This window comes from Scardinius erythrophthalmus, assembly GCF_964197995.2.
Source record: "Scardinius erythrophthalmus genome assembly, chromosome: 12".
NCBI classification, from domain to species: Eukaryota; Metazoa; Chordata; class Actinopteri; order Cypriniformes; family Leuciscidae; genus Scardinius; species Scardinius erythrophthalmus.
This window is the reverse complement of record NC_138232.1, coordinates 23,947,574-24,091,752: the sequence shown is the minus strand read 5'-3', so window position 1 is coordinate 24,091,752 and position 144,179 is coordinate 23,947,574. Positions and strand designations below refer to the sequence as shown.

At 38.8% G+C, this 144,179-nt stretch overlaps 6 protein-coding genes across 7 annotated transcripts; 5 read left to right on the top strand and 1 right to left on the bottom strand.

Annotated features, from left to right (window-relative positions):
* The first annotated feature begins 8,000 nt into the window (after nucleotides 1–8,000).
* On the top strand, nucleotides 8,001–36,058 carry p4hb (prolyl 4-hydroxylase, beta polypeptide). Of its 2 annotated transcripts, XM_081380486.1 has the most exons (12): nucleotides 8,001–8,422; nucleotides 9,641–9,847; nucleotides 16,596–16,729; nucleotides 16,814–16,951; nucleotides 20,828–20,932; nucleotides 23,642–23,767; nucleotides 23,860–24,060; nucleotides 24,324–24,444; nucleotides 25,449–25,630; nucleotides 31,065–31,172; nucleotides 34,780–34,861; nucleotides 35,924–36,058. In XM_081380486.1, exons 1-11 carry the CDS (start codon nucleotides 8,284–8,286, stop codon nucleotides 34,843–34,845), a joined length of 1,527 nt encoding a protein of 508 aa, XP_081236612.1. In that variant the 5' UTR covers nucleotides 8,001–8,283; the 3' UTR covers nucleotides 34,846–34,861; nucleotides 35,924–36,058. The 2 variants fall into 2 exon arrangements, with proteins under 2 accessions (XP_081236612.1, XP_081236611.1); XM_081380485.1 differs by having other exon boundaries at nucleotides 34,780–36,058.
* A 1,185-nt stretch (nucleotides 36,059–37,243) lies between these two features.
* Nucleotides 37,244–39,167, top strand: ppp1r27b (protein phosphatase 1, regulatory subunit 27b). The gene is made up of 3 exons (XM_081380431.1): nucleotides 37,244–37,703; nucleotides 38,162–38,312; nucleotides 38,593–39,167. Exons 1-3 carry the CDS (start codon nucleotides 37,472–37,474, stop codon nucleotides 38,711–38,713), a joined length of 504 nt encoding a protein of 167 aa, XP_081236557.1. The 5' UTR covers nucleotides 37,244–37,471; the 3' UTR covers nucleotides 38,714–39,167.
* A 1,157-nt stretch (nucleotides 39,168–40,324) lies between these two features.
* On the top strand, nucleotides 40,325–42,886 carry LOC308699986 (mapk-regulated corepressor-interacting protein 1-like). The gene is made up of 5 exons (XM_081381215.1): nucleotides 40,325–40,384; nucleotides 40,822–40,876; nucleotides 41,398–41,528; nucleotides 41,657–41,761; nucleotides 41,987–42,886. Exons 1-5 carry the CDS (start codon nucleotides 40,366–40,368, stop codon nucleotides 42,052–42,054), a joined length of 378 nt encoding a protein of 125 aa, XP_081237341.1. The 5' UTR covers nucleotides 40,325–40,365; the 3' UTR covers nucleotides 42,055–42,886.
* Nucleotides 42,887–44,976: 2,090 nt separating this feature from the next.
* anapc11 (APC11 anaphase promoting complex subunit 11 homolog (yeast)) lies at nucleotides 44,977–46,389 on the bottom strand (the record flags this gene model as incomplete). Its single annotated transcript, XM_081381218.1, has 3 exons — nucleotides 46,254–46,389; nucleotides 45,323–45,436; nucleotides 44,977–45,122 (listed from the first exon to the last, which is right to left on the bottom strand). The coding sequence occupies exons 2-3, from the start codon at nucleotides 45,429–45,431 to the stop codon at nucleotides 44,977–44,979; spliced, it is 255 nt and encodes an 84-aa protein (XP_081237344.1). The 5' UTR covers nucleotides 45,432–45,436; nucleotides 46,254–46,389.
* A 619-nt stretch (nucleotides 46,390–47,008) lies between these two features.
* Nucleotides 47,009–90,620, top strand: ccdc40 (coiled-coil domain 40 molecular ruler complex subunit; the record flags this gene model as incomplete). The annotated part of the gene is made up of 19 exons (XM_081380510.1): nucleotides 47,009–47,098; nucleotides 47,319–47,403; nucleotides 47,512–47,633; nucleotides 47,731–47,814; nucleotides 47,990–48,209; nucleotides 48,741–48,898; nucleotides 49,114–49,236; nucleotides 75,667–75,788; nucleotides 75,866–76,109; nucleotides 76,215–76,397; nucleotides 76,670–76,915; nucleotides 79,094–79,307; nucleotides 81,317–81,486; nucleotides 82,103–82,194; nucleotides 83,170–83,290; nucleotides 88,313–88,501; nucleotides 89,194–89,352; nucleotides 89,755–89,892; nucleotides 90,231–90,620. The coding sequence occupies 19 exons, from the start codon at nucleotides 47,009–47,011 to the stop codon at nucleotides 90,345–90,347; spliced, it is 2,877 nt and encodes a 958-aa protein (XP_081236636.1). The 3' UTR covers nucleotides 90,348–90,620.
* A 10,280-nt stretch (nucleotides 90,621–100,900) lies between these two features.
* Nucleotides 100,901–132,913, top strand: card14 (caspase recruitment domain family, member 14; the record flags this gene model as incomplete). Its single annotated transcript, XM_081380509.1, has 19 exons — nucleotides 100,901–101,111; nucleotides 101,952–102,089; nucleotides 102,351–102,557; nucleotides 102,848–102,966; nucleotides 104,087–104,239; nucleotides 104,350–104,469; nucleotides 104,737–104,862; nucleotides 107,830–107,979; nucleotides 108,149–108,259; nucleotides 114,691–114,818; nucleotides 116,961–117,177; nucleotides 118,447–118,573; nucleotides 124,150–124,387; nucleotides 125,027–125,090; nucleotides 125,744–125,858; nucleotides 126,505–126,669; nucleotides 130,904–131,022; nucleotides 132,439–132,554; nucleotides 132,706–132,913. The coding sequence occupies 19 exons, from the start codon at nucleotides 100,901–100,903 to the stop codon at nucleotides 132,911–132,913; spliced, it is 2,832 nt and encodes a 943-aa protein (XP_081236635.1).
* Between the last annotated feature and the right edge of the window lie 11,266 nt (nucleotides 132,914–144,179).

Here is a 144,179-nt window from a genome sequence, read left to right as displayed (position 1 = left end):
TGATCACTTACAAAGCACTAAATGGTTTAGCTCCGCAGTACTTGAGTGAGCTCTTAACGCATTATAGTCCTTCACGTCTATTGCGATCTCAAAATTCCGGCCAGTTGATAATACCTAGAATATCACAGTCGACTGCTGGCGGTAGATCCTTTTCCTATTTAGCACCAAAACTTTGGAACAGTCTTCCTACCATTGTCCAGGAAGCAGACACACTCTGTCAGTTCAAAGCTAGACTAAAGACACATCTCTTTGACCTAGCATTCACATAACACATTCTAGACTTCTATAATTCAATGTTAGGCTGCATAGATTAGGTCAGCTGGAACCGGGAACACTTCCCATAAATCCTGATGTACTCGTTACATCATAAGAAGAATGGCATCTACGCTAATTTTAGTGTTTTTGTTTATCCCGAGGTTTTCCCGCAGCCTGCCGGATCCAGGCCGTATCCAGATGCTGTGAACGCAGAACGCAGTGCTGAAGTGCCAACTAGTCTCTCCCTATGGAGGATCCCTTTACCACTCTACAAATAAAGCGTTGTCGGGAAACTCAATTCGCATACCTACCCCGAATTGATAAAATAAAATAAAATTCTGTATCAAAAATTATAAGGAAACACCAGTACTTTGTTTAAGCTTGGTTTGTTGGGAATTCCAAACCTACACACATAACTACAGAACCAATTCTTAATGCGCATTTGAACGCCATCAGCGTTTCTCACAGGTTCGCGTTTAAAGTCTGTGTAGAGAGAATGGTGTCGTCTTAGCGGCCCCAAATTTAATAACAAATGATTGTTGCGACGGAAGCGAATCAATCAAAACTAACTTTAGCTGGAATATAACTTTATTAAAGAACCGCTATAAAGCCAAAACAATCTCTGTTACCTTAAATTATACGTTTATCTCTGTTAAGCTGCTTTGAAACAATCTACATTGTTAAAAGCGCTATATAAATGAAGATGACTTGACTTGACATTGCTATTGGTAAGTTTCATTTACCAAACAAAAACTGTGTGTGTGCTTGGCCTGCTTGCCTTGAATATATGGTTTATGAGGGCACAAATGTGTATAATGACATGGGTATTACACCATAAACATGGTTTATGAGGGACATTGCCTGTGTCCTCGTAAATCAAATGGCTTAAAAATCATACTATAGCTGTCCGTTCACATATCGCGTCTTTCTAAAGCGCTTGCTCTCTCGTAGCGTCTGTCGTTGCTATGCAACCATGAACTGCGCTCTCCTTAACGACGAGGAAGTTTCAGTAATGCAATTTCCACTGCTGAAAAATGCTTGCTGTAGCTCTGCTACAATATTTATTTACGGAGAAAAAAAAAAAAAATCTCGCTACGCCTGGCAAAAACGAGCGTGTCACTTCTATTATGAGCGCGCTTGCTGCGTGCCTACTTTTGAAATAATGAACTTGAGCGTGCAAAATACGCAGTATGTTTACGGTCTATGGAGAGTTCCCGTAAACCACATATTCAAGTAAGCCTGTGTGTGTGTGTGTGTGTGTGTGTGTGTGAGAGAGAGAGAGAGAGAGAGAGAGAGAGAGAGAGAGAGAGAGAGAGAGAGAGAGAGAGAGACTAACTGTCTTTCTTTATCTTCAGAGAGGACTATGAAAGATTCCAGAATTGACAGAGCAGTGGGAGATGGAAAAAAGATTGTGGCTGCATTTGCTCACAGCTGGAAGCAGCAGCGGGCACTCCGTGATGCTCAAGTGGAAATGGGCTTACCTCAGCACAAACTGGTCACAGAATCTCCCACATGATGGGGATCAAGACAAAAGATGATCCAGCGGCTGTTGGAACAAGAAAAGGCCATCACACAGGGTTTAGCTGCTGACAGGTCCACCAGACACCTGGTGCTAACGTGGCAAGATGTAGAGGTCCTTGATTCTGTGAGCAAGGCTCTAGGTCAGGGTTCACCAATCTCGGTCCTGGAGGGCCGCTGTCCTGCAGAGTTTAGCTCCAACCCCAATTAAACACACCTGAACCAGCTAATCAAGGTCTCACTAGGCATACTAGAACTTTCAAACAGGTGTGTTGGAGCTGGTTGGAGCTAAACTCTGCAGGGACAGCGGCCCTCCAGGACCGAGATTGGTGAACCCTGCTCTAGGTCCTCTCCTTGAATTTACTGATGCATTCTCTGCTGAAGACTACGTCACCATCTTATGCATAAAGCCTGTTCTTAAGCTATTCAGTAATAACATCCTACAGGCAAAGGAGAATGACACAGACCTCACGAAGACAATCAAGAAGTCTGTACTGGACTACATGAACAGCAAGTATGGAGACACTGTGACTGAGGAACTGATCAATTTAGCAACTCTGCTTGACCCACGTTTCCGCACTGAACACATGAGTGAAAGTGAGAGCAAAGCTATCCAAGCCAGAGCAGCTCGTGAGGTGGAATCCCTTCTATCAGAGCATACAGCTGAACCCCCTCTTGAAACAGCAGAAGACACCCAACTGACTCAAGGTGCCTCCAAGAGACCAAAGAAGACCCTTGGAAGCTTTTTCAAGGGCGCAGCAAAAGAGAAGATAGCCGTGTCTGAGAGAGAGACAATCACAGCTGAATTACACAGCTACTTGAACTGTCCACCAGCAGACAGCGAGTGTGATCCCCTTATGTGGTGGAAAACGCATGAGGTGAACTTTCCTCGGATCAGCCGTTTAGCCAAGAAATACCTATGCATCCCTGCCACCAGTGCTGCCTCCAAAAGGCTGTTCAGTACTGGCGGGAATGTAGTAACTTGTCAAAGATCAGCTCTTAAGCCAACGTCAGTGAATATGCTGGTGTTCTTGACAAAGAATCTCTGAATGTGATGTGTCTGCCACATGGATGGATGGCTAAAGTGTTTACTTGACTCATTTCATGGTATATCCATTTTTTTGTTTGCACACAGAATTAGAGGCAATGCAATAATTTTAGCACTGATATACCTTATTTGATGCTAATCCAAAAAAGATGCAAGGCAACTGTTAAGTTTTGATAGCATTTTTTTTATTTATAATATATAAGCAGTGAGTGTTTTACATTTTGAAGGTTTGTTTGGATTGCCGCTGTTTGTTTACATTTGTACTTAAAAGTTTAGGTCAATTTTATTAGGTGACAATATTGTGCAGGCTCCTGAAGTTATTGTTAATATTGTTAAGTTATTACTTTAGTTATTGTTAAACTAAAATGTTAAGGAGTTATGTTATACTTTTTTTGCACTAATGCTGCTGCCAGCCAGCTGCAATCACCAATAAAACATTGTTTCATATATTTTTTTCTATATCGCCATAAATATCATTATTGCAAATATTCTTGAAATATCGTGATATAATTTTGAGGCTATATCGCCCACCCCACCGCGTCCATGCACTTAGTAAATGTACGAGGTGTTAAAGACAGGCTGAAGGGAAGGACGGTGTACTGATAAGCCTGGCCCTCGAAGGCGAATCTCAAGAATGGCCTGTGACGAGCTGCTATTTGGATCTGAAAATAAGCTTCTTTCAGATCCACTGATATAAACCAGTCCCCCGGTCGAATTCGAAACGGTTTGTTCATCATGTTCATTTTGAATGGGGCAGACAGTACTTTGTGTGTTGGCTCTGTAGCTAGCACCCCGGTCATACGAATGGAGAGATGCTGTATTACAGACACAGCTGTGTGGGCTCGCGGCGCGAGGCTCAGAGAGTTTTTCACAAAGTGTGTGCACTGAGAGGCAGACACGTGATCTGCACTTGAAACACTGCCAGCTCGTGCTGGGTTCATACGGCGAGGCGATATGTGTGTGCGTAGCGCAGATACAGTCGTTTTCACGGGCAGGGGTGAGCGCTGTACAGCGGGCACATTTCCTACACTTAAAACATGAACGGCGTGAGCCGGTTTGACTGATATTGACCCTGTGGTGGTGTGAGACACTGCATGGGTAGTGCTTGTGTGCAGGGGTGAACACTGGGTAGTGGGCACTTTTCCTACACTTAGTGGTCGAGACAGACATAATGACCAGACATAATGCTCTTTTTGAGATTTATGTGGGTCGCCGTAAAAACGGCGTTTTTGTGCAGGCGAACGAGTTTTGGAACTGGCTCGTTGGCTGCTAAGTACACTCAATGAGTCGCCTCTGTTGAGGGAACTGCGAGAGCGGTTCGTGCTGATTTTGATGGTGGTCCGGCCGCAGCGGGACTTAACCATCAGCGCTTTCCTAGGGGGGCTAGGAAGATTTGGGAGGCTCGAAGCTGGGCGCGAGCCTGTGTCTGGGTCCCCGGGCAGGCGGCGGTCTGCGGCGGCTCGACGAGCGCGAGCGCTGGCTTGCATCCCGGGCCAGGTGCTGTTGCGGGGCGGGAGGCGGAGGCGGTGGGGGGGCCGTTCTTTGAGCGGGCTGCTGCTTCTTAGCACGGCCTGCTGCAGAACTGGAACGCAGCGGCAGAAAATGTCTCATGTTTTCTGCACCTCCGAAAATCGCTCCGCGAAGCCTTTAACTGAGGGACCGAAGAGACCAGTCGGAGAAATAGGAGCGTCCAGAAAGGTGGCACGGTCGGACTCGGACATGTCGGACAGGGTAAGCCACAAGTGACGCTCTGTGACGGTGAGAGAAGCCATGTTGCGGCCGATGGCCTGGGCGGCGGCTTTAGTAGCTCTGAGTACCTCCGTCGTACTCCTCAAATCCGTCACACACTCCTTAGTTGGTCTAGCCTCGTCCAGAGAGCGGAGGAGGTTGGCCTGGTGAATCTGCAAAACCGCCATGGAGTGCAATGCAGATGCGGCCTGACCGGTGGCAGCGACCGATCAAGGATGAAGTGGTCCGGCAGGCTTTGGTAGGCAGAGTTGACTTGGCACGCCATCCAGCAGAGGGCGGACACAAGTGTGCTGCTACTGCTTCCTCTACCGGAGGAACAGAGAGATATCCCCTGTCTTTCGCGCTGTCGACCGTAGAGAGCGTAGAAGAGACAGAGGACCTCAGCCTGGCCGAGTACGGGGCTCCCCATGATTTGGAGAGCTCGTCGTGAAGCTCGGGGAGGAAGGGAGCGGGCCTTGAAGCAGGTGCAGAGCGGCGTCCTATCAGGAAGCAGCCATCCAACCTGTTGGGCGCAGGCTCCTGGGGCGTGGTCCAATCAAGGCCGAGGTCTTCGACGGCCTTCGAGAGAAGGCGGAGAAGCTCAGCGTCGACCAAGGCCCTCACGCTGGATTCCGGTGTCGACAGGGTGGGATCAGGGATAGAGCCCGACCATTCCTCGCTCCCGGACGCCAGGAGAGAGCAGCCGTCATCCTCCATGACATCCCGCTCTTTCGTCTCGACTGCAGCGGGGCGCCGGCCGTCGAGGAAAGAGACGGGGACTCCGAGAAGGAGGCTCGCAGGGACGCCGCTGGCAAGTTCTCCTTCACCGAAGGTTCGGGTGGCCTTTGAGAGCGCCGCTTCTTACGGCGTGGCCCAGCAAAAGGCATGGGAGAAGTGAACTTGACACGAAACAAGGCCTGTCGAGCCCGCAGGGTCGAGAGAGGCAAAGACTCGCATTTCTGGCAGCCGCCGTCAGCGAGCGCGTGGTCTGCGTGATCCTTTCCCAGGCAGGAAGCGCACAGCACATGGCGGTCCCCGTCGCTGAGAACGGCTCTGCACGAGCCGCAGGACATGGTTGGTATTTAAAAATGCCTTTGCTCTTTTAGGAAAACATGGAGCAGTGAAAAAGGATATGGGCGCCGGATAGCGCAGCAGGTACGGCGAGCGAAGGCGGCGAATCCGGCCGGCGTCCTCGAATCTCAAGCTTGTCCCGCTGAAGGCTTTTCGACGGCGCAGCTTCTTCTCAGAGATCCAGCGAAGTGAAGTCACTCGCTGAAGGAGACGAAATCATTGTGCAACCCGCGTGTGGGGTATTTATAGGCTCAAGGCCACACCCATTTTGGCAGGTCATGATGTAGCGCGGGAAGGCTTCCCATTGGCGCTGGAGTCATGCCAAGACGCACTGATAGGTTGCAGCAGTTGCTGCAGAGCAGCCAATAGGCGCGCAAGCTGTGTCGCCTATGTCTGCCTGCTGCAGCAAATGCGTTTTACATTCTGGAAAATTAAGGATAATTTTCTTGCTTCAGTATTCTCGAGAAAAGGAGTTTTCCCATAGTGTAAGCTAAACTTACGCAACACAAGAGTATTCTCGTAAGAGAACTATGCATCCAACAGTGTCTAGTGCCTTCACTATCTTTTTGTATCCTGTTCTTTGTTTGTGAAGGGCGAGGATATCTTTTTGGACCATTCTTTTGACTTAGCCATAATTCAAACATGCAGTCAAACATGACACTCAACAAACCTAGCCAGTCCAGATATTTCATGTGTTCTAGCTCAAGCACACCTGGTGCAACTAAAAAAGCCCTTGATTAGTTGCATTAGCTGTGCTTGAGACAACCCCTGTTTTGCAGATTTGTGCTGTTGTGACGGATTCTATTCAGTGGGGTTGAATAATTTTGAGACTGCAGAAGTCATTAAAAGTTGTTCATTGCAAACAGCTGAAAGTCTGTAAATTGTTCTAATAAATCAAAAAATATTTGCAATGGATGTTGAATAATTTCAATTACAACTGTATAATAAATTGTAGCCTATATTTTTGGAGTATATAAAACAAGTAGCCCTCTAGATTATTTTATCCCTTGAGGGAGCCCTTACTCACAAAAAGGTTGGAGACCCCTGGTCTAGAGTGTGCGGACCATGCGCACATATTTACATAAGTTTATTTTTTAATAACTCCCTATATGTGTATGGAAAATTGTGTGTGCACATTTCAATGCCTTTTTGTGCTTATACATCAGGCCCCTCGTGTTCTTCTTTCAGCTTCTTTGTGGGTTTTGTCTGACACTGCATTTCTGTTAAAATGCTTCTTTCTTTCTTTCTTTTTTTTCTTTCTTTATGTGTTTATTTCAGCAGTTTGTGGTGTACGGCTCAACCTAAAAGTCAAACTCGAAATACTGTAAGCAGTCATGTGTGATTATGTATTGATGATCATCTACAAGATTATAAGCAGGGCTTGACATTAACTTTTTTTGCTCACAAGCCACTGTGGCTAGTGCTTTTCCAAAGTCACCAGCCACTTAGCAGTTTCACTGGCCTCAATTCTGACATCGATACCATGGGGAAAACTGCCATTTGGAGGGTTGGTGTGTTAAGCCCTGATTATAAGATTTACAGCATGAAAACGTTTTCTAGCTAAAACGTAAGTGCTGCCATCATTTACAGCTAAATTCATGAAAAGTGTATTCATGCTTTATCTCAAATTGGACTGGGGAAAAGACTCATTCTGTCAAGATTTGATAACGTAATAATGAGGTAAATGCTTCTGGACTTTTATTAGCCTACTACTTATGCAAACTATTTAAAACATCTTATTTTTAGTTTAGGGGACACATAATTATGTTGTACACTAACTGAACATCCTGAAAGTATAGTTGACAAATGATTCTTAGTGTATAACCACAGAAAGATTGTGGTGAAAGTGATAGTGCACCATTTCCTGTGTCAGCTCATTGTTTTATCGTGTTTGGCAGTCCGCAGCATGCACATCTTTAGGCTGTGTTGGTCTTATTGACTGTAGGCCTATCTTATTATTTTCTGTTTTACATTTTTCATATTATTTTGCTTATAGGTGCATTGACTTTATTTTGTCCTACAATAAACCTATGAACCGAAAACTTTTACTGATCAGGGACTGTATTACAAAAACATATTAATTATTTTAAGATCTGAAACAGTTAAATTTCCTAAGTGAAATGGCCGTGGTTGGTTACTAATCAGATATGATTCTGAGTTAGGATGTTTATGTAATACAGACACAAACATGCAAAGAAAATATCCATATAAATGAATGCTTGGCTTATGAATATATTAATTAGGATGCTCGCGTTCCTTCCTGGAGGAAAGTCAAATTAATAATTGTGATCCGAGTTAATTCGCCAGTTGACTGGCCATCACGTCTGTTTACGCAACGTGACCAACCGCTATAATAATATTCATGTGCTAAGCATTCGCCGTAGTAGGATTTGGAAATTAGTATTCAAGACGGGCAGATTCACTTCCAGGTGCTAGGAGACGCGCGGTCCACTCACAATTCAACACGAACAGCGTTCGGCCTCATAAATGCGCATGCGCAGTAGCGCCTTCCTCTCCGTTTCCTGCGCACATTGCCACGTTATTAGCGGCAGACACAAAAATCAAGCGACACTTCAGACTGTTAAAGGTGAAAGAATAGCAGACGCGCTAACCGTCTCCATCACGGTTTCATTATTAGCTGGCACGTTTGGAGGTAATCCGAGATGCTGAAGTTGTTGGTTGTGTGCGCACTGGCCGCTATGATAACGGCTGATATCACCGAGGAGGAGGACGTGCTTGTACTGAAGAAAAGTAACTTCGAGGAGGCGCTCAAAACTTACCCAAATATCCTTGTTGAGTTTTGTAAGTAGTCGCCAGCTTTGTTTGACTGATTCATTTGTTTTACGACGATAGTTTGTGCATGAGTAAAATGCTAAACGAAACCCGCTATCAGTGAAATTAGTTATGTTTTATTCTTAGTTTTAACTTGCAACCACAATAATTGATCTCTGTTCATGAGTCGATCTCCTTGTAGTAACATAGACGTGTGCTACGTAAATCTAACGTTAAAGTGCAATTTTGAACGCTTTCACAAAAGCGGACGCATTGTAACTGTTATTTAGACGTCATTGCCAGTCACTCAAACTCTGTTTTGACAAAAGAGCAAATTAAACCTTTTTGCGAATAGTGCATTCAATCCAAGTTAGCAGGCGTGGAGTTTCAAATAGATATTCAGGGCGATAACAACCTTGGATCGGAATCTCTGAATTTCGTTTTTGTTGAAATGGTTAAATTTTGATTTGCACTTTCACTTGTTTTCGACTTTCGATTTCCTGGCCCTTATTTATGTTCCACCACTTCATGCAAATGAGACGAGGTTTGACTTGTTATGGGCAAGCATCAATGCGTTTCTAATCATAAAAGACTTCTCAAACTTGTGTGTATCCGGGCTGTTAGTTTATGTGTCTTTACCGGGCTAAATTCATTGGCCGTTCTTTAAGTATATCCTGATGCATGGTCGTGATCGACCCTCAAATTAACCAATCACCGCTGTCCACGAGTGTTTCGTCATAATGGGAGGCGTGGTAGCGTGTAATATGGGCGGGACTTCCCAGGGTCACAGAGCTAGGTTGACGTGTACATCAGAAAAATAACTTTTCTTGCTAAATAAATGAGAAAAAAAAAAAAAAACCTCGTGTGAACAGTGGAAAGCGTACCAGTGCAGTCTTACATTAGTTCTTTATTTGATAATATTGTGAAGGAGTTTTTGACATACACTGATTTTCATCATGAGCATTATGAACTTTGGTCTTCTTTCACTACATGGCATGTTGTTAAAGCCATGACGTGTTGAGGGAGTGAGGATTACGTTTGTTTTATTCAGTTATCATTTTATCTAATTTCACTGCATTTGGACACCCAACTGAAACTTGATGCTGTTTAGTCATGAACCCGACTAACCTGTTCATTCAGACAAATTACTGCTAATGTAGTTTGTGAGTAAATGAATGCTTGATGTAAAATTACTAACATTCAGTAAATGTAAGATGTATTGAATTAACCACTTTTTGCTTATTGCAGATGCGCCATGGTGTGGGCACTGCAAGGCCCTGGTTCCCGAATATGCCAAAGCGGCTGGTATGCTGAAAGCTGAAGGCTCTGACATCAGACTAGCTAAGGTAGATGCCACGGAGGAAGCTGAGCTCGCTCAAGAGTTTGGTGTTCGTGGATATCCCACCATCAAGTTCTTTAAGGGAGGAGAGAAGGAGAACCCCAAGGAGTATTCTGGTTAGTGTAATGAGCCACACATTTTCTGTACAATATCTATGGTCCTTTTGGTATATGACCTACCAGAATGTTTTCAGTTTTTTTTTTAAACCTTTTTAAAAAATGTACACTACTTTTATTTGGATTTCAGATCTGTGAATAAAACAATAGGCTTTCAAAATCCGTAACGATATTTCTCTAAAACCAGATAAAATGATGTCAGTGAGTGTATATGCAGGGTTTCCACGGAGTCATAAAAAGTCATAAAACGTCTTAAATTTTATAATTAGAATTTTAGGCCATAAAAAGTCATAAAAATGTCCGGATTTTCCATACAAGGTCATAAATTTCATTTAGCCACGTCTTAAATTGATATGCTCCTTCATTCGTTGGTTCTACCATTGCCTTTTCCCCCTGAAAATGCGCTGGCGGCATGTTAAATGCGCCAAAAGCGGAACGCTCATTTGAACCGCGCGCCACACGGACCATTTACCCGCTCGGCTCCAAGTCCAAACGGCAGCGCAGCGCGAGCTCAATAGAACTGATGCGTTTACTCTGATCGGTCTCGGTCACAAGATCCAGTGAGAAGTGCTTGAATTCAGCGAAGAACACACTGTCTCAGTGATTTAAACCAGTTTAAAGGCAGATGAAACAGCGCTGACCAACAGGAGAAACTGCACAACGATACAGTAAGAAGGCTCTTCCGTCTACAATCTCCCATCATTTACCATGGATTTACTGTAACATTAGCCTAGTAATATTAACTGCACCATGTGGGATATACATATTGAATTTTATTATATTATTAGTGCTGTTAATGTATTAAAGGACTAATGGAATATTTACAGTATTTAATAATGTATTTAGGCTACTGTTTTTCATACATTTCCTGAAGATACATGCCATCAAAGTTAGGCAACACAAACCTGTTTCAAGACTTGACCCCTATTAGCACATGCAGAAACTAAGTAATTATTTTCCCAATAAAGATATTTATTTTGTTAAGTAACAAAATAATAATAATAATTCAAACAAATATTTGAATGTTCTACCTCCAGATTTGTGAAATGTTCACCTGTTTTAGCAAGTGTTTGTCATTATATTTTCTGACAGTAAAGAGTAAAGTTAACACTCTGGTTTCTACAACTTTCACTTAGAAGCAACAGTCTGCCTTTAAAGTCTGGTGTGTTTAGTAGTTGGCTCAAGCCCTTTGCAAATAATCAGTATCAAGAATATTGTTGTCTATTAATATATTCAAATCTGTCTTTAGGCATTTAAATAATACATCTTGTTACTTTCAATGATAGTCAATTAAAAAAAAAAACGTTTGAAAGGAATTTTAATGAATTTTTCAATTCGTGTAGGTCATAAATTTCAATCATAATGGTCATAAAAAGGTCTTAAAGTCTTAAATTTGACTGGCCAAACCCTGCAGAAACCCTGATATAATTTCTTTGTTTTGGTTAGAATTGCTAAAGAGTAATTTGACTATGCTATTGTATATTGTAAACCATAAGTCAACTTAGACAGGTCAGATGCTTGTGTGCCATGAATGTGAGTGCTAACTGCTGAGGACGTGCATGTCATTCTGTACGTGGAAGCCCTGCGTTCTAGCCTGTGTATAAGGTGCCTCCCCCTTTCTGTCAACGTGCAGTTCCTCACGTTGCCTGTGATCTGGTTGATGTGGGCTGCTCTCAAAAGTCTGTTTATTACAGTCTTATTCCTACAGACCAGCCTCAGAAAAAGTTCTAGGACTTTCAATTGTCAGTCTAAAAGTTTGCATACTTTTCAGATTTCTTAGGGCTAACCTTTTTTTTTTTTTTCTGTCAGCTGAGCCTGAACCCCTTAGATTTATAATATTTACTTGAAGTATCCCCTGAGATTAAGTTATTTAAATTTAATAACACATTTGCATGATCACAGTTGGTTAATGGTCATATATGCTTGTAAACGGGTCAAATATTCAAAAAATTGTAATTGATCTATTTTGATTTGTTTTTGTTTTAAAATTCACTTTTACAGTTTGCTTTTTACAAGAATTAAGCAGCACAACAGAATACATACTTTAAATAGCAGTTTTTGATTTATCACAATTGAAAATATACCACTATTTTAGCTTTACTTTTGAATAATTTTGCACTCCTATTTATGGAATGATTTTCCGGACATTTTTCAAAAGGAATTGCAAATTGTATTTGCAATTGCGTTTTCAAATTGTGCACGCATAAAATGTGACATAATCCAAACGCAAATGCAAATCGCGCATTACCGTTTGCATTTTCGTTTAAGCGAACGCACAGTGACTGCCAAATTTAAAATGGAAATGCAAAGTCCGTTTGCAACTGTGTTTCCCATATCTTACGAGTCTTGACCCTGTCATATTTAAATAGCAATTTCAATTACCAAGTCTGCTTTTTCACTTTCTCAGCGTCGCGTATGTAGCCAGCCAAAACTCAAATGAAATCGCAATTCCCTTAGTATTTCCATTTCCGATGCCTTACACGGAAACCTGTCAATCAGCGTCAAGGGTGGGATTATGCTATGGGGCGTGTTCGTGTTGGGACGTGACGTCACTCACAGTCGACGGTTAAGAGGTGATGCCCTGAACAGACAGACGCCGATTTATTTTAAACAATGGAGGTAGTTGGTGAAATTGTGGAGGACCTTATGATGCTCGCAGCAAGTTGATGACAGTACATCCTCTACAGATGTCCTCTTACTCAGAAGCCATAGAAGCTTATTTCATTTTGGATAAGTTAAATGTTTTCGTGGCCTTGACCAACAGCAACATAAGTAATGTTGTCTTCGCCAACCTCAGTGAAGTAGCTAATAATAGGCTTTTTGTGAAGGACAGGACAACTAAAGAACCTGGACGTCCTTTACTGGACATACCACAAGAGATGAGTGTCGGTGCTAGGTCTCACCCCTTCAAATAAGTGTTCTCAATTTGCGAAATTCAATAAAAATGCTGTCTGTTGCAGTTAAACCTGTGTGTGTGTGTGTGTGTCACTAGCGGCGCAGGATTTTGATTGTAGGTGGGCCTCCAGAAAACTGGATGGGCCAGTTAAAATAAGCCAAAAACAAAAAACGGGTTCCCCTTCATCTCCGTTTCAGTGCTTTTCTGCGGCACTGAGGACAGCGACTAACTATACCTGAATTTAATGCGTAGTTAGCATAGGTTTAAAAAAAAAAAAACGGATTTTTTTTGCTGCTTTAAGACAATTACATTTAATTTAATTTATTGTTTAATAAAATTATAGGCCTATAATTTTTTTAGTTTATTAACAGCAACAACAGCTGTAAAGATGAAGTTGACGATCGTCATCTCCATATAGTGAACGCGCCTATAGAGAGAAATGCACATCATGGATTACATAATCAGAGAGTAGCCTTTTTCTTTTCGTTTTAAATTGTTAAAAATACATTTTGGGCTTAAGATATATTTCATGTCTGTGAGGCATACGTTGAGTTTCGTTAAGTTAGGATGAGATGCGCTCCTGTTCACGAGCAATGCAATGACCGCGCGGGCGCCTCAATGATTTTATTGTCTGCTATATTTCCTTTTTAATTTATTAAATCCAGGCAAAAAAAAAATTATTGGTTGATAAAAAAAATATTAAAATTAAGATACAATTTATACAAAACGAAATTCACTTAAAAAGGCTTTCTACAAAACAAAAAGTGGTCAAAATCATGTCTGACCCACATCTCTCGATATATTGCGCATCCTATCTTACTCGTGCGGTTCACTTTTCATAATCAACATAGATGAAAAAATAACATTACAATATTTTAACAAATATGAAACTAAATGAGCTTATTTAATGGCTACAACATGTATAGTATACAGACTCTCTATTTGTACAAATTGCTGCACATTCATTTTATTCTGAATTTTGCACGCATAAGTTGAAAGGCATTTGTTTGCATGCATAGTAAAACATATCTGCAACATTTATCAAGTTCACTGATAATTATGTCACTAATTATTATTATCACTAATTATTATTATCACTAAATGAATAATGTAACAAGGACAAAGCATGTAAACTGCGTTGTTTAGAATTGAATGGATCGCAAATAGATCCGAATGAAGAAACGTACAAAACCATAGTAGAAATGGATGGGCCCGGACCTAAAATGTAGCGCCGCGGCTGGTGTGTGTGTGAGAGAGAGAGAATGTTTGTTCCACTTTACATTTATGGTGTATTTGTTTAGATTTATGTGGGATTTAATCATTTTAAATTAATCTCAACTGTGAAATGGACAAAAACAAAATTATACATAGGCTACTTTCAGACCAATTAAATCAAACCCAGGTTTTTTTGTGTGTTTAGACAAATAATGTAACAAGTCACAAAATTCCATGACACTGAGATAAGGGAGATATGTTTTTTTGAATGGGGGGAAAATATCAAATGAGATCCAAACAGAACCCAAAGACAACATGAGGGTTTAAGAAATATTAATTTTAAACTAAACCAAAACCAAATCTTTATCTCAGTGTCATGGAATTTTGTGACTTTTGTTACATTACCTACATCTGTAGAGGATGTACTGTCATCAACTTGCTGCGCGAGCATCATAAGGTCCTCCACAATTTCACCAACTACCTTCATTGTTTAAAATAAATCGGCGTCTGTCTGTTCAGGGCATCACCTCTTAACCGTCGACTGTGAGTGACGTCACGTCCCAACACGAACATGCCCCATAGCATAATCCCACCCTTGACGCTGATTGACAGGTTTCGGTGTAAGGCATCGGAAATGGAAATACTATGGGAATTGCGATTTCATTTGAGTTTTGGCTGCCTACATACGCGACGCTGAGAAAGTGAAAAAGCAGACTTGGTAATTGAAATTGCTATTTAAATATGACAGGGTCAAGACTCGTAAGATATGGGAAACACAGTTGCAAACGGACTTTGCATTTCCATTTTAAATTTGGCAGTCACTGTGCGTTCGCTTAAACGAAAATGCAAACGGTAATGCGCGATTTGCATTTGCGTTTGGATTATGTCACATTTTATGCGTCCACAATTTGAAAACGCAATTGCAAATGCAATTTGCAATTCCTTTTGAATAATGTCCGGAATATCATTCCATACCTATTCACTTATTTTAGTGTTGCTTTTGATTTAGTTAATTATCTTTTTATCAACTCAAGTCCCCTGCAGTTCCCTCACAAATCCCTAGGTGTTTGCGTACACTTTGGGAAATCCTGCTTTTTGGGATTGCAGAATTATCTGAAACTGTCTGGAACAAAAGGATTTCTGAAGTTTTGTCTGTCGCTATATGTGTAGCCTTGATGGAAGGACTCCGTCTGGGTTTCTGTAACGCATGATCTCAATAAGATCTCGACTCAGACATAATCAAATTCTGAACCACAGTGTAATTGCTGACGTGTTGCATCAGTCATTCCCGCTGTAACCTGTGGCACTCATTACTGGTATAACAAGAGCAATATTAAGACTACCTTTGAAACTGTGTGTGACGTGTCATTTGGATTGACATGTCAGTCCTGCCCTGTGGCAATAAATGGATGAGGATATGTGGAAGGAGTACTTGAGTTAGATTTAATCTGTTTCCCAGAGAATGCAGGAACTGATCAAATGTATGCCTTAAAGTCCCCCTGTGTTGAAAATTAAGTTTTTAATGTTTGTCTGTGGTATTTTTAATATGCTTAAAGACAAACCATGTGCAAATTCATAAGTCAACACCATTGCAGAGTATTTTTCTCTTTAAAACTGTACATGAAACTTAATGAAATGTTTAATGAAATTAGAAAATATGTAAGAGATCGTTAATTTAGTTGTATAGCCTACATGCATGTTTTTACATTCACATATTTTGTTCTAATGTCACAAGTAATAATCTCAGGGTTTACTGGATTTTACACGATTCTTTTTGTAGTGTGGTATTGGTGGTGATGTCCTCTTAACCATCAGGAATCAACAGTGAGAAGAACGGTTTATTTTAGTACAATTACTAGAGTCGCCCCCTGCCGTTTCACAGAATCTGTGGCAGTGAAGAAAGTAAACAGGGTTAACTGATGTTTTATGAAGACAAGTTACTGAAGTAGCCAGGAAAGCTAAGCTACTGTTTATTAAATTCATTCACAATATGTTAACATTTGTTAGTAATCTTATGCCCTTATATGATGAAACTGCTACGTTAACATTTCTTGTCCCCTCACATTGACTTACTAATTACAACTTGAGCCATGTAAATTACAGGTCTATTTTCAATTCAAAATGGCAAAATTAGACTAGTTTATTTGCCTGATTTTTGTTGGTCATTTAACACTTCGATTCTAAAACAGCTGTTAAATATGAAATGTTTAGTTTAGCTACTTGCATCTTATCTCGCACTTTGACCACTAACTGAAGCGTTGTGCTGTGCTGGAAATCACACTCAGCAGCTTCTGTGAACATTAAACCTGCCTACTTTGTCACCACTTGTCAGTGTCAAAATATTTGAGATGACCAATCAAATCAGACCACCAAGGCAGCTCAGATGATAAGATCTTGGTGCTGTGCAATATCCTTGTGGAAATAAAGTGGAGTTAATACTATATTAGGCAAATATTTCACAACCTTTATTATATGCACCTCGGAAAAATACAGAGGTCTGGACCTCAGTGACCTAATAGATGGCTATGGCCATGTGCAAAGTCGTTTTACTATAAATGTATTTCTGCTTTAAGTGTTTGCTTGTTGCCACCAGGATCTTTTGTCTCACACTATGACATGCTCATGCTCTGTCTGCAGCTGGTCGACAGGCTGATGACATTGTCAACTGGCTGAAAAAACGAACTGGCCCTGCAGCCACTACTTTGAGTGATGTGACGCAGACAGAGTCTCTTATTGCTGATAATGAGGTTGCAGTAATTGGGTTCTTTAAGGTAAAATTTATTCTTCTCTTTAGCTAATTTGGAGATTTTTTTAAACTTATTAAAATTATTACTGTTAATTGTTTTTCTCTGCAGGATGTTGAATCAGAAGATGCCAAGGCCTTCGTTAAAACCGCAGAGTCTGTGGATGACATACCCTTTGGCATCACCTCTGATGATGCAGTCTTTTCAAAGTTTGAAGTTGCCAAGGATGGTGTTGTGCTCTTTAAGAAGGTACACTGTCCACTTTATAATGATCTTCTGACTAAACTCTTTGACTCCTTGATATTTGCTTATTGCTTGCTTTTAAAGAGGCCATATTATACCCTTTTATAACATCTTGATTTTGTTTTTGGGTCTACTAGAGAAGGATTCATGCTTGAATGTTTAAATACATTTTTTACACATTTTTTATCTGGTTGCAGCACATCTTTTCCCAGTTTGTCAGTAACTCACTGGGCTGCATTTCCCAAAAGCATTGTAAGCCTAAGTTGATCGTAGAGTAATTGCTACCAATGGTCTCTACGATCAACATAGGCTAACAATGCTTTTGGGAAACACAGCCCTGTTCTGTGGCCTGTTGCACAAAGCTGGTTTCAGTTACTACCCAGGTAAGTTCGAGATTAGTTTGAGCAAGCTCTGGTTTTCAGGCTCAAGAAGGTGGATTGGTTTTTAGCAGTGTTCATTGCCATGGTAACTTGCGTTACACTGCTAACCTGCTCCAGAGCAAGTTTTATTCTGGGTTAGAGATCGCAAACCAAAACTGGACCAATCAGCTGTGAGCAAAGTGGCATGTATCAGATGCAATAAAGCCACGCCCCCTGTATCTCGCTCTAAATGTTATCATAATTGAAAAACTTTCTAGACAAAATTGCTCTTCTGCTGTTAATTTAAATTTGTATTATGTGAATTATAACTAATATGCATTAAGTTTTTTTTATAAATGTATTTTAATTGACGAGTAATATTAAACTTTGCTTTTAAATTAATATGAATATAATACATGCATTTATATATAATGCTTTTAAACCGTATTCATTTGAGCTCTTTGTTAACCTATAATTAGGCCCATTTCTTTGATTCACATCATGCATTGATATAGTCAGATGTTTTCTTTCAGCTACCTTCTCAAACTTTCGCTGCAGCATCTCTTAATCTTTAGAAGAGAAATGAATTGTGCCGTCTCTCTCGCGAGAAGTGAATCATACTGATGTTCTCCATGTTCTCTGCACTTTCAGGTGCACATGCTTCAGAGTTAATCACAAACTTTGGATCAAACCTGAGTTGACAGAACGTTTATACCGAGCTTTGTGAGACTGCTGAACCTGATTAAAACCAGGTTGGATTTATCTGGATTTGTCAACTCTAAACCTACTCTGAAACTCAGTTTAAGCTAGCCCCTCCTTCTGAAAATCTCAATGTGCTCTGACTGATCCATTAGATCAGTGTTGTGATTGGTGAACCGAAAGTGTCACTCACCTTACCATAACACAACTCAACCAGGCCTTGTCCCCTTGTTTGTGGAAGCCTTCGTTGGGAATTATTTAAACGAGTAATATTGTGATGAGTTTTTCTGGGAACGGACATGTGAAGCCTTTAAAAGAAGTTCAGATACTGCTTACTGATACAGAGAATAACTCTTTGGAGTGGACTGTGCTTTACTTTTTCAGACTCTTGAATGGGTAGTAGCAGGGCCTCCAATAACTGGACGTTTAGGCCTGGATCATGAAAGGAGGCCCGTAAAATGATCATGATTTCAACTCGGGCCCGTGATGAAGTTTCTTTAACTGACACAAGGACTGTTTATTGTGGCCCTGGGTCATAGTGTTTTAAATGGTACATTAAATAGTTTAATACAATACAAGGGATCAGAACAATCAAATGCTTTCAAACCTTTCGAAAAAAACTCACAAGGGGGTGATATAATATTATCAGCTAAACATCAAGCTCTTAAGAGAAGCTATTTTTATGAAATAAGAGTCTATAATTTTTCAAGTACTTGGTGCAGCCATGGAAAGTTGATCCTGCTGCAACTAGTCATATCTGGCAATGCTCACATTGCTATTATTGGTCTTTGCTCAGTCGCACTATAAATTTGGTTTTCCGGTTCAAGCTGACAGCAGATCTCCCCCCTTGACCTTTAAATTCATTATGTAATGATGCTCTAGTTTATCAGGGTCAGTGAGTCATTATGTCAGGCAGCCCATTAATACATTTTATTGCGCAGCTTCCTAGAAAAGAAAAACTGAAAGTTTGGTAAAAATGTAGGCGTTTAGACACTTCACCCATTGCTTACAACACTTGAGCACCACATGAGTGAATTCTTTTTCAAATGTGCCCATTTTGCCACCTGTTATTTCTGCTTGGGTCAAACAAAAACTCTGGGTTTGTCCATCCATTGCTACGCTACAGTAGTTTGTCTGATTTAAAAAAAAATATATATATATTTTTTTTAAAACTTATTTTATTGTGGCATGAAGACCTATTGACGTCACCTGAAAAACAGGATCAACTGGACATATCAGATTTTTCTTGATGCTGTTTGGTGTGGAGGTCCAAGATGATCAAATGGGAAATGTGCAGTTATGTACATGATTTAAAGTATTCAGTGTTTTTTCATTCAGAAAATGATGTGCTTTAACTCTGAATGGGACACCCTGCTTCTGAGGTAGATCAGCTGAGGTTTCATCAGAGATGAAATCTTGTGGCAATTCAAGCATATTTCTCTCCGATCAGATCACGACCAATACTACTTGTTGCGTGTTGAACCTCAGAGTACTGCTGATTAAATATCCCCTGATTAAGGATTGGCCTTACGTCACCCTACCTCACTCAACTCTTATCGTCCATCAGAAATCCATAGGGTTTCCATGGTCATAGTTTTTGAATTGTGACATGGAAATTTCTGTAATTTTCCCTATAGTTAAGGCCCGTTCACACCAAGGACGATAACTATAAAGATAACGATAAAGATAGAATTCTAAAAATCGCTCTCCATATTAAAGAATAACAGAGTTCACACCACAACTATAACGATAAAGATATGAGGAATGATATCGTTGGGATCACTTTCAGAACGATTTTTTTTCAGCTGTCAAACAATAAAACACTGACAGTCAATCAGAATCTATTCTAATTTAAAGGTCTCGCGCATTTAAAATGGGGCGTGCGCGCGTGCTTAGAATAAAAAGACCGTTATCGTTCGTTGGTGTGGACGCATATATAGTTATCTTTGTCGTTATCTTTAGAGTTATCGTGCTTGGTGTGAACGGGCCTTTATGCTTTTGCTCTAAACCAGAACTCTATACCTAGAGGGCCACAGTCTTGCATGGGTTAGTTGCAACCCTGCTCCAACACGCATACCTGAAGGACTATATTAGTTGGATCATGTGCATTTTAATTAGGGTTGAAGCTAAATTCTGCAGGGCTATCGCCCTCCAGGAACTGAGTTTTGCACCCCTGCTCTAAATAGTTTTGTCAAGGCAAGCCTTAATGATCTGTGAGTGGTTAGCAAATTGAGTCTTCAATTAATTGTTAAAAGCAGTTAAATTGGTCTGCATGATCCATTAGTGAATTTGAAAGATTTTAAAAGTCCTTATCCGGTCATGGAAATCCATTGTTTTAAAATTTGTGGCAATCCTGAATACAAATAAAACCGAATTTTCACAAAGACTAAATCACTGTACTTTACAGAAACTAGCTACAAGGATTCATTCTCAGTAGGATGAATGGATGTGCTCTAAATCTATAATCAGGAATGGGCTAAACTTCTCCTTGACCCCTGTCCCTAAAACGGCTTTGAGATTCTGTCTCTTAGCACCCAAACACACTCTGAAATTCATTGTCCTTACGGCCTCATTCCAAAATGCAGCTGCTCGCTTTATGCATGCTATTAATGCCCTCTGCATGTGTCTCAACTAGAATATCCGCTGCCCTGCGACCAACAACTGTTACAGTCACGTTTCTATGCTGATTGATTCATAGTTCCCTACTCAACACTGTTAAAGTGAATAATGCTCACCAGGTTTGTGTTGCTGTGTACACTGTTAAATCAAGTCTTATTTACACTGCATTTCTCTATCTCTCTCTTTCTCCCCCCCCCCCCCCAAGTTTGATGAGGGTCGGAATACTTTTGATGGAGAGATCAGCAAAGAAAATCTGCTGCCCTTCATCAAGGCCAACCAGCTTCCTCTGGTCATTGAGTTCACGGAGCAGGTACACTTTTGACTTTTTTTTTTTTTTTTATCCACATTTCTGTCTGTTGCTCCATATTGACATTTAGAGTTTGAACTGTTGTATACAGGACCCAGGTTGCCATATTTGTATTTTAACTGAGATATGAAATTGAATGGGCCTCATTTATGAAACGAACGTACAACAGAAAACTGGGCTTACGGCCATTTCTACGCAAAACTTGACATTTATCAATATGGACATGAGTGTCATACAATCAAATCACACGTCTCATCTCGTGTACGCAAGTTTTTGAATTGGCGTGAATTTGTGTGCAGCATAATAAATCTGGTGGAACTGTAATGAGTTTTCTTCATTTTAAATTATTTTCTTGAAGCTCATCAATTGATCATTAACCTTTAAATGACTAGATTGTCAAATTAAAATTATAGATTGGTGTCTGTGTGAGACCCATTAAAAAAATGCCACAAATGATATTTCCCCTCAGGGGTTTAGCTTTACATGCACAAATAGCAGCGTAAACAACAGAACATGAGGATTCACACATGGTCACACTATGTACCTGCAGAATAAAAACATAATAAATCGAACTATATAAAAGGGATAAAATAAATAGGACTGCACAAAATATATTTCACTTAATTTATTAACAGATTAACAAAAGGAAAAAAACTGCGACTAGTATAAGCAGGCTAGTTTGTGACACTCTAATGCATTGTATTTGTTTTCTTTATCTATATTTTATTAAAACCAACTGATCATGCAGGCGCCTCAAGCGCGCACAGTTCCGCACACACAAAATATCAGTTCTACTGTTGCTAACTTTGCATTTTAGTTTGATGAATGGCTGAAATGTCATCAACCAAACATAAGTTACACTGCTCAATTTAAATGGTCTGCTGTAAAATCAGCATGCCCAGCACCCAGCCAATCATATTTTTGCACATATGAAGGATGCTGTTCTACATGGATACTGGAACACGAGTGAAGTAAAAAGCCTTATTAACAATAGTTTAGCAACCAAAAGTTAGATGGCAAATTTGGAAACGTATTTGGGTTCTTTCCGAATGAGAGGTGAGCCCATTAGCCTAAATTGTTTATGTAATGTATAGGGGTGTGCATTGGCACTGCCCTCAAAATTCGATTCAATTGCGATTTCACCAGGTAACGAATCTATTCTATTCGATTCTACGATGCATTGTGATGCATCAAAATTCTACTGCACACAAGGCAAATTTTTCATCAGTCATGAGGCAATACAAGCAGTCAGATATTGAAGAACAGATTTTATTGGTTGCCATGTGTGTATCACTCTCCTGTGTCTTTGACATAAATGTAATTTAAATAAAATAAAATTGAATGGTACAGGGTATTGGATATGGCATTTTCAAACCTGAAAAAGAAAACATAAATCACTGCTTTCAGTCCAGGCGTCACTTGTAATGGCTACACGACTGGCTTTACACATTGATTCCATTACCTTTGCTTTGGTTTCTTTGTACAATGCGGGAAGCACAGAATCAGTGAAGGTAGCTCTTGTCGGTAGCTTATACCGGGGCTCAATTGTTTTAAGCATGTGGCGAAACCCCACATTTTCTACCACAGAATAGGGTCGTAGATCCTTCGCTATGAAACATGCCACCGATCGTGTGATCCTCTTTGCTCTCTCGGAGTTGTGTGGCAACGTTGACACTAGCGACTCGTCAATTCTTGGCTGGGATGTGTCGACTTTGTGTTGTTGTTGAAGCCAATTCAGGATGCCAACGATCAACATGGTTCGTGAAGTTAGACTAGTTGTATTGCCAACGTGCTTGATTTTAGTGTGGCAGGTTTTACACACCGCGTAAGTCGTCTAGTTTACCATTAACTTCGTAGAATCAGAAATGTGCCCAGATATCCGCTTTCCAAGCTTTGGATGTGTTTTTAATCACCCGTCTATCGCGGTCATCTCCCTCCGCCTCAGCCATCTTGATTGTTGTTGTTATGCCCCCAGAAGTAATTGAAACTTCACAACTTTATTGTTCAACTCAAGGCCAGAAAAAAAAGTGACATAATCGATTATGGCACTTTGCCGCATCGATGCTGAATCGTGCATGCCCCGCATTGCCATGCATCGCCGACTCGATTATTGTTGACACCACTAGTAATGTACAATGTTAAAATTATGTGAATGCTACTATAGCCTAATGTGTTTTATTTTATAGTTTAATATATAATTTATAGCTTTTTCATTCTTCTGTTGAATACTGTTAAATTAAGGATTTGTTGTGGAGTGAAGGGAAAATAGCCTAGTTTAGGGTTTATAATGTTTGTAAATGTTTCGTTTTATTTACCGGTATTTAATATCCATATAAATTAATATAATTGTTTGCAATTACAAGGTTAACGGGTTTTTTTTGGAGCAAGATCAATTTATCTTTCATGAGATGCTTCCTCTTCTTGGCCGGGTTACATTTCACCATGTCAAACTCTAGGGGCGAGGCTTCTAAATCGTGAATTTTTAGGGGTGTGATATTCAAATGACACTTGTTTTCATTGATTTATCAACGTACGATTATTCGTATGATGGGATTTTCATAAATCACATGTGGACCCTGTCGCAAGATGATTTCTGCGCTCGGATGTGCGTTTTTTTTCCTGTTATTTTGCTAAATGAGGCCCAATGTGTTTAAAGATTGGAGGTTGTGGGTGGGGGAAATTAATTCTGAGATTCTTATTCTTCCATTGCAGACTGCCCCAAAAATCTTTGGAGGTGAAATCAAATCCCACATCCTAATGTTTGTACCTAAAACAGCCAAAGACTTCCAGGACAAAATGGACCAATTTAAGAAAGCAGCAGAGGGCTTCAAAGGCAAAGTGGGTGCCCCTTTATTTTAAGATTTTTTTTTTTTTTTTTTTTTTTTTTTTTTTTTCACATTTGCATTTAACCTAATTTGCTTTCCCTGCAGATTCTCTTCATCTTTATTGACAGTGATGTGGATGATAACCAGCGAATTCTGGAGTTCTTTGGTCTTAAGAAGGAAGAGTGCCCAGCAATCCGCCTCATCACCCTTGAGGAAGAGATGACCAAATACAGACCAGAATCCTCAGAAATCACAGCAGAGAACATAATCACCTTCTGCACAGCCTTCACAGAGGGGAAACTAAAGGTGGTGGAGAACATTGCTTGGGTTTAAGGCTTTTAATGGTTACATTTAGTAGTAACTTTTAATAAATGGGCTTCTGTATCAAATTTTGAAATATACAATGATGATATTATGAACTGATATGAAAATTGTGATATCAAACCTGCAGATTTTGATCATTGGATGGGAATTTTGGCACTAATATTGACTTAATGTTGGCGTTTAATGATGTTAAGAAAATGTGTTCTGTCTCTCTGGAATGATTTTAATGTTGTTTTTTTCTGTAGCCTCATCTGATGAGTCAGGACATTCCTGAAGACTGGGATAAGAACCCTGTCAAGGTCTTGGTTGGCAAAAACTTTGAAGAGGTTGCCTTCAACCCTGCCAAGAATGTCTTTATAGAGTTTTGTAAGTATTATTTTTATTTTTTTCAATATAAAAACATTTGCTTGGATGCAAGTTCTCTAGCCTTGAATGTTGCTGGTCCTTGAGTTTCATGTCTGACCAGTTGTTTTGAGGGATCACTTTTCATGGCAAATTGCCTGTTTTATTTTAAGGCGGCATCTCTTGATTGCCGCTCTCAAAGCCTGGCATCATAAACTAAAGATTCCTGTCCAGCATACTGCTAATCCTGGCATCGGTACTCACAGGATGCTTACATAATCTCTTAAACATGCAATAATGGGAAATGCTGAGATCATTTTGGCTCCAGAGTTATTAAAAGCAACTTGCTTCCCAAACTTGGCACTTTTTTTTTTCTGTGACTGACTTTCTAACAAATTTGTCTCTGGGTTATGCATAGAGGGTGTTCTTTGTGATATTTGAGGGCGGGCATTAGGAGTGCCGGTCAATTGAGCATGTGAAAAGTTCGGATTTCCATCTATGTCCAATGTTTAAACAGTGGGTAGGATTTCAGCATGCGGCCCAGCTGTCAGTAACCAGTGCCTGATGCACAACTGCTTTTTTCCAACACTTTACTCCTATTCTGTTTTGTATTCCTCTGCACCCTGAAACGGTTGTAGGTCCTGTACATTCCTGTTTCTATACCCTGTACTCTCTGCAAGTCTGCCAATTTTTAGCCATTATCCAACATTATTTCATGATGGGTCATATCATTATCACAAATATCAAGTACTTTTATCTGCATAGTTATAGTGGGGTATTGTATAGTCGAGCTATGTATGTCCAAGCATGCACGACACAATGTGTAATCACATTTTTGGAGAATTATATCCGTGTAACAAATCGCTTCTGTCTTTCTCTCGGATTTGTTGCACTTGCTCTGCATTTGTATTCCAATTAAAATGATAGTTTACCCAAAATTAAGGTCTGTCATTTACTCACCTTTATGCCTTATCAAACCGGTTTGAATTTTCTTTTCTTTATTCCCTTTGCTTTTTTTTTCTATCCAGATGCCCCATGGTGTGGTCACTGTAAGCAGCTGGCCCCCATCTGGGATCAGTTAGGTGAGAAATTCAAAGACAACGCAAACATCGTTGTGGCCAAGATGGACTCCACAGCCAATGAGATTGAATCTGTCAAAGTGCATAGCTTCCCGACGCTAAAGTTCTTCCCTGCTGGCGATGACCGTACGGTAAGGCCATGCAAGAAATTGTCTTAGGAGTATTTTTTTTTTAAAATATATATTTTAAAAGCAGACTTATTTTATAGAAGACTTATTTTAAAAACATAAAAAATCTTACCAATCCCAAACCTTTAAACGGCATTGTATATACAAATTTTTTGGTATATGTTTGCATGTGTATGTACAGTATCTCACGAAAGTGAGTACACCCCTCATATTTCAGCGAACATTTTAGAATATCTTCTCAAGGGACCATACTATAGAAATGAAACTTGGATATTTTTTAGAGTAGTCAATGTGCTGCTTGTATAGCAGTATATATTTACTGTGCTCTGAAAATAACTCAACATACAGCCATTACTGTCAAAATAGCTGGCAACAAAAATGAGTACACCCTGAGTGATAATAGCTGTACATTAGAGGGCTGCATTGGGATTGAGTCCCGCCGGGTCCCGCGGGACCCAACGCAAATCTCGCGGGAGCGGGCGGTTTGAACTTTGCTGCGGGCGGGAATGGGCGGCTAAAAAAAACCCTGCGGGATCGGGAGGTAGCCTTGCAACATGATGATGTCAATAATGGCGCTTTTCCACTACACAGTATGCTACCAGCTCGGCTCGGCTCGGCTCGACTCGACTCGCCTTTGTTTGGTTTTCCACTGTGTGAAAGTTGTAACTGTATCTGCTTCCAGGTACTTTTTTTCGTACCACCTCCGGCGGGGTTCTGGGCAAGCTGAGGCGATACTAAAATGTGACGTGAAAACACGGCAGACTGCTGATTGTTCAGAGAGAAGCATCACCATTGCACGCGCAAGACAGAGTATCCTGGATAAAAAACAGCAAAAACGAAAACAAAACTATCCAAAAACAGCACACTCGATTTCCTCCATTATCCTGTGTGTATGTGTCCAGTAGGCTATGCCGGCCAGGGAAACGAAACAAACAACCCCATGAATCTCTTTAATAATAGCAATACAAATATGTGTTTTTTTTCCTGCGGGACGGGAGAAGACACAAAATCAATGCATCTCTATTATTGTGCGGGAATAAATTCTCAGAGTTTTGCGGGTGCGGGCGGGAGTGGACATACATATTGCGGGAGCGGGCGGGAGTGAAACACATACGTTGCGGGAGCGGGCGGTAATGGTCAGAAATTCGGCGGGCGCGGGCGGGAGCGGGATGAAGAAAACAGTCCCGCGCAGGGCTCTACTGTACATCATTTAACCCCCTGAGGTCGACGGTATCGCCGGCGATACCAGCTCGCTTTTTTTTTTTTATCAGTGTAAAAAACTCATAAATACTCTGTTGACTTTGATTTTCTATAGGAGTTTCATACATCAATCGATTCTGTTAAATGTGTATTATTTTTGTGTATACTCACAATAAAAACAAAGTGTTGTGCTTTTTGCCAAATAAAGAAAAATAAACACGAAGCGAGTTCTGCCTTCTCTCTGTCCGTGTAGTCCATTCTGAAACGCGTCCGAAAATGAACTAACTCAGCGAATACTCAGTCAAACAGGCATACAGACACACAGGCATGAAGCTTGAATTCTCTTCTTTTAAATTAAGTAATTTATATAAAAAAACAAATTTTCTCAGTTCATGTAATCTGTAAGAAAAGAGCGAGATGTCAGTCGTTCTCATCTCATCTAATTACTTGTAATGTGACTCCGCCCTCGGAGAGCGCGCGCTATTCAAACGCAAATGACTGAGGCAATCCGTGCAAACTGAATGCCCCCCATATCAGCTCGAGAAAACAAGTTGAATCAGATCATTGTAGCCTACTTGTTTACACCGTCTCACAGCGCTGTGAGGAATAATAATAATGGAAAATGTCCCTCAGAAGTGCGGGTATATCGAGGAGCGAGCTGAGGAATGGTGTAAGTTTTTTTTTTTTTTTTTTTTTTTTTTTTCTTCTCACGTGAATCGGGTTTCTGTTTATGAATGAATGAACGGCATAGATGCGCGCTGTTTACCACAGCTCGCAAAAAGACAGTTTAAATTTAAATCGCATGTGTGAATGATGTTTTAGCAAACTGTATTGCTATACTGAGATGAGTAAAATCGACTGAAATATGTTGAAATAAAGTGTCTAGGTTTTGACATAATATTTTGTAAAATTACATTTATATTTGCATTTATCGATTTTCAAATACTGCTGTATTGAATGAACAGCTTTTAGCAAACTATTGCAATACTGAGATGAGGAAAAATATCAAAAATTATCAAAAATATCAAAAATTATCAAAAATAAAGTCATCAAATAATACGTTTTGTATACTTTAGTTTTTAAAAAAAGATTACACTTGAATTGTTGTAATTGTAACCTTTTTAATAAAAAATATATATTTATAAGGTAGATGTAAACAAGTAAATTTTTTTTCTTTAAATAATTTGTATTGTTTTATTAGTGACAAATTTGTGGAGAGGATAAATATTCCAAAACTGAAAATACAGTATGAGAATTAACTGCACAATTACTAGACATGTTTACCTTGGATATTATACAATTTGTGAAAAAAAAAAAAAAAGCGATGCCTCCAACTGTGAACCAATTTGGTAGTGTATATATCAGGGTTTCCGCGGAGTCATAAAAAGTCATAAAACGTCTTAAATTTAATAATTAGAATTTTAGGCCATAAAAAGTCATAATGTCCGGATTTTTCATACAAGGTCATAAATTTCATTTAGCCACGTCTTAATTTGATATGCTCGTTCATTCGTTGGTTCTACCATTGCCTTTTCCCCCTGAAAATGTGCTGGCGGCATAATGTTAAATGCACAGGTTAAATGCGCCAAAAGCGGAACGCTCATTTGAACCGCGCGCCACACGGACCATTTACCCGCTCGGCTCCAAGTCCAAACGGCAGCGCGAGCTCAATAGAACTGATGCGTTTACTCTGACCGGTCTCGGTCACAAGATCCAGTGAGAAGTGCTTGAATTCAGCGAAGAACACACTGTCTCAGTGATTTAAACCAGTTTAAAGGCAGATGAAACAGCGCTGACCAACAGGAGAAACTCTGCACAACGATACAGTCAGAAGGCTCTTCCGTCTACAATCTCCCATCATTTACCATGGATTTACTGTAACATTAGCCTAGTAATATTAACTGCACCATGTGGGATATACATATTGAATTTTATTATATTATTAGTGCTGATAATTTATTAAAGGACTAATGGAATATTTACAGTATTTAATAATGTATTTAGGCTACTGTTTTTCATACATTTCCCGAAGATACATGCCATCAAAGTTAGGCAACACAAACCTGTTTCAAGACTTGACCCCTATTAGCACATGCAGAAACTAAGTAATTATTTTCCCAATAAAGATATTTATTTTGTTAAGGACAAATGACAAATATTTGAATGTTCTACCTCAGATTTGTGAAATGTTCACCTGTTTTAGCAAGTGTTTGTCATTATATTTTCTGACAATAAAGAGTAAAGTTAACGCTCTGGTTTCTACAACTTTCACTTAGAAGCAACAGTCTGCCTTTAAAGTCTGGTGTGTTTAGTAGTTGGCTCAAGCCCGTTGCAAATCAGTATCAAGAGTATTGCTGTCTATTAATATATTCAAAGCTGTCTTTAGGCATTTAAATAATACATCTTGTTACTTTCAATGAAAGTCAATTAAAAAAAAAACTTTTGAAAGGAATTTGAATGCATTTTTCGTAATTCGTGTAGGTCATAAATTTCAATCATAATGGTCATAAAAAGGTCTTAAATTTGACTGACAAAACCCTGCAGAAACCCTGATATATATATATATATATATATATATATATATATATATATATATATATATATATATATATATATATATATATATATATATATATATATATATATATATATATATATATATATATATATATATATATATATATATATATATATATATATATGAAGAGTTCAGATGCAAAAGCCTCTAAATGCCATCTGAAATTTTCTTCTAGAATGATCATTTTTATGAAGCTTGTATATTTAAGTTAGCTATAGGTGACACACCTGAATGAATGGCTCATTAAGTATGCAGGGGCATTGTCTAATCAGGTGTGAACTACTAAATATGCATGATCATTTACGCCCCATCCGCACATTGGCTTTCCAAACAAAGTGTTTTGCAAAACTTAAATCAATGTATCGTTTTATGTGAATGATTAGGCAGGATGATTTTCACATCATTTTGAAGAAAAAACTCTAGTCTTATTGACATATATTTAGTATGTGTTTTGTGGCCTTATTTCAGAAACTTTCATTTTTAGTTTTTTCAATAACCATGCGTAAACATTATTCTCTCAAATGAAAACATGTACATGCATGTGGCTCACATATTATGGTAGTCCTGTTTGTGCTAAATAGTGTAAAAAATTTTTTTGCCATTGATATGTTTATAAGCAACTGAAAAAAGCACAAATGTCAGGGCATGTCAGAACATCTCAAGGACCCCAAAAACACCCCAGACTCCAGAGGGTTAACCATGCAAAGCCATGTCCTATTCATAATTTTCATGTTTTTGTCTGCTTGACAGGACCATACAAATTTGCGTGTCTTGTATTAGAGCAGTTAAAATTTGTGCTTTGAGTACAATTCTTTCATACTGACCACTGGATGTTCAACATGGCACCTCATGGCAAAGAACTGTAATGATTTGAGTTACAGTACAGGCCAGGATCATACAGAGGTTTTCCAAGATAGGTTCCACTTGGAACAGACCTCGCAAGGGTCATTATGGGTCAGCTAATGTCCAGCACTCTTTAAATATGTGGTTTTATCCCCCCCCCCCTTTTTTTTTTAAACTAGTTTGTATTCCTAATTTTGAACTTTTTTTTTTTTTTTTTCCACAAACAGTTTGCTGGTAATGATTAGCTTCCAGATTTAGAAATGCTGAGATAAAGCCTGCCTCACAACACATGCGGTGGAAACGAGACACTCCTGGCCCAGTGAATTCATCCCTTGTCTAGGTTCATAGAGAGATCTAGGTACCCCATGGATTTAATTCTGGAATTTAAAAACCTCCTCATTCTAAAATGTGTTTTGAGGAAACGGACCGTCTGGAACCCATGTATGTCCATGGATATTGACAATAAAAGACCACTATGGTAAATGAGTGTGTTGGGTTTACTCTTAAGTTACTGCTAAAATGAATCTTTGCTAGAGCCCCGTTTTGCAAGTTTACCCAACTATGACCAACACCATAAACAAGTTACTGAGATGTCTTGGGACAGTTTTCTGACTCCCTTGCAAACAAATCCACCCTTTGTTTTACTTTTAAAGAGTGGGTGATGATAAAAATAATAGGCTGTTAATGTTAATAATAATAATAATAATAATAAATAATAATACATTTATTATTATTATTATTATTATTATTATTATTATTATTGAATGCTTTTTTTTTATTTTGAAACGTTTGTCACTTGTCTTTTTCTTTCTGTAGGTAATTGACTACAATGGTGAGAGAACACTAGATGGATTCACAAAGTTTTTGGAGAGTGGAGGAAAAGAAGGTGGAGCACCAGCTGGAGATGAGGATGAAGAATCAGATGTATGTATAACTTCACTGCAATTAAATTTGTTTTTCAGTCATTTGGTTTAACTTTGTTGAATTTAATTAGCTAAATTTGTCATTAGCATTTCCAATATAAATAGTCAATGTTATCAATAGTTGGCATAATATTGGTTGTAAGCTTGAAGAGTTTGCTTGTGGAGCTGCAGTTGTTTGCTGTCTGTCTCATGGGCATTCCTGGCTCTGGTCCTCCTCTGCAGGGGGTAAAAGACCCTGCTGCAAATCTGTCAGACAGGCAATTAAGAGCCTGAGGCCCCGTTTACACCTGGTATTAAGAAGCATTTTCGTCAATCCGATCACAAGTGTATGACGCTAAATACAGCTGTTAACCTGGTCTAAAATCTTTTGAGCTGGTCCACATTCTACCACTTCCAGAGGTAGTAAAAAAAAAAACTAATTTGACCTGATGCATTCGTGTGTAGGCTCATGTGGGCGAATGCATTTGAAATGGGCTCGCTGCGGTAGTCTGTTCGCTCGTACACTATTACTTTACTTGCCCACCATGGCACAGCCCCCTCTGTCTTTTTTTTTTTGTGGAAATAAAAACCATTTAGTTCAGTTGGACAACGGATGCTAGAATTATTAACTGAAAGGGTCTGCTCTGCTCTATGCAGCATCAGTGTCATTGACAAATGTCATCTTGTAAAATGTGCGGTCAGTACCACTGCTCCCTATACATGGAGTACCCGTGGTCGCAAATTTGACTGATTCGAGTGAGTGCACGTTCAAAAGCAATTTCAATACCCTGCATATAGATGGCAGCTTCCTGGTTTCCTCAAGTTATAGGCCTATAGACATAAGCGCATAACCGTGCGTGCGCTCGTTTCGTCCATTAGATTGAAAGATCTGAAAAAGCCCATACATTACCCACATATAGACCCCTCCCCTTGAAGAAATCAGGACAGAACTGGACTGAAGTGGATAAGAAGCAGATTAAAATACCAGGTATAAACGGGTGTTTCTCCCTGGTCTACTTATGATCCGATCGACCAAAACTCATCTTGATACCAGGTGTAAACAGGCCCTGGGTTATGCAGAGTTCATTTAAAGTGGCCCTTCATCAACCTTTAAAGTTTGGGTGTCATTCAATTATAAATTTCCACCTTATTCAGGGAACTACACTGCGACCAAAATGGTCGCATATGCGACCTTTTAAAATGCCATTGCGACCCTAATTTTTAATGGGTCGCAAATGTATCACTGATTATTTTTGTACCTATGTTTTACGTAATATGCTATGATTTACTATGAGCATTTATTAAAACAGAAATGTGTATTTTAAGAATATTTTATAACGTGCCAAAACATCAAGTTGGCTTCAGCCCCACGACCGTTACTTAGATTAAAACATAGCCTACCATTGTATCAGTGCTGCGCTCTCTCTCTCTCACACACAAACAGGACGAGCAAATTGACGGGCTATAGTTTAAATTTTAACGTGTTCTAACCATAGACTGTAAAAAATAGGTTCTAACGTGTGCGTTCCTCAGCGCGTACATGCGAAGCTCACATGCACTAAAAGCCTGTCTGCCAGCCTGGATACTGGACTAAGTTATCTTTCGAGTCTTATTGTGCTTATACTGTTAAATACACACAAGGTTTAGATAAACAAAGTCGGTTATGTCTAAAGTGAAAGCAAACTTTAGAAAATTGAGAGAAAATCTGCTTGTCAAATGCGTGTTATAGACGCGCCGCGTCTATTCTAATATTTTTCTAATATTAATATTTTGAAGAATGTGGCTATCCAAACAGTAGCTGGTCCCATTTGACTTCCATAAGAGAAAAATATACTATAGTCACTGGGGTACATCAACTGTTTGGTTACCCACATTCTTCCAAATAACTTTTATTTTCAACAGAAGAAATAAACTTATTCGAGTTTAAAACAACTTGAGAGAGTAAAATATGACCATTTGAATTTTTAGGAGAACTATTCCTTTAATTTTAATAAAACAACACAATGCAAAGAGAAAATCACTCACTGCTATTGACTAAAGTAGCTTTAATAAGTATCAACGTATATAATTTATACAGTGAAGTCTGTTTTGTTTTATTTTCATATTTGTTCATTTAATTACTTTCTTCAATGCTACTGTTAAATACACCTACTGAAGCTGAAAACATAAAACACTGTTTATTTAATTTGTATATTAAGTTGTGTATGTGTAATATGTATCTTTGATCTTAATATTTAATAACAAAGACAATAATGACAATATTTTTATCTTCGCCCCTGTCTGCCATTTTTTTTATTTTGTTACCTAAGGCTTTGTTTTTAAAATATGGACATTAGTTTGGCTGTAATGCTCAGTCACAAAATAGTAAAACCAACATAAAAAAGAATCGTGATAAAATCTTGAATCGTGATTTTCCTGAAAAAAATCGTGATAGATATTTTTGCCATATCGCCCACATCTAATTGGAATAATACATTAAGTAGCCTATCTTAATTGTACACAATGTTCTTTCTTTTTTTTTTTCTTTTTTTTTTACTGTTTTATGCCATAACAGCAATATTGATATCGGTTATTATCGGTATCGACCACAATTTTCATATCGGTGCATCACTACTTAAGAGTTCAGGAGTCTGCCCATCTGTGCCAACCATAGCATGTTGAAATCCATTTTTATTTTTATTTTATTTAACCTTTATTTATCCAGGTAAACTGTTTGAGAACCACTTCTCATTTACAAACATGACCTGGCACTTTATTGTGCACTATGCACTTTATTACAAACATTTTGCACTTTGTGTACTGTATTTTCTATTGCAGAAAATCTGTCCCAACCAATGTTAAAGAAAACAAAAACAAGAAGGCATGTGGTTTAAAAGATGGCAAGTAAAATGAAAAAGCACATCTGTATGCAGTACAGTTTCATAATTGTACATTATTAACCAGAGCGGCTTACTATAAATAATTTGTGCGACCAAATCATGTTTTGCGCCAGTAACTGAAAAAGTTAGTAGCGCAAGTGCCACCAGTGGAAAAGGTTAGTGTAGTTCCCTGTTATTTCCTTTCATGCTGGCTTCACTGATGTCCAGATCAGTCCTCAGTCCCAGAGTCTTTGAGACGAATGTTTTCAGAGTTTAGGCACCATCTGGGACCAAAAAAATCCATTCCAGAATCCCTGCTTCCTCTTTGGGGAAGTCTAATTGTAGAACACTATCATTGCCACTAATTCCCAACACAACTCCCACCCCATGATTCCCCTACCCCCCACTTATAGTATACCACTTATTACCACAACTGACAGGACTAAGTCAATCAACGATAGCTAGTCCACACGTTCCAGATATGAGGAAAGGGCTTTGCAACCAAACACTGGTGACAACAGATCTCAGCCCGTATCGTGAACGTATCGTGCACTTGTTTTTTTTGCAGGGATTACTGGCATGTTTGTGGCAGGGCATATTAGTTTTGATAAATTGAATTCATGCTAGTACAAATGGCCTTCTGGTAGAGATGGTCATAATTGGCTGTGAAAACATTTGTTTTGGTGGCCAATAATAAAAGTAGTTTCCCTTGCACTAAAACAGCCTTGTTTTTACATTGATTCTAAAAAGAATATATTGTGCTTTCCACAGGATCTTGATCTGGATGATGCAGAGGAGGATGATTCTGATGTGGAAGAGGGACACGATGAGTTATAAGAGTCAGGAGGAAAAGGCGAGACAAAACCCTTCACCACCACCACCTCCACTTTAAACCTCCCTGTCTGTGAACACTAAAGCTTTTCCTAACTAATCGTACAGTCACTGGGCGTTACAGGGTCCTTTGTCAGCCTGTACTGTCATTACCACCCCGGCCAACCGTCTGCAGCCCAAAGAAGTGCCTCTCTGCCCACAACAACTATCTCTTTGAAGTGTTTTATTTTACAGGGATTTCTGGCATTAAACTATCTAGTTTTTAGGTTCAATTGTAATGGTAATCTGTTAAACTTTATCTGTCCCCTAACTCAATTTATGATCCTGGGACTATGATTTTGTTAAGATTTTGCAGCTTAATACTGGTAATACTCTACCCATGAAGGAGGGGGGGGAGGCTAGTTATTCTGCCTTGATTGTTATCTGAAAGAAAAGACATTTCAGGGCAGAGGGGCTATATGTTGATGTTCATAGGGTGGAAATAAAATTATTATAATGGGCTGCTATTACAGTTCATGCAGAACTTAGCTGAGAACAAACTAAGGTACCTTCCCTGTTCCTTTGCTGTCAAACCACATTGTCATTTTTCTATATTTTTCAAAATCTTTAACACCTGCTACTGAATTATTTTTAAAGATGTAAAAGTGGAGAACTAGTTTTATTTAATTTTATATTTCAATGATTTTCTTTTTTATAACCTTGCATACTGAAGGGCCCAGAAACAGCACTTTTGTTGTTTTTATAGCTGGGGCAGAGTTGGCCCTCTCAGCTTTCTGGTCATCTGGGAGGATGATTTGAAACCTTTTTTTGCACTTCATTGAGTGCCATCAGAGATTCCATATCAGTTACTGAAATGGCAAATATTTGTCATCTTGTAAGGACAACTCATCTCCCATACCCTTCCTGCTTTCCATCCTTAGTGGAAGATTCCTTCCAATCATTGCCGGTTGACAACATCTGAGTGGTCAGTGTGACGGGGAGGAGAAAGTGCTTGTAACCAGCTTAATCAGTCTTTTCCCCTATGTCAGGGTTCAGGGTTATGAGTTTGTGATTTAACCCTCATGTTCTGTCTTTATTTTTCTAGGAGGGGTGACATTTGAAGAAAGGGATGGTTTGGGAATTATATTGGGAGGAATTTGGTTTGAGAACAAGCATTCCATTGAATTTAAATTGACTGAAAGTAAACTGGTGGCCAAATAAACAACAAAATGGTGATAAACCTGTTGGGTTGTGTTTTATTTCTTGTATTTTGTTTTAACATGACTGATTCAGTCAGTTGGCATAATCTTAAATGAAGATTAAAGGCTGTGAAGATTAAAGTTTATCTAAAAATAAAAGCTATTTATTCAGTCCCTGCTGTTCCAAACCTGTATGGTGTTTTTTCCATGGGACATGAAAATAATTCTCTTGAAAAAGTCTTCGTACTTTTTTTTTTAATTTTTATATATATATATATATATATATATATATATATTACAGTACACATGTATAACACAGTTCATAGTGGCCATGGCTGTCAAGCTTAAAGAGTGGCAACAAAAGTTGTATCCGTATACAATATAGTTTGTGAGGAATGATTTTATTAACTGAATTCCTTTCCCTTTACTGCAGCTTTAGTTTTTTTTTTTTTCATTCAGTTGCAAAAATTTTAATAATATTATCTTAAATATAAGAGCTTTGGCAGAATGAAATATAAATTCACAAAATGATTTAAATTACTGCCTGGTCTTCCAATAAAGGTATTATGTGCGAGTTTCAAGTCTGACAAATCCTTTGGACTACTTTGTTCATGGTTTTTTGAAGCTTGACAATCATGGGCATAGTGAACTGTCATTGAGAAGAAAAAAAGCTGCATTAACAATCTTCAAAACTCCATTTAAAACAATACAGTATGGGTTTGGAATGACATGAGGTTGAGTAAATGATTGCATTTTCTATCTTGATTGAGATATCCAGGGATTTTAACCATTTTGTGTTGCTTTCTGCATTTCATGCAAAACATGCAGAAACTTCTGGAACTTATTAGGTGCCGAGTAGTAACTCATCTTCCAAAAAAGAAAGTCATATAAACCGCTGTCAGAAATCATGACACATTAAATATGATTAAACAGTCATCTGAAAATAGTCTCCCTGGCAAGAGCATCTTTTTTGCTGGCTGTTTATTTTTAAGTGTTATTTTTAAAAATCTATTTGTGACCATCAAAATGTCCATCAAAAGGAGGGGGCAAGACTTTGTTCAAATGTGGTGCATGAAAACAAGCTAAGGTTACGGATCTCATTGCTAAGTTGGCTGAGTATCGTTGGGGTGTGACTTCAGATCACACCCACTCGTCTTCCAATTCAGTCATCTGAGCTATGAGACAACAGCCTCTTAATATAGTCTAGAGCAGGGTATATATAGGGTACACAGAGCCCTGACTTCAGACCAACTTCTGAATGACTGTCTAGGAAGGATCACTACATTAAGTGACGAACCGAGAGACTGACCAGCTGCTATCATCTAGACCAGCACCTTGGAAAAAAAACTTCTAAAGAAGAAACTTCTTAAGACCCTATTCTGCTGAACCTTTTAGCCACATTGAGAATTGGTACAGAATTTCTTATCCTATCTTGGAAACAAGAACATTAAAGAATGAAGTTCTACCAGTGTCCAGTCACCCACACCATGCGCTTTGAGGGCTGCAATCCAAATGCCACTGGTCCAGTGTCATGCTCTCATTCTCAGACTTCCATCAAACCTGTTCGCAATGTTCACTTTCCCAATGACATAGTGTTTCAGGATTATGTCCGTCAAGGAGAGCTGGAGAGAATCGGACGCTTCATCAGAACCAGAAGAGTACGCCTGGACACCATTTACCATTCAGGTAGGAAAACCAACTACTTGTATACTGAGTTAAGTCTGCAAGGGAAAGTAAATCTTTGTTCAGAATCAACTACAGGGTGGGCCATTTATATGGATACACCGTAATAACATGGGAATGGTTGGTGATATTAAAGTCCTGTTTGTGGCACATTAGTATATGTCATGGTCACCACCCATCTTGAGGAGTTTGCCCCCTCACATATACTAATGTGCCACAAACAGGACTTTAATATCCCTGTAGATATATTCTGCATGAAAGTAATTAAAATGCAATACTGATCACAAAAGCATTCCCTGATCTCCAATAAAGGCTTATCCAATTGCATTAGCAATGCCATTTTTGTCTAGGCAGCTCATATATGCTTGATAACATAATCGTCAGTGTCTCAAGCTTTAATCCACTGATAATTGTGCTGTCTGAGCCTGTCCTTTAAAATTAACTTATTGCTGATTGTCCAGGCATGGCAGCCATTCATGAGGCAGTCCTATCTGGAAACCTGGATTGTGTGAAGCTTCTGGTCAAATTTGGGGCTGACATCACCCAGAGAGACGAGGACGGATGGACTCCCCTCCACATGGCCTGCAGTGATGGCTTTCCAGAGATAGCTAAGTAAGTGAACTGCTCAATTTATGTATTTATTTTTGGACTTCTGTAAACATATTAGACCTGGACATTTCATAGATAATTACTTTTTATAGTGTATAGAAAATAAAGACCATTTTGTTAAAGTTAAGAACTTGAAAGCCTGCAAAAAATCCAGACAGAACATTTTACCTGCTATATTCTTTGACCTCTAAAATGTGTGAGATTAGTAAAAACCAGATCAGTCAAGAAAGTGAAACTGGCGGAAGATTTAAAGAAATTGTTTTTTTTTTGTTTTTGTTTTCAGGTTCTTGCTTTCCTTGGGTGCAGACACTGAGGCTGAAAATGACATTGGGGAGAAGCCTGCTGATCTTATTGACCCAGACTGCAAAGAGCTGCTTGAACTCTTTGGTGTCGGTGGTGACTGAACTTGCATCGCCTACCTGAAACTGAAGTTCTTCTGATTGCTCTCCTCTTTTGTGGCAGTTGCCACATTAAGAGTATGAAGCCAGCAAGGGAGTGGAACAGCCACTGTGTATACAGTGGTGCTGTAGTTGAGACACCCTGACAGTGTGTCTCGTTATAATTGTCTGGTCCTGTACATTTGGACTAATGACAGAGATTAGGATGTGAGTTGCACTTGCCTCCGCAGGAAGGAACTCTTCCAGTGAGACGATGCAGTGTGTTCTTGCTCTAAACTAAGTTTGTTATAGTTAATGCCTTCCATTGTGAAACATGATTTTTAAGTAGCAGATCAATGCACTGTTGTGAGAGTTTGATAAATCACCTTGTTATTGTTTTTTTTAACCATTACATGTAATACCTGCCACTGTACAGAAAGTCTTAATTTTATACATACCTGGATTAAAAGTTTTATACATATATATATAAATACATGCGTCTGTTATTTAGTCACCATGAAATCAAATGTGACAATTCATACTTTTTTTATAGAACATTGCAGTATTAGCCTATCAGAGGTTTAAAGTCCAGGTTCAGAAAGACCTCGCAGTCACAGACCGTATCAACGTCAGTGAGCTATACTTATTGTATTTCGCCACAGGGTGTCACTGTGGCCTCAACCCTTCGCCTTCACTTACTCTGAGCTCGATTGCTATGTCTGAGGTAAACCACGCCCTCCTCATTACCCTACGTAGGAAGAAATAAATGAATAAATAAATAAATGTATAAATACATAAATGTATAAATAAATAAATGTATAAATAAATAAATGAATAAATGTATAAATAAATAAATAAATATGGAAAAAAATAAATATATACATAAATAAGGAAATAAATGTATAAATAATTATTTATTTTCGTTTTTTTGCTTTTCTATGTATATTTATTTATTTATTTATTTTTTATTTTTTACATTTATTTGTATATTTATTTATGTATTTATTTATTTTTAATATTGGCAGCTTTGGAATTTCATAGGACTTTACACCTCTGTAGCCTATTATAAATGATTTAGGCTATATGTGCACATCATTATTATTATTCCAATTCATGTGCCCTCGTAATATTTAATCAAAAGATCTTCTCTTCTCTGATGGCAAGTTTAATGGCGCGAGGGCGGGACAACCTGTCACTTACTAAATTCTTGATGGACAAAATCAAGTCCCGCGCTACTTTTTTTTCTCTAGAAGAAACCGTTTCACTAAGATAAACATCACAACAGGGACAGTTCAGCTCCTCACACAAAACAAAATAATAATTCATGGGCTTTTGACTGGGAAATGTAAGCAATCTCCCCCCGCCCCCAAAAAAGCTGTTTTTACCATCTTTTCAATGTGATATCAGACACTTGTATTTATGCCACTGTTCTTGAATGACATTTTCTATACCTATATAACGTCTAATGTTTCTAAACTCCATCTCCCCTTCTCTAGATGTAATTTGGGCGTAAGGGGTGGAGCTAGAAGGTCCGACCACACCCTAACCCTGCCACTCTATCCCTCAACCGATTAGATCTACAGAGGTGGAGCTGGACTACGTCAGGCTCAACCAATGACGTCCAGAGCATAAAGGGGAAGCTGGCTGAACGCGGATATGCTCTGCTGAACGAATCGCGAATGTGCTGCTGTACTGATGGCAAGTAATTTCCGCGAACTGATTATTTGAAACACTTGAGAATCGGACCATTAAATTTAGTGATTCTTTTACGGGTTCATGAGGCGACTTAATTTATTATTATAACGTTTACAGGTCTGTGTCCAATTTGAATTAGCAGAATTCAGCTTAGAAAAAGAAAGTAAACAATTGAAGTAAGTTACTAAATTTACTTTTTGACACATCGGTAAAATTTCGATTCTTTTCAGTTCAATATTGGTTCTCGGCTAATTACACATGTCAGACATGGCTGAAAGAGACGGTTCCTGGTTAAATGTGACTGAATTCAAATAAGTGCTACCGTAGTACGCTAATCTCAGACAGATTTCTTTGATTCATTGAAAGGTCCGATTCCACAGATTTGTTCTCCAATCTAACGTGACATCACTGATTGTTGTGCTGGACGCCCCTCAACGCAGCCGTATACACGTTAAGGATCGTTTTGGCTGGAACAAAGGATTTAAACGCCACTTTGTAAGTTCCAAATGCTCGTAAGTTTTAATCGCATTAATTGTAACATTTTAGTTACGTCGAATCGATCTCTTGTTTAAACGTTTTTTTTTATTTTTATTTTTTATGGGAGGTGGGGGGGGGGGGGGGGGTTCTGTTATTGATGTTAGCTGCTAAGCTAGTAAGATTAGATATTTAAGAAAATATTACGTCCCTTTATCGGACAAGAAACATATTTGCTCTTTCAATTGTATGCGGCGGCAAACTAGTGTTTGTGAGACTGACCTCAAAATGACAGCACGTTAAAATAAAAAAAATAAGAACAGACCACGGCTCTAAAAGCTATTGCTACATTTCCAGGTTTAAACTGCCTGCTTTTGTGCTTTTACACTTCCTGGAGAGCAGTTCCCTAAAAAACACAAATAATCAGGTAATTAACTCTGTGTGGTCCATTTAACAATGACGCCTTTCACAATGGGTCTGTAACTTTAGTGTCATAGGTTTGATTTAATAAGTGTTAAACTGATTCATGAGGATTTTGACAGTGTTGTGGGCAGCTCTCCATCCTCAAGCATGGTTCAAAATTACAAGCAGATGTCCGGAGACTGTTCCCCAACCAACACAGAGGAACTACTCACACCAGCACACGAGGAAAATGTGCGATTCATTCATTACAGTAAGTTGCTTTAGAAGTCTTTTCAAAAGGCATAAAAAAATAAAAAGTCAGTGGCCCATCAAAAATATTCTGTTTATATGTTGTTTGGGAATTAGAGTTTTATATAACATCAACACTTCTTCCAACAGCTTGGCAGCGTGTAATGAGAGAAATGCAGACTTGCCAGGGAAGTGAAAACAATAACCAGGGACCTCAGAAGTATGTGGAGAGGATGCCAAACCCTGCACTGAGCTGTATGTTCAACTGGGTGATTTTTGTCCTGGGAATTGTATTTTATTGATAAAGGAACATTTTAGAGAATAATTAATAATGGTTGAAATATTAGCAGAGCTATCAGCTGTTACCTGGTTTTCCTTGCTAGGGGGAATGTGTCTCTTAACAAATGTGTGCATTTTCTTAAAGACTCAACTGAAATATTATGCATGCATGGTCTCTAACTGTTTGTTTCTACTCTTCAGCTTTTACACCAGTCGACTTGAATGATGTGAAAAGGAGAAACACACAAGACTCCAAGAAGTCTTTATGAATTTTTAAATCTATCCAGCGTACAGACTGATACAGCATAAACTTCTTGCCTGATGCACTGATTTTATTCAGACCATTTATCTGCTGATCCCTGATCCATTCAAGTGATAAGCCTTGTTCATTGATGCCTACTTCGTCCAATGTAAAAGAACAAATGATTCTCCCTGAAATGTTTCTATAATCCTAATTGCTTTTTATAGTGCTGCAGATATTATTTTCATGTAGCACTTTTTTCTTCCAAGAATCTATATTTTTGTAGGCCAAACCAGAAGTTAGCATCACCCTAGTTCCCTAGACAAAAACCCATTAGGATTTTTTCCATTAGCTTTTGGATTGTTGCAGAAAATAAGCTGTGACCAACAAAAAGTTATGATTCTTACATTGTTTTGTTCAACGTGATGATCTTCACAAATTAACCCAACCTTTATGAATTTTGAAGCCTTAATAGTACCATTGGCAGAAGTAAAAAGCTAGATGTTGGCTATAAACGCACTACACTACAATCTCATGACTTGTCACCACCATTAAGTTTACGACAATTTTTATATATATATTTTTTTTTCCTTGAAAGCTTGAGTTATAATAGTTTTCAAGAGTGAGATTATAAACCCATTTAGGATGTAGTAGATTACCTTACCTGTGTGATGACGTTTAATGGCCCCAGCAAACTCTGTAATCCCATTTAACCACAAGTTAGCAACTGCCTTTTTCAAGACAAGTATTCGATTTTTAAAAACACAAAGGAGTATAACTGATGTATTTTATGTTGTGAAATAAAACATGGAAATATCTTGACCTTGTCAAATAACATGTATTTCTGATCTATAATTATCACCCATACAAACCAACAAAACTTATATAAAAAAAAAAGCTATTGCTATTTTTCATTACAATTCTTCTTCTTCAGATGTTGCAAAGAAACAGAAAAGATTGGATAATGCTCATAGGAAAACTGAATCCGTTATCTAAAGAACTGCAATTTTTTGTTTTATTTTTTTACTAAATTCAGGAAGTGCCCAGTGTGCTTTATATTTGAATGAATTTGTTTTAAAACACAATTGAAATGTTTTCATTTATCCAAGCTTACAATTTGCATTAGCCATGTTTGTGAAATGAAAACATAGACCCCTGGTTTCACAGACAACTAAGCCTAGTCCCAGACTAAAATGCATGTTTGAGCTGTTTTAACCGAAAGCAACTTGCACTGGCATCCCTTAAAATCTGTCAGTGCCACTGCTTTGTCAAGATGCACACCAGTAATGTTTTTTTATTTTTTAAAGGCATGTTTATAAAAGCTAATTTATAGTCCTAATTGAACTAAGGCCTAATCCTGGCTTAATCTAAGCCCCTGTCTGTGAATCCAGGCCAGAAAAGACCTAAATTACTAATTACTAAATTAATAGTTTTTATAAGAAATGGTGGTTGTAGGGCAATTTGAGTCAGTGGTTCAAATTACTTCCAACCTTATTTTTTCTCCTCTGGCATAAATATTATTTTCATGTAGCACTTTTTCTCCCAAGAATGTACATATTGTTTCTGAAAACGCACAGTAATTTTTCTCTATTTGAATTCCATTTTTTAAATCCTTTTTGTTTGGTTCCTCCTATTCATATTTACTCTCATTTTCACTTTCCACAAATTTGCATGATTACTTTCAGTTTTACTAATGTAAACAAAGTTTCACAAATATTAAAACACTCTGAATACCTTCTTGGTTTACAGATGTCTGCAAGAAGAATACAGCACAAAGATTTGGACTAGACGAATGCATGTTTACTCTGAATAATTACATTGTTTTCACTTGGAAGTTGTAATTTGTTCAAATTAGCCAGGATGGCTCAACAACAGAGATGTGCCAGTGCCACTCTTTTGAAAATCATATTTCTATGGCTTAATGTTATATGCTTTTTTATTACATTTCCTCACATCCTTCAATATTTCTGCATTAGTTTATTTCAATACCTTTGTCTCAGCTGTATACGTTGTATGTTGGCAGCTTGCATATTATTTGTTATTAGTCAATTATTTGGTCAGCCTACGAATATGCCTGTGATATGTAAAAATACACTTTTTTTTTAAATAATTTAGTATACATTCAGTAATGAGGTTCAGAGTGGTGCCTGTTAAGAATTATTTTATAAGAATGATTACTGTAGAAGAGACTGTAGATGGTTCGCACTCTGAAAAACTAGACAAAGTCTTTAACAAAAAGAATAAATTATTTTAATATTAAAATAATTGATTCTTTTTGTTAAAGACTTTGTCTAGTTTTTCAGAGTGCGAACCATCTACAGTCTCTTCTACATTTTATTGGTTTTCACGCACCTGGACTTACAACTAGCCTTCATCTGAGCGCAACAATATTTCCTTGTCTTATAAGAATGATTACTTACAGACAATCAAGGCAGATAAAATCTCAATACGTCTGGACATATATGCAAGCTACATTTTACAAATTACAAAAATGTTAGATAAGAATGAGTGACAACTTACTTTCTCAAAATAACTAATGAAGGTAAGAGAATGGTATACATTTTAAATGGTGGGAGTTTCAAGTCAGTTATTTAAGATATGCGCAAATACATAACATTGTCAGTGTCCTGTGACATTCTGTACTGTTCATAATTTAAAATGACTGTCTCTTTGACAGCCAATTGCAGTCAGCTGTTTTGTACAAAACCATACCAACCATTTTTAAATATGAAAGTAATTTTGAGGGATATTTAATCACAAAAAAACATAATAAATAAACAAAAGAAACAATCTGTGTTGCATTTATTTGATCTCCTCAGGAAGTGTCTCCCCTGAATAAAAAAAAGAACATGTATTACTGTGATAGAAGTCATCCAAAGATCACTTTTAAGAATGTATACAGAATTCACACTGAAAATCCAAGTGTTGTGCTGTTGCCTGACAGGCGAGCTCACTCTTTAAACTTCCATTCCTGACGGCACATTGGGCACTGCTGCTGTACTTGTTGTGAATTTAGCCACTTCAGGATGCAATGCATGTGGAAACAGTGAGAGCACTGACCCCAAACCAACGGGCAGTCATCTCCTGGGACCTTACCTGATTAAAAAATAATAATTTTCTTACACTGAATATTTATGGTTCAATTACACAAAACAAGTTGCACAAATAAGTATGTATTGGACCTAAAACAGTAGGATTTCATTATGATTAAAACCAAACATTTCATGAGAAAACTGTCAAAGGCACAGGTGGTAGTGTAGTCTTTGTCCATGATACAGTGAAATCAGGTTACCCACAGTCTGGGCAGCATCCATTGAAAGGCGCTCGACAGATGCCACAGTTCTCATCATTGGCCACCCACAACCAGGACGCCACACCATTCCACTGCTTTATTTTAACCTTCATCACTTCTGGAATTCACAAAAACACAGAACAGAGTTGTTGTTTTTTTTTCAATTATTTCAAAAACAAGAATCACTCCCATGCAAAAGGCACTGTGGCAGTATTATGGTACAATGATGGAATAAGATGGTGATACCATGACACTGATTTAAGCCTGCAGGATTCCCACACCTTTTTACCAATGACTTTCCTGGGGAGCGGTTGCCTAAATATAGCCATTGTGTTACGAAAGTGTCTTAAGTTCTAGTATGATGACCCACTAGCAGTTAGTCAGGGGCAGTCAGTCTTTCTTTTCGGTACCAAATTAGGCTAATCTACGTTTTTATGTAACTGATTTTAAAAAAGCCTTAAAGAAAAAATACTGATGTCTTTCAACTTGTAAGACTAGTCTTAGTGGTTTAGCTGCTATGCAACTGGCCCCTAGACTTTTCCAGTCCTTTGTGAGTACTGGAAAATGATTTGTAAAAACATATAGTGGAGACTGCACTCGAGAATAATAATTTCACGTCCTTGATATACACCATGGTACTGGATGAATAACATGTTTATGTAACTGTTACCCAGATATTTACATGGTAAATAATTCAAAAATACCATGGAATATGTCATGAAAATGCTTCTCATCACAATACTATGTCAAAACATTGTGCTGTATGATATTATTCTTTTTAGTAGTTTTTCTTTTTGCTGACATATCCACCCATGTCAGCTCAGCTATGAGTGAAAACACTAGCCTAATAACACGAACGTAATACGAATCTAAACATGTGGCGTTTCCGTGCAAGAAACGGAGAAAAAATGATTACATGTTTTAATAATACTGACCCAAAAATGTATAAACACTGATCAATCTTTCTACGTCGATTTGTTCACATCAACATCATCTCATCTCCTTCTATGATGCGCGGCGCGCAATGCAGCTTGAGCTCAGCTTTCTTCGCGCTCTCTCAAGCCAGCTGAAAGCAAGACACCGCCACCTACTGTGTGGGAGATTTATAGTCTTAAAGCTTTTTTTATCTTTAAAGTAAAAGAACCAAATAATAATGAAGATAAACAAATCCTTTTAAGAACTCTACTAATTTTTATATCTTGTTGTTTGAGTATTTTTTTTTATTTTATTTTTTTTACACAGATATATATGTTTTTACCATTTTTTACAGTCTAGTTTTTACAGCTCGATTTGTCTTTTTTTTTTTTTTTTAGCTCGATTTGTCTTAGGAGGAGGAGCGAATCCGGAAGTGTGGAGTCTCCTAGCAACGGAGATGCAAAGTAAACACTGCAGGTCTCGCGCTGTTAAATTGTCACAACACAAAAATAACATAAAACAAATATTTAACCAGAATAAAATGAATCATTACTTCAGCTGAAGAATTTTGGATGTAGTATTGCTAATTGAACGATTACTATTAATACATTTGGGGAAATACTGCTTCATTCCAGCTCTCTGCCACTCAGGAACAAGATACAACGGAAACAGGTGACAAATTAAAATAAAATTACTCGGTCATATCCTGCTCATTTATATATACTTGTATATGTGTATGTCTATGTTGTATTACTTTATTTATGTCTATGAAGCGATGGAAAGCGGTGGGTGTGATGGAGGTCTGCCAGATGATCAGACGAACAGGCAGGACGAGGCTCCGGGTGAATTCACTGAGCCTAAAGAGGTATATAAGTCTTACACGAACCTTTCATTTTTATTAGTTTAACAATTCATACCAAAGATATTCATCATACAGATGGTATCAGAGTTGATAACTGCGTTTTTTACTTTAGTTCTTCAATTTTCCCAAAAATCAGGGCAAATAATGTGAACTCAATTTTTATTTTATTTTTAATATGCATATTTTAATGTAGAGTGGTGTTTGTTAATGATTTTATTTATAGGGGGAATCGATGCAGCTTTCAGACAATTATGACCGAGACATTGATCATGTTGGAACCAGTGGATACTTTCAATTGGACAATTCTGGTAACTTATTTCATGTAACAACCTTAACATTATTTAGCCTATATTTCTCATTCTATCTTATTCTACAAGTGATACTCCTATTACACTTTTTGTTTTGTTTATGTGCAGATATAAACCACAGCATACCACAGCACACTCTCCAGCTGGAGATCAGTGGCATTGATGCAGAAAGTAGAGTCGGAGAGGAAGATGAGGATGAGGAAGAAATTGTGGTGCTGGATCCTGAGCATGTGTGTAAACCTAACATGTTTTTTTCTTCCAAAGCAGTACATTTTCATATTTGTAATACATTTGCTGATGCCCCGTGTTCTTTTTTGTACTCTTTAGCCTTTAATGAAAAGATTCCAGTCTGCATTGAAAAAAACCCTCAGTAATCAGGTGGAGAGGTTGCACCTTGAGCTCCGCGAGAAGGTAAGAAATCTGTCAAAAAAAATATTTGTAGTTATTTCAATTTGTAGGGTATTTCTTGATATAACTACACATGCATACTGGCCAGAAATGACTGATTTTGTTCTTCGGAAAATATATGCACACACTTGCATACAAACAGAGGCCAAGGAAACTGATCATTATTGCTCTGCTACAGATAGTAGTGGAGAAGGCAGAGACCCAGAGGCGCCATGAACTTGCTGAAGAGGTATACATGGTCCACAAGATGTTGGCCAGACTCCAGGCCTCTCTGGAGGCAAGTCATGAGGCCAATGCCCAGACTGTTGCTCATCGTAGACAGGCCCAAGACCAGCTGGATGGGGTAAAAAATCAGTACCAAGATATTGCCAGTCAGGCCAAAAAACAACAAATGCAAGGTGAGAAGATCTATCAGTCTGTGTTATTTTTTAGTTAAGTTATTTAAGTTTTTATCAATTTATTTTTATTTCAATTTTATTTTTAAATCAGTTTTATTTTTATTTTCATTTTGTAATTTAAGTGCTTAAACTTGCGCTTATTTCAGTTAGTTGCCAAGGCAACATTTCTAATTTTACTTTAGTCAATGCTTTTTAATCTAATGTTTATATTTTATTTCAGCTTAATTTCAATTGACAGAAATGTTTAGTTTTAGTTAATGATAAAACCCTGCTATTAACAAAAATAGTGAACATTTTTACAGTAGAGAACATTTTCCGCTAAAAGAACATCACATTTCAAGATAATTATTTAAATAATTGCGATAATTGAATCTCCTGTTGTTCATTAGTTCTGATCTCTCAAATAAATGCATCTGTGATTGGCAGATTGAAAATGATTTGAAAATAATTTTACAATTCTGTTTGGTGACGCCAGTGGTGCAGACAGAAAATCTCTGTAAGTCTTGCCTTGATAATATGCTCTCTTCTTAGTCTCGGAATTACAATCTAAAGTGGACAACCTGGCCCTAAAGTTGCTCTACATGCAGGGGGCCAATAGTGACCTGCGTTCGGACATCAAAGCAATAATGAATGCTTCACACAAAGTCCAGAAAGAGAGAACTCAGGCAGAGGAGCAAAAATATCAGCAGGTGGAGTTCTAGAGCACATGATTTTGGTCAAATATGACCATTTCATGTGTTTTAGCACATATGTATCTCTTGTATAACTAATGTAACCAGAAAAGTATAGTTCTTCTGCGTTAATTTTATAAAAGTAAAAACAAATAATAAAATACATTCTCCCCATTTCATTCAAGCTCTAGTAGATATTTGCTTATACACCTCTCTCTCTTTCTGTCTGTCAGGATCTTTATGTTGAGCGTTTGACCAAGCATGTGGAAAAGCTCTCAGAGCAGATCTCTCTGTATGAGGTTCAGATCATCGCTCAGACTGATCAGACAAAGGCTGCAAAGGAAGCTCTTTCTGAGGTTAGAAACCTCTGCAACAGAACATGTGAAGCATACACACTCAAATTTGATGAATTTGGTTATGAATTTTAAGCGCTATGAATGCATTTCACTGGATTCACGTAACGTTTTTGGTTACGTAAATTTTTTAAATATTATTGGGATTAACAACACCGACTTTTAAAGTAAATTTCCATACTGTTCCATTAGTACATTTAGTTCCATTAGTTCCATTAATTCTGCCTTTAAAAGGAGTCAGATAAGAGTTCATCATTAATACAATAACATTCATCAATAATGACATTCAGTGTTCCTCCACCCTAGTCCATAACTTCTTTTAAATAGATAAAGTATAATTCAATAAAGAAGTGTACACTACCATTCAGAAAGTCTCTTATTCCTCTTACGTGTTTATTTGATACAGTAAAAACAGCAATATTGTGAAATATTAAAATAACTGTTTTTCATTTGAACATTTTAAAATGCAATTTATTCCTGTGATGGCTGAATTTTCAGCATCCTTCTGTCTCATATTCTAATATGCTGATTCGGTGCTCAAGAAACATTTCTTATTATTGTCAATGTTGAAAAAAGTTGTGCTGCTTAATATTTTAGCGGAAACCTTTCTATAATTATTTTTGGATTCTTTGAATAGAAATTAATAAAAAGCTCAAAAGAACAGCATTTATCCGAAATAGAAATCTATTGTATCTCTTTACATTTCTTTACTGTCAATTTGAATCAATTAAATAAATACTTGCTTAATAAAAGTATAAATTTCTTTCAAAAAAAATAAAAATCTTACTGATCCAAACTTTGGAATGGTAGTGTACAATTTTTTATAGGTACCATTTCAATTAAATATATCTGTTTGTTTTTCTATAAGGCCTATTGTCACACTGTCACTTAGTTTGGTGTTTCTCAAATGGAAGGCTGCATCCGACTTTGTCGCTGCATGTCACTAGTCTCTGTACTGTGAGTCGCTTGTGGGCGTACCCAGTTTTGTCGCTCCAATGCTACTGGTAGACTGCACGTTTGGCCATATCTTTAGAAAATGCAATCTCAAGTGATATGTAAAACTAAGATATCATTCTAATTTCACTAGGAATTAGACTTAAAATAATTAAAAGTAACATCTGCAGTTGGAGAGTGTTTTGTGATATAAACTACAGCAGTGCTCACTGCATTACCCTTACGAATAAGAAGTATACTTAAGTAATGTTCAAGTATATTTTTTAAGTATACTTTATATAGTAAGTATACTAATATCATTGTGTACTTGTAGTAAACTTGTAAGTGTACTATTACTATTGTACTAAATTGGCCCACTTTTTGTATATAAACGTATACGTTTAAGGGTACTATAAGTGTTACAGTAGTAAACTTTAAGTACACAACTAGGTTTCTCAATTGTAATGCATCTGTACTACAAGTAAACTTATAAGTATACTAGTAGCCCAGATAGCTTGTAACCATTGAAACAATGTTGAGTCAGTGTTGATGTGTCAACACTGATTACATTGAAATGACGTTAGAAAGTGATGTTGCTTTAGCATCACTCTTGCACCCTCGGTTAATATTGAAATAATGTTCAGATTTCAATCACAAATCAATGGTGTTAATATTGCTTCAACATTTCAAAAGTGATGTTGTTTTAATGTCACTTTTGCACCCTCGGTTAATATTGAAATAATGTTCAGATTTCAATCACAAATCAATGGTGTTAATATTGCTTCAACATTACAAAGTGATGTTGTTTTTGCATCACTCTTGCACCCTCAGTTAATGGTGAAGCAATGTTGAGATTTCAACCAAAAATCAACGGTAATAGTATTGATTCAACATTACAAAGTGATATTTTATCAACATCACTTTTGCACCCTCAGTTAATGTTGAAACTGTTGAACATTATTACACATGTTACATAACATTGTTGAATCAACGTTACACTATGATGTTGAATTAACACTGAAATTAACTAAAATAATCTTTGGTAATATGGTTTGATCAATGTTACAATGTGATGTTGATTCTAAATACATTTGGTTGAAACACTGAAAATACAAATGAAAAGGAATGTCAAACAATGTTGCCATCTGATGTACCACGTTAATGTTGAAACAACATTAATATTTAAAATACACTTCAATGATGCGTCAACAAATTCCTGACCATTTAAAAATTTGGCAAAAAACTTTTCAAATATAAATGACACTTTTCCAGCAGTTGTGTCAATTTATTTTATTCAATCAATCAATGACAAAAATATATTAAAAGATCATTCTTTAAAAAAGAAAGGGGGAGAAATAGGACAAAAGCATTTCAACCTTTAAAAATAAAATTGGCTTCAGAAGTCTGATGTCATAACTACAGGTGGTCCAACAGTTCAGGGGCCTCATTTATAAAACCTTACTAAAAGTGTACGTGCGCCTGTAAGCCAAAAATGACGTACGCAAAAAAATATTCAGACTTATAAAACCGGTCGTACGCCAGAACCTGCGCAGAATTCACTTTATAAATCCCAGTCAGCGGAATATTGTGCGCACATGCTCTCCACCCTGAAATAACCATATATGGAGCTTACAACGCCTAGTTTTACTATGCATATCCTCATCTGCATATCATTTGCATATGATTATTCATCCACGTGATAACGTTTAACGGTACAAGACACATTACATTAATAAAAATCATGTACTTGCCTCTCCTTGTCTTGTTTTTGAAAACATAAATCAAATAGTGTAAAATACATTTCATCTTTTCCTCTGGCCGAATAGTATTTTTAATTGATTTATATTTTTAATGGAAACAGATAGGCCTTCTTGGGCATTATTTGCACAAAACTATTTTCTCAGACAATCTTGTATTATCATGATAAGCAATTATCTCTGTGGTTAAAACATTAAAACACAGCATGCTAGTCAAGTCAAGTCAGTCAAGTCATCTTCATTTATATAGCGCTTTTAACAATGTAGATTGTTTCAAAGCAGCTTTACAGAGATAAACGTATAATTTATGGTAACAGAGATTGTTTTGGCTTTATAGCGGTTCTTTAGTAAAGTTATTTTCCAGCTAAGGTTAGTTATGATTGATTCGCTTCCGTCGCAACTATCATTTGTTATTAAATTAGGGGCCGCTAAGACAGGCCGCCATAGACTTTAAACGCGAACCTGTGAGAAACGCTGATGCCGTTCACATGCGCATTAAGAATTGGTTCTATAATTATGTGCGTTTGAATATATGTACGCAGGTTTGTAATTCCCTACAAACCAAGCCTAAACAAAGTACTGGTGTTTCCTTATAATTTTTGATACAGAATTTTATTTTATTTTATCAATTTGGGGTAGATATGCGAATTGAGTTTCCCGACAACGCTTTATCTGTAGAGTGGTAAAGGGATCCTCCATAGGGAGAGACTAGTTGGCACTTCAGCACTGCGTTGTCATCGGGTCCAGGCGCAGGTCCTTCATCAGATCTGGATAAGGCCTGGATCCGGCAGGCTGCGGGAAAACCTCTGGATAAACAAAGACACTAAAATTAGCGTAGATGCCATTCTTCTTATGATGTAACGAGTACATCAGGATTTATGGGAAGCTACAGGAAAAGTGTTCAAAAACATCGCATCCACAACAAATATTTCTATTGATTGAATTTGAATATAAAAAATGTTGTAACTTCTCAGTAATGATTTCATGTTTAAGTGTTCTCCATTAATTTGAATAGCATATTTAATCTAAATGTTTATATCAGAAGTAAAACATAGTTGAAATCATTATTATATTCATTTAAACTGCGTCAGTTTCACTAAACGGCCCAACGCGCTCGCTGGCGCGGACATTTAAGAAGGGATGGATATTTGCTTCAAGTGACAGGCTTGGTGAGTGAAATTATATTTGTATTATCTTGTATTTCTTTAGATTTTCTGTCTAAAAGTGAAAAAAAAGACGCTTAACTCCAGCTCACCATCGGGATGATCATCAGCTCAGGGATGACTGCGACATACCCGATCGGTCTGCCAACTCTCGCTGGAAAGTACCAGTGGCCAAGTGGCCTAATGTCAGGGGCGTAGCCAGAATTTTATTTTTGGGGGGGCCCAACTTAAAATGAGGGGGCAACTAATATACAGTATATATATATACAGTATAGCCTATATATATATATATATATATATATATATATATATATATATATATATATATATATAGCCTAGGCTATAGCAGCCTACGACATAGCTCGGCGATTATTATTTTTTACATGAAGTAGGCCTACAAGGGCGATTATAAAAAGTGTCAATGATGTCATCTTACTCCGCAAATAAGAGTTTGGTTCCAAAACGCGATAAACGTTAAATATGTAGGCTATATATTTTTTTTAGTTCACCCAAAAATCTGTATTGTAGGCTATCTGGTCGGTGTTGAAAAGTCCATTTTTAATTTTACGTAAAATGCGATATCCGCGCAGTCAGCGCACCATTCCACGCTTTGTAAACCGCAACGGCGGCGCTTTGAATAAACCCGGCATCCTAGTTTTCCTTCTACTTTGTGATCCACAAAAAAAAATAAAAATAATAATAATAATCATTTTGACGGCATTGGTGACCCTGTGGTGGGGAAGAAACGTAAGCCATTGAAATCTAATCATTTAGGCTACTTGAGGAGATTAAAGGAGAACTCCGGTCAATTTTAACATTGAGCTCATTTTTTTGTACATTTGGAGTGCTGTCAATACAGAGAACAACGACAAAAATCGGTGTTGCCTACACCGAGTTATTCTATTTTTAAAATTTGCACCCTGTTGACTTCAATAGGGCAAGTACTAAAGAAGTCGATTGCCGAGTTCACGCGCGTGATCATAGGTACTAAACCTATGCGCGTGAACTCGGCAATCGACTACTTTGGACTTCACCCGAAAACAGGATGTAAACAAAGGTATTTGCGCTGGCTTAAATAACATCATTTTTATACATTTCTTTCACATCTACTGCAGTCAGATCCACTCGTGTTCACTCAGAAGGAATCACTCACATTTTCTGTGCACTTGTAATGACACATCAAGGATGTTAAGAGGCTAAAAGCAGGTTTAGTACTTGCCCTATTGAAGTCAACAGGGTGCAAATTTTAAAAATAGAATAACTCGGTGTAGGCAACACCGATTTTTGTCGTTGTTCACTGTATTGACAGCACTCCAAATGTACAAAAAAATGAGCTCAATGTTAAAATTGACCGGAGTTCTCCTTTAAGAAGATGACTGAGGGAGAAGGAAAAATCTCGACTGTTGCTTGTTCTCACACGACAGCATCAAACTTCTGTCACGCTGACACTTTAACCCCAGGGGATCTTTTGAAAAACTTTCAATTGTTTTACTCAAAGTCAACGAAAACCGAGCAGGACCAAGCCATTTTACAGCTGATCGCCGTAAAAAAAAAGTTCAGGAGGTATTTCTTAGCGATGGTGATTTTAATGTCGGCTATTTTTAGTCCAGTGCCTGTAAGTTATATAAGATTAGTATTGACCAAGTTCAGAGGCTGTCATATGTGGATCAACTTACTTTGTTGTGTATTTCAACAGTTAAAATAACTTTTATATTGATTCAATGGATTAATTGCATTTTGGGGAAAAAGTGTCATGAATTTATTGCATTTTGGGGGGAAACTAATCCTTTTTTATAATAAATATTTGAAAATCAAAATACGGATTTGAAATTGTTATGTTATTATAACCTAAATATGCTATGTGAAAGTTTGAAACAAAAAATAGTGGTTTTAATCTTTCCACTCTCTTGGTAAAGAAAACACATTATTACTCAAAATTAGGGATGGCTCGATACCATAATTTTGGTTTCGGTACGGTACCAGAACCGAATACCTCGGTATCGATACTAAATCGATACCACGGGTGACAAATAACCAGCCTCAAAATTTAAGTGAATTGAAACAATTTTATTAAAAAACACTGCTTGAAACTCTGCAGTACTGAATGTGCAAACAAAAAGTATCAAAATGTAAATAAATAAACAAAAAACAGTCAGGGAACTTACAGTAGATTAAATTTTGATTTTGAAAAAAAAGAAAGAAAGAAACCTGAAATGATACAATTAAAATAGGTTAATATCTATAATAATTGATTAATATAGAATAATAATAGAATAATGAAATTAATAATTTTTAGCTGACATGCATTAACAGAGAATTATCAACATTTATAGCATTTATTCATCTTGGTTTGATTACTGTTTGGTTTGTGTTTGGGTTCATATTAGTTTAATGCATTGCATATAAAGTAATGTTAACATGCTAAACATGTATTAGTATATTTAAATAATAATTACTGATTGATCTAGATTAATAAATGCTATAATACGGTTAGGTCAGGTTACCTAATGAATGTTGACAAATGTAGCTTAAATGTAAAGTGTTACTCTAACATTCATATTAGTAATATCCATATTACTACTATTACTCTAGATTCCTTAGATTCCTCTAGGGGTCGCACTCGCCACAGCAGCAGTGATATGCCATTCATTTTACTATCACTAATACTAAAATTAATATCACTAATCTCTTTATTCATTCAAATTCAATTAATATATGATTGTTTGAAAGTGCAAAAATGATGAGACCTAAACTTCATTGGTTCTAGCGTGTCATGCAAGCACATTTGAGCTTTCGTGTTTACCGTGTCATATTTAATTGATAAGCTTTTATGTATGTGCGCTATGAATAAAAGTCTAAATTAAAACAGTTGAATGATGGACTCACCTGTCGATCTCTGAACTCTTTGAACAAGTCAGGATGATCAAGTGACAAGTGCTCAACGTTAGCCAAATTTAATGTGTTGCCTCCCGTCGCAAATTTAAAGCAGTGTTTGTAGAGTGGTGCATTGAGGTCTGTTGCTTCACCTTTCTCATTACTTTTGTAGGCAAAGTCATGCTATATTTCACTCCTACTGCTCTCTTTATTTATTAATTTCGGGCGTGTAGAATGAGCTTCATCTGTTTGATCCATCGCGTTCCTCCGTTGTCACCGTTTGCCGGTTGTGCGTGACCCGCGTCAGTTTGGGTAGCGCACTGCCTCCTAGCGGTGAACTTCGAAACAGCAGCGCATTAAATACCGAATTGAGCAAAATTATGATATTGTACCGTTTGAAATATAATATATACCGGTATTTTTGCAGTACCGGTATACCGCGCATCCCTACTCAAAATTAATCATAATGAATTTATCGCGTTTTGAAACCAAACTCTTCATATACAACAGATATAGGCTATACAGGAAATGTGGGGGCCGGACATATAAATGAGGGGGCCTGGTGGCTACGCCACTGCCTAATGTGGTCAATACTTGTACATGAACACCCAGCGCGTGGTTTCTCCGCGAGGGTCTTTCCAATACTGGCCGTAATTCAGAACACAATTCCAAGAGGATAGTATGGCGGCATAATAATGTCAATAATCGCGAGAGGGAATGAGATCCTCGCGAGGGGAAATGAGATCCGCGCGCGCACAAGCGAAAGCCGCACGCGCGCACATTACTTTTACGCGCAGAATTTCTCTGCTCGCGCGAGCAGGATTGTAACCCGCGAGGAGAAAACTGTGCTTTGAGCGCGCGCAGAATCCCATGTACATCTCATCCCATCATCCATCTCTGCTGCTCGCGAAACTTTAACCTGCTCGCTCGCTCGCGGTTAATCTTTTTGGCAGTAGGTGGGCGGATCCAGTCGGCATCATTTCACTACACATTATTGGTTACAGTTCCTGTACTCTGTGATTGGCTGTACCATTTCGCTGTGTGCCAACCGCCAATAAAATCCAGGGGGGCAGCGTTTCATATTTTATTGAAGGTTCCCCGGGCGCCGCCATTAGCTAGCGGACCCCCACCTGCTGTTAGCATTCCATTGACTCCCATTCATTTTGGCGTCACTTTGACGGCGAATAACTTTACATCTGAGGCGTTTAAAGACTCCATTTGTCTATTATTTATTTCTAAAGAAACACGAAAATGTATAAAAGGCTCCATTACCTTGTATCTTACGTTATGGCCCCGTAGAAGCAGTTTTTGTAAAAATAGGCTAACGATTGCGTCATAACCTGCGACTCTCTGTCGCACAGTACAGAAATTACCGTATGGACAGGAGCAGAAGCTCACGGACAATCGGGGGGACGTGGAGGCAAAATGACAAAGTAATTAATCAGAATACTTAGCAAAAGTTTCTCCTGCTCCTAGCTCATGGACACCTCCTACTCACGCTCTCCGTCTCTGCAAGTTTCGGAAGGGAATGATTCAGATTTCTCTCGGCACAGCTACTAGAAGACAGACGGGTTGCTCACGTCACATCTACGTCGTCAAGCTCAGTTTGAATCTGCGCAGTACGCTCGACCCCCAGGAAGTCAGTGCTTCTAATTGACTTCACTTGTCTCCGTTGAAACCTATGGGGTCGCTGTGTCCATTTCTTTTACTGTCTATGATAAAATCCCATGAAGAGAGATTAAAGGCTCTTCCCTTGTTGATATTTCTGTATTAGCCTATACATTCTTTATTCTAATATTCTGAGATATAGAGTTTTGATTTCCATGAGCTGTAATCATTGGCAGAACTATTCAGATAATTAAGTAAAAGTAATATCACACTGTAAAATTAAAAAACATGAATGCAAGTATTGAGTATGAAGTAGAAATAGATGTATAAAAACTCTTTGTACTGTAAAATGTTTCCTGTCAGTCACTAGTCAAGTTGTGTAATGTGAAACCATTATATCTGATGATTCTGGTTTAAGAAGACTGCTGCATTGATGTGTATGTTGCATTTTACTGCTGTAGATGTTTGAGCTCATACTGTTGGGTAGTTTAATCTACAGCAATGCATCATATTGAAAAAGATCTTGTTCTTAATATCACTGTCCTTTGAGAACCATGTATCTCTACAAAGCCAACTTTTCATGAGCTTGGGGAACATGTTGTTTATCTGAGAGTGCGTAATTTTTTTTTAAGTAGGAGTAAGAATTTTCTCAAACCATAAAGGGAACACTTCATCCTTCAGTCACAAACATTCAAAATCAACATCTGAAGATATGTATCACTGGTGATCCCGGATTTTTGTTGTTCAAAATTCATTACTCGTCAAATCATCACACTCTTACTTGATCTGGACAAACTCAGCGTAATGGCTGAATTCAAACAATTCAAACAGCTCATACTGTTGGGTAGTTTAATCCAGTGGTTCTCAACTCCAGTCCTCGGGACCCACTGCTCTGCACATTTTGTATGTCTCCCTTATTTAACACACCTGAACCAGATCGGCCCTGTCCCAAATGGCGCACTTCATGCGGACTTTCGGTCTTGTGGACTTGAATTGCGCGTGCTCGCTGAGTCTACGAGTCCGTAGGCCGTCCCATTCAGCATTTTACCGCTCTGAAGTGTGCTCAGCAGCGCCCCCTTTGTGCCCTTGAAGCGGTCTTCCGCGAAGCCCGCATAGAAGCAGGCTCCACGCACTTCAACTACCCAGGAATCCTTGCGAAAGGCCAATCAGACAACAGATGGGAGGAGATTTTACTCACGGATAATTGTTGACATGGCTGAGAAGAAAATATTACCATTTTTATGACCTAAATGTACATTTTACCTTACCTACAGTTTATACTAACATTATGGTCATCGAGCAGTGGTTGATGTCTCAAACATAATAATAGCACGTTTAATAATACGATCGCATTATGATTCATTAAATAGAACCGAATGTCAGGGCTTTACTGAGTCATATGTAAACATAGTATGAATATTGAAACCTGTAAATTGAAAAAATATGTTTAAATTATGTTTTAAAATTGTAATCTTAGTTCAAATGGAACATTATGTAGCCTATTATTATGTACAACTGTAATCATTTAAATAAACATGATATATCTATTGTTTGATGCTCAGGTGGCATGCACAATATCAAAATATAGAACTTTATAGAACTAAAATTAGGCTGTGTAGTTGACATGCAGATAAGACATCAGAGCGCAAAAATGTGATTTCTCCAGTCCAACAACAACCAGACCGTTATTTCCGGCGTGCCGATCGAGTCTGTCCCAAAAATACCTCTCAATGCGCCCTCGTGGACTCGCACCAAGGGCCCTATACGTCTGCACTACATGACGTCACCAAAGTGTGGACTCTGAGGAAGTCCACAAGTCCGGAGTGTGCCATTTGGGACAGGGCCATCATCAGCTCATTAGGAGAGACTCCATGAACTGAACTGAGTGTGTCAGATAAGAGAGACATACAAAATGTGCAGAGCAGTGGGTCCCGAGGACTGGAGTTGAGAACACCTGGCCTACAGCAATGCATCATATTGAAAAAGATCTTTTCCCTTTTATGCAATTATATCAATACACTCCACTGCATCTTATAATAATCATGTATACACAACATATCTTCAGATGTTGATTTTGATTGTTTGTGACTGAAGGATGAAGTGTTCCCTTTATGGTTTGAGAAAATTCTTACTCCTACTTAAAAAAATTACGCACTCTCAGATAAACAACATGTTCCCCAAGCTCATGAAAAAGTTGGCTTTGTAGAGATACATGGTTCTGAAAGGACAGTGATATTAAGAACAAGATCTTTTTCAATATGATGCATTGCTGTAGATTAAACTACCCAACAGTATGAGTTCAAACATCTACAGCAGTAAAATGCAACATACACATCAATGCAGCAGTCTTCTTAAACCAGAATCATCAGATATAATGGTTTCACATTACACAACTTGACTAGTGACTGACAGGAAACATTTTACTGTACAAAGAGTTTTTACACATCTATTTCTACTTCATACTCAATACTTGCATTCATGTTTTTTAATTTTACAGTGTGATATTACTTTTACTTAAGTAAATTATCTGAATAGTTCTGCCAATGATTACAGCTCATGGAAATCAAAACTCTATATCTCAGAATATTAGAATAAAGAATGTATAGGCTAATACAGAAATATCAACAAGGGAAGAGCCTTTAATCTCTCTTCATGGGATTTTATTGGCGGTTGGCACACAGCGAAATGGTACAGCCAATCACAGAGGACAGGAACTGTAACCAATCATGTGTAGTGAAATGATGCCGACTGGATCCGCCCACCTACTGCCAAAAAGATTAACCGCGAGCGAGCGAGCAGGTTAAAGTTTCGCGAGCAGCAGAGATGGATGATGGGATGAGATGTACATGGGATTCTGCGCGCGCTCAAAGCACAGTTTTCTCCTCGCAGGTTACAATCCTGCTCGCGCGAGCAGAGAAATTCTGCGCACAAAAGTAATGTGCGCGCGTGGGGCTTTCGCTTGTGCGCGCGCGGATCTCATTCCCTCTCGCGATTATTGACATTATTATGCCGCCATAGGATGGCTCTTGGGAATCGAAATCGGCTCATGAGCCAATCATCATCATTAGCAAGGAAATCTTCACGGCCTCTGAAAACACGCTCCCTCCATAGAGCGTCATTAGCAAGGTCTTCTAACAGCGCTAGAGCATCCATTATGATGATATGTTATATACGCACATACCTTTTTATAGCCCATTCATTAAAAAAAAAATTGTAAATTCAAAGTATTTGCACCTGGTTAAGAATGCTGATAATGATAATTCAGGTTGATGCAATTTGATTTATTGGGTGATGTAATAGGATAATTTAGAAGTTTTTCATTTTAAATAGTTATTGCTATTTGGGCCAGTTGGTGTTGCCAAAACACATACTCTTCTAAAAGAGTGCGTACGCACGGTCAAGAGCATCCTTACGGTGCGCACTTATTTACGCCAAGTTTATTTTTTATAAATCCCGATATGTGCGTGGAAAAATGCGTACGCATATTTCTATGCCCATTTTGTGCGTACGCAACGTTTATACATCAGGCCCCTGGTTTTTAAAAATCTGTCTTACATCAGACTACTGCCTCTTTTCCTTTGGGTTCTCTGAAATCTGAAAAAGAAAGCATGATGTTACTCAAGAACAAGTCAATTCAGTTGCCACATTCAAGAATGTTAATATACTAAACACAATATGATTCACTTTTTAAAAAAGTTGCTGAACACAAAATATTCAAACTACGATTAAAGTAAAAGAAAGTACTATGGCAGGGGTGTCCGATTTTATCTGCAGCCCTAATTAAACACACCTGAGGCAGCTAATCAAGGTCATTAGGCTCAATGAAAACTTCCAGGCAGGTGTTGGAGCTAAACTCTTCATGAAGAGGAACAAACACCGATGAGCTATAGTACTATAGCCATTAACTATATCTCAGTTCATTTTCTGTGAAACTACATAGCATTCAAGTAACAAGTTTATCTTTTAGAATAAAAGAGCTTAGGTTTTTTCAATGAAAATATCTTTAAAGGGATGGTTCAGCCCGAAATGAAAATTCTGTCATCATTTACTCACCCTCAAGTTATTCCAAACCTGAAAAGTTGATGGTGGCCATTGATTTCCATAGTAGAAAATAAATACATTGGAAGTCAATGGCTACCATCAACTGTCTGGATGTCAACATTCTTCACTCTATCTTCTTTTGTGTGCAGCAGAAGAAAGAAATTCATACAGGTTTGGAACAACTTGAGGGTGAATAAATGATGACAGAATTTTCATTTCGGGCTGAACTATCCCTTTGAAGCTGCAGATTCACCTTATGTAGACCTTAATCTCTTTAAATATCACAAAATAGCCATGTCAGTCACTTTCTTAATAAACACAAGATGTTTTTTGTTATTGTGTTTCAGTGGAAACAAGCTAAACTGAATGGAAATAAGTCACTGTCTCCACCCATGTGTGCTGTTGGCTTTCATCAAAATTTCAATGCTGATCCAACACACTTTAAACACTGAAATGTCAATCTCAACCAAAATTATGGTTTGGATCAAAACTCAACATTGTATCAATGTTCCCATGCTATCTGTGCGATTTATTTCAACACTTTACTTACTTTGAAAATGAATGTATGTTAGTAGATTTAGTAACAATAAATAAAATGCAAGTAAATTGCATGCTAAAAACAGAAATACATTATATGCACAATTGTTTGAAACTCAGAGAGTTCATGCATGTCAAACACACAAGACTTCCGTATAGGACCCACCTTGTGTTTTCTCTCTAATAAGGAAGCATCAATTAACTACTGAGAAGCCCACATGCAAAACCAAAATGGGTGTATACCAATTATTGTCAATTTTCAAACTACAATTGGTGTTTTTCCAACCATTTTTCAAAAGACTTGCTAAAATCATGAGGGCCCACCCCTAAACCAAACCCCCAGTGTATTAGAGCAAATGAGGTAACACCATTGAAAGTGCCCATCATGAACTGAAACGCCCCACTGATTGGGAAACACCCAGTAGAGTTTTGCACAGATACATGCCTGCAAGGTCTTGTGCTCATAAACTAAGACTCACTGTTAGTTCAATGTCACTGTCTTCACCCATGTGTGCTGTTCCCTTGCATCAAAATTTCAATGCTGATCCAACACACTTTAAACATTGAAATTTTGATGTCAACCAAAATGATGGTTTGGATCAACTCAACATTGAATCAATGTTACTATGCTGTCTGGGAGTTTACTATTTTAATACAAGTAGTACATTTTTTAGTTTATTAAAGTACACACTGAAGTGTACTCTCAGTAAACTACTAGTTTAGTAGCTTATACTTCAAGTATACTTGTAAGTCTTTCTTAAGTGAACATAACATTATACTCATAGTTTACTATTTATATATTATTTTTGCACTTGCAGTATACTACTATGTTCAAATGTAGATATTATTTTTTATACTTGAAAAATACCTTTAACTGTACTTTAACTAATTTTAATTTTAATAAAACATTTTATTAGCTTCATGCATACTTTTTTATCAACACTCCGAGTCCAAGACCCCCAAAGCTTCATTTCATTTGGTAACACTAGTGCAAAATGCCCGTGCAAAATCAGTTTTTGTGTGTGTTTTTAGTAATTGTTGGTTTGGTGCCCGTGAAAGAGACTGTGAACGCATTGAATAGGATATGTTTAGTTGGTGAATAGCATAGCACTATTACACAGTAGCGATAACGTTAAGCACACCAGAATGAAATATAATATATAATATACATGTGCAAAAGCAGTTTTTGTATGTGTTTTTAGTAATTGTTGGTTTGGTGTATTTGAGTGCTAATTGTTACAATTACACAGCAAAAGGTCAGTGACATTTTTATTTGTGCATGGTAGAAAGCAAATACTGATACTGACATAATGATGCATTGGAGTATATATTTATTTAGAGTGGATATTTGTGTTTTGTTAGTGCAGACTGGCTGTTCTTGAAGATTACATGTTGTTATTGTGTCAGCACCTCTTTATAGACAACATTGCTCAGAAAGTGTCGCTTTTTGTTTGTTTCATCATCCTGAGCAAAAATACGAAGTCTGCTTGATCTGCCAACTCTGCTGGCTGCAACGTAGAATTGACCATGACTGAAGAAGTCTCTTGTGCAGAAGACACCAACACGTTGCAAAGACTGGCCTTGTGACTTATTCACTGTCATGGCAAAGCAGGGTCTCACCGGAAACTGCTTACGTCGCAGGGTGAATGGAAATATGTTGTCAGATGGGATGAGGGTGATGCGTGGAATGAGTAATGTGCGTCCAGCATTGACACCGATCACAGAAGTCGCAACAAAAAGATGAGGCAGGATTTGTTCAATGATGTATCTCGATCCATTGCAGTGTCCATTTTGTTGGTCGAAATTTCGAAGTAGCATGATCACCATTCCCACCTTTAAAGTGATGTGATGGGGAGGCATACCAGATAGGCAGAGGGTATTTAGAAACTCAGTTGGGTACATATGGTGACCCTCAGATTCTGCAGTGTCCACACTGTTGCAAACATGCTCTTCTCCAGGAAAATTCTTTGTCATATATTCATTCACTTTATCAACTTCAGAGTTGGTTGGGCACAGTATGACACGTTCACATAGCCACTTTGGATTGGAAATGTTGACTGTCATGTCATCATATACCCAATTGACAATGTCCTCGAGTTTCTCACCAGAAATTGATAGTGATTCATTGAGCTCAATTGCAAATTCACCCTCTTCTGGAACCACAGGAATTTTCCCCTCACCAAGGTTCAAAAGGAATTTGAAAAAGCAAAATCTGCTTCTGTTTGTTGATCTCCAGCAGCTTGAGTGATCCTCATGTTTTCTGTTAGACGAAGAATCTCAACATTTTTCCATAGGTGTGAGCTCTTGAAACACCTGCCTATGATCTGGGTTTGGCTACCATGTGGGACAACAGTAAGGATTTGCCTCCAGTCACCGCTGAAAACCATTGTGATGCTACCAAATGGCTTGTCTGAACCTCTAAGCCACTGGAATGTACGATCTGCTGCTTCTAATGCATGGCGATCCATCATTGACACTTCATCCACAACCATGAGATGCGTCATTCTAATGAGTGTTGCAGTGCTGTCATGTTCACTCATACTGCAAGTGGACTCGTCGGTGAGATTTAGAGGACATTTTGTCCTACTGTGAAAGGTTGTGCCTTTCGGCAGTAGGGTAGCTGCAATGCCACTTGCAGCTGTTGCAAGAGCTACTTTGCCCTGTGCACGCACTTTGTTAAGGATGTGGCACAATATGAATGTTTTCCCAGTTCCACCACTTGCATCAAGGGATATCATTTTTCCAAGTCCCTGTTCCACACTTTCCATCACTGTTTCGACAACTTTTTTCTGTGTCAGTAATGATAGTTTGAAGTTCCTCTATGTTGTGCTCAGTCTCATGCTGGATGATGTGGGGAATTTGACTCCGGACGTGAAGTGGATCAGGCTCAGAGAGGCCAAAGTTCCCATTTAAAGTAAAACCATGTCTTTCAACATGGTCCTTAAGGTCAAGTAGCACTTGAGTCACGATAAATTCATCTGGCTCATTCACATTGGCCCTGTGCATGAAATCTTCACACAGCACATGCTTGTGCCTTTCCCAGAACTGCAAGTGTTCCCCTCTAAGAACAAACATTAGCATGTTGGCGAATACCTCACACAGTGCTGAGCCAAATGTCACATTTGCAGCCTCCTCCATAACAGAATCTACTTCTTGGTCATTGTCAACAATGCCATGCGCAATGCAAGCTGCCAGATAGGTGTCCATGACCACATCTCCAACTCGTCGGAGGTCTTTGAAGCATGTTGGCCCTGGCACGCGGTACAAAAGGATGCGGAGATAGAATAGTTCAGCAGTGTGAGGGTTGAAGGCAATCATTGGAATTCGTCCAACGGTGTCAGCCATGCGGTCATCATGAGAACTCAGTCTTTTTTTACGCAATTGAAATTTCTTCCGTGTGTATGTGAAGAGTTGAAACACATCTGGGTACACAATGTGTCGCATGTGTGGATGAAGAGACATTGCTTCAAAAAAGGCGGTCAGTGTGGTGGCAGGTGGCCCTGATTCCAACAGGTTCTGGGCAGCCCCTTCATCATTGAACATGATGACCTGTTCATCCTCTAGATGAATTGCAAGCATCTTTACTGGTGGCTGTTTCTTCTGAATGGGGAAGTCGTATATGCGCCAGTATCCCTCAGATGCAGTGATGTAACGCCCTAACTCATAACGTGTCACCTCATCACGTCGTAGTATCTCACGGGTCTCATCATCAGGCACATCCAGTCTCACCATGCACTGATCAGGTCCCCTCTCCAAATATTTATACAGATATTTGACACTGGAGACAGCACACACAATTTCAACGTTAATATGCGCATTGTATCGGAGCAGGAGGTACGGATTGTATGGCACAACCCATGTATTATTGATAGAGATGGATGGAAACGGAGATGGATGCTGGCGTATGACGTAGGACGTAGCGTAGGAAGCGTCGTGACGTAGAACGACCGTGACAGCGCAGCCAGAGAGCAGAGCAAAACAAAACTCTACGTTCGTTCTACGTCACTACGCTTCCTACGCTACGTCTTACGTCATACGCCAGCATCCATCTCCGTGAACGCGCGTCGACCGCTACCGGAAGCCAGTTATTTTCGTTTATAAAGTTTTAAATATGTATATTTTTTCGACAAAACCGCACGGATTACCCTCAGAAGGCCTTCGTTTATCCCCCTGGAGCCGGATGGATTACTTTTGTGAAGGATGCATGCACATTTTGGGACTTGACGAAGGTGGACCCCATTACTTCACATTATAACCACTAAAAGATCTAAGACATTTTCTAAAATAACTGAAAATGTGTTCGTCTGAAAAAAGATTGACATATACATCTCGAACGGCTTGAGGGTGAGTAAATCATGGGTTAAATATAATTTTTGGCCGAACTATCCCTTTAAGCAGTTTTGATTTACACGCTGTTTAAAGGGGGGGTGAAACACTCAGTTTCAGTCAATCTCATGTTAATCTTGAGTACCTATAGAGTATTATTGCATCCTTCGTATCTCCAAAAAGTCTTTAGTTTTATTATATTTATAAAAGAAAGATAGGCTGTACCGAGTCTTTCCGGAAAAAAAACGAGCGGCTGGAGGCGTGCTGTGTGGGCGGTGCTAACGCGCCGATAGCTAACAACACACAGACATTTGAAGCAGGTTGTCTATGAGTTTTACTCACCGCCTGCGGTTCCAACGCACGACCGTGAACCTTTATCGTTGGGACTGCTAAATCCGGCGTCGAACTGGGCCTTGTTTATAAAACAATCATCGTCGAAATGCAGGGAACAAACAAAGTCCTGTGACTGCAGCGAGCACAGCGCTGAGGTACTGCTTTTGCTCTCTCGCTTTGGTGGTCTACAGGTGCGCGAGCGCCCTTCCGGGAGAAGAGCCCTTAGGACCGTATAAGGAAATTCCGCCCCATCTGACGTCACACATGCCCATACTCGAAAAAAACTTTCCGAAACTTGTGACAAACCGGAAGGAGTATTTTTGGTACAGAAATACTCCATCAAACGTACAACTTAATTTTTGAAACTTTGTCCATGTTTAGCATGGGAATCCAACTCTTTAACAGTGTAAAAAACTCAGTAGGCATGAAATAGCATTTCACCCCCCCTTTAATTTTTGATGATTACGTTATTTTATATTTTTTGAGTGGGCAATCTTCTATGGCCCTGTCCCAAATGGCGCACTTCATGCGGACTTTCGGTCTTGTGGACTTGAATTGCGCGTGCTCGCTGAGTCTACGAGTCCGTAGGCTGTCCCATTGAACATTTTACCGCTCTGAAGTGTGCTCAGCAGCGCCCCCTTTGTACCCTTGAAGCGGTCTTCCGCGAAGCCTGCATAGAAGCAGGCTCCACGCACTTTAACTACCCAGGAATCCTTGCGAAAGGCCAATCAGACAACAGATGGGAGGAGATTTCACTCGCGGATAATTGTTGACATGGCTGAGAAAAAATATTACAGTTTTTATGACCTAAATGTACATTTTACCAGTGGTTACCTACAGTTTATACAAACATTATGGTCATCGACCAGTGGTTGATGTCTCAAACATAATAATAGCGCGTTTAATAATACGATCGCATTATGATTCATTAAATAAATAGAACCGAATGTCGGGGCTTTACTGAGTCATATGTAAACATAGTATGAATATTGAAACCTGTAAATTCATCTGAAACTCATGCACATTTTCATTATGTTTTAAAATTGCAATCTTAGTTCAAATGGAACATTATGTATTATTATGTACAACTGTATACATCATTTAAATAAGCATGTATCTATTGTCTAATGCCCAGGTGATATGCACAATATCAAAATATAGAACTGTAAAATTAGGCTGTGTAGTTGACATGGAGATAAGACGTTGGAGCGCAAAAAATTTGATTTCTCCTGTCCAACAACAACCAGGCCTGTAATATTTCTGTCAGTAAGGTTATTTTTCACTCTGATTTCTCTGAAAATAAAAAGCTAGATGATATATTAAACTTTTTCTGTACGATGGGTAAATATCATATTCACAAAGCAAGATACCTTAAAGTCAAACCTAGTTGCAAATTTTTTGCTTATGATTTACAGTTATTCTTTACTTCAAAAAATCCCCTCCAATAAAAGAGCTTAGAAAATATCCTGTATTATAGAACAAGTTTTATATAAATTGTAAAAATATTTTATTTACTGTTATTATTTACTTTCATTTTCTCTGTATCCCCTCATGTTCATTGTTTTGTATTATTTCCATTGTAATGCCAAAAAAAAAACAAAAAAAAACAGCCCGTTATTTCCGGCGTGCTGATCGAGTCTGTCCCAAAAATACCTCTCAATGCGCCCTCGTGGACTCGCGCCAAGGGCCCTATAGGTCTGCACTACATGACGTCACCAAAGTGTGGACTCTGAGGAAGTCCACAAGTCCGGAGTGTGCCATTTGGGACAGGGCCTATCACTTGTTTCAGCTTCTTCTGCTGTTGTGTTTTTTGATCTGGAGATTCTGTACTAGAAGATGTCATATAGCGCCCCCTACCTTATAACAGTGAAAACATGGATAGCTGGAAAATTCAGTCAATGGTGGGGAAAGATTAAAGTAGAATTAAAGTAAATTCCTATGTACACTTTCAGTGGATTAGCCTACACAAAAATTCAGATACGTAGAATTAGAAACATATCTGTTTTATATCAATATTCTAATTTAACATTTTCAAACAATGTAAGTTTCATAAGAATGTATGAAAAACTATGTAAAAAAGTATATTTAATAGGCTACTACATCAAAAGAGTTAACACAACTACAAGCCAAGTATACTTTGAATGCTTAATTATACTTTATAGTATTTCTCGATCAAAAGATTGAGTACAAGTACAGGCCAAATATACTTGGACTTTTCTCTCAGTATAAGTCAAGTACATCTAAGTGAAATTTTAAGTATATTTCTGAGAAGTACATAAAGTATATTTTTTAGAAGTATATAAAATGTAGACTGAAAGTATACTTTCTTATTTTGTTTAAAATAAGTATACTAATAAAACACTTGAATAAACTTCTTTTTCGTAAGGGTAAACATCTATCAACAAATTAAACTTACTCATACTGTCAAAAATTACTAAAACGTCATTGGTATTTGACAAATAATAAATTTTCTTGTCCCTAATAATCAACATAATGCAGGGGAAACGGCAATATGAACTGCAGCAGTGCTAAACTGTTTACTGTTCATCATATAACAACACACAAACTGTCAATGTATGAATCAAACTCACTAAGACTGCAGAGAAGTTCTTTTCCACGCATCATTTTAATATATCCATGTTTGTGGTTACAGTCAAATCATAACTGAAATCACACCTGGGGCCGTATGTATAAAGCCACTCAGTAAAATTTTAGTCTTGAGTCTGTCAAAATTCTAAGAATGACATCATTTTACTCTTATTCATAGACTAGAATATGTGTGATTCATAAAGGTTCCTAAGTGTTAAGATTAGGTCTCAGCTCCTAAATTATTTAAGAGAGCTGGAGAGGTATCCTAACATACAGTGAGTAAAATAAGTATTTGAACACCCTGCTATTTTGCAAGTTCTCCCACTTAGAAATCATGGAGGGGTCTGAAATTGTCATCGTAGGTGCATGTCCACTGTGAGAGACATAATCTAAAAAAAAAATCCAGAAATCACAATGTATGATTTTTTAACTATTTATTTGTATGATACAGCTGCAAATAAGTATTTCAACACCTGAGAAAATCAATGTTAATATTTGGTACAGTAGCCTTTGTTTGCAATTACAGAGGTCAAACGTTTCCTGTAGTTTTTCACCAGGTTCGGGTCATTGTCATGTTGGAAGACCCAGCCTCGACCCATCTTCAATGCTCTAACTGAGGGAAGGAGGTTGTTCCCCAAAATCTCGCAATACATGGCCCCGGTCATCCTCTCCTTAATACAGTGCAGTCGCCCTGTCCCATGTGCAGAAAAACACCCCCAAAGCATGATGCTACCACCCCCATGCTTCACAGTAGGGATGGTGTTCTTGGGATGGTACTCATCATTCTTCTTCCTCCAAACCCGTTTAGTGGAATTATGACCAAAAAGTTCTATTTTGGTCTCATCTGACCACATGACTTTCTCCCATGACTCCTCTGGATCATCCAAATGGTCATTGGCAAACTTAAGACGGGCCTTGACATGTGCTGGTTTAAGCAGGGGAACCTTCCGTGCCATGCATGATTTCAAACCATGACGTCTTAGTGTATTACCAACAGTAACCTTGGAAACGGTGGTCCCAGCTCTTTTCAGGTCATTGACCAGCTCCTCCCGTGTAGTTCTGGGCTGATTTCTCACCTTTCTTAGGATCATTGAGACCCCACGAGGTGAGATCTTGCATGGAGCCCCAGTCCGAGGGAGATTGACAGTCATGTTTAGCTTCTTCCATTTTCTAATGATTGCTCCAACAGTGGACCTTTTTTCACCAAGCTGCTTGGCAATTTCCCCGTAGCCCTTTCCAGCCTTGTGGAGGTGTACAATTTTGTCTCTAGTGTCTTTGGACAGCTCTTTGGTCTTGGCCATGTTAGTAGTTGGATTCTTACTGATTGTATGGGGTGGACAGGTGTCTTTATGCAGCTAACAACCTCAAACAGGTGCATCTAATTTAGGATAATAAATGGAGTGGAGGTGGACATTTTAAAGGCAGACTAACAGGTCTTTGAGGGTCAGAATTCTAGCTGATAGACAGGTGTTCAAATACTTATTTGCAGCTGTATCATACAAATAAATAGTTAAAAAATCATATATTGTGATTTCTGGATTTTTTTTTTTAGATTATGTCTCTCACAGTGGACATGCACCTACGATGACAATTTCAGACCCCTCCATGATTTCCAAGTGGGAGAACTTGCAAAACAGCAGGGTGTTCAAATACTTATTTTCCTCACTGTAGTTAGGAGTAACTAGATGGCAGCAGAGATAAAAAAGGATGCGGCCACTCACTTTTCAACGAAAATATGATGTATTGGAGTTAAATAATGATGTTGATCAAACGATAAAAAAGTTTAATCATCAAGGTATTCTTTTTGTAACTTACCTTTAAGAAATTTTACAGCAATGAAATGAAAGTAATAATTATATTTTTGGCAACTGGAAAAATGCAGCAGTGCACCTGTGATGACTTGGGCCCTTCAGTCCACAGTTAGCCGGCTCTTGAATAACACTATTGTGGCACTTACCACACCAAATATACTGTAGTGACCAAAAGTGATGTGCAGAGGTTTTTTAAAAAAAAAATTAATGACCCTGCAAGTTTGCGTAAACCATCAAATTATGAGGAAAATATTTTTATATTTATATTTTTTAAATATTTTAAAATATGAGGGAAGAACAGAACACTAAATTTAGTGAAGGTATTTATCTGACAAAACTATTTCAAGTCACCTTCATTTCTACAGTGCTTTTTACAATACAGATTGTTTCAAAGCAGCTTTACAGAGTAAACAGGAAAATAATGCAAAAAAGTTAGTCTTGGCTGTACAACAGCTCTAGAAGAAAATAGTGTCATTGTCTGGCTTAAGTAAGGTCAGTGTTGATTAATTTCTACCAGAAAGACTCGGGAGGCAAAATACCGAAACAAGTATACATTTATTAACAGCCCAGCAAGCAAGTATTGTGTTATAAAGTTCTTTGGCGTAGTCCCCGTCCGTAGCTCGCAATCAGAGGGTACGGATTCTGCAATTTCCTGCCTGAAGACGAAGGCAGGGGCGCAGCCGACCCCTTGGGAGGTATGGACAGGGACCATCCTGGTGGTGGTGGGGAGGATGGAGGTGAATGTAGGCGTCAGCATCTGCGAACTCAGACATGTGTAAGTACCAATCTTTTATACTACAAGTATTAGAACACAATTGGATAGATGAGAAGGTGACGTAACAATTTAGTCTTCCTGGCAGAACTTACGCTAAAGCTTTCATTTGCATTGTAAAAAAATCATTAGTTATCTATTTAGTTCACTGATTTCTCCAGAGCGGCTGTATAGATAAATAATGTCATCGTCCAGCTCAGTTCAGTTCTCATATAATGGTGTCAATGCAGGCAGATCAACAATATTGTTGAATATTAAGTGACAAAAAAGGACAAACTATAGCTACAGGTTTTAGAAAAACTAAAAAGCTCACAGGAGAAAAAAAATCATACATTGTCTGCAACATAGTAATTTATTATTATTTCATTGTCCTGATGTCCTCTCTTGTTTTTTCATGTGTTCATAATTTCTTTGTATGACAGCCTGGCTAAAAAACATGTCTGTACAATTTGGAATGTTTCATTGTGTTAACACAAATAAAGAATTGATTCCAGGCACAACTACACAATACGCTTACAAAATCTTTAACACATTTTTAATACTATTTGAATAAAGGGTGAATCTGACAATTCTCCTTTGCCTCACTTTTCCACAGGGGATTTCACTGCATCAATACTAATTTGTGATTATTTTGCACAATGCAAAGCATAATTTAAAAAAAATGTAAATATTAAAGTTTCAGTGTCTTAATTAAATTATTTTATTATAATTACATTAAATGATTGTTGTCATGCTGCAGTGACCTCACCCTTGCAGGCTCACTATTGGCTTATTCAGTGGTTGAGGGTGGCCATTTTGGGTTGACATCATTGTAGTCATAGATATCATATAAAGGCTAGATGTCTCGTCCGCGCTGCTGGCCAATGGAGATCGACGTCCGCACACGGCGGCCATCTTACCACAGGGTGCTCGCTCACTCGTAACATGGTGCATGTACTTTTAAATAACCATAACTTGCTCAATTTTCTACCGATTTTCAAACGGTTTGGTTTGTTATAAATGTCAGAAATGTAGCTATGAAACTGCATACATATGAATAATTATACAAATGGACTTCCATATGAAAGAATTATAGCCACGGTAATGACGTTTGTAAGAAACCAAACCGTTTGTAAATCCGTTAAGATTTCACCGAGATAAGAGGATTTGTGTGCGTGCTGCTCACTCACCTTAATTCACAGAGCCCTGTGGTAAGATGGCCGCCGGTGATGCCGGAAGTGACTCTGCCTTAAGACATCTAGCCTTTATATGATATCTATGATTGTAGTCCTTAGTTAACAACACTTAAAGGAGTAGTTCACTTTTAAATGAAAATTCTGTCATCATATACTCACCCTCATGTTGTTTCACACCTGTATGAATTTCTTTCTTCTGCTGAACAGAAAGGGAGATATTTAGAAGAATATCAGTAACCAGACAGTTTCTGGGTCCCATTGACTTCCGTATATTTTTTTCCTACTATGGAAGTCAATGGGACCCAGAAACTGTCTGGTTACTGATATTCTTCTAAATATCTTCCTTTCTGTTCAGCAGAAGAAAGAAATTCATACAGGTTTGAAACAACATGAGGGTGAGTATATGATGACAGAATTTTCATTTAAAAGTGAACTACTCCTTTAAGTCCCACTTCAGTCAGCACTTAAGAATCAATCTTATACTTTACTGAAAGTTTCTTTTTGCTTCTTTATAAAAGTCTCATACTCTTAGAGAAGTCCTACTTTTTACTAAGAATTTTTTGACACTTAAGTCAAAGCTTAAGACTATTCTTAAGAGCAATTCTTAGAGGTTTTATACATACGGGCCCAGAACTCTGTCCTGTCTTGCTTGCACTCGACACGGTGACGTGAGCTCCACAGTCTTCATTCCTATTCCTATTAATTTGCATAAAGTTTAAATTTCTGAACTTTTGTCGTGTGTCTTGCGTCGCTTGACACGCCTACATTCTGTCGCCAATGCTCACTGTCGCTCGTGACAATAAGCAATGGCAATAAGATGACGCAGATGGGTCTCGATGTCGTGTTTAAAATGGTTCTAAAGTGTGCATTTCCTGGATGTCCGAATCGTGAGAAACCGATGAGAAAACGTAAAAGTGCCTTACCAGTGCCACAAAATGATTGGCTTACCTTTCACACTTTCCCATCAAATGATCGTGAGCGTCATCTCCTCAGTTCTCGCGCATACGTTGTGGCCCACACAGAAGAAAATAAATACTTGAATAAAGTCGGGGTTTTTTTTTTTTTTTTTTCGCACAAAAAGTATTCTAGTCACTTGATAAACTTAAGGTTGAGCCACTGTAGTCACTTGGACTATTTTAACGATGTTTTTACTAACTTTTCTGGACCGGCAGAATGCAATTGCCTAGAAGCCTATGAAGGAGTGAGCCAGCTCTCAGATTTCATCAAAAATATCTTAGTTTGTGTTCCGAAGACAAAAGTCTTACGGAGTTGCAACAACACGAGGGTGAGTAATTACTGACAGAATTTTCAGTTTTGGGTGAACTAACCCTTTAAGGCTGCATATCTCGGCTGCCACGTCATCAAACGTCACTGAAGGCCATCTCAATTTGAAGGATCCCTGGAAAGCAGCCTTCGTTTCGCGTCCTTGATGCGGCCTGCTTTGAAGGATGCATCAAATGTATCCTCCGTGGCCTTAAATCACCCACAATCCTTTGCACACATTCCAATTCACGAAAATAAACTGACGGAGAACGGGTCGGTACAGAGCTGGTCAGAGTTTAATATGAAATGAAAGACAAAAATAATGTTTTCGGACATGAAAACATAGATGTTATCTTTTATTTGCTGTAAATTAATCACTAACACTAAACTGACAATAACGTAAGCCACTGGGAGACGGCTGTCATTAATTGTATTGCATTAATAAAAAGCCAGTTAATATAAAGATTTGAAATGCACTATTTTTTCAAAATTAAGATTTAACAGTATGTTCGTAGCTGTGACTGTGGGGGCGGGAACATGTGTGACGTAACCATGCGCTCTTACTAGAACATCTCATTCTAGCATTTAATTGATGAGAAGAACACTAGCCTACAAGCCTCAGAAGGACTGAACTAGGAAGGACGCTGTCTTGGTAGGATGCAGCCTTTTGAAAAACACCCTTTGTGTTCAGTTTGCACCATTTCATACCTGAGTTTGTTGTCATGGTTTCAGATTAGTTGTCATTTAGTTCAGGTGTGTGTCATTAATTATCCTTTGCACAAGTTCCTCTGTTTCTGTTCATTGCTGTTGGGTCTCGTCTGTGTCTAGATGTGTTATATGCTGCTCTCTTTTTGTGGATTACTTCCGTGTGGATTTATTAAAGACTGCCTTTCATCTTCATGTCTGTGTACTGTCTACAACACAGCATTGTGACACTTAAAAACTTCAAATTTTAACACTTTCACCATTCAAAGTTTGTCTTGACAAATCTCTTTTGGTGTATTAAATTTGCTCTTAGTTTAAGTTCCTTTTAATCTTACTCCTTAAATTCAATTAGACTCAATTCTGCATCCTTTTTGCTACCTCCATTCAAAATTCATTTTAGATTTAAAAACTTAATTGTAATTTTAAAATGCTTCTAAATTCAGTACTGAATTGCGAACAACCCTACCAGGCACATCTTACAAAAATATGTACATAAATAAACATTTGCAAATGTCACGCATGAACCCGTGTGTGTGTGTGCTATAGGCGCAGCTGGAACTGGACTCAGTGACTGTCGAACGTAGGCAGTTACTCCAGCAATGGAACACCAGCCTGTTAAGGATGAGGAGGAGGGATGAGTCTTACACTGCAATGCATGAGGAACTGAGGTGACCATAATGCTCATGATGTTTGAGTGTGTATGACCCAGACAACAGTATTGATGTGTATTGACGCCCTCCTCCAGGCTGGCCAATGATCACGTGCGCTCTCTGGACACAGAGATTGAGGGCTATAAAAAGTCCATCACAAAGGTGGAAGAGCAGAATGAGCATCTCACTCTGCGTCTGAACCGAGCCCAGACTGACTCCACCACCTCACGTAAACTCATCACATACTCCCAGAACCACCAGGAAGTCCTGCAGGCCCAGTACAGCACATATACGCGAATGCTGCAGGAGACAGAGAAGACCCTCAGCACATTGCGTGGGGTATGTCATTCACGTCATTCTACAGAAATATTTCAACTGCTTGATGGTTAATGAGCACCATTCTGAAGGTTATATATGGGACCTATGTATTTCTTTCTCTTTCAGGACCACGAGGTGCGTCAGTCCGAGTTCAAGGCTCTCAGGAAGCAGATGGAGAAAGAGTCTGCAGTGCGTTTGGACCTGGAGGACCAGATCATGAACAAAATGCAAGAGCAGCTTACTCACAATAATGCAGCAAAGTACTCACGCCGACTGACTGATAAAACTGTTGGACACAGGAGAGAGAAGGTAGGATGCTGTTAGCTAATCTCACCACTCACATTGCTTTTCTTTCTAGAAAAGCAAACCAACCTTGACAGTGACAATAAAGGACTAAGAACTGAACTAAACAGGATATATATATATGTATATATGTGTATATATATATATATATATATATATATATATATATATATATATATATATATATATGACCATGATTTTGAGGTGTAATATGACCTGAATGTGTTCTTGACAGGTTTCATAAAATTCAAACTTGTGCATTGTATGTGATTTCTTAGGAGGCTCAGTTAACTAAATTGGAGAATGACATCAACACAGTAACGCTGGAGGGGCAAGAGGTGGTGACACATCTGGATTCTCTTGTTGCATTTCAAGCTGAACTTGAGCAAGAAATGAGCCAGCGACACTTGCTGCTGTCTTCTCGCGAGACAGAGATTGCTAAACAAGTCACAGAGATTGAGCGAAAGCAGGCCACGATCAGCATCTACAACAAGAAGATCAAGGATATTGTGTCCAGTACAGGGGTTAGTCCACACATTTCACACTCAGTTCATGTTTTAATGTATGGATGTTTTGAAAAAGACATGGACCTCCCTTTTCTCTGATGATTATAATAAGCCATAGCATCCATCTAGACTAGTGGTTCTCAACGGGGGCGGTACCGCCCCCCAGGGGGCGTTCAGAGAACAACGGGGGGCGTTGGAAGCAAGATTTTTGAAAGGGGGGCGTTCAGGTGTTAATGGGGGGTGTTCACAAGTTTAAATATGTAACGCAAATTTTTGTTCATTTACTTTTATTCATTTTAAGCATTTAGTAGTTGTAATAAACACTGGAAGTGGGCTATTTAAAAAGTGTTAGGACTATGTTTTTGTTAAATTATGTTGTAAAACATATGCGCAGAGTGTGATATCATATTGTGTGCATCTATGGTGCGCGTGAAAGAATACCTCAGCAGCGCTCAAAAAAAAAAAAAAACATTCGTCCGCACCCGCTCTGACCGCAAGTGTTGTAGGTAGGCACTAGGCATGTTTTTTGTGTTCATTTCTATTGCATTACGATTGAAAGCAGTATCAATAATGTAAAAAATATGATGTGCAGTCAAGTTCGGGTGTGTGTATATGTGAGTGTTCTCACCGCGCGCGCTTGCTGTGATTCGAGGAGTTTTGACGAGTTGTATTTTGACGACTTGATATTATTTCTTATTCAAAAGTTTAGAATGCCTAACATTCTAAAATCTTCCAGTTTTATGCGACATGTAGCCTATCGTTACTTTTGCAACGACTCTATTATTTTTCCAGTCATAGACCAGCGCTCAAGCACTGACTAGAATCCAGCGCTGACAAGAATCAGCAATCACGATCTCAAAAATGTGTTTGGCGCTGACAACAATCCGTACAGTACTAGAATCAAAGGTATGGAAAGTTGATAAGCCATTAAATTTGTATTGACTTAAGAAACACATATTTTTTCAAATATTTTAAATAAATCATGTTCCCATTCACTCTGGCGACGAATTTTAAAATTAATTGAACTATATTCTATTTATAAGGTAAAACTTTTACATTTTTAGGCATTAACTAATTCAAATCCCAAATGCCAAAATGTTTTCTTTGTTCACCAAGTAATTTACTGCAGGCATTATTGTTAACTCACAAGACAGTAAGGAGAAAATGACAATTTGATGGATAATTTAAATATATTCTGCAATCACATTTTGGTAATGTATTCATTCCGCCATCACATCTGAGTAGGAAACACTGCTTGGGTAGTTTCAAGATATACAAATAATTAATAATACAATAATAATGTAATTGTTCATATGTGTTTATTCTTGTTAAAAGATTTTTTTTACTGATTATGAACACAAATTAATCACAACAAACCCAATTAATTGTAATTGTATTAATTATACCATTGAAGAAAACAAGCTGATACCATGGTATTTTAGGCCTACAATTCTAACATAATTTTTCATGAAAAATCAAGATTGTATTTATTTATTTTTCGAAAGTAAGGTTAATTTAAGCAGCTTCTTGCAATACTCTCCTAAATGCGTAAAAAAAAAAAAAAAAAAGTGCAAACATTACCGCTTTAATGACCATCCTTTATATTTCAGTGCATTTGTTCTACAATATATGGCTATTACTGTCATGGGATTAATTTTATAACTATTATTATGTAGTAGTGTAATGTAGACAGACACAACTAAAAGAGGTTTGAATTTTTCTTTGTACACTGAATATGGATTGGCACTTTTAATTTTGAACTCTCAAAGTGCACCAGATTGATGAATTTAACATTAAAATGCACAAAATTTTCTTACGGGGGGCATGCCCCCGAACCCCCCTAGAAGGCCTGACGTCCACTCACCACAGATTTACCAAAATCCTGTGAGAAATACTGGTATTGCTATGTCAATGCAATTTATAACTTTTTTTTTTTTTTTTTTTGGATGAATCACTGTGGAGTATAGTTCAGTTGTATTAACAAAAGACAATTTTGCACTTATTTCATCTATTAACTCTCACTCATTCCTGCTCGCTCAGTAGTTTGGGGATGGGGGGCGTTCAGGGACCTGGATATTGGAAAGGGGGCGCTGGCCCAAAAAAGGTTGAGAACCACTGATCTAGACTATTGCATTTCATATTGCAGTTACTGTAGATACTGCATATTTACACTGTCAAATGTGTGTGTGAGAGCAGCATGAAGACCTAGGTCCTCTGGAGATCCATGCAGCCACCTTGTCTAAGAAGCTGGAGGAAGTTGGTGCTGACATTAAAGAGCAGCAGCAGTTGTGGCTTTGGCAGCAGGGGGAGTTAGTGAGATTCACTCAGGAAAAACAGGCCCACGGATCTTCTGTACAGATCCTACGATCAAAACTCACAATACTGCAACAGAGCAAGATCAGGAAAGAGAGTAGGTACCACTTTTCACAGATATATACACTGTTCTCAAAGACACTGTAAACTATTTCTGCACCACTAGTTGTACTAGTATAATAATAATAATAATAATAGATGACTATACATTTCCTAACAGGTAGTAGTTACATTCTGTGTGGTATCAAAAAAAGCAGCATAAATCAAATTTAAAGGACACGATTGGTTAAAAAACAACAACAACTCACCTTTATTCCAAACCTTTATTACTTTCTTTTGCATAATATATTTCAAAGAATTTTTTTTTTTCTATACAGTTAAAGTCAGTGGGCTCCAAACCAACATTCGACCCCACTGACTTTCATTGTATGGACAAAAAAACACTGAGACACCCCATAAAAATATTTGTGAAATATTAAAGATTTACTGACCAGAGAAAATTAGCATGAGAGCGCAATTCCAAAAAAGCGCCGATGGGAGTGGGAAGTTCAGAGCGTGATCTACTGACGACATGCAAATTAAAGAACACATGCAAATTAAAGAACACAGACGCAGCCGGATCATTTGCATAATGACAAACGCAATCTACCTGTTAGCGTATGATTTAAGACATGCTTTTTTGGGGCGGTAAATAATGGCGCAAACACCATTGAAATTGGCGAGCGCAAACCTTAATAAATCACCTTGCATGATTCATTTAAATACTTCCCTTCCATAATTTTTGCATCTAAAAGGGAAACTCCCACAAATGCATATGCAATAAGGTCAGCCGCAAAAATAACTGTGTCCATGCCTTTTCAGTGCTGATATTTCACTGCGTGACTTTAATAAATCCTGACAGTAGTTTTTGAATGCCACAAGAGGGTTTGCGCTGATGCAAGCTGTTAGTAAATCTGGCCCATAGATGAGAAACATAAAACGCATATTATATTATTTAAATTATATAGGCTATACATTAGTTTTTGCCACCGTCTAACTCACAAACAAATCCTCAACTGTTGTAAGTTTTGGTTTATCTTGCACTGACCAATGTATCACTTACTTATACTGACACCTCCCTACGTGCATGCAGCATCATGCAACATAAAGGTTTACAGTAACGGATGCGACTGTTAATGCGGTATTCGTAATGACCCATAATAGATTTATTACGTGTGTTTCCTAGAATGGGCAGTTTGCGTTATCAACAACATACAGTATCACTGGTATTACATAACATTCAGTGACACATGCCACTCAAATACTGACTACATATTTGAAAAATTTGACCGTTTTGTAAATGTTAATTGATATTTAAAAATCACTAAATTAGGCTTTTTATTTAGGATTTTGTGTCTCAATTACTTCAGTATAGCTGGTCAACTCATCCGTCAGTCACTACTGGAGGTGCCACAACATATGTTCTGCAACATTGGCAGTGGCACATAAATGTCAATCCAAGTTTTATTGTCACATGCCACTATCCACTGGCACGTCATAAGTTTTGGTGGCACATTCCACTATCTACTGGCATAGGCCAATGAAAATTGGATGTGCCACCGGGTGTACCACTAAGCACAGTGATTAAGCCAAAGATTTGTGTGCATAAAATGCCATATGCCACTTAATGTTAATACCGCTACTGGCCTTTTCACTTCTAATTCTAATTAGCAGTGTTTGCTGAAATGCTGAGTAATTCATGGTCTGTTGAAAGTACTTTGTTAATGCTTTTACACTTTTAAGTTTCCTTTTAATGTTAGATGGTTGAAGGGTGAGTAGAATAATGTCACTTCATTGAATCCAGTTTTTTTTTTTTTTGCATTCATAGAGCAAGCCTTTCACTGATTGTTTATAGTTTAATGGAAGTTGCTCCCATAATTTGCGCAAAGCGTCATGCGGCGTAGGAAAAAGGTGGATAACTTTAAGGATATCAAGTGCAGACCTTTTTACCATTTGTCCAAAGAGAACAAACAAAGCACAAAATTAATAAAATTAGTCTGATAAATAAATACATTATTGATATCATCCTCTGCGTATATGTGTGTTGGTAATATTTATTTATATAAGGTGAGATGGAGCAGGAGCAGCGCGAGCAGACCGATCTGGATAAACAGATCAAAGCTCTCATGGCAGACATGGTAAAACTGAACTCTCTGCTCAGTAAAAACAGCGATCTGAATCAAGCCCTGCAACAGAGCAACAGTCTGATGGAAACAGAGTTCAGACAGAGACTCAAGGTACAACTCTGCACACTGTGTAGCTTAATGTGGAAATTCAGGCCTTTTCCTTATACACTAATTCTTTCTGTATGTCTGTTCTTATTCTTTTCATTTCGTCATCTGTACTGTCATTTTCCCATGCACACACCCTACAATAAGAAAGTACTGATATTCCTTTGGGATTTTTTGTTCATTTACTGTATAACAATAAAGGGCTTTTTTTTTCAGTGTATACTAGATAGTAAATACACAAAAGATCAGCAGTAATGTAAATACTAATCAGTAGTAATGTAAGCACAATACAACATATGTTCTATTCTATAACACAAGTACAACTTGGTAGAATATTTATCAATGGAAATGTTGAAGTTTAAACAATAAATTATTTAGCTTCCCATTCTGTTAAAGCAGACATTTAGCAGAGTTTAATTAGGTTATCGCCTTATTCCAAGTAATCCTGAAGACCTTGATTAAGTTTTGTTTAAATAGGTGTGGGGCTAAATTCTGCAGCACAGTGAACCTCAGAAGTTAGAGTTGCGAATCCCTGATGTAAATAGACATGTAATTATCACTCACATGATTTATTGTTAAATATACATTTTGAACAGTTTATTTATATCTATGTTGTGTGTAGGAGGCCGAGAGGGATTCAGTTGAGACTCAGTTGAAGCTGGAGAGGTTAAACGAAGAGAAAGAGAGACTTATCAACAGCCTAGTGGAGGCAGAGTGAGTCACACATGCAGGCACACACACACACATGCACACACACACACACACACACACACGTTTTGGTATCTTCATGGGGAATAACGGTATTTAAAACATGTTGGGTTTCCATGTTTTATGGGGACATTCCATAGACGTAATGATTTTTATACTGTACAAACGGTATATTCTATCCCCTAACCCTAAACCTACCCATCAGAATACTTTCTGCATTTAAACATTTTCATTAAACATCACTTAGTATGATTTATAAGCCGTTTTCCTCTCACCTGCCACCTTTTTTGGGGACATTTTGTCCACATAACCTAGGGATTACCGGGGCCACCCACACCCACACACACACACACACACACACACCGACTGAGTTTCAAAATCTGGTAACACTTTACAATAAGGTTCCATTTAACCATTTCACATTAGTTAACTACATTAGTTAAAATGAACTAACAATGACAATACTTCTAAATATATTAATCTTAGTGAATGTAAATATCAACACTTACTGGTACATTATCAATATCAAAAGTTGTATCTGTTAATATTATTTAATGGGCTCAAGCTATTTTTTTTTATTTATATTTTTATTAACTAACATTAACAAAGATTAATAAATTCTGTAGCAAATGCATTGCTTGTTAATGGTAGATATGGCATCAACTAATATTAACTGATGGGACATTATTGTAAAGTGTTACCCGAATTCTAATTAAATGCCTTCTTAGAGAACATTTTTGGGCATCATTGGAGCTGAGTGAGCTGCTCACTCTGAACATGTCTTTTGCCCAAAAATGCTGTTTCGGTAGGCAGCTCACTAGGTTTGAGATACAGCCATACACACAAATGCACATTCATGTAAATTCTCAGAGCATTTCCATAATGTATAGAATCAATAATGCAGAGCTGAACAATCAATGTTGTGTAGGGTTAATGAATGGGACTATATAGCTGTTTCCACTGTTTTGTGTATGTGTGAAGGCATCAGATCATGCTGTGGGAGAAGAGAACCCAGCTGATGCGAGAGACTCGTTCTGCTATAGATTCAGACATCGGACAGGGAGACATACGAACCATGAGAGCAGAGATTCACCGTATGGAGGTGTGTGTATAACTTAGAAAGATAAAAAAAAATTCAATAGCCACGTTTTCAAAACTCTTCATACAGTCTGCATTACCAACATGAATCTTGGTCAATGTAATTTACATAAAAAAATAAGTTTAAACAACAACAACACAATCCTAAAGCAATAATAGTAATTAGAAAACAACAAGAAGAAAAAAAAAACACATCAAAAAACATGTCTAGGATATTGCCGTATGTGCAGTATTGGAGTCGCAGCTGTGCAAGAGGCCTTTCTATGTGGAGTTTGTATATTCTCTCCGTGTTGACGTTGTAAGTTTGCCCGTAGATGTGAGTGTGAATATAAATGTGTGTGAGTGTGTCATCCCTGTGATGGATGTCTAGGGTGTTTTCCAGCATACGACCGAGATGCTGGGAAAGGCTCCAGCCTCCCCACGACCCTACAGGACAAGTAGTTTGGAAAATGGATGGAATGGATGGATGGATGTACAGTACTGTGAGGGTTCTAGTCCTCCCTCTCTCTGCCTCTCTTCTTTCCTCATGTGTCTTCTTTGACCCATGTTACCAAACAAAATTATTCTGAAGCCATCCAGATTTACTAAAAGATGACTGAAAAATTGCTTATAATGAATTGTAGCCCCATTTATACGTATATATATATAAGTATTACTATTCTATAAACATGTTTATAAAGACTCATTAAGACCTATACTGAATTATAAGAATAGTTACATATTATTTTATAATTTTATAAATGTATAATATTAATATTATTTTATAATTACTCATAAGTCATTCATTTGCTTTTTCAATGTGCATGCTCATAATCCTTTATGCACTGATTTATAAATGATCAACTATAAAATAGATCAATAGGTTACTGATCCGCCTATGGGAAGGGCATTCGCACCTGTCCTCTGCAGAAGCCCTAATGGCCAGTCCATATGTGTACCTTCCACATGATACCTCCCTTCGGTCAGGATGTGGACTCTATAGCGCCCCTTTACGCTTAAAAAGGGCACACTTTCCCAGTGTTATCCAGTAGTCTCACTGAATGGGTTATGCAGTGATCGACTTTTCTCGGCGTAAAGCCCTGTCCCATCTTCCGCCCTAGTTGGTGCAGGGGGATCAGGTGGCTTACGCGTAGTGCTGGAAGGGTGTAGCCAGGGGCGGATTAAGGTGGTCAGAGGCCCCTAGGCTGCTCTTTGTGTGAGCAGAGTCCCCATGCCCCCCCATCATGTTTTACCCACTCCATGTCTCCAGATATATTGCGCATCTCATGATGTATCACAGTGTTTCCCCTATAAATTTTTCCAGCAGCGGTGCTGTTACGTGCCGGAGGTTGTTACCAAGTCGCTCGCGGGGGGTCCGGGGGCATGCACCCCCGGAAGATTTTTTTTTTTAATAACCCCTTAAACCATGACTTCTGGCAAGTTTTGTGGATAGAAATGGACATTTTGAGACATACATTTTGAGGCTCAAATGTAAGAAAGGGGCACTATGTAAAAAATTTAAATTATATATATATATATATATATATATATATATATATATATGTATATGTGCGATTAATTCATTATTTTTTTAATCGATTCCCAGCCGTAATATATATATACAGTGCTATGCATAAGTTTAGACACCCATGCTAAAGTTGACTAAAAAGAGGAATAAAAAATCTTTTGGAAATTTAACTTAATGCCTTAATTTAAAAAATTAGGAAAAATCCAACCTTTAAGGACACCAATTTTCTTTGTGAATGAATAATGTATCGTAAATAAATAAATGTTCTTCTTTAAAATACAGGGTGCATAAGTGTGTACACCCCTATGTTAAATTCCCATAGAGGCAGGCAGATTAAAATAGCCCCACATCATCACATAGCCTTCACCATACCTAGAGTTTGGCATGGGGTACTTTCCATAAGATCATCTCTCAATGCAAATCAAACCAGCTATTAGGCTAACTGAAATAAAACCATGCCAATCTCTAGGTATGGTGAAGGCTATGTGATGATGTGGGGCTATTTCAATTCCGAAGGCCAAGGGAACTTTATCAGGATGCATAGTATCCTGGATCCATGAAGTAACTGGCCTTTAAAAATAAAAAATCTGCCTGCCTCTATGGGAATTTAACATAGGGGTGTCCAGACTTATGCACCCTGTATTTTAAGGAAGAACATTTATTTACGATACATTATTCATTCACAAAGAAAATTGGTGTCCTTAAAGGTTGGATTTTTCCTCATTTTTTAAATTAAGGCATTAAGTTCAATTTCCAAAAGATGATTTTTTATTCCTCTTTTTAGTCAACTAGCATGGGTGTCTAAATTTATGCATAGCACTGTATATACATATATATATATTACGGCTGGGAATCGATTAAAAAAATAATGAATTAATCGCACAATTTGCTGTGATTAATCGCAATTAATTGCATTTCCTCCAAACTTGTAATCATCAATATTTAAATGTAGAATCACTAATTAAGTCAAACACACAAAAAAGGGGGAAAAAAGAAAAATGTCCACACAAATTGGACAGAAAATAGCCCTATTTTAAAATATAAAACATCAATATATTATTCTTCATTCAGTTCTATGCAACATACTCAGATTTAACATATTTATTTTTTGACTAATTATCAAAATAAAGTATAGTCATACAAAGCTCTTATTACCAGAGTATGTGATCAGAGCAGGTAATTTTACCATGCATGGCTATACCAGCTCAGCAAACAGAAGTCTACTACTGAGAAATTTCACGTTATTTGAGCATACTTTGCTTTTCCAGTGCATGATCGGTACATGATTGGAGCGTTTGGGCCGTTAACCACTGAGCAGAACGCGCATCGCAAACACGGAGTGGAACATTGAGCAGAGAGCGCAGTGCGCCGACACACACACACACGGAACCGAGAGCGCGGCGCAAACACGGAGCGGAAAAGACACGTGAAGTAACTAAAACAAGCTGCGCGAGAATGAAACCTTATCGCCGAACACGGAGGGGCGGGACGGCATATTTTCCATAGACAGTAAAAAAATGGACACAGCGACCCCATAGACTTCAACGGAGAAAAGTTCGTACCGCTTTCTCCTTTGCACAAGCGCTTGCTCGCTCTCCCGTGGCGTCTGTCGTTGCTATGCCAACCATGAACAGAGAAAACCTGAAAACCTTTTGATCTGTCCATGCTGAAAACGTGCGCGCCGCGTCGCTTCTATTATGAGCGCGCTTGCCGCGCGTCCACATTTGAAATATCTGCATGTGAACGTGAATGTGAACGGCCCCTTTTATGGCAACGTGTGTAAGTGAATGTCGTGATATTATTGATCATGTGAAGATTTTGCAGCGGCGCTGAAAATCCAGCGGCGGCGCTGCGCCGCTGCTTAATACATTGTAGGGGAAACACTGTATCATATCTTTCTCATGCTGCATGCTCACTTTCATAATCAACATTGCTTAAATTAAAAAACATAATGACGTCACATATTTTCCAACCCAGCCCTCAGCCCTGTTGCAACCGCCGTTGTTTAGGTACCTTAAACGCGCACGTACAGTCTCGGAGTCATCGCTGCAACCAGGAGATGAAGAGAGCTGAGATTCACATCACCTAGCACATCTTCGTCTCTGCCACCCAGGATGATAGCGCGGCTAGTGCAGTTAGCGCGACCAGCGCCGTAGCTAGGAGGGCGCCAGCGCCTCTGCCTCGCGAGTGGATGATAGCCCTGAAGACGCCTAGGCTAGCAATATACCTTTAGTGGTAGTATACCTTTAGTTAAGTTATCCCTTAAGAGTCTTAGTAGCGCACTAAGAGACAATGTTATCGGGAAATGCAGCCCAGGTATGATGCATATGATGCGTAATGGAGATTCCAAAGCACTCTTTGGTCAGAACCATGGAGAGCGATCGCGGATAGGTCCGTCCTATGCACAGAAACTTTTTACAATGCAACAAATGCATATGTATCAAGCTATTAAAATCTATTATGTATAAATTATGTATACGCACAGATAATATAACAGTATATGAGTCATTTTTATTAGGCTAAACAGTGATTGGATAACGTTTTTAATTTAAGGCCCACCCACAATTGGTCTGGCCCATCCAAAACTGGAAACCTTGGCGCCGTGCCTTAAGTAAATTTAAAATAAAATAAAAAATGTCTGGCCAATCCGAGGCCCCTGCACATGTGGGGCCCCTAGGCTGCAGCCTACGCAAGTCTGTGCATTAATCCGCGCCAGGGTGTAGCAATAGTGGCACTTTGGTGGGGATCCCAATTTGTCAGTCCTTCTGACGTAAAGTCGAACGTGACTGACTTAAAGGGAACGTCTTAGTTACGTATGTGACCTTCGCTCCTTGACATTACGTCCTGTAGCTACAGTTGCTGTACCACCGCTGAGCGGCCGGTCACCGGCTCGGCTCCAAAGCGAAAACCTGAAATGCAAGCGCACCCGCTTCCGTATCTACACTCGCACTGCGGGTGAAGCGTGTGATGCAAATCTCGCATGCCAATGTCCATTGGCTCGTTTAGTTTACACTCGAAGGTGATTGGGCTCTCAGACGAGATCCTAATTCGTCGTTCTGATGTAATGTCTCTGTTCCCTCCTTCAGGGAATGAGGGTTACATACGTAACCGAGATGTTTTCACTTTACTTAAATCCATTAATGATGCGTCACTCACAATAAGTATTTATAAGAAAACAACACGGCTATTAATAACAATATATTCACTTATTTGACAGAAATAAATCTGAATTATTAAAAAGTCATTGTAACTATAATATAATAACACTATAGCAATGCAGGTTGCATCTTTATAAATACATTCATGGAACCATAAGACTGATTCACAGTTTGGCTTTTGTTTCACTGAATGTGTGGAGAGTTTTGAAAATGTTGCTTCAGTTTTGACCGATGCTTATTTGCAATTGAAAAAAACTGTAATATACAATAATAATGTATAGAATTACAAGTACAGTAAAAGTAATGTACATTAATAAAAAAGTGTGGTTTCAGTCTGAATGGATCTTATGTATGTGCCTAGGTTCGTCATGCTCAATTGATGAAGCAGCAGGAGAAATTGTTGAGAGACATGGAGTCAGTAGTGGCCAGACGTGAGACTATAACTGTTCGGAGTGAGGCTCAGGCACGATTCGACCATAAGCAGCCCGCACACAGTGACTACCACAACACTCTCCAGAGCCTCCGCCGAAAGATTCTCCAAACTAAGAAGGTGTGTGGTGAATCAAGGTTATTATAGTTTAGACCTTTTATTTTTAATTTAATTTATTTATTTATTCATTCATTTTGTTTAATATTTGTTAGTTTTTACTTAATTATTTAATTTTTTTTTTCTAGTTTCAGTTTACTTTTACTGCTTTTTTTTTGTAGAGTTGCTAAAGTTAAAATAGTTTCTGAAAATGATTAAATATTTCTGGTATACTTGACTGTATTTGGTCAGTGGTGGCATTCAAAATATTACAAAATATTTTTGCTTAATGACTGGTAAACTATACAATTGACCATTGTCCCAACCAACTGATTTTCTTTGTAGCTTTGTAGAGTTTTGAGCGCAAATCAATATTTATTGTCCATTTATTTATTTATTAGTAAATAGCAATGTAATAAGTGTGATCATTTCATATATATTCAAAATTTAAAAGAAAAATAATTTTAAGTTATTTAAGTTAATTAATAACATTTAGCCATGAATATGTCTTTTTGTCTAGTTTCAGTTTTCCAAATATTTTGGTTTGTATATTTAGTATTTATATATTTAGTTTCAATTAAATGTTTTTTCAAGTAATTTTTTTGTGTTCAGTTTCATTTTAGTTAATAATAATAACAGTGTATATGACCTTTTATTTTTTATTTTATTTTTTACAAAATATCTCTCACTGTTGTTTATTGTGTGTGTGTGTTCAGCAAGCAGAAGAGTGTGATGGTGTTATAGCTCAGCTGGCAGAGAGGCAGGGCTCTTTGACCTCCAGCCTCCGAGACAAACATGTGCATCTCAGTGACCTGCAGAATACCAGAGTGGTTCTCACCCAAGACCTTAGTGCGCTACAAGAAGCCAAAGAAAGAGTCAGTGCATCCACCAACAGCATACGTCACACACTTGCGAACTGGACACCCAGTGGTGCCCCAGCCTTTTGGAGGCTCACAGCTTTATAAGCCAGTTATATTATGGTTAAATCAACCTATGTAGAGCAATTTTATTCCTCATAAACGTGGCGTCAGAGCGAGTGTGTTTACATAGACTTTATATTTACACAGATAATCACAATTGTAGAAAACATCGTATTACACTTTTGAATGTTTATTCAATGCAAAATTCAATAAAAAGGATATTAACACTTGTGAGCAGGGGCTGAACGTACCAAAAGGTTGGGTTGGGGTGGGTTTGCTAATCATGAGACAGGAGTCCACCTACTTCTTGTACAGATGCCTTAAACAAATACCCCCCTTTTCTTCTCTCTCCTGTAGAATATGTCTCGTCTGCCTGTGCTACAGGGTCGGGCGAAACACCTGCAGGCTGTTAAAGAGGGAAAGTACACTCCGGTGGCAAGTGGAGACATGGCATTGGAGCTGGCTACACAGAAACATGAAGAAAGATTGAAAATGGTCAGCATAAGATCCACTGAAGATTCTCTGATAAAGTAAATTAACTATATGGTACAAGCTGATTCCTGTCGCATCTGCAGCCAATATGCTTGTTGATCAACATTTAAATAGCTGGTTAGCCTTTGCTTTAGAGTTTAGAACTTTCAGAGTTCCTCTGACATTCAACATTTAGATTTAGAAGCTTACGGCAAGCAAGGCAAAAGTTTTGTGATATTATCTTCATTATATTATCTATTAGCTGAAGTAAAACCAATGGGGCAAAGTGGAGAAAAGCAGAAGCTTGTGATTTAAAAAAAAAAAAAGAATGATGCTAATTAATTCCTGCACTCTTATCTCAGGTCAGCTCCATTATTCAGAATTTGGCTGAAGAGTACCCTCAGCACCACAGCGCTCTCCACAGGATCAACCTCACATTGGCAGAACACCTATACAATGGACTTCAGGGCCGCCAATAACCCTGAAATACGTATTACATGAAATAAAAGACATGTATGTACATGCATACACGTTTGGCAGCTCTTGTCCTGGTTAGTACAAGGTCTGGTTTATTATAATGACAGCGATAGAGACTGAATGTCTGTTATGGTAAGAACGTTTTTATCAAGAGGTGGGTGAAGGATGTCTTCAGATATAGCAAAACAGTCCATGTTAAACTAACTTTAATGAATCAGTGTAAACACAGTTGCAACCATATTTGTGATGGAGTATCTTGAATAAAATCTCTTTTGAACAATTTTCCCTAAATTTCTTATCACTTAACCATGATTTATTTAAATAAATCAAAAATCCATAGGATATATACAAATGATAAGGGTCAAAGAGCATCTGCATTAGTGCAATGGCTTCTGAAATAACCCTGAAACAAAACTGAAAGCTAAATTACAATAAATTAGAAGCTCACGCCATGGCAAAATATTTGTGATATTATCAGTAGCCGAAGTGAAACCAATGAGGCAAAGTGGAGAAAAGCAGAAGCTTGTGATTTCACAAACCAACAAAACAAGACTAATGATCCTGGGCGGAGAGAAATTAACCACAAATGACAGATGTACAATATTTCAGATCCATGGAAAGGCATTTTATTATTATTATTATTATACAATTTTCTTAATGTTGTACAATTCCTTAATAATTATTTTAAATGTGATTTGTTTTGGCATGCATTAGAACTCTATATTAACATTAATAAGAATATGCTTCATCTTTTCAGTTACGTCATGCCAGTAGTAATGTTATGTTCTTCTTTGGGCTAATACTGTATTCCAACTAGCAGCGCCCTGTTTATATTATTACAAAAATGTCTAAACAGCTATCTATGACACATGTATAAAAAAAAAGTCTAGACAAATTTGACAGGACAACTTGGCACGTTTGTCTTTTGAAAGTAAACTAACAGATAATTAGGATTAGCAGGAGTCTGCTCGTGGATCGATTGCTCCGGTCTGCCTCGCTGTCTTGCTGCCATGTGGTTTGCATCTGTAAGCTCCGTATAGCTTTCCGTTTTAAATCTCTATTTACTATCATTGTTGTTTATATCGATAAATATATCGTACTCATCAACCAGATATCTGATAGTGTTTAATTTTGTCTGTCACATTGATCTGACTTCGCTAGCTTTAATCTAAATCACTATCGCTCGCAAAACCTTCTGCTAGCCTTCTGCTAGCCTGTTAATCTGCCATCCGTGTTTGCCGTCTTTTTTTCTCTCACATGCTCGCACCTTTTCGAGTCCATCAAACAAATGTGGTGAGTAATTTTAATCGAGGATAGTCAGAATGCAAGGACTTTAGATACTGCTTTGGATGCGACTAGCTTAGTGAACTCTGTTCATTGTTTGGTTCCGGCTGTACAGCCCGTGCAGCAGGGCAACTGGGTGACCGTGAGACGCTGTAGTCGCGGGACAAAACACTGCTCTTCCGTTCAGATTACCATAACAAATATATTCTCCCCACTCAGTGAAACACCCACTGAGAATCCTGTTGAAAGTGCCCTAGTTATTGGTGATTCTATTACACGGAACGTGAAAATAGAGCCACCAGCCACCATAGTCACATGTTTGCCGGGAGCCAGAGCGCCTGACATCATATTTAATCGTAAATTCTCTAAGATTATTATTCACGTTGGCATTAATGATGTTCGATTTCGCCAGTCGGAAATCACAAAAATTAATGTTAAAGAGGTGTGTGAACTTGCAAGTACGATGTCAGGCACTGTAATTTGCTCTGGCCCCCTTCCTGTTCGAAGGAGTGATGAGATACTTAGTAGACTGTCCTCACTCAATGGCTGGCTGTCTAAGTGGTGTCCGCAAAATAATATAGGGTTCATAGACAATTGGAAAAGTTTGAAAATGGTATTCATCCCTCCTGGGATGGTGCTGCTCTTCTCTCTAGTAATATGGCACATAGTCTTAGAGCTCAAACATAACAATCTGGGGTTCAGGTCAGGAAGCAGACAGACTGGCTGAACCTTACCGGCTACTAGCTGTCTCACGTCACTGAGGTCAGATAAATCCCATCACACAGAGACTCTTTCACCTAGATATCATCACATAGAGACGTGTCTGTTCCCTGAACTAAGAAATACAAAAAAACAACAACTCCCAAACCCATTTAAGGGTTGAAGGGTTACAAATTTAAGAATCTATTTCAAATATGCTTCCGTACATAACATCATGGTAAAGAATCTTTTAAGGTTAAGATCTCAGCAAAGTTGCAATTCCTGTTATCTCCTTATCACTCAGACTGATGGGATTAGCACACGAATGATTCACTGAGAATCTCACCTTTTGTTCTGCAAATGGCTTTCGGACCCAAATGGCTCTTGGAGCCTTATGCTGATTGAATTAGGATTGGCCAGACCCTCACAGTCTAGGGTGTTACCTTAACCTGTATACTTATTTACATGCTTTGTTTGAATTTGTCTCCACCTTCAAAAGTCCCTCCTCCTAAAATGCCTATAAGACACCATGTAAATTTATATACTTTAGATCATGTTGGAAGTACTACAGCCACGTACAGCGGAGTTCTCAATAAAGAATAACTTCCGTTGAACGCGATCCCAACTGTCTCCTGGTCTCTGCTTCGATGAAAGAAAAACTTTACAACAGGGTAAAAATTTGATTGATGTTCAACAAATAAAAAACAAATATAGTGCAGGTGAACAAATGATAAAGCTCGGGTTGCTGAATATTCGATCCCTTTCTTCAAAAGCACTTATTGTTAATGATATGATTACAGACCATAACCTGCTGTGTTTGACAGAAACTTGGGTAAAACCAGAAAATTACATTACTTTAAATGAGTCCACCCCGCAAGATTACTGCTATAAACACGAGGCTCGTTTAAAAGGAAAACGGGGAGGTATTGCTGTAATTTATAGCAATATCTTCAGTATTACTCAGAAGTCTAGTTTCAAGTATAATTCTTTTGAAGTGATGGTGCTTTCTGTAACGTTATCTAGCGTAAGTGATAAATCCCGTTTGACATTTATGCTGGCTACTGTATACAGGCCACCAGGGCACTATACAGATTTTATCAAAGAATTAGCTGATTTTCTATCAGAGTTAGTACTGGCGGCAGATAAAGTACTAACTGTTGGTGATTTTAATATCCATATAGATAGTAAAAAAGACGCATTGGGATTAGCATTTATAGACTTTCTAAACTCTATTGGAGTTAGACAACACGTGTCAAGACCTACTCATTGTCGTAATCATATACTTTAGATCTAATACTGTCACATGGAATCAGTTTTGATACCGTTGAAATTCTGCAGCAGAGCAATGACATCTCAGATTATTATTTAATCTCATGTATACTTAATTTAGCCAAGGTTGCAAAAGCCGACTCTGTGTTATAAATATGGTAGAACTATCACTTCTGCCACTAAAGATTGCTTTATAAATAATCTTCCTGATCAGTTTCATCTCATCAGCATCCCAGATAGCTTAGAACTTTTATTTTTCTTGTTTTTACTATTGTGTAAAAAATGTTTTTACCATTGATTCACTAGGAATACTGTCTAGTTGTATTTTTATTTATTTTTGTACGATGTACTTTTGACTGAACAACTGTTTGTAACTTTTATTATGCTGTTTTGTCTTCTATGTGTAACTTTATGTTGTCTGCACCTTGACGCTTTATCTTGGCCAGGTCGCCGTTTTTAATGAGAATGAGTCCTCTATGTGCCTACCTGGTTAAATAAAGGTTAAATAAAAAATAAAAAAAATAAACTCGATGTTGCAATAGAAATGATTGACTCTCTTTTCCAGCACTTTAGACACAGTTGCTCCATTGCGCTTAAAGAAGATTAAAGGAAATAGTCCAACACCGTGGCACATCGAGCACACTCGGGCCCTAAAGAGAGCAGCCAGAAAAATGGAGCGTAGCTGGAAGAAAACAAAATTAGAAGTTTTTCGCATTTCGTGGGGAGAGCACGATTGCCTACAGAAAGGCCTTAAAAACTACAACACTTTTAGAAGAAAATAAACACAACCCTAGGTATTTATTCAAAACAGTGGCTAAATTAACGAAAAATATATATATAGAAAATTATAACTATGCAACCGTCTACTACAGTATTGCATCAGACAGTGCATTGTAGTCTCCCTGAGGAAAAAATTCATTCATTGTTTGCTAAAGGAGAGGAAGAATTGTCTAAACTCGTTAAATCATCTAAACCAACAACATGTATGTTAGACCCTATACCGACTAAGCTACTGAAAGAGATGCTTCCAGAGGTCATAGATCCTCTTCTTAATATCATTAATTCATCTTTGTCACTAGGATATGTACCGAAAACTTTTAAGCTGGCTATTATTAAACCTCTAGAGAATTAGTCAATTACAGGCCGATCTCAAATCTACCTTTTCTGTCAAAATTAATAGAAAAGGCAGTATCCTCACAACTATGTTCCTTTTTAGAAAGAAATGGTATCTGCAAGGTTTTCCAGTCAGTCATAGACCATATCAAAGTACTGAGACAGCTGGCATTAGAGTCACAAATTATTTGCTCTTATCCGATCGTGGTTGTGTCTCTCTATTAGTGTTACTGGATCTTAGTGCTGCATTTGATATCATTGACTACAACATTCTTTTGAATAGACTCGAAAATGATGTTGACATTATTGGAATTGCACTAGCATGGTTCAAATCATACTTATCTGACCTTTATCAGTTTGTAGCAGTAAATTAAGAGATGTCATATCGATAAAAAGTTCAGTATGGAGTACCACAAAGCTCAGTACTAGGACCGTTGCTTTTCACTCTGTACATACTACCCCCTTGGGAGATATCATTTGGAAGCGTCCCGACGAAACTTACCAATTCACAAAATTAACGGAATGCATAGGTGATATAAAAATTTGGATGACTAGTCATTTCCCACTACTTAATTCTGAAAAAACAGAGTTTCTAATTATTGGGCAAAACACCTCTGCACGTATTGTTACATACAGCCTGTGCCGGGCTATGCAACAGAGAGGGGAGACCGCGCGGATTAGTTGATTTCAAAAATATATTTATTAAAGATAAAGAATGAGCAACGTAAAGTAAATAAAGTCAGTGTAAGTGTTAAACTTAAGAAACGAAAACGTATGCCATCAGGGTATATGAGGTGTCCTGCAAAAGGAAACAAAATCAGCAAAACGGTGCGGTAGAGAAGGAGAAGCGGCGGCCCTCTTCAACCAGGTCTGGAGAGCTTTTAACACCCAGGATACTGGAAACAAGCACACGCGGTCCTGGAGCAATCCCCCGCAACACGCCACACCTGTGCTCCGCTCACCTATTAGGGGAGACGCAACGAACAGGCAAACCGCAGAGGAGGAGGAGCTAACAGTTCCGAGACCGTAACACCCCCTCCCTTAAGACAGAGGCCCCTAAAAAGGCCTCTGCAAAAAACCCACACAACAAAATAAACAATTTTTAGTCTTAAAAATAATTCCTATATCTAAAAGTGAGTATTTAACTTTAACCCATTTGTGCCCAAATTTTTCTGAATGGTTTCATGCATATAATCGTGTTAATAGTGTCCTATGTGAACATGTTCTGCATTTATTTTCCCCAGGTTTTTTTTTTCTTTCTTGAAAATCATAATTGAATGTGCGGCAACTATAGTTGCCGGTGGGCAAATATGTTGTATGCACCCCCTCAATGTAAAATATGAATAGGAGGAGAACATTTGGCATTTATCTCAAAATAACTGCTTTCAACAGATCAGTCTTTATTCATAAACAAATTTATTATGTATAAAAGTCGAAGAACATTTGATGCAAACCCAAAAAAAATGCATCTAGCTTATAATCTCTTGAATATGAAAACACAACAAACAACAAATCCATTTGCCTTAACCATTGTGTGCTGTTCAGGGTCTTTTTGACCCACATTTCTAACTTTCATTCATGGGGATAACATGGATAATTTGACATGGTTTATTGTAAGATTTTTGCCCATCTTTTGGAAAATGCTGTTTTAAAAGTAACAAATTATCACTTTAACCAGTAGATTGCTGCAGAGCACCACTATTTGCTATATGCTTTTTGACTAACTGAAAGACATCTTTTCACAGGTTTTTCCAGTTGTATTCATATCTACATATTATGAAATCACAATTATAATAATAAAAGTTACTTTTTGTCAAAGTTTAGGCACTTTTTGTACTTAAATAATAATGTTATATTATGATTAGAATCAAATGAATTTGATCAATGGACAAAATTCATTCTCAAAGTCAGAAACAACACAACACACATAGACAGAAATGAAGTGGCACACTTTAAATTCGTAGAATTATATGAAAAACAGATGTTTGAAATAAATGATAAACTCTAAAAACTTTTCTCTTTGTAGCATCCTGATCAGGTTTGATTCAATCATAATGTAACATTATTGAAAAACTGATTTTATTTCAGTACACAAACTGCTAAACTTTGACAAAAAGTTACTTTTATTGTTAAAATTGTGATTGCATTATATGTAGATATGAATCTAACTGGAAAAACTTGTGAAAATATGTCTTTTAGTTTGAAACTTTTAGTACTTTTAGAGCTCTGCAGCCATCTACTGGTTAAAGTGATTTTTTTTTTTTTTTTTTTTACTTTTAAAACTGCATTTTCCAAAATTTGGGCAAAAATCTTACACTAAACCAGGTCAAATTATCCATGTTATCCCCATGAATTAAAGTTAGAACTGTGGGTATTTTATAAGGCAATTTTTTTATAATTGGTTTTTTTTTTTGAGAATTTTTCTTTTCTTTTTTTGAACATTTTGTGGAGTAAAAATGTCCAAATGTGGAGTAAAAACATTAATAAACTGAGTAAAACTACATTTGTTTAAAATATATATTGTTACAAAATTACATTTTGTTGCCTGGGATCTCTCAGACCCCAAATACCCTGACTGTAAACTGCAAACAAACAGCGCACAAGGGTTAAAGTTGTGGAACATAGTGCAGAACAAAGTGCAGCCATAACAGGGCATTAGGGGAGACGCAACGAACAGGCAAACCGCAGAGGAGGAGGAGCTAACAGGTCCGAGACCGTAACAGTATTAACCCAGAATACTGTCTAACAATTGATGGCTGCTCTTGTCAAGTCGTCGGTTAGGAACCTGGGTGTGCTCTTTGATACCAATCTTTCTAGCATTCTTTCAAACCGCATTCTTCCATCTTAAAAATATATCTAAATTACGACATGCTTTCAATGAAAAATGCGGAACAGCAGTGGTGGAAAGAGTACTGAAAATGTGTATTTAAGTACTGTTACATTGCTGAAATAACTCAGTTACAAGTAAAAGTACTGGTGTCAAAAAAGGCCTTAAGTAAAAGTACAAATTACTCTTCTCAAAAACTACTCAGAGTAGTTACTTTTTAGCCGGCGTTAGTTTATGTATTACCAATAAATATTCAATCAAATCATATATCTATGTAGAAAATAGCTACTTTTAACACATTTTTACCTTATTGACAAAGGACATTAATTAGTGGTCATGATACTGGAATTTCTCTGTGTAGAGCATCAGTTAAAACTGCTCGTGAACCGATCATCTCTTCCTTCTAGTTAATTTATAGCCTCAAATAAACATGAACAAACATAAGAAGGAATGTTGTTTTAACCACGGAAAGGCGTCAGTACACCCCGTTTTTCAAGTTCAAATCCTCCTATGTTAATCTACTAACTATCCTGACTGCTTTGTCGGACAAAATGGCAGATGGCGAAGTATGATTGGTCAGATCACCTGTCAATCAAGCTCCCTGCGAAAGGTCAATTCCATACAAGCCAAGCCTAAACAAAGTACTGGGCTTACTTTATACATTTTGAAACAGAATTTAATTTTATTTTATCACTTCGGGGTAGGTACGCGAAATGAATTTCCCAACAACGCTTTATCTGGAGTGGTAAAGGGATCCTCCATAGGGATCCAGATTCTACGTCAAGCGCTGCACTGTTTACCATGTAACCTTTCTTGGCCTTGAAAGTTACAATGACGTTGTGGCCTATGACATCTAAGAATGTCCTTATTTGTACTGGAACAGTAAAAACAAAGAAGCAACGAATGTTAATATAAGTAATTTGTATAAAAACCATATGGAATGTCCTCGTTCAGATAGCTAAGTGAAAGTGTGTGTTTGTATGTATGTGTGTGTGTGTGTGTGTGTGTGTGTGTTATTGGGACAAAATGGATGCCAATATCTGAAATCCCATGTCCTTGTGGGGATTTTTTTTGGAAAAACAGCTTTTAAATCATACTAAATGTAATTCAGAATTTCTTTTAAATACTGTTTTTTTTATTTTCTGTGATTTTCTGTTTAGAGGTATGTTTAGGGTTAGGGGATATAATATTTACAGTTTGTACTGTATACAAATCCTTGTGTCTATGTATGGAATGTCCCCATAAAACATGAAAACCCAACATGTGTGTGTGTGTGTGTGTGTGTGTAATGACACTTGTTCAGTTGAGTCTTCAGGAATATAATAGGAGCTCAGGTTTTGTTTACTGTTCTAATACAGCAGGAGTCTTGTTTCAGTCATACACCCAACCCTTCATTCAGGCCTGGGCAATGACTGCCTAATATATTCATACAGGTTTTGTTATGTGTGTTTTGATTTAGAGATGGCAGATCGGCATCTCTACATTTAAAACATCGATCCATTGTATTATTAGCCCAATTTAATACAGATTATAATAAATAGCCTACATATGCAAAAATCCTTGGTTAATTAAAACAATAGTCTAACAGATTCTCATCCATTCTTACATTTCCTGTTGTTGTTTTTGTTCTGGTTTTAGGTTGTACGAAATGACACCAAATGACTGATTAGATAAGAACACCCAGGTGGGTTTATGCTAGGTAGTCCTGGTCTATTAATTGACCAGAAATCGTCTGCCTGTCAAGGTGTCGTCTCAAAAAGAATTAATTTTAAATTCTGAATCAAGGGAATTCTACTCAGGAGAATCGACTCCAGTAAATGACTTATCTATCCGTGTTTAACACGATTGAGATCCCAAAAATAGCAGGTATTTTGTTTAAAAGTTTAAATCATTACACCAGTAATAGAATAAACCAGTGAGTGTTTTAGAGTAATATGTGTTAGTCATTTAGTCATTCACTAATTTGTTTAAAAAACAGTTGTTCACAGCCATAACAACGAAAGTAAGGGAACTAACTGAACATAAAAATCATGACTTGTATCTTTGAAAAAAGAGGAAATGGAGGTGACGACAAAGTTTACTCATTTATGCTTCACTGAGGCCAATGAGGCTTTTCCAAGATATTGTGTGATTAAAAATAGACATATTTAATTCCATAGGTAATTTCTGTACAACTGGTCACTGATTATATTACTGTAATCATAATATTATAAATTACTTAATATTGCACTGTTTATTATAAGAGCTCACTTGGAACTCTTCGACTTCATAGTTTAGGAAGAACGTGCAATAGGATTCGAAATTCCAACATCTCGAAGTAACAGCTTTGACAGTTGTTTGGTGCAGATAATTCTATATTTTTGTTTGTTTGTCAGGATTTCTTGAGGATCCTTTAAAGAACAACAACTCTTTGAATGCGGATACATGAGTGTGTTTTAGAACTGGACATTGTTTTGTTTTCTTGATGCTGGAATGTCACCATGACTGATGTAAGCCGTCATAGTGCCTAAACCACTCTGGGGGTTTTATTTAGAACTTTTTTTAGTTCCTTTTTTTTTTTTTTTTTTTTTTGACAGACACTTTGACATGAAAACTTTTCCTCTGGCACAGTGAAACACTAAAGTATGTCCCTTGCAGACAGTTGTCATTAAAGTGACATAGGCAGATTTTGCACCACCACACCATCATACCTCCGCAAAGGCAGATTATCATCAGCAAAGTATGTACATACATGCTGTGTTTGCATGTGACATGTAATTTCCCATAAACTTTAGAATACCTCTTTCATTTCCTTTTTTCCTGTTGGACTTTGTACCTGTTCGCAGCCTGTTTCATTTGCTTTAGATAGGAAGAACTTGCTTGACACAGACAAATCACACAAGAACAGCGGATGAGTATATGTTTTTGTTTGTCAATTGCGGTTTGCTAAGTAAATAAAATCTCTGTATTGCTTTAGTCTCTGTATAACTATCATACTGTAATTCCCCAACCCCCTAATGAAAATAAACAATCTGTAATGTCAGGCATCTTTAAGTAATGTTTAAAATGCTGTGTGCTTCTTTTTATTCAAGGGGAAATCCACATGACATGCTTTGCATATGTGTCAGTCTGGGTCTGTTGTCGGGAAAACCTCTCCTTGTTATTCAGGTTTCCTCACGCACCTGTGGGTGTGAGGGGGAGGAGATTTAACTTAACCTCCCTTACAATCTCACTTCCTCTCATTTCTCATTTCACTTCTGTTGTGTTTATGCCAGCATTGGAGTTGTTTTTATTGGAGTTAATTATTATTTTTTTTTTTAAGGTTTAATTTTAAAAACCCAGTTTTTATGTGTTTGGCAAAGTGTCTGATTTCAGGATTTCAGCATGGCTGAGAGTGTCCTGAACACTCCTGACTTGAAGGATCTAGAAGAAGAAGAATTGTGGGATAATATTGACGATAACCGCCATGCCATCTCTCTTGGCATCCGTCCCTGTGTTCTCATCCCTTACCTGCGCCAGGCACGTGTCCTCACAAACGTGGATGAGGATGAGATTTTTACCAGTCCCCATCTCACCAACCGCTGCATGAGGACCAGTAAGACACTCTGACTTATCATGAAATACTGTATACCAGAGCATGACAAAAGTTAATGAAGTACAGATATCTCAAGGGGTTTTCTCCTTAACAATAAAAAAAAAAAAAAAAAAAAAAAACATGCTTTCTAATATTTACCTAAAAGATTTAATGGAAAGGTGGAAATTAAGATATCCAGGATTGATGTTGATGTTTTGTTTTTGATTAGAGCAATGTGAAAATTAAGAATTATTGGAAGGTTCAAGGATTTTATCTTTCTGAAATGTGAGCAAGCTTATGGAAATATGGGTTAGATAGAGATAGATAAGTCAGCTGTATCAGAGGTTACACTGATAAACAAAGACATAAAAAAACCTTTCGTTTTTGAAAAAAAAAAAAAAAAAAAAAAAACTTAGTTCAGCAGATGCCTTCAATTTTAAAGACTTTTTTAAAGAAAAAATGTATATTGCTTTAATTATTTTGATGAGTTCAAGTAATGTAATGTTAAAACATAAGTTGCTATGACTTACTAATCATAATTATTTTTACAGTGTAGGTCACCATGAATTAAATTTCATTATTTCTATTATTTATTCACTCTTATGTTGTTCCAAACCTGCTGTATGCTATTATTTTTTCAGTGAAATATGAAAGTACCAGCATACATTTTGGAACCCAGATATAAATAGCAGCGTATGGTTTTGGAATGACATTAGTGTGAGTAAATCATTTCCATTTTTGTGTGAACTCTTCCTTTAAGGAATACTTGAAAGTTGATTGACAGTATTGAAAAATAAAACCTTTTAATGTATCTTGCAGTATTTGTGATATGATGTCTGAAATGTTAATCTTTTTCTACAGGTCATATGCTTGACATGTTACGTGTACGGGGTCGTAATGGAGCAATGGCTTTGCTCGAAAGTCTGATGATTCATTACCCAATTCTCTACACACAGATCACTGGTCGCGAACCCAGCATTGAGCCTTCAGGCTTCAGTGGTCAGTCAGTGCACTTTTAATCTCAGTTTCTGATGATGCATTACAAGCACACACAATGCGTGTTGTAGTTAAAGCTGGTAGCTGTAACATTTGTGGATTTGAACCCCAGGCCTTGATCTAGACTTCTAAACAGTCTATTAAAAAATTTAATACCAATGACAAATGTGCACGACTGAATATATTTTCATGTGTGTGTTTGAGGGATGTTTTTATCACCTTATTTAAGGCTAATAAGTAAATCCTTGCTTTTCTGCTTGCCAGGCCTGATAAATTACACTGAGCTGACAGAGTACCTAGTTAATGCGGTAAGCAGTATGCAGACAGAGCTACAAGTGGCACGGCAAGAGGCTGTGCGGCTGCGAGCTCGATGCTGTGAGCTGGAGGGGAAACTTAAACAGGTCCAACAAAATAATGAAGAGTTCAGCCAGATGCAACAAGAGCATGGACAACTGCGCAGTCACCTAGATGGTGTGGACTTAACACAGCTTTACATCAATGTGTTTAATGTTTCATTAACAATCATTAACAGACATATATTGTCATTTATGTACATTAAAATAAGTTGTATAGCATTAACTACAGTTAAATGTAAGATGTAATTATTGTTCATGAAATTAATGAAAGTTAATTTTGAGTGTTTTAAATTTCAATTACGTACTTTGAGAAATTCAGAATGTTTTCGCACAATTAGACAGTTTCTTTGCCTGTGTCAAGATTATTTAATTATTTAACCGGAAGTCTGCTTGTCTTCTGTGTAGGTTTAAACAGGAAACTGCTGAAACTGAAGGATGAGAAATGTGATCTCTATGTCAGATATACTTCAGTTCTTGAGGAGAAGTCTGCAACCATCATACGCAACAGAGACCTGCAACTGGAGGTAAAGAACCAGATTTGATGTCTTTGTATGCTTTTACTTGGACTTTATTTTCATTTCAGAAAAACAGTTACAAAAAACAGATTGTCTCATTCATGTGCCTGAGCCTGATAGAGAGTTTTTCCTTAAAAATTCCTTAAAAACCTCAAAATTCCTTAAAGAGGTTAAAGAGAGGCAAATGTTAAGGTTTGCTAGATATTTTATTTTCTATATGAAATTTTTTCTCAGTGATACGCTACTCAGTTTGATGTACATTGTGAGATGTTTCAACTGTAATTCCTCACCATCAGCATTAACAAGTCTAAGTCTATTTACTATGTCCATCAAAAAGCCGATGTGTATATTTCTAATTTATTAGCAGAAGTATTTCATTAAGACAGTAATAATGTGAGTAAGCCAGTTAGCTGGAAACTAACACAATATAAAACACAAAACTACGTATTTTGAACACCCGGAAGAAAAATATATACATCATTAATTAATCATACTTTCTAGGTTGTGATTCTGAGGAGCAAGCTAGTCCAAATAAACTGAGTACTGACCCATCTTTCCAGAGCAAGTGCTTTGTGCTCGCGTTAAAAGTTGTTCGCGGGCGGACAATGTAGAACATAGGCGGGCATTATGCAAATGTATTATCTAGTGACGTGTGACAGTAACGCATTGGGATACAGACGACTCGTTTAGGAGGTTCAGAGTCGATTCTTCCTTTTGGGAGACAATAACTTTATTTATCGTGCACTTTCGACTTTACAACTTTGCTGAACTTTCACAAACAATTACATTACACACTGCATGAAAGGGAATATTCGAAAAACCATAATAGGGGCACTTTAACGAAACACCTTTACCCTACTTGGCAGAGAGCCATTAAGAGTAAAAAAAGAAAAACTACAGTATAATCAACACACACACACACACACACACACACACACACACACACACACACACACACACACACACACACACACCACACCACACACACACACACACACACACACACACACACACACACACACACACACACACACACACACACACACACACACACACAAACAGTAATGCTGGATTGTTTTACAATAACATCAGGGCATAATGAAATCTCTTCTCCTCACCTCTTCTCCAGATTTACCAGCTGCAGTGCGAGTTAAGGAAGGCACAGAAAGAGACAGACTTCCAGAGGCAGCGTTCCTTAAAGAATCCCAGTGACACACAAAAGCTCAAAGATGAACTCAACGCTGCACGCACAAAGTTACTGGAGATTGAGATATTCTCCCCGGTGAATAAGAGACTCATTTATTATAGTAATATAGCAAATCAACACATTTTGGAACTCAATCTTATCTGACTGACCTTCACAGTAAATCCGTCTCTTTCTCTTTCAATCAGGTACAGCAGGATATCCTTGAGAATGATTTAAAGGAGACAGAGACCAGACGTTCAGAACTAGCTGAGGATGTCACTAGACTAAGTGAGGAGAATGAACGACTCCAGCAAGAGAAAGAGGAGGTAAAACTGGTTTCTCCTTAACCTTAATGTTGTTTGTTTGTTTTGTCTTTCAAAATGTTGTACTTTGTTTAAAATTTGTGTTGTAGTCTACTTTTTTCTTATTTAAGAGGAGGAATTCATATTTTTATCGTTTTTATCTAGTCTCTCTCTCTCTCTCTCTCTCTCTCTCTCTCTCTTTTTACCTCTTTACTTCTGTTTACATTTTTTTTCTTTTAAATGTCCATATTTTTTGTCACCTTCACCATGCTCCCTTCTCACCTTTTTTAGCTCATAGAAGAGAAGGACTATTTAGCCCTGGAGGTGGAGAAGTTGACTGTGGACTGTGAGATGTACAAGCACAGGAGCACACTGTTCCAGAGTCAGCTAGAAGAGGTGCAGGCAGAAAGAGATAAGGTCAGTATCATCTGTGATCATAATAAACAAGTATCATACAAAATCATTTAGTCTTAAATAAGTGTTAAGTTTCAACAATGAGATCAGTTTACAAGGAAGCTATCTAACAGTCCAGTAAATTGTCAGTTTAGAGTTAGTGTTTCAAACAAATGAACACACTATACTGGACCAACATCGTTACAGTATGTAAGTGAAATAACAGTTTTAGATCTAGAAACCTACATGCATTATATGCAGTAAATTAATATTGGGTCCAAAAGTCTGGGACCAATTTGAAAATATGGGATTCACAATTTTATTTTTTGTATTTTTAAAAATTTAAACCAGCAGAGAAAATAAATATTTCTGATTATGCTCTATATCATGTTCATAAATCAAATAAGAGAATTTGTGACACTGACCTTGTGAACTCCTTTCTTCAAAAGGTCTGATGTTTTCGCTTTTATTGAGGCACACAAGATGCTTTTAGAGTCCTTCTGAAAACATGCTGTAAAACATAAATCATTAGCTTGCACAGACTAAACTCTAAACAAAAATGGTGCTAAATAGCACTAAAATTGGTTCATTGGCTTGTAATCATGGGGAACCACTTTAAGTGCCATATATAAGCACCTATCTTTAAAGGTGCTATACAGCTCCTTTGTCAAATGGTGCTACGTAGAACCGTAGAATAAGAGGTGCCATATAGCACCTTGATTGTTTACAATTGCTTCAACAAAAATGGTGCTCAACAGTACCCAACAGTGGTTCTTTGGCTCATAATAATAGGGGAACCCCTTTTGGTACTATATGGCACTTAAGAAGCTTTATAGCAATTTGTCAAATGGTGCTATATATAACTATTTGTTTGTTTGTTTTGGGTGTAACAAGTTAGCTCAAATGGGAAATATTAATAATAACTCATAATTATCAGTTATGATTAATTATTAATATTTGGGTCAGTTAATTGGATTAACTTGAGGTAGCTAAATTAATATTACAATCAATTAATCAGTTCCAACGAACTATTTTGATTATTCATTTATTCTAAGAAAAGCGTATCTTTCATGGCCACCGAAAAATAATAATTTCTTAGCATGTACAGCACTTAGAGCATGTAATAAGATCAAGATCGTAAAATGGACTTTGTTGCAAGCAGAGAAACAGAACCAAATACATATTGTGCACAAGTTTTATTAACTAAATCACAAACATAACTAAACTAAACAAACAAACATACATACATACATACATACATACATACATACATGCATGCATAGGTAAAATGGTGAGTGATATGGAACCGGAAGCAGGAAATGGAACTATGGAAAAGATTTATTTAACTATGAAAAGAACCATCAGCTTATAGTTTTCAGAGCACCTCATTAAAATTGATACTTGCATGGTCTGTGCAGTGGACACAATTCTTGAAGTGGTTGAAAATTGAGTTTGTTGATGGGTCCGTGAGTGTCAAATGTCACTGTACAAGTTGCAATCGTTTTCTTCTCTGCTGGATGGAGAAGATATGATGAACTTGCATGGTTATTTCGACGCTGTTATCATGGCTATCAACTCCTGAGGTTGTCCTTGATGCTGTTGTGGTTGAGAGAGTCCTCTCTCTCCTGAGTGAGTACATGGCTGTGGTGAGTCGAGGCCTGCTGCCCTGGGGCCTGCTGAGGCCACACTGGACAGCACGGTATCCTGAACGTACCGAGAAGTCAAGAATTGATCGTTGCAAGATATGGTAAGATATGATGGTAAGGTTACAGTTTTCTTCTTGGTTGGATTGAAGAAAAGAAAGGCTGACTCCTTTGGGTGCGTGAAAGGATGGCAGGTGGTGCTCACGGCCTGCTGGGGCCCCCACAGTATCAACTTGAAGAAGCAGCAGTTGAGGCCAGAAGAGAAGAGAAGAGAAGAAAAAAAGTCACTGTGGATTTTTCTCTAATAAAGCCTGAGAAAGGCCCCACCTCTCCGGGTTTGCTTGACCAATGAGAAGTGTGGAATTTCCGAGCGGGAAGATTGCTCTGTGGTTGATTTATGAATCTTTGTTCTAAGCGTGCTCATTTGCATGTGCAGCTGGATTGGTTTCTGATGAAGAAACTAAGAAAGATTATTGTAATAATAATATGTTGCACAGCTATCGGCATATCATGTACACAATCATTTCGATCTTCAAAGTACCAATTTATAGAGACCAAACATGGTATAGTTGAGGTTACATTGACCGTTGGTTCTATAATAAAATACATAGTATCAACGAGATAATAGTATCAAAAGATAATAGTATTAAAAGACACAACGCAAGACAGTAAATCATTCACAAAAAGTTCTGGGATGCATGTTAATTTCATGTTAATCAGTTCATCGATAAATGAATGCAGGAGAGTCTGTTCTAAGGTTTTGTGGCAGAGGCCCTGTTCACATTGCTAAGAGTCATAAAACCAACTTATCTGATCGTGGTCATGGTAACTAAGACCTTCTTGCCCAGAGTGAGTTCTAAATATAATTTGTTAAACTATGACAAATACTTGTGTCTGACTTGTCTCAGTCGTTACATGTTTTTTTTTTTTTTTTGAGGTAGCATTATCATGCCAGATACTACAATTGATTAGTCAATATGCTTCTAAATGACACTTTTACTTAAAAGATGGATAATTAATAATTTGTTTTTCTAATCCTATCACCAACTAAACTAAGAGACTAAGAGAGAGAGAGAGAACCTTTAAAGTACTGTAGGGGCTTAACAGGTTCTTTGAATGCCAGTGGTGCCATATAGCACCTTAACCACCTCAAAGAACTGCTGAAGAACCACTGAAGAACCAAACTGGGCTTAACAGGTTCTTTAAATGGTAGTGGTGCTATATAGCACCATAACCACCGCAAAGAACCCCTGAAGAACTGCTGAAGAAACATTTTTTTGTAGAGTGTACTGGAAAATGAAAACTTTCTTATGACAGATACTGCTCATGAATTTTTTTTCTTTTTCAGGCATATTTGTCCCGTGATGAGGCCCAGGTTCAGATCGCACGGAGTCTTGCAGAGAAGGACATGCTCAGAGGCCAACTAATGGAGCTACAGGAGAAGGTTTTCACCATGAAAGCCTGTAGCAGGGAAAGAGAAAGAAGAGAAAAATCCAGGGTAAAATTGTCAATGTTCTATTATAAATTCAATACCCAACATACAATAGCTTACCACAATGACTTTGCAAATTCAGAGTAATTTTCAATATTGTGCAGTCAATTACATCTGTAACTTAATACAACCACACAGGCCTTTATTTTTAATGTTATGTCTCTTGAATGAGTAGGACAGGAAGATCAGTTGCGAGAGCAGCGAGGACCCTCCTTCCAGTCCCGCACCCAGAAGACGGCTGTGTCGCTTGAAAGCAATCCTTCCTGAGTCTTTCAGCTCAAATGAGGTACATTTATACTGTTAATGTTCTACTTATCTAAGCCTAATGTGACTTAAGCTGCACCCCAATTTGCATACTTATGCACCATTCTATGCAGTTTTGTAGTATAAATAGTGTGAGTAGTGTGTTCATATTGAAAATTCCAAATTGAAAAGTTCACTTTAAATACTCTGATGATGCACTTAGTTAACTGAAAAAAACGAAATGTGAAATTTTTAACACTTCATGCACTCAACTGTTGGCAGCTTTAATTACGTAGCTGAGGGGCTATAAGACTCCAATGTTGATGACAAAATAATCTTATAAAATTCATACACTACACAGATGAGTACATAGTGTATAAGTGCATAGTGTAGTGCGTCATTTGGGACGCAACATAGGCTTAGCCTCAGATAGTCCACAGAGAATAATGTGAATACTACTGACTCTGCATAATAATAATGTGGATTTTATGCATTCTAAATAGTATGTGAGATAGCACAGCATGTTGAAAAGAGAATGCCAAAAGAGTCTACACTTTCCAGTAGATTTTCGAAGTATGGATCCATGCACACTAAAGGCTGATATTGCCCACAGCTCATTGAAGGATTTGGTTCAGAACTACAAAAACTAATAAAAAGAACTAAACACATGGAGGATGTTGGTGAAATTGATGGTTAAGAAAGGGGTTTGAGTTACTAAAAATCAACATCTAACTTTAATTCAATGAAATGGGGAGTGTGTATATAAGGATTTTAACTGTGACAGGATGATTGACAGGCCAGTTTCCGGTGACAGAATGCATGTAACTATGCGACAGTGAGTTCCGGGTTACTTAACTGTAACCTTGTTCCCTGAGAAAGTGGAACGAGATGCTGCTCTGCTCAGCACATTGGGAACGTCTTTAATCGTGACCAGCTGTGAATATTGTGTGTAACACGTCGATAGAATTGACCCGGAGGTAATATAGCCTCGGTCGATGACGTCATCGGCGCGCACCCGCAACACAAGGCTATAAATAGATGAGCCACAGGTGCATCATCAGGATATTTTGTCTGAAGAGCAGTCCTGGGACATCTTCAGCACGGCAAAGTAACGCAGCATGTCGTTCCGCTTTCTCAGGGAACAAGGTTACAGTTAAGTAACCCGGAACGTTCCCTTTCGAAAGCTACAATCGATGCTGCGCTGCTCAGCGCATTGGGAACGAGAATACCCACGCCGCCGTGCTTGAAAATGTCTGGACCCCTACGGTTGTGCAGGTGTGCTCACAAGAACGCAAGAAGGCCTCAGACATTAGCTTGTGACGTTGACTCAAGGACATGAGAGCCCGGAGTGGCATGAACATCCAAACTATAAAATCTTATGAATGTGTGCGGAGAGGACCAACCTGCCGCATCACAAACATGTTGTAAGGGGGCACCCCTTGCCAAAGCACTAGAGGAGGCGACCCCCCTGGTGGAGTGACCCCTAAGACCTATTGGTGAAGCTTGACCGCGTGCCTCATAAGCAAGAGCAATAGCATCCCTGACCCAATGAGACATGGTCTGCTTGGTGGCAGCTGCTCCTTTGTTACTACCCCCATAACAGATGAACAGTTGCTCTGACTTACGCCACTGGCTGGTGCTGTGGATGTAAGCCTGAAGAGCACGGACTGGACACAGTCTGTGAGATTTCTCCTGCTCCGGCGTTATGAATGGCGGAGGACAGAAGGCCTCAAGAGTGACAGGATGTACAGTCGAGAAAGGAACTTTAGGCAGGTAGTCAGGATGAGGATGCAAAATTACTTTCACCATTCCTGGGGCAAAGTCTAAGCAGGATGGCGAGATAGACAGAGCCTTCATATCCCCAATTCTTTTCAAAGAAGTTATTGCCATGAGAAAAAACATTTTTAGAGTCAGAAGTTTATCAGACGCTGATTCTATAGGTTCAAAGGGGGTTTCAACCAGACCCTCGAGAACTATAGCTAAGTCCCATGAAGGGATCTTGGTTCTTACTGGAGGCCTCAGTCGCCTGGCCCCACGAATGAAGCGAGAGAGCAGAGGGTGTCTCCCGAGTGGCGCCCCGTCAACCAAGGCGTGGCAAGCCGAAAGAGCGGCCACATAAACCTTAAGAGTGGCAGGGCATGTGCCTGTTGATAATTTGTCCTGCAGTCCAAAACTGAAGCAATCTGCCAGTTGACTGGATCTACATTGTGTACAACACACCACCTTTCAAAAACTCCCCATTTACTGGCATAACTTTGTCTAGTGGAGGAAGCCCTAGCACTTAGAATGGTCTCAATAACATCTGGCGAAAGCCCAGTGTTTCTCAATTGGTACCCATCAGGGGCCAAACATGAAGATTCCACAGGTCGGGCCTGGGATGGAATATCGTGCCCTCCGCCTGAGACAGAAGGTCCCTCCTCTCCGGAATCGCCCATGGCAAGCTGTCGAGGAGAGATATTATCTCCGAGAACCACACTCTGTTCGGCCAACGTGGCGCTATCAGCAAGAGGCAAGACCCTTGTTGGCGAACTCTGGCTAGAACTCCCGGGAGCAGAGAAACTGGAGGAAACGCATACAGGCGCATTTTGGGCCATGAGTGCGCAATCGCATCCAGACCCAGGGGGGCTGGGTGACTCAGAGAGAAGTAGAGGGGACATTGCGCTGTCTGTTGGGAGGCAAAGAGGTCCACCTCCGGTTTGTAAAATCTGGTCCAAATCTGTTTCACTACTTCCGGGTGGAGTTTCCATTCCCCCGTCGGTAGTTTCTGTCTGGCCAGTAAATCCGCTCCCACATTCAGATGCCCTGGAATATATACTGCCCTGAGTGACAGGAACTTGTCCTGGGCCCAGAGAAAAATCTGCCTCGCTATTCTGTTCAGATTGGGTGAGCGCAGACCTCCCTGGTGATTTATATAAGAGACTGCCGCTGTGTTGTCCACCCGCACTAGGACATGACAACCTCTCAACTGAAGGAGAAAATATTTCAGGGCCAGAAATACGGCCATAAGCTCGAGGCAATTGATGTGCCAATCGAGTTGATGACCCTCCCATTCCCCTTGAGCTGGACGGCCACCTAAGACCGCTCCCCAGCCCAACAGGGAGGCGTCTTTCGTTAGCAGTACCAAGGCGAGGAACCGGGGTCAGAGCCACAGAGATAGTGTACGAAGCCCGCGGCGCGTCACTTTTATTTGCCTTTGAGGATTGGCCCTTGGATGAAATCCTCTGGCTTTTAGCCACAACTGAAACGGTCTCATGTGCAACAACCCCAGAGGAATCACCGTGGATGCTGAAGCCATGAGACTTAACATTCTTTGGTACTGACGAACAGTGCGATCTTGGCCTAGCCTGACTTTGCTCATGGTCTGCCGAATGGTCTCGATTCGAGCGGGAGACTGTTGTGCCCGCATCGTGATCAAATCCCAAACGATCCCGAGATAAGTCGTTCTCTGGGAAGGAGAAAGAACACTTTTCTTGGTGTTGAGTCTCAACCCTAGAGAAACTAGATGAGCTAACACGATGTCTCTGTGTTGGAGCGCCATCTCTTGCAATTGTGCTAGTATTAACCAATCGCCGATGTAATTCAAAATGCGAATGCCCTGGAGTTGTAATGGAGCCAGTGCTGCATCCATGCATTTTGTGTATGTGCGGGGCGACAAGGCTAGGCCGAACGGAAGAACCTGAAATTGGTACGCTTCGCCCCCGAAAGCGAACTTCAGGAATTTCCTGTGTTGTGGCAATATTTCTATGTGAAAATATGCGTCCTTCAGATCGAGCGTGACGAACCAATCGTGTTGTTGAATTTGCGACGCAACCCTCTTGACGGTTAGCATCTTGAACTTGAGCGCTTTGACTGTACGGTTTAAGCCTCGAAGATCTAAGATTGGACGCACCCCCCCATCCTTTTTGGGAACCAGGAAGTAGGGCTGGGCGATACATCGCATGACATTGTTATGCGCATCTCGTCAGTAAAGCCGGTTCCTTAAATAGTAGTAAATCGCCATCACCTGCTTTCAAATGAAGCGGCATTTACTACACAGAGCTGTAGTTCACTGACAAGCTGTGCCATATCGCATTAATTATCGCAGGCGATACGTCCGCGATAATTAATGCGATATGGCCTTGAGTGCGGCGAGGAAGGAATTGAACGAATGCTTCTTCATGCTTTTTAATTTCCTTAAACCTGGTGATGACCGTATTAACCGAGTCACCAAACAGGCCAGATGGAGAGACAGGAGAGTCTAGAAGAAACAAACGATCTTTCTCTTTTATGCCCGTTAAATTAAGCCACAGATGCCTCTCCGTGCTGACTAAAGCCGACATTGAACGGCCGATGGCACGGGCCGTTTGCTTGGTCACACGGAGAGACAAATCTGTGGCTCGACGAAGCTCAGAGAACGCTTCCTCGTCGATGGTACTGCCCACACTCAAGTCCTTCAACAGGTCAGCCTGGTACGCCTGTAACACTGCCATAGTGTGCAGCGCAGCACCAGCCTGACCTGCAGCTTGGTAAGCTTTACCTACTAGCACTGATGTTGTTCTGCACGGCTTAGTGGGGAGGGTAGGTTTCTTTATTGAAGATGCCGATTCGGGCGAGAGATAGCTCGCGAGCGTCTCTACAACACGACGCATCTCCGAATACCCCCATGACTTCGCACCCACGATAGTTGAAAAAATCGACGTCAAGGGCACAAAGACACGAGAAGTATACGGTTTACTCCATGACTTAGACAGCTCATCATGGAGGTCCTCGAAAAAGGGGAGAGACTGATGTTGTGGTCTCTCCCCCCTGCCACTGACCGGACAGAAACCTATCCTCTAGCTTACTACGTTTGGGGGTCTCTTGTTCGCATGGCCAGTCAAGCTGTAACCTGGCCACCGCGCGAGTAACCACCTCAAGCAATTCCTCGACAGATCTTTTTTCACGAGAGGAATGCTCAGAGATGGGCTGCTCGTGGTCCGTAGACCCAAGAGATATATCATCCCCCTCGTGAACCGAAGAAGCACCTGAGCGCGCTTCGAGATCACGAGAAGGGATGTGTGGATCAGGTGACTGAACAAGCGAAAGGGACGGACCCGTCTCTTGCTCGTCACACAGATCCATGCGAGAGCCCCACGATGGTAATGTGGGTGCGGTCTGGAAATAGTTCAGATGAGAGCGCAGCATCTTCACTGTGAACAGTTCACAATGCTCGCCTTTCTCTAAAGCCAGAGCCGCGTGCTCTTCCCCCAAACAAACAAAACAGTAATTGTGTGTATCCAGCTCAGACATGGGACGGGAGCATGGAGGAACACAACGCTTACTCTTTTGTTGGCTCATTTCTTCTCTTTTTTTACTTTTTAAACTCTACTTGTAGCTTGAGAGAAAAAGAATTGAGAAATGAGAATTTTCTGCACACTGCCTAATGAAAACTAACTCCTAACACAGATCTGAGAACAGATGAGAGATAGAGAGGGTTTTGACGTACACATGCACAGAATGGTCTGAAGCAAAAGACCTGATGATGCACCTGTGGCTCATCTATTTATAGCCTTGTGTTGCGGGTGCGTGCCGATGACGTCATCGACCGAGGCTAGATTACCTCCGGGTCAATTCTATCGACGTGTTACACACAATATTCACAGCTGGTCACGATTAAAGACGTTCCCAATGCGCTGAGCAGCGCAGCATCGATTCCCTTTCGAAAGGGAACACAATTTTTTTTGAGAATGAAATAATCATTGGATATGTCAAAGTTTGCAAGGTTAGTGTCATAGTGATTATTTGCTTGAGTTTTAATTCTCCACCCTAATGTGGTATATATATATATACATGTACTGCATCTCAGATAACCCCACCCCTTAACAGCACAAATGAACAAAACAACACTACTGACAAATGAAAGGTTTCTTAATTACAGATACTGCTCATGTTTTTTCTTCAGGCATATTTGTCCCATTAAAAAGTTATTCTTGACATGCAGTTACAGCATTTTTTGTGTGATACATATAAGCATTACTGGAATGCAGTTTGACAGTGTTAGTGCAAACAAGAGTGCAAAGCACAAGCTTTAAAGAACAATAACTATTATGAAAACCATAGATATAAAGCTTTAAACATGGTCCTAATTTTTATTTAATTGTGGAGTCCACACTTGATCAAGCAGTTTTTTTCTAGCCTATGATTAGCCAGTCAAAATCCATCCGACTTTAAAAAATCTTTATTAACAGAACTTCATTGTCAATTGGTGTGGATGCTAATATGGTTATTATATTTATTGTTCTTGGTGTGAATTGGCCTTTACACTTATATTTCATTTGTGTCAACTATACATGCATTGTTAGTAACAATAACTGTGTTAGCATTTGTTAATGTGAGAATGGGCTCTAAAGGAGGAAAAAGCATTGCTCTGCCTGATGGCATTAGAAAGGAAATATAGAGCTTTTGTTTTTGTATAGGTTTTGTATATATGTTTTGTGTGTATGTGTGTGTTTACAGTTCGTTGAAGTAATCAACAGTATCAATTCCAATCAAGTGGAGCCCCCCTGTTCTGAATCTCTCCGTAGACGAGAGTTACACTTTCCAGATGTGACACACACCAGAAGTGACATGGAAGACATTTACAGGTGAGCTGCTCATCTGGTCCATAGCAGTAAACTGTAAAACTGTGAAAATAACAGTTTGGTATTGAATTTTTCAGCTTGGCTACATTAAGTATTGAGTTATTACTTTTAATCGACATTTTAAAATGGTTACCCATTGAGAATTATTATATTATTGTAATAATATAACTTGATAATTGTATAATCTAATTTACATGAGGAGAAGGACCACGTTTTAACACATTTCCATACTTTCATTATTTCAGTTTATTTATAAAGCACTTTTAAAACAACATAATGTTGACCAAAGTGCAATCATAAAATTACATAAATGAGTCTACACAGACCAGAATCCAAACCCAAAACCATTGCTTTAAAGTGTTTAAATAATCTGGATTCAGTCAGATTTACTGAATAGAAAGTGCTGTTTGCATGTCACTGCATGTGGAATTTGCATCAAGCCCAGTAGACACTTTCAAACAGTGGCTGTTGTAGGGTGATTTACGTAGACAGTATGAGTGTTATAACCTGTTAATATGGTCACCAAAATGAATAGGTAATGCTTACATCCTGTTTTTGCATCCAGTGGAAAACAGGACTAAGGGCACTTTTCTTTCTTTTTACTGTTTGTATGTATTCCACAATATTATTAAACCATCAATTAGTGTTTCCTGTTTCCTTGTCTCTATGATCTTAATGTTACATTGTATGTGCCTATGACTCAGACACACTATAATAAAACTAACTCATAAGTCAACAATGTTTCTGTATGTACATTCACCTTGTGGTGGAGATAAAATTGTTGTTTGTATCTAAAAATAACTTCTGACCTCAGAGAGAGGAAGTTTGCATGCAGATTCTCCAGAGAACTGGTATACAAAATAAAAATAAAAAAAAAACCCCTTTGTTTCATTTTCAGCAGTCAGGAGCTGACCGATGACTCTTTTGATTATGTTGTCATTCCTAAAGGTATGTTACTTCCCCCTACATTACACTGTGGTTACCCAAAGTCACAAATGTTTATGCTTTCACGCAGTAACATACAGTGCCCCAAAATACACTTATAAACGTCTTTGCATGACATCACTAAATATCAAACCAAGTGCCATTTATTTTTGAAGAACAAGCACACTTTTCAGGCAAAACATGTGTTAGGAATAAAATAATAATATTCAAAATTAAGACAAAAGTATTGTACAATTTCTGGTTGCAGTTCACAATTCGTGATGAACAATGTGATGGACAATACCTCTGATAAGACTTAACCCCTTCATCGACAAACAAGAAATGTACTATTAAATCAAAATATACTAAAAATGGTTTCTTTATGCTGCAGTATAACAACATATTTCTTTCCATTCATTTACTGTCTCAAAGAATTCAGCCATTTCTACTCTTCAGTTTTTAAACTTGATTTTCTTAATCAGTAATTAAATGGAATACTTTTTCTCAGCTTCATGACATACTTCCATTACATACTTTGAAATATCTTTTTCTGAATTATAAGTGGCAATGGCACAACACAATCAGAATTGAGTCATTTTATTTGGCATATTGGTACGTAGTGGAAGTATGTCATGAACCTCAGTATAGGTATTCCATTTAATTACTGATTAAGAAAATCAAGTTTACATTTTCAAGTTTTCAGTGTGTACATTTTCAGAGAAAAGAGAGGAAATATTCTGAGCATTACCGTGTACATCATATTCAAAATACAGGATTAAAAGCTTTATTTTAAATCTTTTTACATCATACACCACTTCATACATCCACTAAAGATGACATTGGGACCAGTAAGTTGCAAAAATGGCTTAGCGATGTGTAGTTATTTCTAAGAACAGCTCTAGCATCATTTGTTTGCAGATTCTATTAGCTTTGATATTTTGCTAGGTAATGCAATTACATTATATATGTGTAGCTTAAATTTCAAACAGTGTCCAAATACTTTTTAGGGACACTGCAATTAGAATGAATTACAGTACACCCCTTGTTGATCTCCATTTTGATAGGAAATAATTTGAACGAGTCAAAATCACCCACATCACTTCACAAGAGAATCCCTACTGACAGGTAGAATAAAAAAACTAAAGACAAAACATAATTATCACATTTATTTATTTATTGTCACACTGCTAAAAAAAAGAATGTAATTTTGTATAAATCTAGCGTCTCAAGAGCATCAGCTCCTCCCTTCCTAATGCGCTCCAGACCTCAGGCCTTGCGTATCACTGGTCGTGTACTCACCGTGGTTTTCCAAGGAGAAATGCTATTGAACCAACTACAGGTCATTGGGGGTAATAAGACTGGTGTGTTTGTGCATCATGTGACCGAAGGATCATCTGCTCATAGCAGTGGCATCAGCTCTGGAACTCAGATACTTCAGGTGAGAACATCTGGATTCGGAACTCTTTGAGTATTTATAATAACACTTATGGCCGGTTTCACAGACAAGGCTAAAGCCTAGTCCCAGGATAAAATGCATGTTTGAGCTGTCTGAACTAAAGGCGACTTGCACTAGAATCTCTTAAATAATGTCACTGCTGTTGTTTTGTCTCAAGATGCACACCAGTAATGTTTATAAAGTGTTTAGGCACGTTTATAAAAGCTATTTTAATGCATCTAAAGCCAATTCCTTAACAGACAAGGCTTAATCTAAGGGTAGGTGGGGAGTGGGAACCAGTCTAAATTGATAGTGAAGTAATTTACTCTGAAAAACAAAGTGGAAGGAGGCGCGAAGAGAATTCAGTTATGAAAGCAGTGGCAGGTCTCTCCTGATTCTTTCAAAGATAAGATGCCCTGACAAATATATATGTCAAATATACACACATATATGTCAAATATACACACACATATATATATATATATATATATGTATGTGTGTGTGTGTGTGTGTGTGTGTGTATATAGTCAAGTATATATAGTGTGTATATATATATATAGTCAAGTCAAGTCACCTTCATTTATATAACGCTTTTAACAATAGATTGTTTCAAAGCAGCTTTATAGTGATAATAGGAAATTACAGTAACAGAGATTGTTTTGGCTTTATTGCAGCTCTAGAATAAAGTTATTGTCCAGCTAAAGTTAGTTTTGATTGACTGATTCACTTCTGTTGCAAAGATCATTAGTTATTAACTTAGGGGCCACTAACATGACACCATTCTAACAGAAAACACTCAACACGCTCAATAGTGCCCGGTGGCTCGAGTAAAGAAAACACTGAAATAGATTCCAAGGTGCAAGCCTTGAAAATCTTGAAAATAAGGTTATCTCTGCACAAACCTCAAAAACCCAAACCTGCAAAAATTAGAGAGACCAGTTGACACTTTAGGACTGCGTTGTCGTCGTGTCCAGGTGCAGGTCCTTCATCAGATCTGGATACGGCCTGAATCCGGCAGACTGCGGTAAACCTCGGGATAAACAGAGAGACTAATATTAGCGTAGACGCCATTCTTCCTATGATGTAACGAGTGCATCAGGATTTATGCAGCCTAACATTGAATTATAGAAGTCTATAATGTGTTATGTGTATGTTATGTGTATAATGTGTTATGTGTAACTATACATATATATCCCTGGAGCGATATTCAGGTTTTTTAGCTGCAGTTAAATTGAGTGGGAACTAATCAAAGCCAAAATTTGGTATTTATAGCTGAAGTGTGAGCAGGAGCAGAGAACTGTACAAATGGTTCTGGAAGATACGACTATGGAGGAGGCCCTGTGGGCCCTGGGGCAGGTCCAGGGACCATGCCACATTACACTGAGACCCAGCCAAGATGGTAAGGGCAAATAATCACAATCGCACAATCATACATGCTGGTGAATGTGATTTCACCAAATACATGTTCCTAGATCAACATCTTTGTTGATCCTGGAACAACATTCCAATCAACCAATCAGATTTGAAGGACAAGTTTATGTCAAGTTTAGGTTTACAACCAGGGTTAGGTTCTTCTACATCAGTGTTATTCTTCTATCATTTCCCTCTTATTTTAGGGAAAAGTAATGGATAGGGTTAGGTTCATGGGTAGAGATAGGGGTAGGACAAAATTTTCAGACTGGAATGTTGCTCCAGGATCAACAAAATATGTTGATACAGGAACACGTCTTACTTGGCAAAATCATGATGACAGATACACGCTATATATTAAATTATTTATTTTAAAGCAATCACTTGTGTGCTATAGAGAAAATTAGAGTAGTGTATGGCGCTGGCAATGGTAATTCATAGGTTTGATTCACGGGGAATGCATGAACTGATGAAATGTATACTTTGGATGCAAAGTCGCTTTGTATAAAATGTCTGCAAAATTCAAACCTGTATACATGAATGTACTTTATATTTAAATTTTTATCTTGGTAAACTTTTTTTACTTCTCTTCATTCCAAAGCATAATAGCATACTTTTTACTCCACTTCATTTCATAAAAACGTATTGTTCCTCATTATTTCGAACCGAATAAATGCATTGCACTGCGCAGGCAAAGCGCAGGTCAGGCCACAGCGTGTCTGCTTATTAGGCCTATGTCCATTCTGCAGGCATACCAGGCTGACCTGATAAAAGACCTTGTTGAGGGTGAGGGTGTGAGCCCAGACGCAATAATAGAGCTGTGCCGGGCCACAGATCTATCTCTCCGAGCCACCAAAGAGACTGTCACACTTTCATTGTGTTTGGTTTTCATTTTCAGGGACTCTTAGTTTGCTTATGGTTTCCTGTTTCCTTTGTCCTCATTTTCCCACCACTAGTTTATCACCATGGTTATTGATTTAACGATCACACTTGTTGGTATTCTGTTCATTATCACTGTGTATCTAAGTCCCTTATTTTGGTTAATTCAGTTGTCTGGTGTTGTTTGTGCACAGCACTCTGTTTCGTAGACTCTCGCTTTTGTTTGTACCTGTTTGGATTTAGTTTAATAAATTTAACTAACTTTGATTTTGATTCTGGATCATCTTCATTGTAATCTAAACGTTACAGAGACGGCCAAGTCAGTCGGCCGGTCTATGGCAGCCCAGGTGGCTATGTAGAAACATCTATGGCTATGACTTGTCTGGTATAAAAGAGAAAGATAAGAGTTTTTTTCATGGACGCTCCAATTGCCCCTCCTGGCCTCTTGGGTGACAATGTCACCTCAGTTGTCAAGAGGTTTCAGGAGAAAAAAAAGGCTGCGGCATTCCAGAGATATCTGGCTCTTGGCTGAGATCTTCTAGGGGTAAGAAAGATAAAATGTATACTTTGTCTCTAAAAAGACAATATATCTAAGATATATTATCTCTAAGAAGACTTTGGTGAAAAGGTTCTGATGCTAGTGGTGTCAGGCCTCTGAGGGAAGACATAATTACACCTCATTTTATTGTGCCCATCTCCTTTCTGTGCCCTTAGGAGGCCTTTCTACCAACCCCGCCACCTCAGTAGCTTTGGGGGCGCAGAGGTCTCCAGCAAGCCCATATCTCAGTGTCTGCCCGAGGATGTTTTGCGGCACTGGGATGATTGCTCCCTCTAAATAGGTTCCCACAGCAGTCAGTTTGGTCATTCCCTGCCAATTCGTATCTTCAGGGCACCAAATTTGCTCTGAAGGCCCTGCACACCCTAGAAAAAGGTTACAAAATTCAGTTCGGGTCTCGCCCTCCCAGGTTCAATGGGGTCCTGTCCACAGTGGTATGACCCGAACAAGCCCTGGTTATGGAACAGGAGGTAAAAGCTCTGTTGGGGAAGGAGGCCATAGAACATGTTCCTCCTCCTGACAGGAGGAGGAACCACATTTTTAATGACCACAGAGAGTCCCACACAGACCACAGGGTGAGCACCCCCTACTGGCCTCACTAACACCTCTTCCAGCAGCAACCTGGTTTTCTCAGGAGGTTTCCCATCCAGGTACTAACCAGGCTCAACCCTGCTTAGCTTCAGTGGGCAACCAGTCTTGGGCTACAGGGTGATATGGCCACTCTGGAGAAAACCGTGATGTCATCGTCCAGCTCAGTTCAGTTCTCATTTAATGGTGTCAATGCAGGTAGATCAATAATATTGTTGAATATTAAATTAAATGTCCCCAACTAAGCAAGACAAAAGCCAAAGGTGACAAAGGGGGGAAAAGGCAAAAAAAGGTGACAGTGGCAAGGAACCAAAACTCCATCAGGTGACAGAATGGAGAAAAAAAACCTTGGGAGAAGCCAGGCTCAGTCGGGGGCCAGTTCTCCTCTGGCCAACGAATGAACAGTGTATGATTATGATTCAGGCAGCATTATAGGTCAGATTGGATTGGAACATTCATAATATTATCCAGTTCCATCTGGTTGAAGATCAGAGTCTATGGTATGGAGACGAGTCTATTGAGGAGGTTCCAGCGAAGTTTCTGATGCTAAAAACTTTATTTCTCCTTGCTATTATGTCTCTCAAAAGAATAGGACACTTACAAGCCCTATCGGTTTCCCCTTTGTGTTTGTAATATGCACAAGGCACAGTGAAAGCCTTTCTGTACCCTACACCAGGATATGTACCTAATGTCCCCACTAATGTGGCAAGATCTATTGTTCTGCAGGCCTTTTGTCCTCCCCCCTTTTGAACTTCGGACCAGGAGAAAATATGAATGCATATATGCATAGAGCTGCTCTGTGGCACAAATCTGATCAGCTGTTTGTGTTGGGTAATGATGAAATTCTGCATAACACCGGCCCTGCCCATAGCCCAGACGGATGGAGAATACTAGAGATAGTTATCAAATGTAGGGAGCAAGTACTTGCCAGAAAGAGCTGCAACTCTTTTAATGTGGCTGTAGGCCTCTTGAGAGCAACTTTTACATTGAAGGTGCAAAAGTTCTTACTTTTTTTTCGTTGTTCATTTTTTACATCAGAAAAAAACTGCTGTTTTAAAGGGGTCATCAACTGCATTTTTTAATAATTGTATCTTTTTTTTTCCTGGGGTGCACTGGAAATAGGGCCCTATCTTGCACCCAGCGCAATTGACTTTGTACACCGGCGCATGTATCATTACTATTTTGCACCCGCGCAAAGCGCGCTTTTCCCTCCACAGAAGCACGTCGCTAAACTAGGGAATGAACTTGCGCTCCCTGGGCGGTTCAGCGCAAAAAAGGAGGCGTGTTCCAGCGCAAACGTTCCTTCATGCTATTTTGCAGGTTTAGAAAACAGTTGCGCAACTAACCAGGAAAAAATAGTTTAAAGTCAGTGGCGCGTTGCGCATGTTATTCATATGCTATCTTAAGGGCGCATGCTTGGCCATAATCAATGTAGCATGTGCACAACGCGCATACACTTTGATTCTCTCATCTACACAGAAGCAGCAGTTTTCATTTTTGCAAATCATACATTATTACGATAGATAGATAGATAGATAGATAGATAGATAGATAGATAGATAGATAGATAGATAGACAGATAGACAGACAGAAAGACAGACAGATAGATAGATAGATAGATAGATAGATAGATAGATAGATGATAGATAGATAGATAGATAGATAGATAGATAGATAGATAGATAGATAGATAGATAGATAGATAGATAGATAGATAGATAGATAGATAGATAGATAGATAGATAGATAGATAGATAGATAGATAGATAGATAGACAATTTATTATAAAAGCATACATCTAGCTTACACATTTACCCAAATTATCATACGCCTTTTTAACCGAAGTTTGGGTGGGTTTCTCCATCCCCAACGTCCCTGACGAGAGCGTTGCTCTCCTCGGCTGTGAACCACTCCTGGCGCGCGCCTGGCAAATCCGCCGTTACAATAGGAATCCGCTTTAGAAAAAGCGCGTCTGCTCTTAAAGGGAATGTGAGATGACGCTCTGATTGGTTTATTTCACGTTACGCCCAAACCACACCTATGAATAATGAAGCTACTTCAGACCAACCCATTTTAGATTTGCGCCTGGCGCAAGAGTCATTTATCCCGCCGGGAAAATAGCAACAGCGCCAAGACCCGCCCACAAAGTTACTTGCGCTTTGCGCTTTGACACTTGCATTTCAGATCGTTAAAATAGGGCCCATAATGTTAGTGTGATTTTTACATAAAAAAATGGTCATAGTTAAAAAATAAAAGGCATTTTCCTACCCTGATTTTAGCCCTATGATTTGAATGCTCTGCCTGAAGGGGTGTGTCTGCTGTGTGATTTCAGTGTAAATGCCCTCTGCTACGATTGGCTAACATCTTTGCAAATGATATAGCTAAGTATTACATAAACTTTTACCACATTTTTACTATTACAGCTGCTAAGGTTAACTAATCGTGAAAAGTGTTGATTATAGCACTATATTTAGATCTATAGCATTATATTTAGATTGTGCCATGAAATGTTGCAATAATGAGCATTGTAGCCCATGTATCACAGACATGTTGAGCGCATGAATGTAGTGATCTTGTCATTGTAACTCTATTTCTCTTCTCTCGCGAATGCTTTAATCATAACTAACAGTGCAAACACGATGTAAATAAGAGATTTGTCATTGATTATAAGGGTAGTTTTGGTGAGAGTCCAAAACTCAGTTATTAATAAACTCGCACTGTTTGTTTGACAACTCCAGCGATTGTATAGGGAGTGTTCTTTTATCGCTTTCTATATATAATTTAATCACAGTTTAAATAACAGATTATTTTCATCCTACTAAGAGAAACAATGTGAAGTTAACCGTTTAGTCACTGGTTTGATTTACTGACACATTGACAAAGAACATCTGACTGTAGCTACATGAATCATTACATATCAGAAATCAGTGGTCAGAGATCAAGCATTAGAATTAACACAGTTACTTGTGTGTTGTGCCGTTACTGTTGAGTCCATATCGTAAAAGTCTGCAAAGCTTGTGCCAAAATTGCAACTGATTTACTAAAGAATCCACAGTGAAATGTACCGAATACAAATAAATAATGCTCAACTGAGACTTTTACTTTGTTGAAAATAAATAACTACATCCCTAGCATTAGGATCCTTTGGAAGTTGCAATGAAGTTGGTGTTGATTTTCTTCTGCAGAGGTGACATCATAAATAAAAACATTCTATAATGAACCGTTCTCTGGTCTTGGTTACAATAAAAAGCTGTTTTTTGACTAAAAAGTAAGTTTTCAGTTCTGAAACTTACAGGATATTCATATAGTATGATGACCTCTTATGTCAAATGTAAGGAAAAATTGATTTCTCAATTCATGACCTCTTTAACAGGTGTGTGTAGACTTCCACTGTGTGTGTTCATTAATTGAACCAAAATGATTTATAATGTTTAACCTTGATTTGGAATGGATTATTTAATGTACCTTGTAAATAGTCAAGATTGCTTGTTAAGGTCAGAGATGTACTAAACCAAAATAAAGATCTGCTGATTTTCTCCTAGCCTACGAGAACCTTCTACAGCAGCTAAAAAATGGAGAAGTGATGTCGGGTGATTCCTTCTATGTCCGTGTTAATATGACGTTGTCGGGCGATGTAGCTGGAACCCTGCCGGTCAAGTGTAACGACATTGTCCATGTTACAAACACTCACCATTCCAATGACGGCTTCTGGTGGGCCAGTCATGTGCACCCTTCTCACCTGGAAGACCTTCAGAGTGGGGCTCTGCCCAACTACTACAGGTAGTAAAATAATTTGTATTAGTAGCAAAACTTACTTCTTGGGAATTTGTTTTTACATTGTAAAATGTACCCAGTCAATGTACAATTTTCCTGCGTATAGCTCCTGGGATTCAGAAGAAAAGCACAAATTTTTCAATTATCATTGTGTGTAAAAATGTGAACCTTTTAACTTTTAAACTTTTAAACGTTTGTGGTCAGTTAATATATATATTTTTTTTTTTGCTTTGCAAGAAATTAATACTTTCATTCAGCAAGTACACAATTTATCAAAAGTGACAGTAAAGGCATTTATAATGTTACAATGATTTCTATTTCAAATAAATGGTGTTTTTATCAAATAATCTTGAAAAAAGTAAAAGTATTACAGTTTCTACAATAATATTAAGCAACTGTTTGCAACTGATAATAACAAGAAATGTTTTTGAGCACCAAAGCATATTCAAATGATTTCTGAAGGACCATGTGACACTGAGTAATGGCTGCTGAAAATTCAGCTTTGTCATCATAGGAATAAATTACAGTTCAAAATATAATAAAATATATTAAAATATTTTGCAGTTATTTTAAATTGTAATAATATTTCACAATATCACTACTTTACACACGGACACTCACACATAATCTTTGTACATTTTTCAGAGCACAGAGGCTGTTAATCAGGGCTATAGAGGATATGACCTACCCTCGCAAAACTCACAGAAAGGTGAGAATCCATCAGTAATTTCACACAGTCCATAAAGTCATTGCAGAAATTATTTGTCTCTGTTTCTTTAACTTTATGTTATTGTGATTTGTGTATATTAAGATTATACTAATAAAGCTCACATGCAATTTTGCTCAGTGTTTAAACAATTACACATGAAGTTAATGGAATGCTGCACAATGCTTAACTGAACTATAAATTGATTGTCTTTGCTGCCCTTTTGACATGACTAATTAAAAGTTTAGTCATAATTCATGTCATAGGTTAGTCATAGTCATGTTTCATGTTTCAGATGAATAGTTCTTGTTTTTAGAAATTCTTGTCTAGATTTGTATCGCCATACTGTGGAATTACGGAAATGCTTGCCAAAATATTGAACTCTGGGTGTGGTATGAAGATCTACTGTATGTTGAGTGAATAATAATGTTTAACTTGTAACTCTGAAACTAGCCATAGACAGAAACCATTCAAACTAATTAAAGAAAAATGAGTCATGCATTCTTGCCATCAAGATTAAAGAGACAGACATGCACAAAATTATTGTAGACTTGCATTGTTAGATTCTGTCGAGATTTGTCATGAAAAAGCATTATTAGCGCAGATTGGTAGAATATCTGTTACATTAGTCATCAGTACTTGTTTTCTGTCCACAGGAGAGAACTGCAGCTAATGAGAAGCAGAGAGAGGTGAGGATCGTCAGCACCTGTCAACAGAGCAGAAACCCTCTGTGGGTCAGTGTGGAAGATGACAACAGCACATCACTGGACAGTTAGTACAAGACAAACTCATTCAGCTGTTTTACTCATAACTAGGCATGGGAAACAAAATACATTTCTGATTCTTAATAGTTCCATTAACAATTATTTTAGTACTTTTGAGGAGGAAATATTTGGAACAGTGAGATTCAATATTTCTTTCTTTTTTTAATTCAAACACTTCTTGCAAAAGGTTTTTACACTGTCGTCTTAATTACCTTTCACAGACATTTGAGGCTGCATAAATGCAACACTAAACAAACAATTTGGTAACATACTTCATTTATTTTAGAAAAACCCTACTGACTGATGACAACTACACATTGCCATATGTACAACTACTCATTAACTACACTGATTTAAGTCTCACAAAGATTAAGGTCATTCAGTTGCAGACATATTTAATATGGAACCAGTTCTGAATAAAAACATATTAAACCTTATTCATAACATCCAGATTAAACTTCAATTACAATCTTACAATCTTACAATCTCTCTCTCTCTCTCTCTCTCTCTCTCTCTCTCTCTCTCTCTCTCTCTCTCTCTCTCTCTCTCTCTCTGTGTGTGTGTGTGTTAACTGTGAATCATTTAATTAATTTATAAGTGTCAGGCAAATTTTTTTTTAATCTTAAGTGTCAAGTAAATCTTTCTCTTCGTAGGTTATGGTTGTGTGCAGAGCAGATGTGTGACTCTGATGCCTTACACCCTGGTCACACCTCAGTTCCCTCCCATCTGTCGCCCAGTCCTCCTCCTTCCCACAATCTTTGGCCATGTCTTGCACAAACGGTTGGCAGAACAGGAAGGTTATCAGCTCTGTGAGCCAGGTAAAAAAAAAAAACACTTTATTTTCAAGCAAGAGGAAAAGAAAAGGGGAAAAGAAAATAGATAAAGATACCATAGAGAAAACGTTCCCATTACGGTGAGAAATTCAGGTTTGAGTCACAGTATCAACAGGTTTCCCAATTTGTCAGTCAGGTTTGACATTACGTTGGACTAAACTAAGGTATTGGGATCTCGCCTGAGAGCCCAATCACCTTCGAGTGGTAACAGAACAAGCCAATGCACACTGGCGAGTGAGATTTGCATCGCAAGCCACTCTTCGCTTCCGGGTATATAAGGCAGCCTGCAAACTCACACATTAAGTTTTCGCTTCAGAGCCGAGCAGAATGATTATTTCCGTTAATTACAGATCTGCGTCTGTTGACGGCAGTCTCCTTGTTTGAAGTTACCAAGCAATAAACTTTACTGCTTTACCTCTGCTTTTGGGTCCTCTATACAAACTCTGACAGATCTGAGGATTACAGTGGAAGCTCTCCCGCTGGGTGAATCCCCGCGGCCCTCCCACTCCTCTTTCATATCACAGCCTGTGGAGCTTCTGGCTGCGGTGTCTGGTCCTTCCCATGGGGGACCCAGCATCTCATTCAGGGCTCCCGCGGAGGACCGGATGTTGAAGATTCAGCTGTGCTGCCCCTTTTGGGAGAGTAGCGTTGTTCGAGTCTGAACCAGAGCTGACTACCATGCTTTCCCGGGCCGCTACAAGGGTCAGGCTTGTGTGGAACCCTCCACCGTATTCCTAATGCTCACGGCTGGATGATTGGTTTCTCTGGGCAGGGCATGCTGAACAGCAGCATCCCGCTCTGCTCCCTTTGTTCCAGGAAGTGCATGAGGAGGTCACAAAGTGAATTTGCCCAGCAGTTCTCAGTAGTACAAAAGTACAAACACATCCTGCCCCGAGATCACAGTCCTTCTGGTGAGGACGCGATAGAGCCAGTCCCTCCAGCTGATATGGGTTTTACAGGGTTTTACAGCCAATACTTCATTGTGCCCAAGAAAGGCAGTGGGTTACGACCGATCTTGGATCTGCACATCTTGAATCGGGCCCTTCACAAGCTTCCGTTCAAGATACTGACACAGAAACACTTCCTAAGGTGCGTTCAACACCATGATTGGTTTGCAGCAATTGACCTGAAGGACGTGTACTATCATGTCTCGATCCTACCTCGACACAGACCGTTACTGCACTCCTCCCCACTGGGCTGTCCCAGTCGCCCCGCGTCTTCACGAAGATAGCGATGGCTGACCTTACCCCTTTGAAGGAAGTGGGCATTTGCAACCTCAACTATCTCGACGACTGGCAAGTCGCAAGATCAGTTATGCGAACAAAGGCTCCTGGTGCTCAGGCAACTCTGCCACTTCGGGTCAACTGGAAAAAGAGCAAACTCCCTCGTGCAGAGAATCTCTTTTCTCGGTGTGGAGTTGGACTCGGTCGACATGACGCTCAGTCAGTGCTGAACTGCTTGAATTCATTCAGGGGCAGGACAGCAGCTCCACTGAAACTGTTTCAGAGGGCATATGGCATCCGCAGCTACAGTAACGGCGCTCAGATTGCTTCATATGAGACCGCTTCAGTGCTGGCTTGACGACCTGGCATGGCACCGCGGCACACATCGGGTGGAAATCACTCCCATCTGTTGCCATACTTTCAGCCCGTCCTGACCTTGCTTTTCTACGGGCAGGAGTTCCCCTAAAACAAGTGTCCAGGCATTTTGTTGTGTCAACAGATGCCTCCAGCCTGTGCTGTATGCGATGGGCATGCAGCCTCGGGCTCCTGGATAAGACCTCGACTGCAGTGGCATATCAATTGCCTCGAGTTACTAGCAGTACTGTTGGCCCTGTGCCGGTTTCTGTGCTGATTTCTATGCAAGTATGTGTTTCCCCCAGTGAGCTTTCTCGCATAGACACTGTGCATGGTCAGGGAGGACAAGGAGCAGATCTTTATGGTTCGCCTTACTGGCCCACCTGGACCTGGTTCCCAGAACTTATGCTCCTTGTGACAGCCCCTACCTGGTGAATCCGTGAGGAAGGACCTGCTTTCTCAGGGATGGGGCACCATATGGCACATACATCCAGATCTCTGGAACCTCCACATGTGGTCTATGGATGGGACGCGGAGGACTCAAGTGGCCTACCTCCACTATCACTTCAGCTAGAGCCCCCTCTAAGAGGCGTGCTTACACTTTGAAGTGGAGCCTCTTCGTTGATTGGTGTTCTTCCTGCAGGAAAGACCCCCTTAGATACCCAATCAATGTCATGCTTTCTTTTCTGCAAGACGTGTTAGAGCTAATGCTTTCTCCTTCCACTCTCCGCAGCTATATCCGCACATCACGATGCAATTGATGGTAAGTCTCTGGGAAGAGACGGTAAGATCTCTGTCTTTGAAGACAGGGCTCCTGACTGCGCTCAAATCCATTTAGAGGGTGGGGGACCTAAAGGCATTTTCAGTCAACGAAGCGTGCCTGGGATTCGGACCGGCCAGCTCTCAAGTCATCCTGAGACCCTGACCTGGTAATGTGCCCAACGTTTCCACCACTCCTTTTAGGGATCAGGTGGTAAACTTGCCAGCGCTGCCCCCGGAGGAGGCAGACCCAGTCCTTGCGTTGCAGTGTCCTGTTCGCGCCTTGCATTTGTATGTGGACTGCACACAGAGCTTTAGAACCACAGAACAGCTCTTTGTCTGTTATGGAGGCCAGCAGAAGGAAAATGCTGTCTCCAAACAGAGGTTGGCCCACTGGATAGTGAATACATCGTCTTGGCGTACCAATCACAAGGCGAGCCGTGCCCTCTGGGAGTGAGAGCACACTCGACTGCTTCCTGCTGGGAGTTGGCACACGGCGCCTCTATAGCTGCAGGCTGGGCAGCACATTCACATTCAACACATTCACAAGATTCTACAATCTCCGAGTGGAGCCGGTTTCTTCCCGTGTGTTAGGTACAAACAGATAATATGTGAGAATGCTGGCTCTGTGTCTCACTTGCTGCGCCATTCTCCTCCGAGGACGGGACACAAGCACCTATCTGCTCCTCAGGTGAGTTCCCCGGCTGGTGAACCCTGGTAGAGTTCCTCCAGCATCCTCGGCAGTCAGTTGTGGCGGAGGCATCTGACGCCAGGTCTAGTACTTGTGTGTATGCCCGGTTGTTCAGCCCCTATTGCTTTTTATTTATGCTTTTTATTTATGCTTCTAGATACCTATGTGTTGTGATTCCCCTCCTAGGTGATCCCATGTTTGCATTCTTCCACAGTAGGGCCTCCCTGTTGCGAAGCCTGTGTCTTTCCCTTGGCAGAGTCCACTCTGCCATCTCTCTAACAGTATCGACTCCACCCCTGCACAAGGCAGGATATACCAGAGAGATCTTCCATATGTAGCACTGTCCTAATGGTCATTCCATATGTGTAACTCCACATGTAACCTCCCTACGGGCAGGATGGGGTCTCTGTAGCGTTCATTTCCGGTTGGAATAGGCACGCTTTCACAGTGTTATCCAATAGTCTCTCTGTATAGGGTCAACGACATTCTCCATTCAAAGCCCTGTTCTTTTTTCCACCCCAACAGGTGCGGGGGGACTATGTGGCTTACTCTGGGTGCTGGAAGGGGCAGCAGTTGTGGCACTTTCCATAGGGATTACAATACATCAGTTCATTCTAACGTAACGTCGAACGTGACTGATGGGTGGAGCTACTATGCTACTATGGAAGCTTGTTTTCGCCACTGAATAAAAAATAAAAAAGGTAATTGCGACTTTTTATCTCAAAATTCTGGCTTTTGTCTCTGAATTGTATGATATAAACTCACAATTGTGAGATCATAATTGCAAGATGTAAGAAAAAGTGTCAGAATTGTGAGATACAAAGTGGCAATTATTTTTTAAACTGTTTTATTACGTGGCGGAAACAAGCTTCCATAGGCTACACCTGGTGACGAGAAAAAATGCTTACTTAAAAAGTACTTTACTTTAAAACTTTAAAGACAAATTATTATATAATTACTTATTATAATTATATAATTATAATAAGTCCTGGCATTAATGAAAATTATAGACTAAGGTGATTTATATTGACCTATATGCCCATCTTTGTTTCTTTCTGTCCCGCGATATATGGCCATCTCTGTTTCTTTCGGTCTGACTTTAATTTCCCCTCTGTATAGTTTTATTTATCTGCTTTGTTCTCTGGCTGCTCCCTCCTTTCCTCACATCTGACATCCATCTCTTATATTTTAGAATTGCTGATGGCAAGTGAGCATGCCGTGAAAATGCAGAAAGGGGAAATTCTTGAAGAATGTGACTCGAAAACACACCGTTGCTATACACTGCAAGGAGTGGAGAAGATCATGAAACGGGTGTGTCATAAAACATTGTTTTCATATTACTAACTACCTGCTCAACAGGATTCAGAGCAATTTTATAAGTTAAAAAAAATATGGAAGACTGGTTTTACAATAATACAATACAATAATAGGATTTACAATAATTAATCAGAAAGAGAAAGCCTACAAAAATGTTTTGCAAAAATTAAGGTCAGGGGTGAAACTTTATTTTGAGAACGATTAGACAGTCAGACAGACAAACATAGATAGACAGACAGACAGATAGATGTCATATGTCGTCAGACAGACATGATGTGAATTAATATTCAATTCATTGTTGTAAAATGTTTGGTAACACTTTATTTGAAGCCTGTATTTGCATGGTGCCTTATAAACAACCTTATAATATGTTGTATCATCTTATAAATAATCACAGCAACAGGTACAATACAATATATAATACTTACCTATTTGTGGTTAGATTATTATTAATGCATTATAATACACACATAATCCCTTATAAACAACCTTATAAAGTGTTGTATCATCTCATGAATAATCGTAACAACAGTAATAATACATACTTTTTTTGTGGTAACTATTAAGAATATGATGATTTATAACACAGAATGGACATCATTTTATCCACTTTAGTTATAATGGATTATATTTCCCATAGTTTCATATATTTTACTTTCCAAATCTCATATCTCGACATTGTTTACTTAAGATCTGCACAGTATCATACTACATTTTATGAAGTAGTCTTTTTCTGCTTAAAGTAAAGTGACAAAAACAAAATATTCTTTTAAACATCTAAAGCGCTTGTGGTCATAATATTTATAAGTGGTCTTTGTCTGCTTTAAGTAAAGTAACAAAGGTTAAGTTTTCTTTTAAACAGCTATAATATATCATGAAGGGGTTATAAGACATTTGCTTTGAACATTTTTATAAAATGAAAAAAAAAAATACCATATGTAAAATCAACAAAACAATATAGTGTTGTTTTAAATGTTAAAGAGTTTCCAGTGAGCTTAAAGGGATAGTTCACCCTCAAAAACCATTATTTATTCATCATTTATTCACCCTCAAGTTGTTCCAAACCTGTATGAGTTTCTTTCTTCTACTAAGATATTTTAAAGAATGTTGCTAACCAGACAGTTGACGGTAGCCATTGACTTCCATAGTATTTTTTCCTACTATGGCTGTTTAATTACCATTGATAACTCATTTTAATGACCAAAAGTCCACATTTTGCATCCATCCCTGATTCCAGTAAGACCATTTTATATTACAGAGTTTGCGGCTTTGAAAGTGACAGGTATTTAAAAATAGTTATAGTTACTACAGTATATATTAGGTAAAACATATAAGCCATATATTAGACCGTATGTGTGTCCACAAAAGTATGGTCATATAATGCTATCCTGTTTGATATCCATTGTATAGGGCACTCACTGTGTGTTACCGCTGGGTTTGGACTGTGTGCGTCGTCTCCACCGTGCTGAAATCTTCCCCATCATTGTCTACATCATGTCTACAGAGAGAAGTCTCCGCAAATTGAGGTATTATGATTTTCTTTGTGGCTGTAAGAGCATTATTAAATCAATTTACACGTTCTAGACTGCGCTATGAAGGTTCTGAATTTTTTAGACAAAAAATTCTGTTCTGAGCATTACAATTGCTGTATTTTTCTATTCTGTTATTGTTTCTTAGACACAAATTACGGCAGAACTCTGTGACTGAGTCTCAGGTGCTGGAGTGTTCCTGCAATGAGGAGCCCCTTCTGGATAAACTACCCTGCCTTTATCGAAGCATTCCACCAGAGAGCTGGAATGACAGTGCCAGCCTAGTGGACACTGTGAAAACTGTGGTGAGGGAGGAGCAGAATAATATTGTGTGGGTTGAGGCAGATCCCTGGTGAGGGACTAACGGGAATGAGGGCATACATTCAAAATTCCCTCACTACAGGCAGTTAACTATTAGTATTAAGGTCAGTTTATAATTCTGCTTCAAACCTATGCTGTAGACCCTGTGTAGCAAAGGTGGTTACGGTGTAGTTTGGTTACTTTCCAGAAATGCTGTGATTGGTCAGTTTCATAACCACAGAACTTCCCCCAGGATGATGAAAAAAAAGTGCATCCATGGATAATGAATAATAGAGCCTGATTGCTTGATGGTTTTAATGAAAGCAGTGAGGCTGATTAAAACACAGCATGTTAGACAGAGATGATGATAAACCATAAATTAACATAGTGATCCAAAAATATCAGTAATATATTTGTTTATCCCTATAACAATATAAGTCATAACATAATGAATAGAGAAATCAACTAAACATTTTTTTTTTTTTTTTTTTTTTTTTTTACAATCACTGACACATTTCTCAGTACCTATGTCACTTTTTCAAAACTCTTGACACAGTTTCCTCCTTACCCTCGGCTTGGCACAGCAGTCAATTTCACAGTCAAAATGCACTAAAACTACCAAAACGCTTCACACATGTCGCAAATCTAATCATTCTTCCATAACACTAGCAAAGGTTGTCACCCAACAAACATGCTTTTAGGCCATGAGACAGGACCCCAAATTTGGGCTACCGGTACCATTTTGAGGGATTAAATTTCTTTTTGATTTTCATGAAGGTACACATCTCTAGTGTTGCAAAATGTGTGATGGCATCCGATCCATGGTAGCTTTCATGAGAAATCAACACTTATATCATCCTATCTCAAGGTAAGGTGTTCAGTGACTACAAGAGAGAAAAATGCTTCTATAATCCAAACTGTGTTTTTTGCATTGGAAGAGGCAGTGTCTGGGCTTTAAAATGATGTGTCAACCACCTTTCTAGGCCTCTGGGGTGCTGAGAAACTTTGAGTTGAAAATCGTTTAAAAAAATCGTTCTATTGAACAACAGTTTATGGTGATATGGCTGTTTTGTGTTTTGATCCCATGCTTTTTCTGATTTGGACTTTTTCAGGGAATTCTACTTGAGAATTTTGTGCAAGTACTTTTCTGGAGGTGTGATAATCAAATGTTTTATGCTGTTTCAGGCTTAGTGGTGGTGCTATCCACTTCAACATGGAAAAGGAGAAGGGAATGCCAGAAGACAAGTGTATCATACACCATGCTTCCTCAGGCTCTGATACTATACAAATACAAATTATACAAATTTGTACAAACTCAATACTCTTATACAAACTCCTATACAAATTTCATTTATCCTTTTTCTTGACATATGTTTGAAAATCGTCCTCCGCAACCAAAAACTACCTTGAAGATAATGCTATCACACATTTTTCAAATACAGGGTCATATACCTACACAAAAATCACCATGCGGTTTAATCCCTCAAAATGGTACCGATCAACCCTCTGTCTCACGGCCTAAAAAATTACCAAAAAAAACCCTAACTATTGTACAATGTTTTCTTTTGTAAAAAGATTATTCACAAAACAAGAATGACAAATATCTACTGCTTAGAATGTATTGCATAATATGTTGCATGGTCCATGTGTAGGGGTTCAGCTACATCTAATTATTTTGATAGCATTTATTTTTTTAGATTTGAAATATATTACAATATGGTATTACTGTGCAAATGTTGCAAACTGTTGTCTTGTTCAATTTTGTTCTATGTTAAGTTTAACAGTTTTGAGGAAAAAAAGTATGTAAAATGTACAAATTAGTCTGTAGGTACATAGTGGTCTGGTGGTGGTTGTGTTTGAGTGAGAAAAAGAATTTATGCAATTTGAAAGATGATAATGATAAATGATCCACATTTTAGCCCACATAGACTGCTGTTGTGCTCAATGTGTGAAGAGTTTTTAAAAAAGTGACCTAAGTATTGAGAAATGGATCGCGATTGTAAACAAAAGTGTAATAACAACCGCTTAGAGGCTACACCGCAGGTCCAGTGCGGAAGTATAATGGGCCGTTTCTGTGCATTGAGAGCAAAAAAAATGGAGATCTGCTACAGAGCAGGAAGTAAGGAAGTGACACGTGAAATGTTGCCTTATTGTTTCAGACTTTATAAACCATGCGTTTAGTGCAATAATCAAACAACACTAAGTGTTAAGGTCAGTAAGATATATATATAAAAAAAATTCAGTAAGGACATGTCAAATTAATGTTTTCTGTTTTTCAACCGTTTTTTTTTTCTTCAGTTTTTTAACTGTTTTCAACATTAATAGTAAAATGTTACTTGAGTATCAAATCAACATATCAGAATGATTTCTGAAGGATCATTTGACGAGTAATGGCTGCTTAAAATTTAGCTTTGCCATCACAAATTAAATTAAATTTTAAAGAACGCTTATTTTATATTATAATATTATTTCACAATAGTACTGTTTTTACCCTATTTTTGATCAAACAAAGGATGAGCATGAGATACTTTTGAATGGTAGTGTGCAGTTTATGTAAAAAAGTAATGCTACAACATTAGTTTTTAGAACATTTGTCCATTTTAGGCATTTGTCTTGTGCTGAACCCTGAGGGTTCCATGACTATCATTCAGTATTCGTACCAGAACTTAAAGTAAAATATTTTTCTATATTATTTTCTATAAGTATTTCTCAGAAACGGGAATATAAGGTGCTTTATTGGGACATGATGGTAAGGTGCATGCTATACTTTGTAATTTCTATAACTAGTCCACTCTTTCTCTTTAATACTGTTCTACTGTTTTGAATGTTTTGTGCATTAATAATAATAATAATAATAATAATAATAATAAAGCATTTAAACATATACTGGAACATTTACAGGAAGCTGTAAATCATATCCACTGAGGGATATTTAAATAATTTAAATAAGATAACATGTTCAAAATGGCACAAGAGATTGCTGTAATAATAATATTTAGTGGGATTTCACAGTAATCATCTGTGTGTAAAAACTTGTGGACTTTTGTTTACAGTGAGCCAGTTACATAAGTTTTTTTCAATATTATCAACACAAACTTCAGTGTTGATATTACTTAAAAGTGCTGTTTACCTCACTCAGGCTCACAAATAGAGGTATTTGTTCAACTTACAAAAAATAAAAATAAGACAGAAATCCAAAGAATGAGGACTTCCCCTCAAGCCTTGTATCTCAACTACCCTGCATGCATTCCTCCAGACCAAACTGTCTTTCATACACTGGGAATGTTTTTACTTTGTAAAACAAAATGTTTTACTTTTCACAGTTTTAAAACAGCCAGTTTTAAAACTGAAATTGAATAACTATTGTATAGTGAATTATAGACAATCCACATTACAATGTAAATGTTCTCTTTTATTGTCTATTTCCTTAGAAACCAAATGACATTTGTCTCACCATTTGTGTGTACTATTATTGTATACTATATTTGTATTATATTATAGAGTATGTCTTGATTATGTAATAATTTTTATTTTTATTGTCCATTGATATGTAGGCCAACACCAAATAAACACTTTTTTTCTTCATTGATAAAATGATTAACATACAGGGAAATTTTTCTTTCTTAACACAAAGCAAATTTCAATGCATTTGACGTAAACAAACACTACTTGGAAAACTGTGGGGGGGGGGGGGGGGCACACCTGTCCAGCAGCAACATGTCCTTCATTGTTACCATACCACAAATGTGTACTTTCCCATAAGGTGAGAGATGTCAGCAAGCATTTTAACAATGTTACAAGAATTACAATAATCATCACAAGAGAACCTATAAAGCCTACAAAAGTGCTTTGTGAAGGTCAGATGTGAGTCTTTAACTTAAATTATAGACAGTGATAGATACAGTGCCCTCCACTAATATTGGCACCCTTGCTAAATATGAGCAAAGGCGGCTATGAAAATAAATCTGCATTGTGTATCCTTTTGATCTTTCATTAAAAAAAAATCACAAAATTGTAACCTTTCATTGAAGTACAACAACTCTCTCTCTCTCTCTCTCTCTCTCTCTCTCTCTCTCTCTCTCTCTCTCTCTCTCTCTCTATCTTTCTCTCTCTCTCTCTCTCTATATATATATATATAGATAGATATTGTATATTCCCATTCATATTTATGTTTTTTTAGCACACCATGGGTGAGTAGGAGCATGAGCATGAAATTATCCAGCCATGACTTCCTGGAGCACAAGTATGAGGAAACACAAAGGCCAAATTCCCTTAATCATTCATCACAATGAGTAAAACCAAAGAATAGTTTTGATGTGCAGCAAAAGATTAAGCTTCTCAAAAAAGAAAGTGGCTGTAAGAAAATGTCACGTAAAATAAGGACAGAAGATGCAAATGCAAGAATAAGGTTTATTGAATGAACACGTAGTCAGAGATATAAAGCACACAGTAGATGGTCCCTGGTAGCGCAGGATGGCAGATGGGCAACCCGGATCCCGTGGTGTAAACAGGTGAGAAGATATCCTTGAAGACGATGACAGGAACACCAAACGAGTCCGCAGAGTGAAGAGACGAAACAGGATCCACAGAAGACGACAGGCAGAACGAACTCGACAGGAACACCACACCGGGAATCAGGAACACCAAACGAAGACTCACTACACAAGGGAAAATCCCACAACGATCTGACAAACACAAGACGAAAGACCATGAGCTTAAATAGAGATCGCTGATCAGAATCAGCTGGCGCTGATGACAATCAGCGGCTGATCAGCGACCACGCCCACACACACACACACACAACACAAACACAGCGCGAGAAGGAGTCAGTGAATTCATGAACCGTGACATTACCCCTCCCCCTAGGAGCGCCCCCTGGCGCTCCCAGGAGGACCTACCTGTTGATTGTAATCATCAATAAGGGAGTGATCCAGAATGTCTCTCGCAGGAACCCAACTTCTCTCCTCAGGACCGTAACCTTCCCAGTCCACCAGATACTGAAATCCGCGTCCCCTCCTTCTCGAGTCCAGAATACGTTTTACCGAATATGTAGGTTCCCCATCTACGAGTCGCGGCGGTGGGGGAACCGGGACTGGCGGATTAAGATGAGAACGAAAAACAGGCTTTAATTTGGAGACATGAAAGGCGGGATGAATTCTCCTGTACGCTGGAGGAAGTTTGAGGCGGACTGTCACCGGACTAATGATTTTGGTGACAGTGAATGGGCCAATGAATTTAGGAGCAAGTTTATTAGAGACGGAGCGGAGCGGAATATTTCTAGTAGAAAGCCACACTCTTTGACCCACGACGTATACGGGAGGCCTAGACCGGTGGCGATCGGCTTTGGCCTTGGTGCGTGCCCTCACCTGGAGCAGAGTCTCACGGGCTCCGGTCCATGTGTGGACGCACCTCTGGACGAAGGCGTGAGCGGAGGGGACCGCGACTTCGGATTCCAGGCTAGAAAAAACTGGTGGCTGGTACCCTAAGCTACACTGAAACGGAGATAGGCCCGTGGATGACACTGGTAACGAGTTATGGGCGTACTCCACCAATGACAGTTGCTGACTCCAGGAGGAAGGATTCTTGGACACCAAACATCGCAACACTCTCTCAAGATCTTGGTTGGCCCTCTCGGTTTGCCCATTGCTTTGGGGATGGTAACCCGAAGACAGACTGACAGTCGCACCCAGTAATCTACAAAATTCCTGCCAAAATTTGGACACAAATTGGGACCCTCTGTCAGAAACCACATCAGTCGGGAGGCCATGTAACCGAAAGACGTGATCTATGACAGCCACCGCTGTCTCCTTGGCTGAAGGTAATTTGGGCAAGGGGATGAAATGAGCCGCCTTCGAGAACCGGTCCACTACGGTCAAAACGACCGTCTTACCCTGGGAGGGTGGGAGGGCGGTTATAAAATCTAGCGCTATATGGGACCAGGGTCTCGAAGGGACAGACAGCGGTTGGAGTAATCCCTCTGGGGGTCGATTGGAAGTCTTACCAGTGGCACAAACCGAGCAAGCCAAAACAAAACTCCGAATGTCACGAGCCATTAATGGCCACCAGAATCGTTGCTTGACCAAAAAGCTGGTGCGATTAACACCTGGATGACATGCTACACTGGAACAGTGACCCCATCGAATAACGTCGGACCGAACCCCCTCTGGCACAAATAAACGACTCGGTGGGCAACCGGGCGGAGGCATTACCCCTTCTAAGGCCGTCTTGACCTTCGATTCGACCTCCCATGTGAGTGTGGAGATAACTACTTTCTCAGGTAAAATACACTCGGGAGTCACCGGGCGTTCGGATGGATCAAAAATACGAGATAAAGAGTCGGGTTTGATGTTCTTGGAACCCGGGCGGTACGATAGAACAAAGTCAAAACGTCCGAAAAAAAGTGCCCATCGAGCCTGCCTGGAGTTGAGTCTTTTGGCAGATCTAATATATTCCAGGTTCTTATGATCGGTCCAAACGATAAAAGGTACCCCCGAACCCTCTAACCAATGGCGCCACTCCTCCAGTGCTAACTTGACTGCCAACAACTCTCTGTTACCAATGTCATAGTTACGTTCGGCAGGAGATAAACGATGGGACAAAAACGCGCAAGGGTGCATCTTGTCATCTGAGGAAGAACGTTGGGATAGAACTGCACCTACCCCCACCTCTGACGCGTCGACCTCCACCACGAACTGACGTGAAGGATCAGGGGCAATCAGGATGGGAGCAGAACTGAAGCGGCTCTTGAGGTTAGCGAATACAGCCTCGGCTGTATCGGACCACCTGAACGTCATTCTGGGGGAGGTCAAGGCAGTCAGAGGTGCGGCTAGTTGGCTGAAATTGCGAATAAAACGCCGATAGAAATTGGCAAACCCCAGAAACCTCTGTAGGGCCTTACGGGAATCTGGACTTGGCCAATCCATCACAGCCTTAACCTTGTCAGGGTCCATGCGTATTCCCTCAGATGAGATGATGTAGCCTAAGAAAGGAACAGACTGTGCATGAAAAGCGCATTTCTCCGCCTTGACAAAAAGCCCATTCTCTAGCAACCTCTGAAGCACTCGTCTGACGTGCTGAACGTGTTCCTGGAGAGAAGATGAAAAAATCAATATGTCATCCAGGTAAACATATATGAACTGGTCAACCATATCTCTCAGCACGTCATTGACGAGTGCCTGGAAAACTGCTGGGGAGTTGGACAGCCCGAAGGGCATGACCAAATATTCAAAATGGCCCCTGGGGGTGTTAAAAGCAGTTTTCCATTCATCCCCCTTCCTGATGCGAACCAAATGATATGCATTGCGTAAGTCCAACTTTGTGAAGACAGAGGCTCCCTGCAACCGCTCGAAGGCTGAAGACATCAACGGCAAAGGATAAGTATTCTTTACCGTGATGTTGTTCAACCCTCGGTAATCAATACACGGTCGCAGAGATCCATCTTTCTTACCAACAAAGAAGAACCCCGCCCCCGCCGGAGAAGAGGAAGGGCGAATGAATTCAGAGGCTAAAGAATCAGAAATGTATTTCTCCATGGCCTCCCTCTCCGGAACAGAAAGAGAGTATAACTTGCCCTTAGGCGGAGACGTACCTGGTATAAGATCTATAGCACAGTCATAGGGACGATGCGGAGGAAGAGAAGCAGCCCGAGACTTACTGAAAACTTCCTTCAGGTCGAGGTACTCCGCGGGCACGTTAGACAAATTCACTGACTCCTCCTGCAAAACAGAACTAGACACCGAAGAACAAGCAGACATTAAACAAGACGCATAACACTTAGTGCTCCACGCAGACACAGAATTGTGGCCCCAGTCAACCCTGGGATTGTGCTGGGTGAGCCAGGGATGACCGAGGACCACCGGAGCATGAGGAGAGTCCAGGAGTAGAAATGACAGTTCTTCAGTGTGGTTGCCTGAGGTTATGAGTGTCAATGAATCAGTGGTGAATGAAATGACAGGTAGTTCTTGTCCGTTGAGTGCATTGACAGAAATCGGGTTAGTGAGTGGTATGATGGGAATCTGCAGCTTACGTGCTAATGACAAGTCCATGAAATTTCCCTCGGCCCCAGAATCCAGAAGTGCATGACCGTTGTAATACCGGGTTGCCCATTGCAGTCTCACCGGGAGGAGGGTGGAGGAGGTCTTGCTGGTGGAGATCCCGCCCGACAGTAGCCTCCTGCTTACTGCCGAGCTCGATCTTTTACGGGGCAGGTGTTGATGAAATGTCCAGTTCCGCCGCAGTAAAGGCACAAGCCCCGGGATCTCCGTCGTTCTCTCTCCTCCCGGGAGAGCCGAGCTCTACCCACCTGCATGGGCTCGTGATCGAAGGTTGGACTGACCGTATCGCTGCCACTGGCTCGAAGTGCTGGAAAGGCCTCTGGAACCAAGGTCCTGCGGGAATGTTGTTCCACTCGCTGCAGTCGAGCATCCACCCGCAGGGCCAACTCGATAAGTCCATTAAGATCCTTAGGGAGATCCAGGGCGTAAATTTCTCCCTGGATACGGTCAGCCAGCCCATGCAGGAATCTATCCCACTGCGCCTCCTCGTTCCAGTTACACTCCGCGGCGAGGGTGCGGAACTCGATCGAGTAGTCGGTAACCGATAGGTCTCCCTGGCGAAGATCAGCTAGTTGACGTGCAGCTTCCCTTCCGGCCACCGCTCGATCAAACACCCTCCTCATCTCAGCCGCGAGTGACTGGAACGAGGAACAGCATGGATCCTTATTTTCCCACACCGCCGTCCCCCACTGTGATGCACGTCCAGACAGTAGAGTGAGAACCAGAGCCACCTTGGCTTCCTCTGAAGCGAAAGTCTGCGGTTGCAGATCAAAAAACAGAGAACACTTGGTTAGAAATGCTCTACACAGTTGTGGTTCACCATTGTACCTCTCAGGTGCAGGTAATCTAGGCTCCGGTGGATGGTTAATCTGCGGCGGCGGGGGTGGCGTTGGCGGTGTGGGCGGCGCAGTGGGAGGCGTAAGATCTTGAATACGCTGGGTGAGCTCGGACACCTGCGCTACCAAGGCTTGAACCGCGCGTCCAGTCAGGTTCAAGTTCTCCTCCTGCTGGTCCATCCTCGTAGCGCTCCTGGACAGGAATTCAGCCAGGTCAGAGTCTCTTGCTGCATCCATGAGGTCAGATCGTTCTGTCACGTAAAATAAGGACAGAAGATGCAAATGCAAGAATAAGGTTTATTGAATGAACACGTAGTCAGAGATATAAAGCACACAGTAGATGGTCCCTGGTAGCGCAGGATGGCAGATGGGCAACCCGGATCCCGTGGTGTAAACAGGTGAGAAGATATCCTTGAAGACGATGACAGGAACACCAAACGAGTCCGCAGAGTGAAGAGACGAAACAGGATCCACAGAAGACGACAGGCAGAACGAACTCGACAGGAACACCACACCGGGAATCAGGAACACCAAACGAAGACTCACTACACAAGGGAAAATCCCACAACGATCTGACAAACACAAGACGAAAGACCATGAGCTTAAATAGAGATCGCTGATCAGAATCAGCTGGCGCTGATGACAATCAGCGGCTGATCAGCGACCACGCCCACACACACACACACACAACACAAACACAGCGCGAGAAGGAGTCAGTGAATTCATGAACCGTGACAGAAAATAGCTAAAGTATTGAAAATTCCCATTTACATCATCAGGGCAATAATTAAGAAGTTCCAATCAACTAAAGATGTTACAAATCTGCCTGGAAGAGGACATGTGTATATATCGTTTTAATGCATGGTGAGGAGGAGAGTGGCCAAAGACTCTCCAAGGATCATAGCTGGAGAATTGCAGAGATTAGTTGAGTCTTGGGGTCAGAAAGCCTAAAAACAATATATCAAACAACCCCTAAATCATCACATGTTGCTTGGGAGAGTTTCAAGAAAAATCCTCCTTGCTCGTCCAAAAACAAACTCCATGATATTCATTTGTCAGACATGACTGGAACTTCAAAAGGGTCCTGGTTCTATGGTCAGATGAAACTAATAAAAGAGCTTTTTGGCAGTAAACTCACCAGATGTGTTTGGTGCAAACAGGTATCCCATGACCACAGTTCAATATTAGCCTGGAAATCCAGACCTAAATCTGAAAGATTAATGGTCTGGCATCGACTAATGAAAATCCGCCAGCTCGAAGGGCGGCACCAAGCTATGGAAGGCCAAAAGGGCCAAAACGTGTGAAACTGTCGTGTAAACACGTAATTACGTGTTAACACGCAAATTACGCGTAAACACGCAATTTACGTGTTAACACGTCATTACGTGTTAACGCGTAAATGACGTGTTAACACGTAAATTGCGTGTTAACGCGTAAATTATTAGACATTAGCACCACCTACTGGTTTGGTGCTCTTGCTCAAACACACAGAACCTAATTAGATTAAGGTTGTAAAAAGACGTTTTTAATGTGAAAATACATGTTGAACAATGTCTTTTCAGAATATAGGATACAACTACATATAATAATTATTTTAAATGGGCCTATTTAGACAGTTAAGTTAACTATAACTAATCAAGCCCTGAAAGGCATGACCATTTTCACAATCACAATAGAAATTGTGTAAGGATAATTACACATTTCTCCAAACAGTATTTTCATGTACACTTATACCATATTTCTAAAGCATCTTTTTGAAACCTCTATGCATTTGTTAGAGAGCCCCTTCTGATAACACCATTAAGCCTTATGAATCTGAGATAGTGCATTGTTTTGCTGTGTTTTTCGAAGTTAATATATATATATATATATATATATATATATATATATATATAACAAAGTTATTTATATTACAACACACACACTACACTTTGCACATTATATTACATTACACACACACATATATTTTACAAAGTTATTTATATTACAACACGCACACTACACTTTACAAATTATACTACATTACACCCCCCCCCCCCCTTATTTATATTATTTATATTATACACACATGCGTATGTCATAATAATAATAATCTAAGACAAGAGTGGCTTGAATTATTAATAATTGAAATGAGACAGAATTCCTGCCATAAAATGACATTTTACAATGGATATTCAAATGTGAAATCTGTGAATATAAGACCAACAATTATTAAAATAAATTGTAGCCTAATATTACTACACAGAACAAGAGATTATGCTATATTCTCGCCAATGTTTGGATAGATTTGGAGATTACACTCGTGATCTATCTATTCAGTTTCCTGCAAGTTATACCCTTCCGTCAGTGTCGTTGGCTTATGATGGCTGATGAGGTATGCTCAGCGTTGTGCTTGCGTCACTCTATCATGAATAATTCAAATGAAATAAAGG

What these genes read in the sequence shown, in the direction of transcription:
- p4hb (XM_081380486.1), top strand. Translation starts at nt 8,284, where the DNA reads ATGCTGAAGTTGTTGGTTGTGTGCGCACTGGCCGCTATGATAACGGCT. An exon ending in AAATATCCTTGTTGAGTTTT is followed by an intron (nt 8,423 to 9,640) that starts GTAAGTAGTCGC and finishes TGCTTATTGCAG; the next exon opens with ATGCGCCATGGTGTGGGCAC. An exon ending in CAGAGGGCTTCAAAGGCAAA is followed by an intron (nt 23,768 to 23,859) that starts GTGGGTGCCCCT and finishes CTTTCCCTGCAG; the next exon opens with ATTCTCTTCATCTTTATTGA.
- ppp1r27b (XM_081380431.1), top strand. Translation starts at nt 37,472, where the DNA reads ATGAAGTTCTACCAGTGTCCAGTCACCCACACCATGCGCTTTGAGGGC. An exon ending in GGACACCATTTACCATTCAG is followed by an intron (nt 37,704 to 38,161) that starts GTAGGAAAACCA and finishes CTGATTGTCCAG; the next exon opens with GCATGGCAGCCATTCATGAG. An exon ending in GGCTTTCCAGAGATAGCTAA is followed by an intron (nt 38,313 to 38,592) that starts GTAAGTGAACTG and finishes TTTTGTTTTCAG; the next exon opens with GTTCTTGCTTTCCTTGGGTG.
- LOC308699986 (XM_081381215.1), top strand. An exon ending in TGTGCGATTCATTCATTACA is followed by an intron (nt 41,529 to 41,656) that starts GTAAGTTGCTTT and finishes TTCTTCCAACAG; the next exon opens with CTTGGCAGCGTGTAATGAGA. An exon ending in GCCAAACCCTGCACTGAGCT is followed by an intron (nt 41,762 to 41,986) that starts GTATGTTCAACT and finishes TCTACTCTTCAG; the next exon opens with CTTTTACACCAGTCGACTTG.